At 41.7% G+C, this 144,179-nt stretch overlaps 3 protein-coding genes, 1 long non-coding RNA gene and 1 pseudogene across 6 annotated transcripts in view; 3 read left to right on the forward strand and 2 right to left on the reverse strand.

Annotated features, from left to right (window-relative positions):
• ECI2 (enoyl-CoA delta isomerase 2) overlaps positions 1 to 6,696 on the forward strand; it is a 20,961-nt gene extending 14,265 nt beyond the window's left edge. The window contains exons 8-10 of the mRNA XM_068557726.1: positions 3,427 to 3,516; positions 5,095 to 5,238; positions 5,888 to 6,696. Of these exons, the coding sequence (XP_068413827.1) occupies positions 3,427 to 3,516; positions 5,095 to 5,238; positions 5,888 to 6,043 (390 nt within the window). The 3' untranslated portion in view covers positions 6,044 to 6,696. The remainder of the gene's footprint in view (positions 1 to 3,426; positions 3,517 to 5,094; positions 5,239 to 5,887) is intronic.
• A 2,161-nt stretch (positions 6,697 to 8,857) lies between these two features.
• LOC137773521 (low molecular weight phosphotyrosine protein phosphatase pseudogene) lies at positions 8,858 to 9,446 on the forward strand (annotated as a pseudogene).
• Positions 9,447 to 28,613: 19,167 nt separating this feature from the next.
• Positions 28,614 to 32,890, forward strand: FAM217A (family with sequence similarity 217 member A). The gene is made up of 3 exons (XM_068558257.1): positions 28,614 to 28,883; positions 28,981 to 29,048; positions 31,422 to 32,890. Exons 1-3 carry the CDS (start codon positions 28,839 to 28,841, stop codon positions 32,584 to 32,586), a joined length of 1,278 nt encoding a protein of 425 aa, XP_068414358.1. The 5' UTR covers positions 28,614 to 28,838; the 3' UTR covers positions 32,587 to 32,890.
• A 4,079-nt stretch (positions 32,891 to 36,969) lies between these two features.
• On the reverse strand, positions 36,970 to 40,247 carry LOC137772950 (uncharacterized). The gene is made up of 2 exons (XR_011075609.1): positions 39,653 to 40,247; positions 36,970 to 39,395 (listed from the first exon to the last, which is right to left on the reverse strand). It is a non-coding gene; the product is annotated as an uncharacterized lncRNA (long non-coding RNA).
• Positions 40,248 to 40,255: 8 nt separating this feature from the next.
• PRP4K (pre-mRNA processing factor kinase PRP4K) lies at positions 40,256 to 79,745 on the reverse strand. Of its 3 annotated transcripts, XR_011075608.1 has the most exons (17): positions 79,564 to 79,745; positions 69,800 to 70,999; positions 66,914 to 67,090; positions 58,579 to 58,734; positions 57,164 to 57,245; positions 55,638 to 55,848; positions 51,882 to 51,955; positions 50,565 to 50,655; positions 49,706 to 49,853; positions 47,870 to 48,007; positions 47,068 to 47,221; positions 44,382 to 44,496; positions 43,672 to 43,823; positions 42,280 to 42,366; positions 41,279 to 41,556; positions 40,815 to 40,949; positions 40,256 to 40,301 (listed from the first exon to the last, which is right to left on the reverse strand). XR_011075608.1 is itself a non-coding variant. In XM_068557136.1 (15 exons), the coding sequence occupies exons 1-15, from the start codon at positions 79,698 to 79,700 to the stop codon at positions 41,353 to 41,355; spliced, it is 3,126 nt and encodes a 1,041-aa protein (XP_068413237.1). In that variant the 5' UTR covers positions 79,701 to 79,745; the 3' UTR covers positions 40,256 to 41,352. The 3 variants fall into 3 exon arrangements, 1 of the variants encoding a protein (XP_068413237.1); XR_011075607.1 differs by having other exon boundaries at positions 40,815 to 41,556; XM_068557136.1 differs by having other exon boundaries at positions 40,256 to 41,556.
• Between the last annotated feature and the right edge of the window lie 64,434 nt (positions 79,746 to 144,179).

Below are 144,179 nucleotides of genomic sequence, written 5' to 3' on the forward strand. Positions count from 1 at the left end.
ACGGAATTGTTGATTATCAGTTAATTTCCTTTCATAAGAGCTTTTCATTCATCAAGAAACACACAAAACTATTTCTGACATCTAGAAAAAGACTACAAATGACTCTGTAGTCTAAATAACCAATATTAAAGTAGTTTCTGATGTTTAAAACCAATCAAAAAGCCTCTGGGGCAAAATCAAGACAAATGGCAGATTGAGGAAATAATTTTTCAACTCACACAATAGAGGCTAACCTTTCTAATATATTTTTTAAAATGTGTCTATAAAGTGATGGATCAAATGCTGGAGAGGGTGTGGAGAAAAGGGAACCCTCTTGCACTGTTGGTGGGAATGTAAATTGACACAGCCACTATGGAGAACAGTATGGAGGTTCCTTAAAAAACTAAAAATAGAATTACCATATGACCCAGCAATCCCACTACTGGGCATATACCCAGAGAAAACCGTAATTCAAAAAGACACATGCACCCGAATGTTCATTGCAGCACTATTTACAATAGCCAGGTCATGGAAGCAACCTAAATGCCCATCAACAGACGAATGGATAAAGAAGTTGTGGTACATATATACAATGGAATATTACTCAGCCATAAAAAGGAACGAAATTGAGTCATTTGTTGAGACGTGGATGGATCTAGAGACTGTCATACAGAGTGAAGTAAGTCAGAAAGAGAAAAACAAATATCGTATATTAATGCATGTATGTGGAACCTAGAAAAATGGTACAGATGAGCTGGTTTGCACGGCAGAAGTTGAGGCATAGATGTAGAGAACAGACATATGGACACCAAGGGGGGAAAACTGCGGTGGGGTGGGGATGGTGGTGTGCTGAATTGGGCGATTGGGATTGACATGTATACACTGATGTGTATAAAATTGATGACTAATAAGAACCTGCAGTATAAACAAACAAATAAACAAAACAACTAATACTAAACTTTCATTGGGTTATTTGTATGGAAATATGGTAATATAAATGTTTCAGACATTACATGAAATTTCTAAAAACCTTATATGTTCTGGTATAATGTTATAAGTCATAATCCTAGTTATTACTTTAAAATGTATATCTCAGAAATAACTAATTTTCTTGTCAACTGCATTATTATGAACTTTCATCAAATCTTTAACCGTGGTCATTTTTAAGTCTTTTGTCATTTACAGACAGTTCTGGGTGTACTCTGATGCTTTTGTAAATATGTTCCTATAAAAGGGCTTCATCTTCAGGAAATTCATGGAAAAGACTCTGACAAGTACAGGTTTCTGGTAACTGACTGTACTGCTGAACTGAATGAATAAGCATTTTCAGAACTCTGATGAAAAACTGATGAGCTCATAAAAGTGCTAACAAAAGATCAAGATGATCAAAAGATCAAGATGATCAGATGTGACTTTCTGTTTGAATTTAAAAAAAGAAAAAATCCCACAAGGACTCAGAGGCAAAAAATATACAAATTAATTTTCACTGCAAAGTAAAGGAGCTGTTACAGTGGAGGATTACTGGACTGAATGTCAATATTATGACATAGTATGAGTGTGTTTCATGTTTGGTAATTGCAATCATTGTTGCTTTTGTTGTGGTCATCCATGTACAATGCTTGGTGTCAGTCTATTTATCTCTTGTAAAATAAAATACAGTGTGTGTGTGAAAAAAAATATTTACACACACACAAAAAAATTTAAATTAAAAAAAAAAAGTGATGGATCAACAAATTAATATAAAAATACACGACAGAGAGGAATAAATAGCCCACAGAAAAGAAAGTATAAATGGCTCTTAAAAACACATGAGAAAGACACCATTAAGAAAAGGACTTGTAGGGACTTCCCTGGTGGTGCAGTGGTTAAGAATCTGCCTGCCAATGCAGGGGACACGGGTTCGAGCCCTGGTCCGGGAAGATCCCACATGCCGAGGAGCAACTAAGCCCGTGCACCACGACTACTGAGCCTGTGCTCTAGAGCCCGCGAGCCACAACTACTGAGCCCTCATGCCACAACTACTGAAGCCCGCGTGCCTAGAGCCCATGCTCCACAACAAGAGAAACCACCACAATGAGCCTGCGCACCACAACGAAGAGTAGCCCCCGCTCACCACAACTAGAGAAAGCCCGCGCGCAGCAACGAAGACCCAACGCAGCCATAAATTAATTAATTAATTTAAAAAAAACCAATCCAACTTAAAAATAGTGGGCAAAGTATTGCAAGCTACTTCACCAAAGAAGGTATGCAAATGGCTGATAAACACAGGAAAAGATGCTCAACATCATTAGTCATTAGGGAACAGCAAATTGAAACCACACCGAGACACCACGACACACCTACTAGAGTGGGTAAAATTGAAAAGACTAAGGATAATCACAGGTTTAGGGAGAATGCAGAGTGGTTGGAACTCCCTGCTGCACCTCGGAAAACAGTCTGGCAACGTCTCAGAAAGATGAACCACACAGCCCAGCAATTGCATGCCTGGGCATTTACCCAAGAGAGTTGAAAATATACCTTCATCATAACCTTATTCATAATATCCAGAATACTGGAAATACCACAATGGCTCCAACTGGTGAATGGATAAACGAATTATGACACACCCCTACAATGGAATACTACTCAGAAATAAGAAGGAACAAACCCTAATATGTGCAGTAACAACGTGGTGACTCACGAGCCTTCTGCTAAGGACAGCAGCCCACAAAAGGAGAGAAGGCTACAGAATGTGTGATTCCATTTATATACATTCTAGAAAAGGTGAAACTGTAGGAACAAAACAGATCAGTGGTTGCTTAAGGGTGAGAGACAGACTGACTGCAGAAGGGGCGTGAGGAAACTTTGGGGGGCGGTGATAGAAATATTCTATATCTTGATCATGGTAGTGGCTACATAACTGTATACATTTGTTTAAAACTCATCAAACCGCGTACGTTGAGAGTGGATTTTGTGTACACAGGCAGACCTCGGAGATACTGTGGGTTTGGTTCCAGACCACCACAATAAAGCAAATATCGCAATAAAGTGAGTCACGGGACTTTTTTGGTTTCCCAGTACATATAAATGTTATGTTTACATTACACTGTAGTCTGTTAAACATGCAATAGCAACATGCAATGTCTAAGAAAACAATCAGACATTTTAAAACAGCTTTAATTAAAAAATAACGCTGTTGGGAAAATGGCGCCGGCAGACTTGCTCGACTTAGGGTTGCCCCAAACCTTCCATTTGTGTAAAAAAAAAAAAAATGCAGTATCTGCGTAGCACAGTAAAGCAAAGCACAATAAAAGGAGGGCTGCCTGTATAATAATACAATAACCATAATTTTTTTTAAAGTTCTTCAATTAAATATTGTAAGGAGGATAGAAACAAATAGTGATTTTTTTGAAATCACACGTGAAAAGATGATTTTCTTTTCTCTCTTTTTTTTCTCTCTTCAAAAAGGCAACATTTCATACTCCATTCAGTCACCTAGGCCAGAGTCCGGAAGGGTGCTCCTCTTACACTTTTCCGAAGATGATGGGCCCAAGCAAGGTAATTTTTGGAAACCCTAAAACGAAATGTCATCTCCATTCCAAAAGTAACCCCACACTCTCTGTTCTTTCCCTCGATAATAGAGACAACAGACGGAAGCGAATTATGTGCTCCCCAACTCCAAGAGTTTTAACCGTAGAGGAACCAGGCTGTGGGAAGCATCTGGTCTGCAGAGAAGTTTAGACGCTCTGTCCCCAAACTGGGGGTGACTCCCAGCTGGGTGCCTGGCGCTCCCAGCGCCGCTCCCGGCCTCCACAGCCTTTTCTCCAGACTGTCCCACAGGGCAGCAAGGCTCCAAGGGGCCCAGTGGCCGCTCGGGTCTGTCCCTGCAGTTATGGAAACGTAGGTGCCCACCCTCGGTGGGCAGGACCCCAAGGGGATCATGACAAGACCGAGAGCCAGGGGAAGGGAGAGGCTTAGCAAACATCCTTCGGGATCTGGAAGGGGGGGAGTGGGAACTGAGCCTCTGTTCGTTGCTATTAGGTTTTCATTGAAAAAAATGTATATTTTTAAAATCTCTCTCTTTTCTTTTGTTTCTGGACATGCCATGTGGCTTGCGGGATCTCAGTTCCCCGACCTGAGATTGAACCCCGGCCACGGCAGTGTGAGAGCCTGAAATCCTAACCATGAGGCCACCAAGGAATTCCCTTTTTAAATCTCTTTCTTCAGTCACGTGCCCTGAATTCTTATACAGATTTGAACTTTGAAAATTTGGGCAGGCCCAACCCTAAGGCTTAGAACATTTGACTCTGAAACCGTCTTTGCTTTTCTGGAAGAGAAATTGCAGACATAGGGAAGGATATCCATTTGGTGCCCTCAGTATTGTTAGAAACTGAACATCCGTCTCCCTCACTTTCCTTCAGTTAAGTGGAGCTCATTGGAGTATCTGGGCAGGTAAAGAAAACTGTCAGAGGCAGACCACTGTGTGAATTTCCAGGGAAGGGAATTTTTTTAAAATATATATATATTTATTTATTTATTTTATTTATTTATTTTGGCTGCGCCGCATCTCAGTTGCAGCACGTGGGATCTTTAGTTGCAGCATGCAGACTTTTAGTTGAGGCATGCGGGATCTAGTTCCCCAACCAGGGATCGAACCCAGGCCCCCTGCATTGGGAGCGTGGAGTCTTACCCACTGGACCACCAGGGAAGTCCCCAGGGAAGGGAATTTTGACAGTTGGTGTTCCTGAATGTTGGTTGGCATTTCCTATGACCGTGATTTTTCTTTTTGTTTTATAATTGTTTATAGTGTGTAAAGCAGGAACTCATTGCTGCCATGTGTCGTAGAATCAACATCTGCCTCACAGCCTTGCTGCCCCAGGCTCCCAGCTCTTGCTCCCCATCACAGACACACACAGAAGCGGCAACCTCTACAAACTGTCTAGAAAGCCTAATGGTCTCAGCACACAGTTGGCAAACCATTGCCTGTGGCACCATCAGTTTCTCCCTTAATGAGAAATACTGGCGACCTCAAAGACCAGAAGGAGATGTCCCCATGTCTACTGAAAGCAGTTCATTCTGAAGTTACCTGAGCCTTGTTTCACTGAGTTAACGTCTCAATCCTGCTTTTCATTTCAGGCAACAGAGATGCTTGTTTTTGGGAAGAAGTTAACAGCCCGGGAAGCATGTACCCAAGGACTTGTTACTGAAGTTTTTCCTGACAGCACTTTTCAGAAAGAAGTTTGGGTCAGGCTGAAAGCATATTCAAAGCTCCCCCCAAATGTTAGTATTCGTTTTTTTGTTTGTTTTGTTTTGCTTGTAAGAACCATGGAAATCATCTGTTTGCCTTAAGAGAATAAGCAATTAAAAAAACAAGACATCTTAGCTGACTCTTAGCACATCTAAATCTGAGATTTAAAGTAAGCATAATAATGTTAGAAATACTGATTTTTACAGAACTTATCAAATAGGCATTCCATTTCTGTGCTGTGGAGACGGGGGCAGCTCTTTCTGGGCACCACTTTGAGGAGGTTGATAGGCAGCCTTTGCCAGCACTTTCATCCTTGAATCCAGGTGAGCAGCCAGACAGGTTAACTTTGAGGAGATTCTGACCACGCAGCACTTTCGTTTTTATATGTGATAGCTGGCGACTGATTTTCTCATGTTCTCACTGCTCAAAATGTGATCCTGGAACCAGAAGCTTTGGTTTCTATCTACAGCTTCTTAGAAATGTGTGATTACAAGCCCTGCCCCACACCTGCTGGGAGGATGTGTGCACACACAAACGTTTGAGAAGCAGTGTCTTATCTACACATATTTCTTAGGTGTCACAGGATCAAATGAACAACAGAGAAACAAGCATCAGAATTCTAGAATAATCCCACTCCTCTTAGAATACCTCTTAACCTTACTGTTGGTTTTGTTTTTTCAGGCCATGAGAATTTCAAAACAGGTCATCAGAAATAGGGAGAAAGAAAAGTTACACACGATTAATGCTGAAGAAAGCAGTATCCTGCAGGAGAGGTGGCTGTCAGATGAGTGCATGAATGCCATCGTGAACTTCCTGTCCAAAAAAGCAAAGCTGTGATGACCATCACATCAAAGCTAAACGTTTCCAAGGAAGGGATGTGCTACTATTTCTGCTTTCCAGTTCCTGAACTAAGTAAACCTCGCTGTGCCTTTTCTCAGTGCTAAAATATCAGTTATGATAATTATACTTCACTAGAGCCCTGATGAAAAACAAATGATGTGAAACCAGCTTTGAGAATTTACGTAGGTTTTTGGCAGTGGGGAAGTCTTACATCTTTCGCTGTGAATCGCTGTTGCCAGGCACACTGAAACATTGTGCCCGGCGTCCTGCTCGGAAAGGCATTCACAGCGTTGCAGGCTGAGACCATGTGTTCGAAAACCACTACTGCACTTTGCCGTCCACACAGGCTCACTGACTTGATCGGCCCAAACACCGACAGTCTCTGGATGACCGAGTCAAGATCTTCAGTGGGTCGCATGTTCTTTTTCAGCCATCTGGCAGGGGGAGCAAACAGAAGGAGCAATATTACTAGAGGATAAATTAGAATCTTAGTTTCATCCCCCCCCCCATAATTTGATAAAAAGGGATGAAGGGATTGGATTGTTTCATTGGAAAGTGATGTTCTGTATCAGTGATTATTTCCTCATTTATCGTATAGTCTTCATTCTCATTTAATGTGATACTTTATAAAAAGCACACCTGAAAGCTGCCTTAACTGTCCTTGTGACTTTCTGTTTCGATGGCTGCCATGTGTATCACTTGACAAGAGTTTAATTCCAATGGCTATAGGATTGGCATGGAATATTTTGCTCTTCTAAATGTCCTCCTTCCTTTTTAACCTCCTTCAAGCATCAGCATCCAGATAGCCAACCCACCGAACCTCTAACTTCTTAGTTCTTAATTTTTTTATTCCAGTAATCCTAATCCAAAGTGTTCAGTCTTATAGGAAATGTATTCATAGTAATAACCCATTCATGTTTCCTGAGCACTTACTATTTGTTTCTAGTGCTTAATGCCCGTAAGCACATTTTGTCCTCAAAAAACAATGCCAAAAATTAAAAATGAGGTAAACTGTTGCTGCTACCCATTTACAAGTAAGGAGTCCAAGGCATGGAGATGTAAGTAGCTTTTCCAGAGTCAGAGTCCCACTAAGGGTCAGAAAGTCCCAGCCCCACTGTGTCCCCAAGAGCCAACTGCCGCCCATCCCTCCCACTGACTTCAACTAACATCTCTGGACAAAAGGTGAAAAACAACGGTTTCAGGCTGCTGAAATTAAACAAAAGCAGATGGATTGTGGTAAGGCATCAAAATGGAGAAGCATCTGCCCATGAGTTTCTGAGATTGTGGGATACTAGGAAACAATTGCTGGGATCTCTGTCCTGAGCACAGGACATATGCCCCAAAGGCAGGCCCGACTGTGCAGCAGTGCAGTGGATGCCATGGTGTGATGGGCAAAACAAAATTTGAGGCCAAGAAGAACATCTAACCAGGAAAAGGATAGCCTGGGGCTGGAGAGGAGAATCCCAGAGCAGAGAAGGAGTGAGATGCTCCCCTAATTCTAGGTATGAACCTACACAGCCTAGGTTCACAAGCGGGACAGGCTCAAACCAACGTGGTAAAGGTTTTGGGAAGTAAACTGGGATTTTAAGCGCCACAAACACAAGATGAAGACAGCTTGTAGTCTCAACCTAAGCAGGTTGATTACTTGCTAAAACAAAACCATCAACATTCTCCAGATAATTCAACAAAACCCAGGCAGGGTCCATGCAACATAATATTCACAGTGTCCATGATACAATCCAAAATTATTGACATACAAAAGACCATGGAAGTGTCAACACTCAGGTGAAAAAAGACAACACATGTTAATCCCAAGATGACCTAGATGTTGGAATTGTCCCACAAAGACTTTAAAGCAGTTCTCATAACTGTGCACCACAAGGTAAAGAAAAACACACTTGAAATGATTAAAACTATGTGAATTCTCATCAGAGAAACAAACTACAAAAAAAAAGAACCAAATAAGATATTTAGAACTGAAAATCTGAAATTTAAAAATAATTCTCTAGGGAATTCCATAGTGTTCCAGTGGTTAGGACTCAGCACTTTCACTGCGGTGGTCCGGGTTCAATCCCTGGTTGGGGAACTAAGATCCCACAAGCTGCATGATGTGGCAAAAAAAAAAAAAAAAAAAAAAATTGAGGGACTCTCTAGCAGAATGTAGATGACAAAGGAGTCAAAGAACCTAGAAGATAAATCAATAGAAACTAAGCAATGTGAAGTACAGAGAGAAAAAAATACTAGGAAAAATAAGCAGAGTGACATCAGCAAGATGTTGGAAGTTTCAGGTCCTCATTGCCCAACAGAAACATCAAATAAATACAGATACCAGTCAGACATCTACAGCAAACAAGTGAATGTCCAGTCAAGAAAAAAATTACATTAAAAATGATAGGAGGGCTTCCCTGGTGGCGCAGTGGTTGGGAGTCTACCTGCTAATGCGGGGGACACGGGTTCAAGCCCTGGTCTGGGAAGATCCCACATGCCGCGGAGCAACTGGGCCCGTGAGCCACAACTGCTGAGCCTGCGCGTCTGGAGCCTGTGCTCCGCAGCAGGAGAGGCCGCGATGGTGAGAGGCCCGCGCACCGCGATGAAGAGTGGCCGCTTGCCGCAGCTGGAGGAAGCCCTCGCACAGAAACGAAGACCCAACACAGCCAAATAAATAAATAAGTAATAATTAAAGGTGCTAATACTTTAAAAAAAAAAGAAGAAGAAGAAGAAGAACACCCCCACACTTTACTTAGATTCATTTATTAAAAAAAAAAAAAAATGATAGGAGATATTAGTGGGCGCCTCTATGAGCGCGGGAAGATGGCCGAACAGGTGACCAAGTCAGTGCTGTTCGTGTGTCTGGGTAACATCTGTTGATCACCCATCGCAGAAGCAGTTTTCAGGAAACTTGTAACTGATCAAAACATTTCAGATACTTGGGTCATTGACAGTGGCGCTGTTTCTAACTGGAACGTGGGTCGGTCACCAGATCCAAGAGCTGTGAGCTGCCTAAGAGATCATGGCATTAACACAGCCCATAAAGCAAGACAGGTTACCAAAGAAGACTTTGCCACTTTTGATTATATACTATGTATGGATGAAAGCAACCTGAGAGATTTGAATAGGAAAAGTAATCAAGTTAGAAACTGAAGAGTGAAAATTGAACTGCTTGGGAGCTACGACCCACAGAAACAGTTCATCATTGAAGACCCTTGTTATGGTAATGACGCTGACTTTGAGACCGTCTACCAGCAGTGTGTGCGGTGCTGCAGAGCCTTCCTGGAGAAGGTTCGCTGACCCGGGTCCAGTCCTGCTGCAGCCCAGGCTCGTTCCCACAGGCCCGCATTCTCAGGTGTCACAGTGTCACCATTCCCTAGCCAAGGCCGCAGCCCTTTCTTCAGTTGACTCACTGTTTCTTACCTTAAAAAATAATTGTAGGTGGAAATCAGTTGTTGCATTTGGTGGAAGAAAAAATAAAAATTTTTGATTCAGACAAAAAAAAAAAATGATTGGAGATTTTGTGACATTTTTACTCACTCTTGCCCCACCTACTCCACTGCGTGATGTGGTTGGAAGGAATTAGCCTAATTCCCACCTCCTTCTCTTGGGATGTAAGGAACAGACTGGAACTTGTTTGCAACGTTCTGGCCTGTCTGGGCTGCCTGAGGGATTGGTTGCTATCTTGCCTGACTCAGAGTTCAGATGGAAACACTGGCATAGTTTGGGTCCTGGGCTAGAAGCCACAGAAGGCGGTGAAACACATGAAAAGTACAAGCTGATTGCACACCCATGGATGCAGAGAAAGAGATTACAAGCAGAGGAAGACAATAGAGCATTTAAGACCCTGAGAAGAAGCTGGAATGAGACTCTTTGGGAAACTAAGACATTTAAAAGCAGCGGGGGTGGGGAACGGGATTAAAAAAAACAAAAACAAAAATTAAACCTACACACAGGCCCAGACAGGAATCGTGCCCAGTTAAACCTGAAAAGGCCTGGGCTGACCTCAGGACTCATGGGCCCACCATATCAAGGTCTCGCACAGCAGTGTGCAAGCACTGGGAGAGGTGGCTGCTCTTTCAAATGCACAGTTTTCAAGAAAAGGTCATAAGGCATGCAGAGAAACAGGGAAATGTGACCCATTCAAAGGAACAAAATCTCCACAAATAGTCCATGAAGAAGCACAGGCATGAGACTTACTAGACAAAGACTTTAAAACAACTGTCAAATATGTTCAAAAGAGCTAAAGGAAAACATGGGCAAAGAACTAAAGGAAATCAGGAAAACACTGTATGAACAAAATAATATTAACAGAGATGGAAATTATTTTTTTAAAAAATTAATTCTGAAGATAAAAATTACAATAACTGAATTGAAAAATTCACTAGAGGGGTTCACCAGCAGACTCAAACTGGAAGAAGAAAGAATCAGCAAACTTAAAGACATTTGAAATTACTGAGTTTGAGAAGCAAAAAGAAGAAAGAACAAAAGTGAGCAGAGACTAAGGGACTTACAGGACACCATCAAGCGACCAATATGCACACAATGGGAATTCCAGGAGGAGGAGGAGGAGAGACAGTGGGACAGAGCAATATATTTGAAGAAATAATGGCTAAAAACTTAACACAATTTGAGGAAAGACATGATATACAATGCAAAAAGCTCAATGAACTATAAGTAGGATAAACACAAAGAGACCTACACTGAGACACATTATAATCAAACCTGTCAAAGACAAAGACAGCATGAATCTTGAAAGCAGAAAGAGAAAAGCAACTCGTCATATACAAGGGACCCCCAATAAGATTATGAGCAGATTTCTCAGCAGCCAGAATGCAATGGAATGATATATTGAAAGTGCTGAAAGAACAAAAAAAATTGTCAACTGCTAACTCTACATCTGGCAAATAGTGTTCTTCAAAAATGAGGGAGAAATGTAAGACATTCCTATACAAAATCTGGGGGAGTTCATTACCACTAGATGTGCCCTCCAAGAAATGCTAAAGGGAGTCCAAGTTGAAATGAAAGGATGCTAGATAGTAAGTCAAAGCCCCATGAAAATATAAAAGTTCTCCAGCAAAGGTAAATACATGCACACGAATATAAAACTATTACTGTAATTTTGCTTTGTAACCTCACTTTTTATTTTCTACAGGATTTAAAAGACAAATGCTTAAGATATAATTATAAATCTATGTTAATGGGTATATAATATATAAAGATGTAATCTGTGACATCAATAACAAATGGAGAGGCAGAGTTGTAAATCAGTAGTTTTTCTTTGCAGTTAAGTTGGTGAAAATTTAAGACAGATCATCATGATTTTAGGATGTTATCTGTAACCCCCATGGTAACCACAAAGAAAATATCCATAGAAAATATCCAAAAAGAAATGAGGAGGGGGGCTTCCCTGGTGGCGCAGTGGTTGAGAGTCTGCCTGCCAATGCAGGGGACACGGGTTCGAGCCCTGGTCTGGGAAGATCCCACATGCCGCAGAGCAGCTGGGCCCGTAAGCCACAGTTACTGAGCCTGCGCGTCTGGAGCCTGTGCTCCGCAACAAGTGAGGCTGCGGTGGTGAGAGGCCCGCGCACCGCGATGAAGAGTGGCCTCCACTTGCCACAACTAGAGAAAGCCCTCACACAGAAACGAGGACCCAACACAGCCATAAATAAATAAATAAAATTAAAAAAAAAAAAAAAAAGAAATGAGGAGGGAATCAAAATGTGTCAACACAAAAATATCAACTCAACTCAAAGGAAAGTAGTAATGGAGGAAATGAGGGACAAAAAAATGTTATAAGACATACGGGAAACAAGATGGCAAAAGTAAGTGCTTCCTTATTGATAATTACTTGAAATGTATTAAACTCTCCAATCAAAAAACACAGATTGACAGAAAGTATTAAAAAAAATCAAGGTTCAACTATATGCTGCCTATAAGAGTCTCACTTTAGATCTAGCGACATGCATAAGTTAAAAGTGAAAGGATGAAAAAAAGATATTCCATACAAATAGTAACCAAAAGAGAGGAGGATGGCTCTTATTTTAGACAAAATAGACTCAAAAGCTGTTACAAGATACGGACAAAATATCATGATAAAAGGGTCAAAACAGCAAGAAGATATAACAATTATAAACATTTACACACTAAATATTAGAACTCCAATATATATAAGGAAACACTGGCAGAATTGAAGGGAGAAACAGCCTACAATAACAGTAGGAGACTTCAATACCCCACTTTCAATAGTGGATAGAAAACCAGACAGAAGATCAATAAGGAATAGAGAACTTGGACAACACCATAGATCCTTTGGACCTAACTGATGTGTACAGAACACTCCACCCAACTACAACAGAATACACATTTTTCTCAAGTGCACATGGAACATTAACCAGGAAAGATCATATGTTTGGCCAGAGAAAAAGTGTTAATAAATTTAAAAAGAGTAAAATCATATAAAATATCTTTTTCTAATTACAATGGAATTAAACTAGAAATCAACAGCAGAAGGAAAACTGGAAAATCCACAAACATATGGCAATTAAACAACACACATTTAAACAACCAATGAGTCAAAGGGGAAATTAGAATATATCGTGCAACAAATGAAATAAAAACACAACATACCAAAACTTGTGGGATAAAGGAAAATCAGTGCTAAGCGGAAAATTTATAGCTGTACGTGCTTACGTTAAAAAGAAGAAATCTTGTAGACTAGGTGTAAAGCCAAAGTTCTACCACTCATATGATATTCTCCTAGGTCCCTGGTCACGCTTGGGGTGGGCTGGTGCTTCCCAACTCATGCAGCATAAAAGCCCTACAGCTCGGTGGTTGGGTCCCTAAGAATCCCTCTCCAGCCCTGCTAGGTCTCTGCTCACTGACCTGGAATGCGATGGCCCATGGGGAACCTACGCACCTGCTCCAGTCTCCATGAGTTTTCTCCCAATGAGGGCTCCTGCAGACACTGGGAGGTGTGAAAACGGGACTCATGTGCTTTTATACAGAGCAATGCTTGTTTTCACACTCACCATATATGCCAAAGACAACATTAAGTCATTTTTTAGCTTTTTAAGGCATAAAGAGAGTTTGTGGTCATCCTATACATCTCTAAATATGCCTGCATAGGACAAAAATTAGACACCTACCTGACAACTATGGTTGACATTGGAGGCTCCTTTGTGTTTTTATTCCACAAATGGCATTTCTTCCACCCCTGATTTGCGTTGTTGTTGACTTTTCTTCTCCACAGGGGCATACTGCTTGGTTTGGGGGTCAGATTAATCTCTTTGGGAAATTGATGTCTTTCTAAGATCCTTTCTAAGCCAGAGAATTCAGAATTCTCACCTGGTAATAGAACAATCGTTAATACAATTCAATGTTCCTTTCCATCTTTGCATAGCAAGAGTAAGATGTCTTTAATTTGAGAAAGACTATTTGTGCCACTTAATCGCTGTTTAGGTCTCTGCCATTTCTTCATTCCAAAAATAGCAGTGAGCAACATTTAGACCATAGACGGGTTCTGGACATCTAATAGATGCACAGCAAGAAATGAGTGAGTGAATGAACAAAGCGGGTGCGCTCGTACTACCACAGGTACTGACGGTCATTGGTGTAATCTCTGCACGATTCTCAAACGAACGGTAAGTAACTGGACTACTATTTTTATCTTCAGCGATATTAACCACACTCTGCATTACATCACATCCACTGCTTCACACTGACCTCAGTTGGCCCCTAACCAAATCGCCCATCCGTAGTGAGACAAAGAGCTTGTGCCAGAATGTAATCCAGTACACTGCTTCCTTCCTTCATTAAAACCATCTTCTCCAAGAAGAAGGAAGGAAGGGAGGGAAGGAGAAAGAGGGAGAGAGAGAGAAGGAGAGAGGGAGGGAGGGAGGGAGGGAAAGAGAAGGGGAGTCAGTTGAACCACGCAGCGTGTTTAGTGACATAGCTGAGTTGTCTTGTAGTGTAAGCTTCTTATCTCTTTGCCAACTGGTAACAATTTGAGAAGCAAAAGCCAGTTTGCAGGCTGTACTATGAGCATCTCTGCAATCCATTTGGGTGCGTAGAAAATAAGCTGTTACACACCTACCGTAGGAAGAGAAGCTAAGCCTCAGAGAGACTCAGGGTGACCCTGCACTGGATTAGGAATTACATCAGTGCTCGCCCAGCCCCCATTATTTCTCAGGCTGAATCCCTGAAGGTCCCTCCCAGGCAGGGTAATTGACAGAGACCTAAGGAACAAAGAATTGGCTCAAGGGACCATAGGTTGGCATTCAGACTAAATGGCTTAATGACTTGCTGAATAGATTGATCCATAGAGGCCAGAAAAACCACTCCAAGTGAGGCAAGAGCAGGCCTGGAATATGGAGCTCCTGCCCAGCGGGCGAAGGCCAGGGCTCTTAGCAGCAGTTTATTAGCTCAGTGACCGCACAGCTGGGCCGCCCGGAAGCTCCCACGGGCTTGCCCCAACAGTAGGAAGGGCATAGGGTTTGCTTTGGTTGTCAGAATTTCAAATCTAATGAAATGGACAGCAGTCTACATGGCAGGAACACTACCAGTTGCTAAAGATGTATCAATATCTATTCATGTCTACACTGGGAGGCTAAGAGAACAAACTCTAAATCAACATATAACTGGAATATCACTGGGAAATCAAAACCCACTTCTCCAACCTCACATAAATGCTCACTGTATTTTCGATTTTAAAATTGCATTTTAGTTACAAAAATTAAAGACACATGAAAAGATTTCCACTGTAATAAATAAAATCAAACAACTTAAAGAAGTATACATAGTGTAAAAAATTAATGAACAGAAACCTCAGTTAAATAGAGCCGGGAGACCAGCAGGGGGAGCTCTCACCCCTGCATCCAGAGCTGAGCCCAACCAGAAAGAAGAAAGATTCCCTTCTTTCCTGCTAGGACTCAGCCACAGACTCTTTGTTTACTATTTTTGTTGCCCCCCTAACTTCCTTTCCCCTCTATAAAACGGTCTCCTTCCCATGCCATGGGGAGACTTGCCGGTGGTTCACCAAGGTTGCAGACCCCGAATTGCGGTTCTCTTCTGATCCTGAATAAACCCGTCTTTGCTGGAGAAATACCAGGTGGTCCTCTTGGTTCAAGTCAACAGCAAAGGGAACATCTTCCTCCCTCCTATCTCTATCCTTCCTCAGAGGTAGGCACCACCCTGAATTTGCTGTGTCTCCTTCTGGAACTCTTTTCTATGCATTTATATACATATTTGCATTTACAAATACATAGTCTTCTTTTGGCAAAAATGGAATCATTGCTCCTTATTTTGCAGCTTGTTTATTAAAACTCTGCAGTGTGTTTTACAGATATTTTAATGTCAACTTTCTTTTTAACAGTATTCCACGGTACCGATGTATCCGTTTATTTAACCATTCGGCTGTTGAATGGCATTCGGCTGTTTACAGTTTTTCACCATTATAAACAATGCTTCAGCACACACCCTTGTTCCTGCATCTGTGTGCACGGGTGCCAGTATTTCTCTAGGACACTAACTAGAAGTGCAATTGCTAAGTTGAAGGGCACGCATATATAGCAGGATGTTAAAATGTGAATTTTTCTGTTGTCTCAGTTTTGTCCCAAGGCCACACAGTCTGAAAAAATCCAGTGGCGCCAGATACCCAGCTATGAGCAACAAACTTACCTGTCTAAGAAAAAGCTAAACATTCTTTGGCACATGAAGACTTCTTTAGGCAAAGCTGTTGTAGTGCTGGGTACTGTAGCATCTCCCCCTCCCCCTGGCAAATGAAGGTACTTTAAGAGAACTACGTGAGCCGGGCTGCGTCCCCTGACACCTGGTGTATTAGTGTCCTGGGGCTACCATAAAGCAGTATGACAAACTGGGGGCTTAAGCAACAAATGTATCGTCTAACAGCCTGGAGGCTGGAGATCCAGAGCCAAGGAAGGTGTCATCAGGGCTGTGTTCCCTCTGAAGCCTCCAGGAGAGAATTCTTCCTCACCTCTCCCCAGTTTCTCAGGTTTGTGGGGGATCCTCGGTGTTCCTCGACTTACAGATGCATCACTCTAATCTCTGCCTCTGTCGTCACGTGGCCATCTTCTCCCTGTGTGTCTCTGTCTTCTTATAAGGACCAGTATATTGGATTAAGAACCCACCCCGCTCCAGTATGACTTCATCTTAACTTAATCACATCTGTACCTCTGTAAAGACCCTATTTCCAAATGAGGTCACATCCCGGGATACTGAGGGTTAGGACTTAGACATATCTTTGGGGGCACACAGTTCAACCCGTAACACCCAGAAAGGTCTAATGGTAAAGGGCTGGGACTGCAGCTGCCTGTGCCCACAGAGAAAAGAGGTCAGTGCAGGAAACTAGCTATACTTTCACCAATCGGGTGAAGGTCAGAGGACAGGGGTCAAATTTCCTCCGAGCTCCCAGAAAGGAGTCAGCTTTGAGTTATCTTGCATAGGATTTCAAGAGGACTCTGTTAAAGGCTGAGGCAATCTGGGATGAAGTAGGATGGAAGTGTACCGTGCCAATGCTGGGGTGGCGGCGGGGGGGTGGGGGTTGGAGGATAGGTCAGCAGGAGGCTGTGCAGGTGAGACCCCCAGCAGTGGAAGCCCCCAAAGAACCCACACAAATGCCACGGAGAGAAAAGTTCAGCTATTGAAGGCAGCCACCCTCCAGAGACCACAAATGACAGATGACAATGTGATGTTTCTCCAATCGAGGAAAAGTTTTCCCATTCCTCCCACCCTCACCCTTGTCAACCTAAAAGTAGCCACCAAGGGAGGGGGCAGAGCAAGAAGAAGAAATCCTGCACATGGCCCGACCTGCTGCCAGTTTCTGAGTCTAAATCAGGCCGGTGAAGTGGAGAGCAGAGAGCCTTCAAACTGGACGAGGGTTTAGAGTTTGGATATGACAGAGGACTTTTTATTACCTGAGCATGACCAGGAAAGCTATGAGATCTGCTTGTAATTTCACCCAAAGGTGATGAGCGAAGATCAACAGAATGGGTACAAAGCGGCAGTTGTGAGAAGAAGAAAATTACGTTCTGCTTAATCTTTACCAAATTCAACTCATTCAATAAGCCAGCAACATACATTTAAAATTTTGACAGTTTCTTTGAAAGAGCCTGAATCAAGGAACATGCCATCAATTGTGAGGATACTAATTTCCCCACATGTTTATTATTAAATTTTACCACGATGATAGCCTAAAAGGATCTCCTTGGTTTATCTTTTACTTCCTTGATTACCAGAGTGCTTGAACATCTTTCATGCCTATTGATGGCTTGTGTTTCATCTTGTGAACTGTCTGTCTATAACACTTATCTATTCTATTAGGTTGCTTACATTTCTCTTGATGATTTTTAGGTAATCTTTAGTGTAATCTGGATCTTGCAATTGATTCACAATACCGTGGACTCAGGGATTAGGGATTAATTAGAATACAAATTGCCAAATTAGCCATAATGTTTTAAAATCATTACCCCAATACCCACCTTCCTACCCAGGACTTGTGTATTAATCACTGTGGCAGCTGCTACTTTGCTCCCTAAGTTCTTGGGGCACAAGTGGCTGCCATCTCCCTCTGCCCTTCACTTGGCCTTGAACCCCCCAGGAGGCAGGCTCCACCCAGCTCTGTGAGTCAGCCGTTATCACCCTCTGGGTCAGAATCCGGAGGGGGCAGCCCACTCCATACTGTGAAAGGCAAAGTTTGCCTAGAATGCCCCGGGGAAATGGCCAGCATTTCCCTAGGGGTGGTACAATCCTGGTGACAGAAAGGAGGAGTAGGAAATAGAGCCAGGGAATAAACTTCAAAGCCTGACCTTCAACTGGGAAGTTCTCTCACTAATCTTAAAATCAGATCTAAAGCTGAAATTGTACATTTACTGGTATCTGCCATTCAGTCCCCTTTCCATCTTTCCACAGGTATGCTCTGCCTGAAGCAGAGTGACAGAACTATCTTGGTTCATAAAAGACCAACTTAAACAGAAGGAACCTGAGGAGGCGATGGGAAAGTCAAGTCAGTGTATGGGTAAACTGCACATGAGCCCTGAGCAGGGGGTCCCACAGTACGATCAAGATGGGCCATGGGTCTCAAGGATGGACCACACCTGCTCTCTAAGACTGAATTCTCACTCGTGGCTAAAGGAGGGGCCGTGGGTACCACGACAAAGTGTACGCTTTCTAAAAAGAGTTGGCACCTACCCTCTGCCCACATACATTTTGTCTTGTCTTCTGCACTCTTGTAGGAAAAGAGCAGCTCCATCATACGATTTGGAAGCAGCTTGTGAAGGTTAGACAGAGTCTCAAAGGTGTGACGGAGAACCTCAGGATGGTTATAGTTTTTTGGGGTCTTAGGTTTTTCAAGGAGTGGGCGTTTCAGTTCAACTTGATTGTCCCTGGCTGTTCCCATGCTGACCCGTTAAGTTACGGAGAAGAATGCATGGAGAACTTGAAGGCTGGAGTCCTTCGCAAGTGCTCTCTCTCCGAGCTTTCCTTCATCTCCAGGAAGGTACCATGGAAACTGTCTTCTGGTCTCTGACTCCTGAGTGTTCCGATGGTCACAATGGCCCAGAGCTTAGCCTGGAACCGGCAGCTCACCCTGCATCTTCCCACCAGAGGAAATCAGCCTTTCACAAATATCCCAAGTCTGACAGGGGTTGTAGGCAGAAACCCCAGTTTCCTGTCTGGACATGGACAGTATCTGAGGAAGACAGGGTGCTTTCCTAAAGGAAAGGGGGACCCGGTGGGCACACATCAGTGTTATTTTCCTATTGGGCCCCTGTGGAGGCCGTGCACCCTGTGTGAACATAATTAAGGCTCCACAGACCGACCAGGCCCTGAGGGAGTGTGGTTACATCAGCGCAGTTCTCAAGCGGAACTGGGGAAAGAGCTTCCTCGTCCACAAACGGGGAAATGTCCAGATTAACACAGGTAAGAAGCTCACCTGCTTCTTATTCTCATGTCCAAACTAACACCAAGGAAACAAAAGTAAACAAACAAAAATTCTCAGCTCTGGCTTTACTGTAGAAGCCATCCTTCATTGCGGACCAAAAGCAGAGGAAAGATAAAACAGGGAAACAACAAGGACCTACTGTATAGCACAGGGAACTATACTCAGTATCTTGTAATAACCTAAATGGAAAAGAATATGAAAAAGAATAGATATGTGTATATATATATGTCTAACGGAATCACTTTGATGTACACTTGAAACTAACACAACACTGTAAATCAACGATACTTCAATTTTTAAAAATAAGATATAAATTTTAAAATTTATAAAAAATTAAGAAATCAAAAAACAAAAAGAAACAAAGAAAAGCAGAGGACAGTAGACGTACTAAATAATCTTAAACCACCACACCTGATAGCACAGCCCCCAAAAAAGACAGAAGTTGCCAAGGACTACTCCCAGATTTGGGGCAAAAATGTAAACAATGAGGTCTGTTAGAGCTGCTCCTTCGTTTCAGCGTGTTCCAAGCGAGGCTCACCGTAATTGCTCTGTTCTATGAACTGGCTAGACAATCACACTCCACAGTGGTCAGAAATGGGGAAAGCCACGTGAGCCAAGGGTGCCGCGGCAAAGGCCGGGAGTGCTTGCCAGCTTTTTACCAAACTTAAAAACCCTCGGCCAGGATTGTAAAAAAATCATGATGGTATCATGGTGCCCAGCACAGGAGATACAAAATTCCACTTCTTAATTGAATGGATAAAGAAGATGTGGCACATATATACAATGGAATATTACTCAGCCATAAAAAGAAATGATATTGAGTTATTTGTAGTGAGGTGAATGGACCTAGAGTCTGTCATACAGAGTGAAGTAAGTCAGAAAAAAGAAAAACAAATACCGTATGCTAACACATATATATGGAATCTAAAAAAAAAAAAAAAAAAGGTTCTGAAGAACCTAGGGGCAGGACAGGAATAAAGACGCAGACATGGACTTGAGGACACAGGGAGGGGGAAGGGTAAGCGGGGACGAAGTGAGAGAGTGGCATGGACATATATACACTACCAAATGTAAAATAGATAGCTAGTGGGAAGCAGCCGCATAGCACAGGGAGATCAGCGATGGGATAGGGAGGGTGGGAGGGAGACGCAAGAGGGAAGAGATATGGGGATATATGTATGCATATAGCTGAGTCACTTTGTTATACAGCAGAAACTAACACAACAATGTAAAGCAATTATACTCCAATAAATAAGTTTAAACAAAAGTAAAACTTTAAAAAGTAAACACAAAGGCATACTTTAAATAGAACTATATTTAAAATATGGTATAGAACTAACGAGAACTACTGGAATAGAATGTGATTCTCATCATTTCATAGGTGTTTTTGGAGCGAGAAGGGAATTGGTGGAGGTGAGGTGGGTAGAATATTCTGGTAGCCAGAAGTTTCTCTCTTCCAAGCAGATTTGGGTGGATTACTCTAAATCCTCATTTACATAAATAGGAAGGAACAAACCATGTCTTAAGACATTCAACAGGCCAAGGAAGTGATCTATTAAAATCGATTTTTTCAATCCACATAAGTTGACCCATATGTTTCTTTTAATTCATTTTATTGAAGTATAGTTGATTTACAATGTGTTAATTTCTGCTGTACAGCAAAGTGATTCAGTTATACATATATATACATTCTTTTCCATATTCTTTTCCATTATGGTTTATTATAGGATATTGACTATAGTTCCCTGTGCTATACAGTAGGACCTTGTTCTTTATCGATCCAATATATAATAGTTTGCATCTGCTAATCCCAAACTCCCACTCCATCCCTCCCCTCCCCTCCTCCCCCTTGGCAGCCACAAGTCTGTTCTCTATTTGATCCATATGTTCTTAACCATTGATCTAAATAACAACTGTTGGACTCTTTCTAGCGATCTGAAGTTTATTGACCTTGGCTGAAATCAGGAGGCCACAATGATCACGTTTATTTTTAAATAAACTGTCCAAGGGAGAAATGTTTCCTGCCATGGGTACGTCTTCTTCAAGGAGTCAAATCTCATTCATTTTCTCTGATTACGGTGCAATGGCAAGAACACTGTCGGGGATGGGAGTTAACAGTCTTACCTGAGAGTAGAGGCTGCTGAGCCCAGCTGCTAACTAGCTGTGTGATCTTCACAGCAGCCAAACAGGTCTCAGCCTGCGGTGCTGCTGCTGAGACAAAACCTTCCATTGTGTATCTTGCTTCGAACTCCTCTTATTTACAGTTCTACTCTTCAATGACCGGTAGGTATATTGACCTTTCAAAACTGAATTTGTGATCAAGTGTTATTTTCTCCCAAGAAAAGATCAAAAAGACTCCTCCTCAGCCCGTGCTCCTTTTCTTACTGTGATGATGCTGAACTGCTCTGAAGGCCAGCAGCCCCGTGCAGGTGCCGTGTGTTATTAACTAAACTGATCCCACAGCAGAGCAGCTGCAGGACTCTGGGTTGTTTTTCTAGGTAGGCTGATCTCTTACTCACAACTTTTAGGTAAACGGCAATTCCTTATTTTATTCCAAAGAGGGCTGTCGTGTCTCCCGAACTCCTTCCCTTCCCGCTCTGCCACAGTGGATGTGACAAGATCAGCTGGCTTCCAGAAGGCAGGGTATTCAGTAACATCCAAAGAGAAAAGATCATCTCCAAGTTTCTGAAAGAGAGCGTCCTAAAGAGAGCATTCTATTCCAAGCAGATGAGATGGGAAGGTCCCAGCTACCAGAAAGAGGATCCAAGCTACAGCTTTCCTGGCACCAGAAAGTTCTGATCCTGAAACCCAAACCAAAATTCAAAGTGAATTCGTGATATAAGGCTAAGAAAACACAGCTAGAGAGAATAGGCATCTGAAGGACAGGAAGAGGTATAAAGCAACTTGGACTGCAGAAATCAGATCTTGCAGAAAAATCTAAATAAACGTGGAAATATATGATTGAGAATTGATTCAAAAGCACGAGCTGCAACAGATGCAGATGTCGAATTTACTGATGTTTGTGTTCTTCTTACATCTGGAAATATATTGATATACGTCACTATCACATGCCTTCTGGGAATAAATAGATTTTAATCAAGATTTCTTATATTTTTGCGACAAAATGGAGGCCTCCCAAATAAGGGAGAAAAGTGTTAAAGGTTAATTTTTAAAACAAAAACACAACTTCTAACTAAAAACATTTCCATGTATATTTCTCAGAGTGGAATTATACACAGACAAGAAAGTTAGGCTATTTAAGGTAAATGCTCACAGAAATGGAGTCCGAAATTGGGGATAAATATGATTGGCCATGGGAAAGACTAGTTATCTAAATACACCGAATACAAATTGCCCATAATTAAATTGGAATGTTTCCCACTGACTTAGCATCTTATTCGAGAACAAAAATGCATATTGTTAATTAGAAAAGATTGTCCTGACTTTCTGAAAACATGTACCTAATTACGCTGCACAAGATTCTACTGTAGAACACGAGCAGCCATGAGCTTGGCAATACTGGAGGGAAAATCAAGGGAGGTGGAGACAAATGCATGGAAATGTAAACCATGAAAGGGATTGACAGAGGGAGGCTGAAATAGAGAGCTTTTCCCTCCAGAATAACTACTGATCGAAAGCAAGCACTGTTCTTCCTGACGTTTTGCATAAGCCTGGACAATGAAAAGGAATGTACATCAAAGTGCTTTCGAAAAGAGTTATTGGTGGTCAATGCTGTCACCTTTGTCACAGCAGGAAAAACCGAGGTGGGCAGCAAGGTATCTTACCCACTAGGTGATTGGATTTCCTAGGATTTCCTTCTCTTCCACCCATTCAGACCACCTCCGGTGTAACTGACAGAAGAGTTTGTTAAACGCCATGAGACAGGGTCGACCTGGCCCTGCTTCATTGGGTTAATAAAGAGATACAGGATGAAAGTAAGACAGGCTAAAGCTACCACTCAAAACTGAATCCCCACGGGGGGCTTGGGATGGTCAAGAAGGACAGTGCGTTCTCTTGGGCCGAAGACTTGAGCTGCTATGGCAAACAGCCTACGTCCAACTCATGCCTTGGCTCTCAAGGCTGGTCTAGAGGCAACCCAGACTGGAACCAGCCTCAACCCAAGCTCTCTGGTTGTTTCCCTGCATTCCTCCATATCCACGACATTTCACATCTGGCCCTTGTCCCCTGGCTCCCCGTGAATACCGCGCAGGGTCTGTGCTGTCACCATAGTGTTAAACGTGCGACGCTAAAAACTTTATCAGTTCAACAAGTGATGGGGGGGAAGGAAGCAGGATTTTGATGCTGATGCAAAGCGTTCAGAAAGTTTCCAGAGGAAGGAAGAAGTGTCAAGCGGGGACGATAATAGGAAAGGAGGCTTTTTAAGAGTATGTTCTGTGAAGGAAGAAAAAGAGCATCTTGGAGGATGTATTCCTGGATGACACGTCTCAGAGGGACTTAAAGGGCTCAGGAAGCATCTCAAGTTCTGAAACAAAAGGTAAAAGCAGAAACAGAGAGCAAGGAATATGGGAGATGTGTAAGCTACACATGTGAAATGCACACACACATGTACACATACACACATCATTTCTGTCTCCCAGCCAGGGAACAGAAAAAATCTTTCCCATCTAGATATATTTATAGGAAGTGTTAGCTGGGGATACGTGGACCCCACATTTACCCAACTCACTATTTTTCAAGTAATTGTAAGTTGGGAAAACTTACTTAATATATTTAAGGCCCAGGTTACTCATTAATAAAATAGGCATAACCAGTACTACCAGTCTCACTGGGGTGTTACACGCACAGAATGCATTAGTACCACCCCCATTTCTGGCTCAAATGTCAGTGCTTTGTCATATAATCGAATCTGGACTCATGAGGACCCGCCCAGAGGCGGGCTTGCGCTCAGCGGGGACACCTTCCTGCTCTCACGTCAGTTATGGGGACGCTGCATGTTGGCAGCGTGGACAGCACTAGACACACAGCCCGGCCTGGTGGCGCGGGGGCGGGGCGGGGGGAGGGGGCCGGGTTGGGGCCGGGGCGGGGCCCGGGTCCGAGGAGAGGTCCGGGGCGGGGGCGGGGCCGGGTTGGGGGCGGGTTGGGGGCCGGGCCGGGCCGGGGCGGGGCGGGGCGGGGCGGGGCCCGGGTCCGAGGAGAGGTCCGGGGCGGGGGCGGAATCGGGATCAGGGTCGTGGCCCGGCGTAGTCTGGGCCGGGGTCGGGGGCGAGGTTGTGCTCAACGTCGGGGACAGGGCCGGAGTCTGGGGTCCGGGTCCGGAGAGGGGGAGGGGGCGGGGCCAGGGGCGGGGGTCAGGGGTCGGGCGAGGGGCTAGGGGAGGGGCCGCGGGGGGGGTCGAGGTCGGGGGTCAGGGGTCGGGGTGGCGGCCCCGCCGGCCGTATCCCGGCTGCGCGCTGCCCTGTGTCCTCCCTGCAGGCGGGCCGAGTCGGAGGCTGTGCGCGCGGAGTGGCCGGGGCCTCGGGGCGGCAGCGCCCGCGGAGACGCAGCCGGGAACGAGCAGGGGGCCAGCGGCGCCGAGCGGTAAGAGGCGGCCGGGCCCTGCCGGACGCCCACCCCCACGGCCCCGCCCCGGGTCCCCGTCACAGAGGCCGGGCCGGGCGCTCACCTCGCACACCCCGCGGCGCCGCATCCCCCGCGCGCGCCTCCCTCCCGCTCCTTCCGCCCGGGCGCGGCGCAGGTGGGTCGGTTCTTACTGATGCAGAGCATCCCTGAGCTGCGTTCTCCGCGTCCTCAGGACCCACCCTTCCTCTAGGGGACAAACAGTTGTGAACGACTAGCAAAGACACTGAGTACTGCGGTGGCTTCAGTTTGTGGTTTTTTGCGGATACCCATGCCCTAAGCAATGCCTTAATCCGTTTAAGCAACGCCTTAAAGATTGCTTCACTTGTTTTATTACGCAGTAGTTCTCGGAGACTTCTGCCTTAAACAGGAGTGGGCGCCATAGCAGGATAGTTTGGGTGGAAAACAGTGGGCCTTTTGGTACCTCTGCGGCATGTGGGAGTGTCGGCTGTGCCCGTGCGTAAGGTTCATCCTGCTTTCAAACGGAGCACCTGGCTTGAATCAGTAAGAGTTTTGACCCTGAGTTTTAATTCCAGATAATTCACCATACTTTTTCTAATTTGTGTTTTATCGTCCTGTCTGAAAATATCTCCTGTCTCACTTCAGACCTAAACTTCCTACTCTTCTGTCACTTAGACCTTCCATCTGGCTTTTTCTGTGCCCCCCGTTTTTGTCTGATCGCCTCTGGCTTCCAGTTAATTTCCTGTTGCTACCCCGCCTCACCCCACAGGCCCCCTCTCCCGCGTCCTACGCTTTCTCCTGACCCCCTTTGGATGCGGAGCCGAAGTTCACTTGCTCTTTGAGATCAGCCTCGTGTCGTACCCTCAGCGGGCCTGGCCCACACCTGTGCAGGATTGTGCGGAAACAGAGAAGCGGGACGGGGGGAGAAATGGTGAGGACAGCGGCCCCAGGCTGCGCGCGTCCGTCTCCCGAGAGGTGCGGCAGCTGCCGGGGACGCAGCGTCGTCGGGGAGCAGCCCCGGCGGTCAAGGCCTCACTCCGCGGAAGCTTCCTGCCACGTCCCCCGCTGCTTTCTCTCTGGGAGCAGCTTGTACTTTTACCTCTTGGTGCATTTGGGATACCGAATGGAAAATTTTCTTTTTTTTCTTTTTTTTTAAAATTTTTATCCTATATTGGAGTATAGTTGGTTAACAATGTTGTGTTAGTTTCAGGTGTACAGCAAAGTGATTCAGTTATACACAAACATCTATTCTTTTTCAAATTCTTTTCCCATTTAGGTTATTACTGAGTACTGAGTAGAGTTCCCTGAAAATTTTTGTCTTTTAACAAAGGAAAAGCTAACCAGCTTCTTTGTAAATCTCCAAACATTTCTTTTTTTTAAAAAAATTAATTAATTAATTTATTTTTGGTTGTGTTGGGTCTTCGTTGCTGCGCGCGGGCTTTCTCTAGTTGCGGCGAGCGGGGGCTGCTATTCGTTGCAGTGCACGGGCTTCTCATTGCGGTGGCTTCTCTTGTTGCGGAGCACGGGCTCTAGGCGCATGGGCTTCAGTAGTTGTGGCACGTGGGCTCAGTAGTTGTGGCTCACAGGCTCTAGAGCACGGGTTCAGTAGTTGTGGCACACGGGCTTCGTTGCTCCGCTGCATGTGGGATCTTCCCGGCCCAGGGCTCGAACCCGTGTCCCCTGCATTGGCAGGCGGATTCTTAACCACTGCGCCACCAGGGAAGTCCTCCAAGCATTTCTAATTGCAGTTGGATTTGGTGAAACATGCCACCTTGAACCGTCGGACAGTGCTCACCTTTTAAATTTTCTCACACGTGTTTTGCGAAAAATATTGATAAGGCAGGTGGATATCAAATAGTAGAACCAATGCCCACCCTGTAGGCAGTTTGCAGGCTGACTGACTTCACGGGCTACTGACAGCCTTCCTTACTGACTGACGAATTTGGTTACTTTATCCTTTATCCTGTTAAGGTAAGGCTATTTCTCTCACAGGTTATTTTGTACCTTAGGGAACCAGGATTACAGAGCTGAGAGAAGCTTGAGAATCTGTCAGGAGGCTTTAAAAATACAAATATCTGGCTCATCCTACTGAATCAGAATCTGTGCCATTTTTTTCAACTATTATTTTTAAAGAGTTCCCCTGGTGACTGGACAATGCATGTTATCTCAGAGAGCAGAGAATTTTATTAATTTTATTTTTCATGAGAACCTCCGGAGAAAGATAATCTGCAGCCCACGTGCCAATGTTCAACTCTCCTTCCCTATCGAGAGATAACTTCCTTGTGGCTCAATTAAATCCTCATCCTGTACTTAATCTTATTTGTCCCTGTTTCTCCTTAGTGCAGAGATAATACCTAGTACTACCTAACGTTTCATTTGTATATTGCTTGGAGTTTAGTTTGCAAAGGATTTTCTCATTTGAGATTAAAAAAAAAAACAAACTGAGTTCATCCCTCACTTTCCCTTTCCAGGATAAATGATCACATCCCTCTCCTGCACACACCCCACGCTTTTCCTGCATACCACTCAACCCAGTGTCTGGAACATAAATCCTCAATAGATATTGTACCTATCCCTATTCATTTTTTGCCTTAAAAAATATTTCCTAAGTGTTTCTCAGCGTCTGGAGTCTAGAATGAGAGGTGGGCTGGTCAGTGTGGAGTATGTGAGAATTTTGTTCGGTTAATGGAAAGATTCTTATACTCTTTCAGATCTGGTACTCAGATATATAAAATCTGGTGACTGTGCCATTGTGAACTGGACATTTTATCATATCTTTTAAATCACAAGTTTTGAAAACTTGTGTGCCATTATTTTTAACAAACTGTGAATGAAATCATAAATTCTTATAAAAGCCTTTCATTTCCTAAGAGGTGTTAGTTATCCAGCTGATAGTAGTTTGATGAGAGCATTGCCCCCTCCTCACAAATGCTGAGTGTCCTTTATAGGAGGGAGGGGGCCGGTCATGGACCTTTGTGCCTTTTGTCATGTTTTAACCAAGGGACTTGTAAAATTATGTATTTGAGCTTTTAAAATTTTCTTTTCTTTCTTTTTTTTTAAACATCTTTATTGGAATATAATTGCTTTACAATGGTGTGTTAGTTTCTGCTTTATAACGAAGTGAATCAGTTATACATATACATATGTTCCCATATCTCTTCCCTCTTGCGTCTCCCTCCCTCCCACCCTCCCTATCCCACCCCTCTAGGTGGTCACAAAGCACCGAGCTGATCTCCCTGTGCTATGCGGCTGCTTCCCACTAGCTATCTATTTTACATTTGGTAGTGTATATATGTCCATGCCACTCTCTCACCCTGTCACATCTTACTAAAATTTTCTTACGTTAAGTTTATCCTAAAACAAATAGTGTTTTAGAACTTATCTCACTGGAATTTGGATACAGAAGTACCCGTTCCTGAAAATAAAAACCTCCCACCTGGAAGGGATGGTGCCACAGGTGGTAAGAAATCCTCGATGTGTCTATTTATACTTATATTTATAAATATATGAAAATTTATATTCTAATTTATAATATGAACAACCACTCATATTAAAGGGGGCTTGTTTTGAATATCACCAGTTTTATGTACCTATTAATTGTCTTTTTCTTTCATACACATTCTTTCAGGCAAAATTAACAAGGTAAGGATAAATATTTGGTTTTAAGTAATTCACAAAACATTATTTTAACATTACCATGTATGCTCCTTAAAGAAAATTTCTTTCCTCAAAGTTAAACTTTTAAATTTTATTTCTGTAGAGTTCTTCAAACAAGTCAAAGCCTTTATTTACTATTTTACAAGGCTGCAAATTGGTCATTAAATATCTTACTATATTACTTTGTTTCAACATAACAGTGTTATAAATGGAAATTAACATTGTAGCGAAGATAATGTTTTCCAGTCACTGCCAAAAGGGAAGTGGTCTCAGCCCTTAAGATATCTTGAAGCAGGTGAAATGGTTATATTTTGTTTTGAAGTAGTGAAAAAAATCAGTCTTTCATTTACTTTTTTTGATCAAAAATAAAACAGTTAACTTAATAAAATAAAGACAATCTTAATGATAGTCAAGGCTTATTAGTTAACACTGTTTAGTTGATGTTTATAAACAGATTATACTAATTCCTACTGAGGTCAGTAAAAACCATTTATATGGATATGAGGGAGTATTATAGGACTTTACTATATATTGCTTGGTTAGAACAAGAACTATACATTCTTAGAACAAGAGTCGGGAACAGAGATGTCGTGTGTTTAAAAGTCTTCTGCTGCTTTATAGAACCATTTGGAAATTCCAGTAGAGCAACTCATGCTGGAACTTACTTTGTCAGAGCATGCTCCCAAAAGAACACAGGTAGGGTTTTATTCATCACACTCTGAAAGTATTATTTTTTTTTAAAAAGGCATGCAGTTACTGACTAAAATGTTGTCCATGGTTCTCCTGTTCTTAGAATAGTAAACAAGGGATATTCCAGTTATGGAGCTATCCTCTCAGCAAAGGAAATGCCACGGAGAACAGGTGAGAGAATATTTATGTTTGTAAACCCCTAAATTACTGAAATAAATCTAAATACAGATGAGTTAACTGCTCAGCTGAAGTACGAGGCCAAAAACACAACCAGAAGAAAAAAGTATTGTGCGCAAGTACTGGGAAATTATAGAGACGCGCCCTAAAATAGGACGTGGCTGGCAGACAGCACAGTGTGTGGTGAAGAGGTGACTGGGCCTTTACAAGGAGGGTCTAGATGGAGAGTTCGGACTTCCTGTTCGAGTGAAAAGGAGCTGTAATAGGAAAGTAATAATTCACGTGCCAGGAATGATTTTCGTTCCTTCGCGTATTAACTCATTTAACCCTCAGGACAGTCCTGTAAGGGAGGTGCTGTTGCCATTGTCCCTATTTTATGGATAAGGACATGGAAGCAGGTGACAAGTGACAGACGGTTGAACCAGGATGTGAAAGCTTGGTTCACGCTCTCAGACCCCCTTCCTTGCTTCAGTCCCTTCCTGGGATTTGAATTCTTACTTTTTGGTTCTTAAACTCTGGTGTGCGTGAGAACCAGCTAGAAGCCTTCTTCAAAACGCAGGTTACTGATATTGGGAAATTAACGTGTATCGAGCACCGCTGAAATTAACATGTATCGAGCACCGCGGGGTGTTGCTTTTACATAGTGTATTATTTAACGGGGATGCTGAGTTGCGTTCCTCTCTTTTCTCCCCATTTTTAACAACTGTGTGGTTCCCTTGACAGCCGCTGTCTCTTCGGCTGAGGATTCTCCCCTGTGCGCCTCGGGACACAGCTCACCTAGCGCTAACACTGAGGGGAGAACCAAGAGGCAGGAAGGGGATCGTAGTGACTCATGTCCTGGGGATGCGGGTGGTGATGGGGGGAGGAAGCCTGCTTTTATGAGAAGGAACTCAAAGGAAGAGGTCAAGTGAAGTGAGAGGACGTAAATGAGTCGGCAGAGCGCAGTGGTTGGAGACGTGAACGTGGGACCCAGTGCCGGGGTTTAATCCCAGCTCCACCACTTACGAGATGTGCGACCTCAGCCAGTCTGGGCCTCAGTTCCCTCGTCTGTCAAAGGTAGAGAATGGAACTGCCGACCTCATGGGGCTGTTGTGAGGACTAAACAGAATCACGCGTTTGGTGGGTGTTCGTGATTGATACTGGGGAGGCCTGGTGATGGTGCAGAGTTGGAAGCTTGGGGTCAGGGAGACATTTTACTACTGAGATGTTTCTCCTCAATATGCTGTCAACAAGGAAAGAGAATAAAAGTCACGATAGCTTTCATTTAGTGTTTAACAATTTGCAAAGTACATTCATATAATTGTCTGCTTCTTAGACCACCTCCAGGGTGGGTATTATAATTTCCATTTTGCTCGTTGGTGGCAAAGGGGTTCAAGCTTAGGTCTTCCACATCCAGATTCCGTGCTTTTTTTTTTTTTTAACCGTACCACATGGATTGTGTCTGTTATCAATTATAGGTTTAAGGTGATTTTCCTGTGGTTTTTCAGAGGCAAGTCAGTAAACCTGTAGTACTTATTAGCTAAATAAATAAATTTTTATTATTTTCTGTACTTTTTAAAATCCTTCAAGACTGCTTTGTTGTCTTTAGTGTAAATTGGCTTTAAAAGCAGCATGAAGATAATGGGGCTATAAATATGTCAATTAACGCATCAGATCTTTCCATGGCAGTATTTCTAGTAAGCTTTAAAAAAATACTAACTGTAAACTCAGTATTCTGTGGCCTGGCTTTTTTGTAGTTTTCATTTGAATATAATACCTAGAAGTATTAGTCCTAAAATAAAAGAGCACAATCCGATGAAAATTACAATAGACTATATCTGGGATAATTTTTGTTTGACAGACATTGTTCTGCTTCCTTTTTTGTTAGAATAATTTTAAAAAAACCACAGTGGCTAAAGTAGAAGCCCTTCTTAAGTAACCTAACTACATTCTTTGAGAGTTTCCTTTTATCTAATTCTGGGTCAATAACATTTCACTATAATTTCAATTTGAGTTGGATAGCCTCCTTTTCAGACATCATAGTTGAACGTACAATATATTCATAGGCAAATAGCTATAATTAGACACTTTCAGCCTAGTGGCCATTCATAGCCAGTTAGCCATTTGTAGGTATAATGATCTAGTCACCTGTGCATGTACAAAGGGATGCCCAGTTACTGTTTTAATCTGTACTTTAAAAAATGTATATAGCTGTATATAATTAGAGCGTATTTGAAAATTAACATGTTTCTGTTACAGATAGATACACGTATGCCATTGGGAACCAAACATTAGCTAGTCTTTGATAAAGGTTTCTTATTCATTATCATTTTAATAGCATTTTAATTCTAGGCAACCAACCATTTATTAAATAAATCATTTTTTAAGGGATTTCAAAAACTCTTCAATGGAAACTGGCTGTAATGTGACCAGTAATCGCATAAGGCTCTTCGCTGTGAACCACTCACTGACAAGTGCTTCAGTGGACAAGCCAGTTGGCTCCTACCCTGCCCTGCAGACGCCATTAAGTCACTGCTGGCCTTATGCTGATGGAGACTTTTTTAAGGACAGAAATGAGCCTCATATTAATTTATGCTCAACTCTAGGAAACAACAGTGGCGAACTTTTAACTGCGCCAAATTGGAATCTGAAGTATGGAAACAGCAGTGTGGAAGAAAATTTAACAGATGAAAGTGATTTATCAGAAAATGAAAAAGCAAACGATACTTTACTCAGCTATTTTAAAAAGATGGACCTGAACTTAAAGCCAGAAACAATAGAAAATGTTGAAGACTCTTTCACAGAAGAACCAAGTGAAGTATTTCCATATCCTGATTTTCTTCCCCCTCCTTTCAATACCCTGGACTTGCACAAATTAGCCATCTCAAAATCTGAAAATTGGAAAATGACAATGGAGTCCCTAGACAGCTCTCTGGAACATTTGGTAGCTCGTTTACTGGACATGGAGAGATTGCAGCGCGTGACTATTCAGAGAGAACGGCCGAGACTGCAGACGTCCTTCTGTGCTCCTTTAGCCGCCGAACGACCCGCTTCCTCCAAAGCTGCACCCAAAATGAGACAGCCCAAACCTTCCGACTCTGTGGGTCTTCAGCCAACTTGTGTAGAGAAAAGTCATGAGGAAAGGAAAACCAATTCTGGTTCTTGCAAGCTTGAATACAATGCTCCCAAGTGGAATTGCAGCCGTGCTGGGAAATACAGGTGGAATTCTAGACCGGCTCTGAAAACCTCACCCACCACAAAACAGGTGATTGCAGCTTACGACGACTTTAAGAACCCCAAGGTCTCCATTTTAAACCCATGCCAAGAACTCTCAGCCAAGCCTGCTCCTGCGCAGACAACTCAGTTGCTGGTTAAAATGGTCTCAACCAGATGTCTGCCACCAAAGTCTCCTACACCAGTTTCACCTATACCTCTGTCTTTTCCTGAAAATCAGAGGGAAGAAATTAAGGCACCACCAAGGACCAGAAAGAAACTTTACCGAAAAGACATGGTACTGAACAGACCATTCTGTATTCAGAAGCTAAACTGTTAATCACCTTCGTTGATAGCTAAGGATAAGTGCTCACCCATTGACCGAAAATAACTCTTTTCTTTCCTGCATCTCAACGTGAGCAAGTCTATTGCAAGAAGCCTGGCTAAAATATGGTTCCTTATTCCGAGATACAGGTATTACACACACACACACACACACACACACACACACACACACACACACACACACACACACACGATATTCCTGAATGTGCTGTGGAGTGGAACTTGTGACAGTCGCGGCTGAGACGTCTACATATAAACCAAGGGCTTCCCTGATGACATATTTGAGTCTCTTACATGTTATGTTTCAAAGGAATGTTTCACTTAGAAAACCATTCTATTCAAGATGGTTCTTTTGTTGTGATTGTTTCCCAGTATAATTCCATCATCAATAAATGGCATAATACACTTATCGCTGGTACAATTATTCTTTTATTCTGTTCTATTAAACAATCATAAGAGCCAGTGATTTTTTTTCTGTTTTTAATTGAAGTATAGTTGATTTACAATGTTGTGTTAGTCTCAAGTGCACAGGAAAGTGATTCAGTTATACATATATATGTATATACTTTTTCAGATTCTTTTCCATTATTACAAGATATTGAATATAGTTCCCTGTGCTATACATTAGGTCCTTGTTGTGTATCTATTTTATATATAGTAGCGTGTATCTGTTAATCCCAAACTCCTAACTTATCCCTTCCCCTTTGGTAACCATAAATTTGTTTTCTGTGTCTGTGAGTCTGTTTATGTTTTGCAAGTAAGTTCATTTGCATCATTTTTTTAGATTCTACATGTAAGTAACATCATGTGGTGTTTGTCTCTCTCAGAGATTTTTTTTCCTCCACTGGTACCCTTTCTTCTTTCCCTTACCATCTCGACAAATCTCCTTTGTCTGTCATTTTGACCTAAACTTTGGGTATTTGCTCGGCCATTAAAAGCTAAAGAAGTTGCCAGTTTGTTAAATTAACATACAAGATCCTCTAGGTCCTCCCATGAATCCTTAGAAACTTTCCCTTCCCCAGGCCCTTTGTCATATACATGAAAGCAAGATCGTTTCTCTTTGGGGCCTAGCTACAGGTTTAGGCTTGAAACAACCCACTTCCCTCAGATTCCGTAGTTTTAGGATATTGAAGGAAAACGGGAAGAGGTCACTGTCCACAGAGCAGCCCAAATCTCTTGTTCATGGAATTTTTCCCCATGGCTCTTTGTTGCTGGAAGTGTTAACCTTGGTTAGATGAAGCTCAAACAGCTAAAGCTTAAGTCATTAACTGGTGAAAAAGGGAAACTATGTAATTGACGCACTTTACTGTACTTAAGAATCAAGGAAACAAAAAAGTAGAGTCCTGGTTTCTCTTGGAGGCCTACGGAAACAGAATCTTTGGGAGTCGGGCCCAGGGATCCACTTTGCAGAAAAAGGCATCCCAGGTGATTTTATTGCAGGTGGTTCTTGGAACATACTTGAAAAACACTGTAAAGGGGAAAACCTGATGTAACATGCATGGATCAGAGTTTGGATATTTTGGGGGGTAGTGGGCTTTGGTTTTAGTGGATGGTTAGTGAGTTCAAATTAGTTTTTATTAAATGTTAAAAAAAACACACACTTGATAAAAACTTCAAACATTACCAAAAGGGAAAGGCTTCTTCCCACCCCCAAACTCCTCCCCCCAACTAAGGCAGTCAGTATTAAGCTTTTGTATATCATCCCCCTAAATAAGATGGAATATTTGAGTTAGGGATGGGTGAGATGAATTGAAGTACAATTGAAATAAATGTTGAAGAGGCAACTTGTTTGAAACAAGAGGTAGCTTGTTTCCTCTATTCTATCGTTAGGAAAAGAACAAGGCTCAAGTAGTATTTAGAGGCAGGGGTCAGAGTATGCTTAGCTTTTAGGTTAATTTCAAAGAACGTTCTGGAACCTCATCAACAGCAATAACAAATAAACTTAGTTGTTCAGGATCCCTTATTATAATAGACTTTTACCTAAATCCCTTATAATTAGTGTCGTTAGCCAAATGGTATAACATCCCGTTCACAGATTGTAATACAGACGTGGACTTGTACTTTCACTCAGTTCCAACCTGCAGTGACCTTCCTCGTTTCCTCCACCAGCTAGCTCTCTTTACTCTTGCCTACAATTCTGAGTCCTGAACCTTACGTACCAGCCCTTTGTATCCATTCTCATTTCTTCCCTCTTTACGTGTTTCGATTTTTAGCCCCTCACCTTTAGAGCTGGAATGATCTAATCTTTACTTGTAAACCCTTCAGGAAGGGACATGCGTTTGTCCACTGCTGCAGCCCGGTCACTGCCTGGCAGGTGGTAGACACCCTTTAAGGCGTTTGACTGGAGTGGACTTCACCCATCACAGAGGCTTGTGACGTTCGCAAAGCAGCTGCGAGCACTCGCTCCCAGGCTCCGCCACTAACAGCCCCAACTCCTTAGGCAGGTTCCCTAACCTCTCTGTTCTTCACTTACCCAATTTGTAAAGCGAGTAGGATACCTTTTATCTCATATAATCACGTGAGATCAACTGAAGTGCCTGGCAAATTCAGGCACGTTATCAGGGAGAGTAGGAAGGGCACAGGAGGGCAGAGTGGCTGGAGTGGGCTGCCCCGGCACTGGACTGTCACCGGATGTGACAGCTCACGATAGACCGTCCGCGTCCCACCTCTCGGGAGGCACGTGCCGGGCACCGGGGACGCGGTGTGGAGTAAGGCACGTACACCCTGGCTTCCGGAGCGGGCGCGGGGGACGGGGCGCAGGAGGCGTGGAGGAGCGTCTGCCGGGGGCTCCGTGAGAATCCTGCACTGAAGGATTTCATCTCTTGGAGTGAGGGGTGCGGGAACACTGATTCTGGGCTTTAATGTCTTAGAGGTGGGTAACGGCAAATTTCTTACTGGGAACGTAACCAGACTGTTTTATTTAGGATGCCATTGGACCTAAAAAAAAAAAAAAAAATTGAAAAGAACTGAAACACCTACTGGATAGTTTTCAGTTAACAGTCCCAAATTGCTCTAAATGTAGTTATGTAAAAACTGTGAGCAGCATTGCTGACTTCAGTTATGAGGCAAAGGGACTAGTAATTATGTAACATGTCATGAGCACGTGGTTAAAGCAGAGTCGCTGGGATTCTTTCCGGTGCTTAAACCGAGTCCCTAGAACGAGGCACCGCGTAGAACGATGGGAGAAAACAGGCCAACACATACAAACGGGTGAGGAGAAAAACTCACCACGGAGGGGTGTTGACGTGTAGTTATCAACAAATTCAAGACATTTTGCTATTTCCCAGACCTGTTGGAAGTCAACTTCTACCACTGTTTTTGAAGAAACATTTGGCAAAGTCTGTAACAGACACGTACAAAGTAATCCTGCTCAGGAAATTCTAGTTAAATCTGGCTTTTCGGCTTGCTCGCGGAGTCCGACATTTAGCCCTCCAGCACTGACACTTTTTCTTGGCTCCTTTTCGGGTCTTAACTGAGGTAGAGTCTGAGTTTCTCATCCGTAAAAGACAGCCCATGATGAAAGTTGTCATCAACCTAAATCCACCCTACATACTCCTTCCCCTAATAAAAACAGGATCTCATGACCCCTGCCCATCACTTTGGATAGATGACTACGAAGCCCTTAGTCTTGTACCAGGCCGAACAGGAAACACAACCGGGGCTTTTACAAGGCTCTCCAGAGCCACTGCCACTCAGCCCATCGCTCCAACCACCACGACCTGACCGGACGGCCTGGCCGACCACCCAGTGGCAGGGGCTCCAGCTGGGCCGGACGTGCTCTACAAAGCCAGCCTGGGCCTCTGCCCTCCGCCCTCCGGTCCTGTTTTGCGTGTGCTAAAGGTTCACACGACCTCCCTGTTCCTCTTAAGTATTTCATCACTGTTCTGTTTAAAGCTGAAGACAGTTCCTTAGGAGAAAATAAAAAACGGGAAGAAGCGGACAGGGGTCCAATACTCGTCAGGCTTCCCTGCCTGCAATGAACTGACTGATTTAGGTCATTACAGGAAGGGGTTATCCCGTTACGCATCGTTTCTATCCCTAGGAAAACGAAATCAAGTATGTGTAACGGGAACGAGAACACAACACCCTCTGGCGTGTGTTCTGCGCTTAGCTGCTTGCAGGCTGTTTCCAGGCTGCAGGTTCCGAGGGGCAGATCCGGCTCGCTCGGCGGGACCTCCTCCCCACCCTCCCCTTCGTGAGCCTCGCAAAGCCTGTTGGATGTCTTCCGAGAACTTCCCCTATCCTGGCGGTTCCCAGTCATATCTGAGCACAAAACACTTTGCAAAGCACATCTATGAAGATCAGGTAAGAAACAGTGTTTCTGACTTAAAGCTACATGTAAGATACCAAACTCAAGCAATGAAAACTTAGGAGGCAGTATGGTAACAAGAGGCACATTTTATTACATTTTCCTAATAAGTCAACTGGGAACATTGCTGCTGAAATGCAAGTTACAATTCAAATGACACTGGGAATAATTAGGATACATGTCAAGTATTTTCAGAGATGAGCTTCCGTATCTTGATCACTAAATGGAAAGATTCTTCAGAAGAACAGTCCCTTACCCTACACATCGGAGAAGAAAAATTAAAGATACCATGATGATATCTATCAAAATAACTGGAAAGCATTTTAAAAGTCAATTTAGTGTACATTAATTGACATGTAAAACACATGAATTTGTAGCGAGCATTTCTATACAGACGTTTCGTCTCAGAAAAGAATGATAAAACTCACGTTAAATATACGCCTGAACTAGGATTCTATGAAAAAGAAAACACTTTATGAAGCCCAACTTCTGACAGTGTCATGATAACTAACATAAAGTAACTGTGCATTTGACATCTGGCTTCTTTCCTATCTCGACATTTCAAAGGGCATTCCCTCAACTGCTCAGCCTGAATCTAAAGACATGTGATTCCCGGTTCAGAGATTCTCCCTCTCCCCGGCCAGCTGGAGTCGCCCAGGTGAGGGGAGGGGGAAGAATGCAGAAAGGGGCGAACCTGGGAACTGTGCGCCTCACTGCCTCCACCACGTACCCACAACACTATGACTGTAAAAATGTCCTGAGTATTTGTTTTAGTCAGGAAAAGAAAGGGGTAATTATAATGGCAAAAAAATATATTTTTTTTAAACACAACATTATTTTGAGAAAAAGTAGAGTGGAATGAAGCAGGCACCGGGGAACGAAGACAGAAACAGGACGCTGTTAGTAAGGACTGGAAAGTGAGGGTGAACGCAGATGCTGGGAGGGTCTTGAAGTTTATGACAAGACACTCCCTTCAAAACCCTGACGTTCCAGCCTGATTTCTGATAACCTTCGAGAACAGCTCTACCCAGAGAACGGCGTCTAAAATGCGTAAGCTCAACTACTCCCCCAAACTACAGAGAGAACTATGCCATCTTTGTGGGTTACGTCCTAGGACTTACGGAGCCTGAAGTCTCACAATCACTTGGCACCATTTTTGCCATAAAGTGAAATACAGCAAAAGCTTCGTGAGAGAAACTACACAGCAACTGCGCGTCTGCGGAGGACTGACTGTTCGTGCCCTGGGCCCACCTAGCAGAGGGCTTGCAGAGCTCCACGTCTCTCTGCCTTAGAACATTACAGACTCCAATACAATTACGTGTGTGTGGATAAACACTGCTTACAGGGTTCCTTTCAAGTAGATAAATCAAGGAATGCTGAGGTCGGGAATTTCAAAGATCGACAGAACGTGCCCTCGCATTTCCCTTAAGAAGGAACGCTGGCAGTGCTCTGGATATCTGGTCTATTTCAAGCCCGTGACCGGGGCACTGGCTGAACACAGACACTGAGGGTGAGCTGGAGAAGAGGGCGTCCCAGGAGCTGAGGAGTGCTCGTAGGGTTCCTTTCTACCCCTGTGCATCAGCCAAGGAGACGTGACACCTAATGTGGAAGACTACACCGTCAGATGGATGCTCTTTTGGTGGCTACTGTTTTTCTAATAATCCTTGGGGACCAATTTTGACAACCACGTGTCATGCGGAATCTCACCATCCACGTGGCCAACATCACTAGATCTGACCACTATTCTCATCCTAGGGGCGGGAAGTGGGGGAGAGGCAGGAAGCATGATAAAGCGAAAACTTTACAATGAACACAGGAGCACCACAGTAACGCACCCCAAATCATAATGCTGAAAACTAAAAAACCAGACAAAAATTAAATGGAGGATTCTTTTTTTTTTTAATCTTTTATAGGACAGAAACCTTAGCTCATGTCTTCCGCTGTCATCATCTTCCACTGAGCTGCACCTAAAACACAAAGAACAAGTAACAAGCAACTTTGTTTTTTAAGGAACACGTAACAGTTTTGAAGGCATAAGATGAACTGTCTCTAGTGGAAGTTAACTTACTTAAATAAGTATATAAAATGAAGCCATGAAAGTCACCAGAAACATACAAACGTTAACTATCAATATTTTGAGTGAAAAAAACTAGGAAAGACTTGACTATGCAGCATATTATCACCAAAGTAAACAGTGGTGGGAAAATCACTACCCGTTTCATTCAGGTAGGAAGGCTGCACCTGTGACGCCTTGTTTACAGGGCGTCACCACCTGAGGATGAGCACCACCTGGTCAAATTTACGTCAGTTTACGTCTAAACCACGAGGAGACGGGGGTACAGAGTCAAAGCTGACCTATCGTATCATCTATCACCTTCCTGGCTGTAGTTCATTTCATGCCTTTAAATGGAGCAAAACCCACCAGAAGAATGCTGCTACTCTGATTTTCCATTCTTGAATGCACCAAAATGTGCATGCTTGTTGTAATTAGGTGCCTGGGTGAATAAAAAAATCCCATTTACAATTTTAAAATATTATTTAAACCCCTAAAATCTGATTATTTTCCACATTCCTCAGGGAGACAAGCATTAATTTTACCACCCAAACAGAAAAGATTACATACATTTCTGAAAATTCTCTGCTATCATGTTAAAAAATACTGATTTCTTCATGTTGCAAAACCAAACCGATTTACATGATTTTGTTTTAAATTGTTGCTAAATGTTTATCTACACATGCTGTCAGAAATAACCTTGTTAAGAAGGTGAAGCTGGTGTCTCAGCAAATCAGACCCCTTGGAGAAGGCGGTGAGTGGCCTGTGCCCCGTTTTCCTTTTTCTCTTTCCGCACCATCAGAAGGAAAAGTGAGAAAATAGCAGAAACATTAGTTAAATCCTGAATTATACCCCATAACCTACAGGAATTACCTCACTACACTGAAAGCTGACAATACTGGTAGAATTTTTTGATGAAATAATTAGGATCCTAATTATTAATAAAATGATAAACTTCTGGGTAGGTTTACATCTTTAACAAATAATTCTTTCAGTTAAAGACTTAAAGGAAGAAACGCAAGGTTGCTTTTAACTCTACATCGTTTATCTGACTTACCAGCACTGAAGACAAAAACTTTTAAAAATGGCTACAAATGCCTTGTTCACAAAAGACTTTATTACCTAGTGATGCATACTGAGAACATACAGAAATCTGCATGGTCCACGTCACATGCAGTAGAACAATCTTCACTTTACAATAAGTGAGTGTCAACTGTTTTATGCAATAGACAACACTTTAAAGTCACATTCTTAAAGAAAAGCTTCATTTACAAAAGAAATAAAAGGTAAAGAAGCAATTACCGCTTTTAAAAAGCAGCTGCTTTGTTCAAGAGTGGAAGGTTTATGCCTGTATTGAAAGACAACATGATCACAAATAATGAAAACAATGAACAAATGAAAAACACTTTTACCATAAAGCAGTACACTTTCAAAATGACATACAAATAGTTAAAAATTTCATTATGTTGTCTATCTAACTTTTAAATATGAGGACTTCCAGAATTAGGCCTCAACATTTGTTATTAGTAAATGAAAACTACGCATTGTTTCTATGTCACTAGGAACTGTATTTAACAAAATGTATATAAAGTCTATAGCAAGTTGATTTAAAAAAAATTAAAGTTAATAAGAAACAGTACACTGAAGGCGCTCTATCCATCAAGCGCATACTCTTCAAATTTTAAATGTGATGAACAGAACAGAAATTGTAACTATGCCACAGTTGCAATGCCAAAAAATAAAACAAGATCAGTTATCACACATGCAGGGAATTCTGCCACAACGCTAATATCCCTCATTTGTCAATTGTTCCAATAAAATAACATCTTAAAACACCAGTGATGTTGATGGTTTAGCTTACCTTCAGTGTACTGAATGTTGTACACAACCTGCTTTAAAAGAGGAGACCATCCCTGCAGGCAGGCTCAAGAAGGAACAGACCCCTTTCGGCACTGACTACACCCAGGGCATGCTGCTGTGGCCTGCACACACACACCTAGGAAAACGTGAATATAAACAGCATTTATGCTGGCCATTTTATCTGAAGACCAAAATGAAGCCAAGTTTGCTAAAAATAAATCAACCACCCAGTATTACTACTCATTTGATAACAGGTGCTTCTGTCTTTTCTGAGAACTGCAACCGTTTACATTAGCACTGTAATGCTGTGCAGTCTTGGCAACTGAAACATTTCTACAGTGAAATTCCACAAAAGACACAAAACAGATGAACTAGCATTTCTAAAAGAAATATCACCCTTGGTGTTAATTCAAATATACCATGCTTCCTCAAATTTGCTGGAGAAATATTTATAAGTTTATATACATTAATAAACTGCTGTGACATTTCTTCAGTCTTTGTATTTAATTACTCAAACCCTTGGAGCCGCTTCATCTCGTTTAAATCTTCTCCTGGATGAAGGCGTGCTGCAGGGCCTGGTTGATGCTAATCCGTTTAGCTGGGTCCAACATTAGGATCTGGTCCAACAAGTCCTTCAGCTGGTGCACTTTTTTACGCTGGTCTTCAGGAAGTCGCTGGCACCCAATCAGGTCAGCCAACAGGTCCTTAGTTGGATTAATGGTGCTCATGACAGTAACTTTCTCCTACAAATAAGTTTTTAAATGTGTATCTCTAAATAAATTACTAAACACATATAACCTAAAAAACTTGAATGAACAAGGTCAACCCCAAGTTAGCCACGATAGTTCAAACATCATTCTGTAATTTAATTTTGTAAACAGATCAGAATGACAACAGAAAGGAATTCTATGAGAATTCAAAACCACAGTTAAGTAATGAAGGTCGGGATGGTGTGTGAACAAAGGCATGGAGGTCTGGAACACGCAGCATGCCCGCTGGCCCACCGCCAGGTGTGGAATGGTGGGGTCCACGCAGTCGCGAGGACGGGGAACCGCTGAGGACGGGGAACCGCTGAGGACGGCAGTCTTTCTGAGGAGTTAAATACATTATCTTATAGGTAAGAGGGCGCCAAGGAAGAATTTTTAAGCAGGGAGAGTAACACGATCAGATTTGTTTTTAAAAAGATCACTCTGGCAGCAGTACGGAAGCTGGATGGGAAGCCAGACCAAGAAAGTGACCCAAGGAGAGAGAAAAGGGCCTAAATATGATAAAAAATAAACTCATTATACTAGGCAAACATTTTAAAATCTTTTCCATAACCTGACGTGTCTTATTCAGGAATTGGCCAACAGCAACAGGAATTATTTTTAGTGTTTTAAAATACTCGCATCTCCTAGAACCACCCAGCACGCAATCCGTTAACAATAAGATAATCATCTAATGTAGCACACCTAAAGGACACTTACCCTCTCTGTTACTTTATCGACTTCTATGTACATGAAGTTGAGGTTTTGATCAAAATGTTGGTCTTTAAATACGCCTTTCCGAATCATCTGGCAATAAAACAGAACAGTTGGATTTTGAGCTCTTAGACAACATCGGTAGCCTGGTCTACCGATGACCCGATACACAAGTCACACACAAGTGTTCCTGTTTAGTCTCTCTGGGTTTGCTTCCTTATTTGAGAGTGAGCTCCGATTCCTTGTTCTCGAGAGAATAACACCTTCGGAAAAGCTCATACAAATGCTGTACCTAAGACTACTTAACAACATGAAATTATATTTTCCCAGGCAGTGACTTAGACCAATTACAATAAATATCATGTCGTGCTTTCACTATTCAAAACTGAAGACTAATAAGCAAAGACTTACACCAGTGGTTCCTGGGAAAAATATTACACAATTGGGGCCTTCTCTCTTGGCAGTTAAGAAACCTAATGGCATTGAAAAAATTATGTTCTAACAGCCCTAAAGTGATAGCAGGTCAGGCCTCGTTAAAACAAGTACCGACATAGCTAATTTCTGTGCATCTCAGTCTAAACGAGTCCAACATAACAGAATTTGGACAGAACTTAAAATACATAATGGCTTCTGACCTATAGGGAGAAAAATCTGTAAATCTCTCAGAAAGTCAGCACATAAGCTGAAATCATAAAAGCCTAAGATACGGTCTTTAGACATTTTTATAAATGCCTATAAAATTCTTGATCTGTGTTAATCAAACAAATATTACAGCTCAAGCATTAAGAGTGAGTTTCAGGTTAAAAAGATGTCATTTTCCGTGAGTTTTCTCGGTACCTTCTTCCTCTCCCAAGCACCTTCCAACCTCTATAAACGGACTGCCGTCAAGTCCCCCACTCATTCTCTGATGACTGAGTCCTTCCTCCACCATCTGCCTACCTGGACCTGCATCTTTTCTCACTGCAGCTGTTACCAATAAAGGTGTGCTCCCAGGAGCCCTGCTGCTGCTCTGCCCATCACTGAATGACAACCAGTGGAACAAGGGAAGGACAGAGATGTGAAAACAGTCGCATGTATCCTCTCTCCCTCAATTCCAATTCTACCTTAAACTACAGGCCCTACACTTCTGCTTAATTCAGGAGAGTGAAGAAAAGCACAAAGACAGACTTCAGGCAAGAAAAGGAAAATGGGATCCTCTTATTCTCTCTTGATAGCTCTTGGCTGATTAGAACCACTAATTTAAACACCAGAAGTGAGAAAGAGCTAAGGAATCAGAGTAGCCATGTACCTGCCTCTCAGAAACTGTTTCATAACCACTAGAGATGAGTGTCAGCAACCCACGAATCTATCGGAAGGTACCACTAAGACCTTGGAAACAAGCTCACACTAACATCCTACCTTATTTGGCATCTTTCCTTTGAGATCCATGGCGAGCTTCAACATATGGTTATTGGTTTTGCCAGGAAATAAAATCTTTCCAGTATAGAGTTCATACAAGGTGCAGCCTACGGACCACATATCTATACCATAGTCATAGCTTTTACCTATAACTGAAAACATAATACAAGTTTTAACACATGATGATAAAAACAATCAACTACTGTTTACTTCCATTAACAGGGGCATCAATTTAGCTCGGACTATGTAACCACAATCTGAGTACCTCACTTCCACGTTAGTTACAGATTTTTTCCCACTAATTCTTAATCGGGACTCTTAAAAACCTTAAAAAAATGAGGGCGTGGGGAAGGAACTGAAGGGGCAGAAGAAGGTGTGTATCTCTTCTATCTTTTCATTTCGCCTTTGGTGGAGGGGCTAACCAGGCTCAGCCAAGGCAAAAGAAGGGGAAAAACACTGGTCCCAGACAATGCACAAATGTGACAGTCAGACCCTGCGGAAGTAAGAGCAGTCTCCCGAAGCCGAGGGCTTTCCACACCTGCCGCAACTACGGTCATCCCACCTGAGGAGGATGAACTGGCTAGGGTTCCCTTCCTCGTGAGTGACTCAAGCAGCTGCTGCAGTGCGACGGAGAACAGAGCTTAGACAGTCAACATGCTGCTCCCACTGCACACGGCGGCCCAGGTCCAAGAGCGTCGGAAGAAACTTACTGATTTCAGGAGCGCGATAAAATCTACTGACAAGGTAAGGCGTTATGTCATTATCCGCAACATGTGAAGCCGACCCGAAGTCGCAGAGCTTTAAAATAGTTTTTGATTCATTAACCTGCAAAACATTTTATAATTGAAGTTTAACTCACGCCGGGAGAAATTAAGACACATGATCAGATAAAAAAAAACTGGCTCTGAGAAGTTATTCCCAATACTGAGAACAAAGTCACTCACTTGAAAATTCCTCTTCTAATTATTTTATAATTCAATTTCCTAATTATGAAGAATTAAGAGCTCTCAAATATTTGATCGTAAATTAGTAAAAGAACTTTCTTCAGCGAGGAAATAAGAGATAATACCAAGTCAATTGAACCAAAGCTATTTAGAAAAGGGTGGAATAGTAACAGAAAGCATTGAAGCAAAGCATCTTCTAAAAACCCCCAGGAAACCCGAACCAATCAAGTTACTGCCTAAAGGAACACGAAGACTGTCACTGAGAAGAAATCAGACTTAGATTAACTTACAACTGACTTAAGTTAACTTTCGTTTGCCAGAAAATTACGATGGCAATGAAAGCAGAATGATTCAGATTAAATTTGGACAAAAAGAGAATAAAAACATTCTTGATCCGAAGCTGCTAGACCATCCCAAATTTAGCACTCACTTCGAGTCTAAAAAATATTAAATCCCTTAAATGTAAAGAAAGTATTAGTCAGGAAAATGTTAAATATATTTGGCAAGACGGATAAACACGAACACTGTATTAGTCATTTGTCTCTTTTCTCCTTTGTAAATACTTCCACATACACAGTGACAGTGACATCTGCTGAGAGGCTGGAGGTGCTGCCACTCATGAGTCAGAAGCATGTTCGGGATTAACAAGTGAAGATAATTCACATTCCAGAGTCCCTTCCCCCCTTCAAAAGAGACACACACAAATTCCGAGTTGGGACTTGAACTTGGCCTACTGTTCCCACCCCAAAGAAACATTAACACTTTAAACAGGCAGCCCCGGGCAGTCTCTCCTGGGATATCACAAAGCCCGGTCAGCGCTACAGACTGGTCCACTACAGACCACATCCACGGAATTAAGATAATACAGGAAAAGCACTTTTAAAGTTTTTAAATATAAACTGCCTTCAGCCACTTAAGGGTGCGGCTGCAGTAACCAGAGAAAAGCCCGGGGCCACTGTAAAATCCGAGTCTGCCGGGGGAGCACTCGGGCCGGGTGAAATGCCCTCAGCAGCAGCGACCCACACTCGGACACTTCCCGCCACTCGCCCGCGGGGCACGCGCACTTCTGCCGAAATCCTGGGCTAAAAGCTTTGGATTTTCATTGACAAACAGCACCACGTGGCTGCAGGTGTCTGTCTGTTCCGCTCTCAGGAAGAAGGGCAAACTACCTGAAGTCCACGTGAAAACCTGTACTAGTTTAGCACTACCTCAAAGGAAAATGAAGCTCTAAAAACAAGAGCTTCTAAGATGCTAACAGATGTCTTATTACTTAACCTCCACGGTGGTTACACAGATGTTCAGTGCGTAATCACCTTTACCTTATACATAGCTTATACGTTCTTTGATGTGGATGGTGTATTTCACAATTCAAAAAAGAGAAAGAAAAATTGAGGTAAAAATCAACGATGCAGTGGACTCCGCAAGCCTACAACCCGTACTGTATCTACCGGTTCACTGAGATTACTCAGCCACTCTAACCTCAGGTGACATTAGAGATGCAGTACCTTCCTTTTACTCAGACCAAACGTACAAAATGGAACGCCTCATTAATGTGGTGGTCTGGAAGGAGATATTTTAAGATATTAAAAAAGAAGAGAAAGGGAAATCTGAACTAAGAGCTAAGTTACTGACAAGGAGTCCAAAACAAACTTTAACGGGATCGTATCTTTCTTAAAACACGTGGAACATGTTATGGGCAGACGAGCTAGAATCCCCCAGCTGTGAACACGCCCCCGACTCTGACAGCATGACAGAGAAAGGGCTGGGGAGGGAAGGGGCACGCACACGCCAATCACTCCACTGTGATGAGATGTGTTTCTAAGTTTCAAAAACATAAACACCGGGAAACCTGCATCTACCACACCAGAAGGCACGAGGTAGGAGAGGTCAAGACTGGGAAAGGCTCCTTTCCATACAAGGCCCAAGAACAACCGAGCTTTCCTGGGTGTGGCCGCCAGAAGCCACAGCTTCTAAAGCATAAAGAATAAATGAAAAAGAATTATTCCTGGACACCCTAAACTCAACCCCATGCATCTACTTCAGAGAGGGTAACTCCCTTAAATGTCCCTCGCTCTGCTCTGTCAGTCTATAAAACTAGAGAACAAAGGACTGTGAACACTCCTTATTTCAAAACAGCAACACTGCAGCATTTTTCTAGGTACCCGAGGAAGCCCATCGTTACTACATCAAAGCATTCTTGGGGTCTGTGTGCACTCATCAAATCCATCAGTCAACAGGAAAAGACTGGGACAGCAGCCTACCTCCTCTCTCTTCATACTTTACTATAAAATTTCATGGCCCAATTTCTAGAAGAGTAAAAACTGGTAAAGTCATTTGTAATGGGTAATACACTGAAATTATTCTTCAAAGACGTCACTTCTAGAACACAGTGGTAATCACATTATAGTAGAAGTTACATGGATGTACAAGGCAGTCTGATCGTTTGACTTACCAAGATATTGTCTGGCTTGATATCTGCATGGAGGATATTGCATCTTTTAAGGAGTTTTAGTGCCAAGAACAACTGCTGACTATAGGATCGTACAGCCTTAATATGAAGGCCAACATCCTTACCATATTTTTTTAACACCTCTCGTAAATTCATACTTTTAGGAAAGAAAAAAACAAATAAAATTAGGGGTTAAAATGCAAAATGGAAATTAAGAAAGGCAAAACCATTTTCAAGCATAAAGTAAAATCAAGTTCAAAGCATGAATTACAATGAAAACACTCTGTTCAAGAACCCCCTCCCACAGCCCAAACGTTTGATAAATTATCCTACACTGAAATGAGAGCGCATGAAACTGTGTGTACACAACACAATTTTCAAAATGAAGAGAAGGGAAGGTATGCAGTGCTAAAATTCCTACTGATTTGGAATGGGCTTCCGCTCGAAAGCATAAACATGAAGCCAGTTTTGAAGATGGACGTCATATTCCTACTCCACTATTCCCATTTCTTTTCACTATGGCTTAATCCTTTCTTGAAGTATTTAATTTTCAGAGAACTCTCTGCTGAGCTGAAGGCCACACGAGGTGAGTGTGTGACACACAGTACACAGCCAATCACTGTTTACACATTAACAACTGTCAAGAAGCTAGCTCTTCACCAATAATTAAAAAACAAAACCCAGAGCCAACTGGAAAAAACACATCGAATACCCAGAAAATTTATCACGGCACTTATCTGAACTGAGGTTGGCAAAGGTAAAGAAGCTGAGTTTTCAGGGTAATGTGCAAGTTTTGACACTGTACCTCAGAGGCTCAAACACGAGGCAGAGATGCTGTTTGTGATAAAAGTGTCTGAAGAGTCGCAAACAATGAAATTTGTCATCAGGATCAGCATCGTTCAGTTTTTTCAAGAATTCTAATTCTTTTAAACCAGTTTTTTGCCTGAAATGAAGAAGAAAATTAGGTCAAAATTGGATACACCAAGAATTTAGGAAAACTATACAAACAATAAATGCTGGAGAGGGTGTGGAGAAAAGGGAACGCTCTTGCACTGTTGGTGGGAATGTAAATTGATACAGCCACTATGGAGAAGAGTATGGAGGTTCCTTAAAAAACTAAAAATGGAACTACCATACAACCCAGCAATCCCACTACTGGGCATGTACCCTGAGAAAAGCATAATTCAAAAGGACACATGCACTCCAATGTTCAATGCAGCACTATTTACAACAGCCAGGTCATGGAAGCAACCTAAATGTCCAGTGACAGATGAATGGATACAGAAGATGTGGCACATATATACAATAGAGCATTACTCAGCCATAAAAAGAAACGAAATTGAGTTATTTGTAGAGACGTGGATGGACCCAGAGACTGTCAATACAGAGTGAAGCAAGTCAGAAAGAGAAAAACAAATATCATATGTTAACGCATATATGTGGAATCTAGAAAAATGGTACAGATGAACTGGTTTGCAAGGCAGAAATAGAGACACAGATATAGAAAACAAACGTATGGACGCCGGGGGGGTGGGGGGGTTGGATGAACTGGGAGATTGGTATTGACATATATGCCCTACTATGTATAAAACAGGTAACTAATAAGAACCTGCTGTATAGCACAGGGAACTCCACTTCGCTGTACAGTAGAAACTAACACAGCATTGTAAAACAACTATACCCCAATTAAAAAAAAAAAGAATTTAGGAAAACTAAATAATATGTATTTATTTAGTGATGTGTTTAGTCTGTTTTTTTTTTTTTTTAAGTACTAATAATAGAACTGTTGAGGAACACAAGTCTCTATATCATTCACACAATACTTTACTCTTAGCCAAATACTGTTTTCATGGAGTTAATTTCCAAAATAATCAATGAACAAAACAGAAACATCGAGGAATAAACCCACCTTGCTTGAACGGAAATCAATCTTGCACATTTTATCTCAAGATGTCTTGATGCAAATATTATCCTCTGAAATTCTAGTTATAATCTGTCAATAGGCTACATTTTAAAATTAGTGTCTATAATACAGAAGTTGGGGACTTCCATCAAACAAACTTTCTAAGCCTAGGCAACCTAAGACTTCAGTATAAACCTAAACACTTCTTTCTTGTGTTTCCAAACCAGTACCAAGTTGACTTTAATGCCAGCTCAGTGTGTGGCACACATTATGCGTTAAAGCACATGGGTATGGCAGTTACCTCCTTGCTCATAAAGAGAGGAGGCAACAAAGATACAAATAATTCCCAGAACTATCTGATTTCACACCTTTTGCAGGCCACCATATGCTCAGTGACAGCTAATCAATCTGACCTTTTGATTTCTCACCTTTCGTCTTGAGTTTAAGCTATTCACAGCAAAGGATGGTCGTAAGACAAGCGGTAGATGGAAGGAGTCTGAGCTGACATCAGTGCACAAAGCAAGTGCTGAAATGCACTGAAATGAATTAAATACAATCAGCCGACGGTTCTAGTGCCTCACACAGAACAACATGTGACTATCAACTAAATACCCAGAGCTGCTCTGTCATTTTATAAGCCCAATACCTGTCCTACACAGATTGTGGTCACTATTTAAAAACAGGCTTATTTGTGAACACCCGTGTTGGTGAAGGTTTTGTTCTGTCTCCTGAACTTACATGAGCTCGTTGTTCCTAATGATCTTCACGGCCACCTCCTGGTTGGCCCTTGCATTATCCCTGGCTCGGACCACGTTACTGAACACGCCTTGACCCGTGTAGCCATACACGTTATAACGCTTATCCAGGACTTCACCTATGTTCACACCTAAAAAGGTAAGCTAAAAGATTAGAATTCTGACCATAATAGATTACTGAACAAAACTGTGAGATACATCATAAAAGTCGAAAAGTAGGATACACAGTGCAGTCACTTAAAAACTGTGTCAAATCTCTGCTGTATACTTGGCTTCCTGGACACCATGGAGACTCAAGGCCTCGCCCCCATCGTGACCCTCCTGCGTAATGTGGTTCAAGTTGCCGGCTGCCAACCACTGCAGGAAGACTTTCTGCTCTCCTAGCAACCGCTGACGACCCTAACACTGAGGGGGGAAGAGCTGTGCTCCCTGCAGGGTTTCTGTCTGTGGTCTGCGTGACTGGCGCCCCTTCCCTCTGGAGGAGGATCTCATGGCCGAAAATAACTTTGAATAGATTTAAGCTGCACATCAAGTCTTCACCTCACTTCAATTTGTGATGCTTCTGGGCTGTAACACGGGTTCATGAAGCTGCTAGATGTGCCACACTTTCGAAGTGACGGCACTGTGACGTGACTTTCAGAGTCCTCCCAAGTGTGAAGGCATTAGACCACATACTTTTACAAGATGTTACAATGAACTCTAAAATTAATAAGAACTGTATTGAAAAAGAGTAGATACATGTATAACTGAGTCACTCCGCCATACACCTGAAACTATCACATTGTTAACAACTATACTCCAACAGAAAATAAAAAGTTAAAAAAAAAGAACTGTGAACTTACGATAATAGCCTTCTGCATCAGTCCAGTTATCCCTGAGGTTGGGATTCTCTTTGAAATCTTTCCCAATGCCAGCAGCCCGCAGACGCGCACTCTGAAATTAAGGCAGCAACATGAGCTATTTAGCCACCAAACAGGCAGACATTTAAAGCACTTCCTTTAAAAGAAAAACAGGCAGAACCAGCTAAAATTTGATAACATTTTATGCCAACTTAAATAAACTCTTACTATGACTTATGTAAATGCAACATAGCAGAAACATGATTATCTAAGTCTCTTGTATCACAATAATGCTCAAGAAAAAAAGTAACAAGTTATCTTCACATTTCTTTTCCTGCCCTAGTCACGTAACACCCCCTCCCTGTCTCCTCCCATCTATGGATGGAATGTCACTGGCTGTGCTAGAGGATGAGGTTAAGAACATCTGGTCCTTCTGAAGAGTCTTCACTGCACATCACTCACATCACTCTCCATGATACCCAGAAAGCCCTTCAACATCACCCAGGTGGATGATGGGTGCCAATACTTTAACTGGCTCAAAATCATTTCACCCTTTCTTAACCCATCTTTTTTGCGTGTTCTGTGGCAGCACACCACACACGGGACACGTTACTTAAGCCAATCACCGGTGTCTTCAGGGTCCTGGACATTATTGCTTATCCTAGTCTATTTTTAATCTCCCTGTTATATGTTTATCTCCCCCACCTCCCTTCATCAAAGCCTCTGTATTTCTCATGTTCTTTTAAATTTATGATGGAAATGGTCTGCTACTTTTGAGACCATTTTTCAAGAAAATCTTTTCAAGAAAAACCACTGATAAAATGGCTAAAGGTACAAAATTTCTTATTCCACTCCTTATAACATTTCCAACTCTTCCATGACTGCTATTAGGCTCCAAATCCTTAAGTTCCCAATCGCCTACAATGTAGAGGCCCAAAGTGGACTCTAGGCCTGAAAATTACTGACATCACCTCGTCTCCCCTAACTACAGCACACATACACAGAGGCTTGTAAATCCAAGAAGCAAGTTGTTTAAAAAGAAAATAACTACACATTTAAGTCATTTGGTATTTAACTTTTATGAAGCCCTCAGATTGTTCTGCTGTACTTGTTTTAAAATTTGATTTAATTTCAGACAGAGAAAAGTTGCCAACTAGTATAAAGAGATTCTAGATACACTTCACCCAGACTGTCCAAATGTTAGCATTAATTTGCTTTATCCTTCTTTCTCTCTCTATATGTATATACCACTGAAATACATATTTGTTATATACCATTTTTTGATTAACAGTTGTGTTTTTATGACTTAAAATTACTCACATCAAAATACGCAGCAAACATATCATCAGATTCTGTAAACATATCGGGTGCCAAAAGCTTCTTCTGAGATGAACCTTAATGGAAATTAGCATTAATATTTGAAAAATGAAGAGATACAAATTGAAACACAAATAATAAATCAATGGAAAATCACTAACAGCAATTCAAACTTTTTTTTCCTCTTGCACATCCGTTTTTCACCAATACCCAACTTAAAATCACTTTGTAACACTAAGACATATAAAGCTATCCACTTTTTACTGAGAATGCACTTCAGAAAGTTGAAAGACTTAATATCGATACTTCCACTAACGTTGAATTAATATGCTAATAACTAAGCAACGATTAGGTATTACAAGGGAAGCTCCTCTCTAAACTGCAATTTCTCTCAGAAGGTTAGCACCCCGCACTATGAATACAGATCTACGTATTTCTCTCCTAAAACGCCTAATAACCCCATTAAAACACTGGGCAAAAGAATAAATGTAAGGAGCTCCTAGAAAAAAAGAATGCAAGGGCTTTAATCATATGAACACATGCTTGATCTCATACGCCCACCTCAAACGCAAATTAAAATCACAATGAAATACCATCCTATGAGACTGGCTAAAAATCTAAAAGTATGACAACATTCTGTTAACAAGGCCCTGGATAAAAAGCCCTCAGACATTGCTTGTGGGATGGCAAAACTGTACAACCTTTACAGAGGGGAATTTGGAAGTATACAGCAAAATGACATATTCATTCAGACCCAGCAATCCCACTTCTAAGAAACCATTCCAAAGACACAGTAACAAGCAGAAAAAAACGACTTAATGCACAACGCTATTATCATTAATGCTCCAATCAACAGCCAAACATCTACCATTAGAAGACTAACTGAATAAACTGGCGCACTCATCACACTGGAGTAATATGCAGCTGTGAAAAGGAATGAAGGTCACTTCATACAGATGAGTATAATTTTTTGTGTGCATGTGTAGATAGAATATAAACACATGCACATATGAAAGATGTTTTAATTTTTTAAAAACCCCAACTATTCCTAAAAATCAAAAGCAAATGAAAATAAGCCTAAACCAAATCAAACTGGTGATATAACCGTAGAGAGGAGAACTACTTCAAAAAACTTTAAAACAAACACAGGTTTGTATACATCTTGAAATATAACCTAAGGACAAAACCATTACATTTTCAAACTGCATTCAGTACATTTAATACTGACAATCGCAGTGATAACTCTGCGTATGAAAGTTTCAAAATAACCTAAGTAACTGTGTTTATTAGGAACCAAGTTTTTCTACTGTAAAAGAGAGAAATACAAAGTCAAGAAAGTTAATAAAAACCCTGTAATCTCGAATTTGAATTGGCAAATCAGTATGAACTCCTCCTTTCCAAAAATGTATGCATTTCCTAGTTTGGTCCACTGAAAAGGCCCATCAGTAATGGGCATCCCTAAGTGCCCTGTAGTCTCCAAGCGGCATTTCCTACTAAGTGGAACCAAGGATCCCTGCAACAATAACTGATTCTGCTCTGGGGCAAGATGCACACAAGGTGAGCCTATGATGTCTTACTGCCTTGAACAGGAGTCAGCAAACTACAGACTGGGCCGAATTTGCCCCTTGCTTGTTCCTGTATGGCCCTGACACGTGAACACCACGTGAACTTCAGCCCATCCAGTGTTTTGGGAACGTGGTCATGCTCATCCAGCTGTGCTGGCCCAGCCGCTCTGCACCACGAGAGCAGAGCTCAGCAGTTGGACCAGAGAAAAAAGTCTAAAATAATTACAAAAGCCTAAAATATTGGATATTTTACAGAAAGCCCCTGTCCTAGAAAGTAAAACAGCCATGCTAAATAAATACTGCAGGGTTTGCCTCAAAAAGACACCAGAAACCCATTTAAAAGGGGCTCCCTGGGGCTTCCCTGGTGGCGCAGTGGTTGAGAATCTGCCTGCCAATGCAGGGGACACGGGTTCGAGCCCTGGTCTGGGAAGATCCCACATGCCGTGGAGCGACTAGGCCCGTGAGCCACAACTACTGAGCCTGCGCGTCTGGAGTCTGTGCTCCGCAACGGGAGAGGCCACGATAGTGAGAGGCCCGCGCACCATGATGAAGAGTGGCCCCCACTTGCCACAACTAGAGAAAGCCCTCGCACAGAATCGAAGACCCAACACAGCCATAAATAAATAAATAATTAATTAAAAAAAAAAAAAGGGGGGGGGGGCTCCCTGGGCTTCCCTGGTGGCACAGTGGTTGAGAATCCGCCTGCCAATGCAGAGGACACGGGTTCGAGCCCTGGTCTGGGAAGATCCCACATGCCACGGAGCAACTGGGCCCGTGAGCCACAATTACTGAGCCTGCGCATCTGGAGCCTGTGCTCCGCAACAAGAGAGGCCGCGATAATGAGAGGCCCGCGCATCGCGATGAAGAGTGGCCCCCGCTTGCCGCAACTAGAGAAAGCCCTCGCACAGAAACGAAGACCCAACACAGCCAAAAATAAATATGAAAATAAGTTAAAAAAAAAAAAAGACCTAAAGAAGAAATACATGGCGAATATCTTTCTTCTCTTTAGTTCCTAAATTCATTTATTTAAAAAAAAAAAAAAGGGGGGGCTCCCTCCTCGGATGAAGAGAGAACAATCTAAGCTTCAAAAAGAAAAATGGCAGCAGTGGATCCAAACACAAGAGCATAATGACACCAAATAATAAAAACCCAACAAAAAAACCAAAATTTCACTGGTCACCTCTGGAGGTTGCTCAGGCACCAACTCTATGCTATGCTAAAAACTGGTCAATAAGCGAAAATAATCAAGTATTTAACCTGCCTTTCCTATACGAACTATATTGTGGGGTAACCAAAGAATGGAAACCTCCTCTTTTACAAAATTAGAGCTAATAATTCAAAAGTAATGATAGAGATTTTAAAAATCACCACTTTGGAAACCCTGTTGCCCCCAATGAAATAACGGATCTAAGCAGGGACCATCAACGGCCGCTAAAAGCGTGAGGCGGACAGCTGAACAGAAACTTCAGTTGAGTATCTTACCTAACACACCACCTCAGTGCCAGTAAAAACAGGACAGCCACACCACACCGCACGTGCCGCCAGATGTGATGTAAGAGTACATACCGCCAGTTAATGAAGCATTCTTGCCAAAAAAATTAAACCGATACCTATTCAAGTCTCTAACACTAACTACTAGTTTTCAAGAAATACGGAGGAGAGAGGAAATAAATAATACAAGAATGTGGCCAGACAAAATCAGAGTAGAAACGTTCACAGGACACAGGCCCTAGCACCTTCACAAGTAAAGGGGGCGTCGGGGGGCGGGGGACAGACCACAGCACAGTGAGAAAACTATTAAAAAAGAGACTTCAGAGATGTATACCCCAAACATAACGTGTATCTTATTTGGATTCTGACTCAAACCAACCAACTTTAGACATCAGATATCTAAAAATTATCAATTTTATCAAGTGTAAGTAATGTTTTTTAAAAGGTCCTTATCTAGCAGATACAAACTGAAGTATTCCCAGATGAAATCAAATCACGGCTGGGATTTGCCTGAAAATAGCCTAGCAAGCCAAACCAAAGGCGGTGAACACGCATGTGGGGCTCAGGGCGACACATAGGTCATGCTTACAGCTTTCCTAGTCCCCCTCCCGTCCCCATCCCCAAATAACCTCTCTCCTTATGAAGTAACAGGGGTGCAAATTCAGAGAAAAGCATGGTCGAAACAAAACTGTAACTGACTCACCATTATTCTGTTCGACTGTCATGAGATTATGCTTGGCTTTGACTGAGGCCTCAAACGTATCAACATTCTCCCGTTCATACTCCTTGACGTCGGCAGCTACCCTTTCCAGAATGTCCTCAGGAGAGGGAGAGCGGGTGCGAGTGCTGCTCTGGGGGCTGCTGGGCTCAGACGGCACGGACAGGTTGCTGTCCTCAGCAAGGTATTTGTATTTCTGCGGTAACGACACAGAGTATTACTGTCACAACATCTGGTGCTAAGAGGGCCTGAACTGAAAAGTTAAGTGTCAAGGAATGCTAAAAAAGTTTTAAAGGTATTGAAGTCTTAACTGAATTAGATCCACAATCCCTTATATGTAATTCCAAATCCACAAAACTCTGAACGCTTTCCTATGTCTGGTGCACATTCATGAGGCGGCAAGATCTGCGCTGCAGAGACGTGGAGCTCTGAGCGGTCTGAGCTTCCCCAGCGTGAACGTGATGCGCCTCGCTCACTGCAAAACTCTCCTAGGGGCTGATAATGGGGTGCTGTGCTAGACCCCACTGTTGGGGCAAAGGAACATACATATATGCACCACATTACCTTTCTAAAATTCACATATTTCTGAGTTCTGAAGCACATCTGGCCCCAAAGGTTGGAGATAAGGGATTGTGGACCTGGGTAAGAACAAAAAAAGATTCAACCAAGTCTTTAGGGATATCAGTTTAATACCAGTTTCATCAGTGCCCCACAAAGGTTAAGTTTCCTATGGAATTCTAGTTATGCCCTACATACTCAGGTGATTCAAATTCCTTCCCTCACTCTGAAATGCTGTGGTTGCCCTCTCTGTTTACCCAAGCTGCTACGACTGTCCTTTCCTTGTCTGCTGTCCTCCTAACAGCACCCAAGCATGTTTCATATCTTCCAGAATTCTTCCTCTCAGCTCCATCACTCAACCCCCATCACATGATGGTGACAGAAGGCGCTTTACAGGGACCACCATCCTCCAAGGTTGGAGTGGCCAGGCCTCATCTCAGGATGGCAGGGAGAACCGGCAGCCTTCCCAGGCAGCTCACCTTACCATTTAGGCCTGAGTCTGACACCCTTTCCCACCCAATCCCTGCATCGCTCGGCTCTCAAGGAGTCTTACAATTATTGAGATGTTCCATTTAAACATTCACATCTGCATTAGAAAATGTGCCATTTTATAAGGCATTAAAAAATCTTTTCCACATATTAACAGGTTATTTATAAATTTGTGCTAAAGGAAATTCCTCCTATTTATACTCACTTATGAGGGTTTTCTTGTTCATCAACTTAAAAAAAAAAAAAGAAAGCAAACTCCAAATTTTGTCTTATAAAAGAGGTTTATATCAGAATCCCATGTATAACAAAAAAGATTAACTATTTCAATATTATTAAGGAACCACCTTCCTTTCAAGACCTATTCAATTGCTACTACTGTCACTGCATTGTCAAGGTAAAAATCCTTAATTTTGTTAAAATAGTGGTGAAGGAGTGTTGATCAAAATGTTACTGAAACCATGTACCTGAACAATGGCCTGCCTTTGTATTCTTCTCTGTTCTATCAAGGCTTCTTCATCTTCCTCCTCAACATCAAAGTCTTCAAGGCTTAGAAAAAATTATACACACATCCGTGTAATTAACTTCAAACATAGAGACTCCAAAAGCATTACGTTTATACATTTAAAGAAATAAAAGCTGGAAAATGTAGGTCATCAGTACATTTGAGCAAAAATCTTAAGCCACCCCACTCTATCCTTGCTTTTAAACTATCCTGGTTTGGAATCCTGGCAAGTAATTTAACCTTCTATGTCTCATTTTTCTCCTCACCTGTTTCACAGCACAGAGACTGGGAACAAAAGAAAGATGCCTAAGTTTAAAAGTCATCACTAGCTGTGCCCTGTAGTAAAGTCATTTCACCTCTGCAGCCCTTGTTCTCACACCTATACAACAAGAGGGGGGCTGGGACACACTAGTAAACTGCTACCTTTTCTGGGTCACAGAAGCCTTTGAAAGCTATAGATCCTTTCCCCACCAAAAATGCACAGGTAGACATTTGCATACAATCTGAAGGGAAAGTGGCTCTGCCTCCCAACACTGCCCCTGACCGGTTCAGATGGTACCCCCAGAGAACCCCGCCCTCTTCATGATCCCTCCCAGCGCAGCCTTTTCTACGACCTGCTGGACGTTCACTGCAGAGGTGTAAGCGACCTGCACTCTGAAGGTACCAGGTCTACGCAGGACACTTTCCCTCCACTCAACTTTCTTATCTCCCAGCTCCAACCAGGGCTCCTCAGCGCAAGCGTTGCTAACGTTACGACAGCTCTGTGTGCTGGGGCGTATCCTATGCACTGCAGGGTGCAGAACAGTGTCCCTGGCCTCCCGCTACTAGGTGACAATAAACAGGTCTTCAGACATCGCCAAAACGTCCCTGGGAGGCAAATCTCCCCCCGCTGAGAACCACTGCTCTAAATTCGTCTCATTTATTTTTGAGATGTGCCATTTAGACAACGAAGTTTGCATTAAAAAAAATTTCCCCACTATTTTATTAGGCACTGAATATTTCTGCATTTTTCACACTGTAACAGGCATAGCAAGTGTGTATCGTTTACACAAAATGGAAAGTCTAAACTTAGTATAAAAATCCCCCCACCAAAACTGGTAACTGAGATTGGCAGGCTACCTCTATGGTTCCTAATGAAAATATAGAAGGAAAGGCTCGTGATAAAGTGACGGCCCATATTCACTCCAGCCAAACCAAAATTCAGACAACCATGACCTCTGTCACATAACCTATAAAACCTGCACAGAAGATGAACTTAAATTCAGGGTCAAATTAATGGATTTGCTTAAAATATTCAGATGGAAATTAAAGATTTCCAAGTCAAACAGTGTTTCTCTGATTTGGAAAAAGGAAATTATAGGAAAGTTCCGTTCTTACTTATCATCAGATGAAGATTCCTGCTCAACTTTCATTCCTTCAGAAAGACTTCCTTTAAATTTATCTTCCTTTACTTTGCTTCTGCTCCTACGTCTACGACCACCCCGTGACCGAGACCGCCTTCTCAGGCGTGATCTGCTCCTTCGACCTCTGTCCCTGTTTGAGGAGAAGACAAATTTTAAAGGTCAATTAAAGTTGAGGAGGCTGTGAGTTTGCTGGGCGTAGGGGTAGTACAGGGACTCTCTGTACCTTTCAAAAGCTCAGCTCTGTTGTGAATCCAAAAGCGTTCTAAAAGTCAAATCTTTAAAAACAGTTAGTTAAAATTTTAAAACAAAATTAACATACCATCAATAAGATTCAGATACCCAGCCTAACTGATGACAACTAAACCATAGCTACTCTTCTTACCAACTACAAAGGGATGCGAGGGAACTGTCGGGGCAATGGGAACGCTCTGTACCTCGATGATGGCAGCTGAGCGACCACACACCTGTCGAAACTCACAACTTTACAACAAAAAGGGTGAATTTTACTTTATGTAAATAATATGTCTCAATAAACTTGATTTTTTAGAAGATCACTGCTGAATAAAGTACGGGAAAGACAAAGGTGACAGAAATTCTAAGTCTAATTGATATGGCCCTCAGACATTGTTATAAATACCCTGTTAACCAAACAGAAAGTGACATCAGAGTTCAAGTATGAAGGTGGAAGTTTGTGTCAGAAAGTGCTGTGGGACTCCCAAAAGAAAAGGCTGTGAGTCTACAAAGGGCTGGTAAACTCTGTTCATGTCACATCTGACCATGTTTATCTCAGATTTCTTCGGAAACCTTACTAAAACAACATTAAAGGGAACAATGACAAAATAAAACCTTCAGTCAAAGACAATGTGAAGAGATGTGACAACAGATACCAATAAAAGCTTGAAACATGCAAACTGGACAGAAAAGTAGTAGCAGATCAAATCTACATCTTAGTCCAACAGGGACATACAAGGTAAATAAGAAACAAGTCAGTGCCTGCCACAAAGCCCCAGAAAGCCTCAAGATCTGGAGATACCGTATCCTCTGAAGGATGGAGTACGAGGGAAAAGCTAAAGAGAATTGGTTGAAATCCTTTAGGAACAGCTTGACTTGGTATATTCTCCTTTCTGACTCAGTGGAGAATGCCACCAGCCGCCCCTCCCCACACTACCGCAGGAAACCTAATATTCACTTTACAGAGAGGTAGTGGTGGTTGTGAAAACTGGCCCACGGTACCGGAGGGCACTGCACTGGGAAGAGAAGGGTTAAGGGGGGACCCACACTATTTAGGACCGGAACTCTACTGGCAGCCATGTCTTACTCCCCAGCAGATGAGAAGATTCTGGAAAACTCTCAAGACCAAAAGGAAAGATCTACAGTCACTGATACGCTAATCCGCCACCAATCCACAAGTTCCAGGTTGTCAGAATGGAAGAAAGCTTCCATTTAGCATTCTAAACCAGAATAAAAAAATAAATAAATAAGTACGTAAATAGTCATTTGCGACTTTCCTGGCGGTCCAGTGGTTACGATTCTGTACTTCCACGGCAGGGGGCCCAGGTTCCATCCCTGGTCGGGGACCTAAGATCCTGCTCTCATGGAGAGGATAGGCAGATGAATCAGAACAGGCAGCAAGGAAGGATCCACCTGATCTAGGAAAGTCCTCAAATGAAAAGGCAAACAAGCAGCAAAAGAAACCTGGGTAGAAACAATATATTGGTAAGAGAAGAAAACTATAAAGAACAAAAGCTCCACAAAATAAACTCATTATCATCTTTGACATAAAGATGCTACTTCCATAAAATGAGAGTAAAATGTTATTAAAAAATAAACAGCCAACAAGGTCTTGGAAATTTAAAAAATTATGAGTGTGCAGAAGGGAGAAAAAAAAAATCAACAGAAAGGTAAGAAGGTAGATTGAGAAAGCTTCTCAAGACCGAACGTAGAACAAAAGGACAAACATAAAAGATGAGAGAGGACACATTCATGGAAAGACACAAAATGAGAAGGCAGAGGGCTATGTACCAGATGAAGGAGCAAGATAAAACCCCCAAAAAACAACTAAATGAAGTGGAGATAGGCAACCCTCCAGAGAAAGAATTCAGGATAATGATAGTGAAGATGATCCAGGACCTCGGAATAAGAATGGAGGCAAAGATTGAGAAGATGCAAGAAATGATTAACAAAGACCTAGAAGAATTAAAGAACAAACAAACAGAGATGACCAATACAATAACTGAAATGAAAACTACACTAGAAGGAATCAATAGCAGAATAACTGAGGCAGAAGAATGGATAAGTGACCTGGAAGACAGAATGGTGGAATTCACTGCTGCGGAACAGACTAAAGAAAAAAGAATGAAAAGAAATGAAGACAGCCTAAGAGACCTCTGGGACAACATTAAACACAACAACATTCGCATTATAGGGGTCCCAGAAGGAGAAGAGAGAGAGAAAGGACCAGAGAAAATATTTGAAGAGATTATAGTCAAAAACTTCCCTAACATGGGAAAGGAAATAGCCACCCAAGTCCAGGAAGCGCAGAGAGTCCCATACAGGATAAACCCAAGGAGAAACACGCCGAGACACATAGTAATCAAAGTGGCAAAAATTAAAGACAAAGAAAAATTATTGAAAGCAGCAAGGGAAAAACGACAAATAACATACAAGGGAACTCCCATAAGGTTAACAGCTGATTTCTCAGCAGAAACTCTGCAAGCCAGAAGGGAGTGGCATGATATACTTAAAGTGATGAAAGGGAAGAACCTACAACCAAGATTACTCTACCCGGCAAGGATCTCATTTAGATTTGATGGAGAAATCAAAAGCTTTACAGACAAGCAAAAGCTAAGAGAATTCAGCACCACCAAACCAGCCCTACAACAAATGCTAAAGGAACTTCTCTAAGTGGGAAACACAAGAGAAGAAAAGGACCTACAAAAACAAACCCAAAACAATTAAGAAAATGGTCATAGGAACATACATATCGATAATTACCTTAAACGTGAATGGATTAAATGCCCCAACCAAAAGACACAGACTAGCTGAATGGATACAAAAACAAGACCCATATATATGCTGTCTACAAGAGACCCACTTTAGACCTAGGGACACATACAGACTGAAAGTGAGGGGATGGAAAAAGATATTCCATGCAAATGGAAATCAAAAGAGAGCTGGAGTAGCTATACTCATATCAGATAAAATAGACTTTAAAATAAAGAATGTTACAAGAGACAAGGAAGGGCACTACATAATGATCAAGGGATCAATCCAAGAAGAAGATATAACAATTATAAATATATATGCACCCAACATAGGAGCACCTCAATACATAAGGCAACTGCTAACAGCTATAAAAGAGGAAATCGACAGTAACACAATCATAGTGGGGGACTTTAACACCTCACTTACACCAATGGACAGATCATCCAAAATGAAAATAAATAAGGAAACAGAAGCTTTAAATGACACAATAGACCAGATAGATTTAATTGATATATATAGGACATTCCATCCAAAAACAGCAGATTACACGTTCTTCTCAAGTGCGCACGGAACATTCTCCAGGATAGATCACATCTTGGGTCACAAATCAAGCCTCAGTAAATTTAAGAAAATTGAAATCATATCAAGCATCTTTTCTGACCACAACGCTATGAGATTAGAAATGAATTACAGGGAAAAAAACGTAAAAAAGACAAACACATGGAGGCTAAACAATACGTTACTAAAGAACCAAGAGATCACTGAAGAAATCAAAGAGGAAATAAAAAAATACCTAGAGACAAATGACAAGGAAAACACGACGACCCAAAGCCTATGGGATGCAGCGAAAACAGTTCTAAGAGGGAAGTTTATAGCTACACAAGCCTACCTCAAGAAACAAGAAAAATCTCAACTAAACAATCTAACCTTACACCTAAAGAAACTAGAGAAAGAAGAACAAACAAAACCCAAAGTTAGCAGAAGGAAAGAAATCATAAAGATCAGAGCAGAAATAAATGAAATAGAAACAAAGAAAACAATAGCAAAGATCAATAAAACTAAAAGTTGGTTCTTTGAGAAGATAAACAAAATTGATAAGCCATTAGCCAGACTCATCAAGAAAAAGAGGGAGAGGACTCAAATCAATAAAATCAGAAATGAAAAAGGAGAAGTTACAACAGACACCGCAGAAATACAAAGCAGCCTAAGAGACTACTACAAGCAACTCTATGCCAATAAAATGGACAACCTGGAAGAAATGGACAAATTCTTCAAAAGGTATAACCTTCTAAGACTGAACTAGGAAGAAATGGAAAATATGAACAGACCAATCACAAGTAATGAAATTGAAACTGTGATTAAAAATCTTCCAACAAACAAAAGTCCAGGACCAGATGGCTTCACAGGTGAATTCTATCAAACATTTAGAGAAGAGCTAACACCCATCCTTCTCAAACTCTTCCAAAAAATTGCAGAGGGAGGAACACTCCCAAACTCATTCTATGAGGCCACCATCACCCTGATACCAAAACCAGACAAAGACACTACAAAAAAAGAAAATTACAGACCAATATCACTGATGAATATAGATGCAAAAATCCTCAACAAAATACTAGCAAACAGAATCCAACAACACATTAAAAGGATCATACACCACGATCAAGTGGGATTTATCCCAGGGATGCAAGGATTCTTCAATATACGCAAATCAATCAATGTGATACACCATATTAACAAACTGAAGGAGTAAAACCATATGATCATCTCAATAGATGCAGAAAAAGCTTTTGACAAAATTCAACACCCATTTATGATAAAAACTCTCCAGAAAGTGGGCAATGAGGGAACCAACCTCAACATAATAAAGACCATATACAACAAACCCACAGCAAACATCATTCTCAATGGTGAAAAACTGAAAGCATTTCCTCTAAGACCAGGAACAAGACAAGGATGTCCACTCTCGCCACTCAACATAATAGTTTTGGAAGTCCTAGCCACGGCAATCAGAGAACAACAAGAAATAAAAGGAATACAAATTGGAAAAGAAGAAGTAAAATTGTCACTGTCTGCAGATGACGTGATACTATACATAGATAATCCTAAAGATGCCACCAGAAAACTACTAGAGCTAATCAATGAATTTGGTAAAGTTGCAGGATACAAAATTAATGCACAGAAATCTCCTGCATTCCTATATACTAACAACGAAATATCAGAAAGAGAAATAAAGGAAACAATTCCATTCACCATTGCAACAAAAAGAATAAAATACCTAGGAATAAACCTACCTAAGGAGATAAAAGACCTGTACTCAGAAAACTATAAGACACTGATGAAAGAAATCAAAGATGACACAAACAGATGCAGAGATATACCATGTTCTTGGACTGGAAGAATCAATATTGTGAAAGTGACTACACTACCCAAAGCAATCTACAGATTCAATGCAATCCCTATCAAATTACCAGTGGCACTTTTTACAGAACTAGAACAAAAAATCTTAAAATTTGTATGGAGACACAAAAGACCCCAAATAGCCAAAGCAGTCTTGAGGGAAAAAAACGGAGCTGGAGGAATCAGACTATACTACAAAGCTACAGTAATCAAGACAATATGGTACTGGCACCAAAACAGAAATATAGATCAATGGAACAGGATAGAAAGCCCAGAGATAAACCGAAATACCTATGGTGAACTAATCAATGGCAAAGGAGGCAAGGATATACAATGGAGAAAAGACAGTCTCTTCAATAAGTGGTGCTGGGAAAACTGGACAGCTACATGTAAAAGAATGAAAGCAGAACACTCCCTAACACCATACACAAAAATAAACTCAAAATGGATTAGAGACCTAAATGTAGGACCAGACACTATAAAACTCTTAGAGGAAAACATAGGAATAACACTCTCTGACATAAATCACAGCAAGATCTTTTTTGATCCACCTCCTAGAGTAATGGGAATAAAAACAAAAATAAACAAATGGGACCTAATGAAACTTAAAAGCTTTTGCACAGCAAAGGAAACCACAAGCAAAACGAAAATACAACCCTCAGAATGGGAGAAAATATTTGCAAACTAATCAACAAAGGATTAATCTCCAAAATATATAAAAAGCTCATGCAGCTCAATATTAAGAAAACAAACAACCCAATCCAAAAATGGGCAGAAGACCTAAATAGACATTTCTCCAAAGAAGACATACAGATGGCCAAGAAGCACATGAAAAGCTGCTCAGCATCACTAATTATTAGAGAAATGCAAATCAAAACTACAATAAGGTATCACCTCACACCAGTTAGAATGGGCATCATCAGAAAATCTACAAACAACAAATGCTGGAGAGGGTGTGGAGAAAAGAGAACCCTCTTGCACTGTTGGTGGGAATGTAAATTGATACAGTCACTATGGAGAACAGTATGGAGGTTCCTTAAAAAACTAAAAATAGAATTACCATATGACCCAGCAATCCCACTACTGGGCATATACCCAAGACAACCATAATTCAAAAAGACACATGAACCCCAATGTTCACTGCAGCAGTACTTACAATAGCCAGGTCATGGAAGCAACCTAAATGTCCAATCGACAGACAAATGGATAAAGAAGATGTGGTACATATATACAACGGAATATTACTCAGCCATAAAAAAGAACTAAATTGGGTCATTTGTAGAGACGTGGATGGATCTAGAGACTGTCATACAGAGTGAAGTAAGTCAGAAAGAGAAAAACAAATATCGTATATTAACATATATTATGTGGAACCTAGAAAAACGATACAGATGAACTGGTTTGCAGGGCAGAAACAGAGACACAGATGTAGAGAACAAACGTATGGACATCAAGGGGGGAAAGCGACGGGGGGCGGTGGTGGTGGAGTTTGGGAATAACATAAGAACCTGCTGTATAAAAATAAAATAAAATTCAAAAAAAAAAAAAAAAAAAGATGAGAGGGGGAAGTCAGTGTAACAGTTTATAAGGTCTAATTGGAAAAAACCCAGAAAATAATGGGGGAGAAAGCAAACAAAAACATGAGAAAATTTCCCGGCACAGGCAGCCATAATCTTCCTGCTTTAAAGGGCCTATCTAGTGCCCAGCAAAATAAATGGAAAGAAGGAGCTGCTCATCAAGGCATTATTACAGTGAAATTTTGGAACACAGGACATTTCTTATAAAAAGAGAGAGAAAAAAGCAAGTCCTATAAAGAAACGCCCACTTATCAGAGGAGGACTTCTGAATAGCAATAAGGGAAGCTAGAAATCAGTGGAATAACAATTTAAAAATTCTTAAGAAAATGATCTCAAACTAGAATTCTATTCCTTGATAAATCAGCAATGAGAATAACAGGCATTTTTTAGAGACACAGGTCCCCAAGATTGTCCTTTCTGTTCACTTTCCTCAAAAAGCTATTGGAGATGCATTAGCAAACAAGGAGGTAAAGCACGAAACTGGATACAGGAAACGGAATCACAACGTAAGAGAAGAACAAGGGACTCTGGAAAAGGGAAGCAAATCCTATGCAAACTACCGTCAGCTTGGAGCCAGAAGGCTGGGAGCATGAGAGTCCTCTCTTCCCCTCTCCCACCGACTGCTCGCTCTGGAATGAACGGTATGTATACGATCACAATGATTACATTAACCTGGACCATGTCCATCTGCAAGAAATGTGATGAAACTGGGCAGAACAGAAACGTGTGAGGAACAGTATTAAAAAAACTAATGAAACCAATACATATGGCAGTAACTTAAAAAAATTTAGACAAACACACTGTCAAGGCATTTCCACTTCTGAGAATCTAGTATACAAAAACATTCAAAGATACATACATAAAGACTGGTTTCTACTGCTGTGAGTTAAAAGAGATCTTCACCCAAACAGTCTTTCACGTCTACTGAGGACATCATCTCCAAGTTGTGTTCTTAAGAGGACCAAATACAAGTTCACAGAAAAATCAATACAGAGCTGCAACTATGAAATGACAGGACACTTATTTACTACTCTGTGATCTAGCCTGCTAATTAAAAGAAAAATCATAAGCCTAGCTCATTTAGTATTTATCTCTCTTTAAAACAGAGGGAAAAAAATGTCCTACTTAAAAAAAAAAAAGATTTGTGTTTTTAATGAACACGGATTTATATAAATTTGAAGGAAAACTCTATTAAAGAAAAATCAGTGTGTGTGAAATATCACATGTTGGTAACAGGAAACTATATGGCGTCACAGCTACAATTTTTCAGAGAAAACTGTTCGTTAAGAAAACCTACCAACTGAGCTTCAAAAACAGTCAGAGTTTGATGGATCAAACGGGTATCTTTACCTTCTCCGAGGAGACCGGCTTCTTCTTCTGGGAGATCGGCTCCGTCTGAGGGCGGAGCGGGACCTCCTCCTAACAGGAGATCTACTGGCTCTTCTTCGGGCTGGAGACCACCTACTGATTGGGCTGGCATCTTTTGACCTTTCCCGCCTACTGAGGATGTCATCTCGAGGTCGTGTTCTTAAGGGGACCAAATACAAGTTCAAAGAAGAATAAATCAAATTAGAATAAATGAATTTCTTCTACATGTAAAGAACACTTTAAGAAAGGGCACATTAACCTAAAGTTAGTAAACACAGATTAATATGTTTTTTAACAAAAATTCAGATGATCACAGTGACATCTGACGTTATAGTAGACACACAATAGAAGGTCTATTTCCTCTGGTCTCACAATTTGAAGAATTATTAAAGATTATTCATATTGTTAAAGCTACTGATTTTAATTTCAGATAAACAAATAAAACTTGCCCAAGTAAGTAATAATATTCCATTCCCTTGGTTTGAAGACTGTTTTCTTTCTAAATTTTTGACATCTTTGCAATTAAGAGCCTTATTTTTAATGTATCAATTAAGAATAAAACCCCCTTACAATCAACATTAACCTCAGAAGAGGAAATACAGATAAGAGTTTACGGAAAAGGACAGTCCACCTAGTCATGGAAGTAAATATTGGTATAACTTATCTGGAAGGAAATGTGGCAGTTAACTTTCTAAAATGTAAATGTACATGATCTCAGACTGCAATTCCACTTCCATGAATCTATTCTAAAAGAAACTTTACACAGAACCAATGGATGTCTTTGCAAACAATCATGAAAAACTGGAACCAACCTCAACTTTCATCAGTTTCAACAAGGGAATGGTTAAATATATTATGGTACATCTACACTGTGAAATACCATGTTGCTATTATTGATATATGAAGAATTAAAAATGATCCTTATGTATTGTCACAGAAGTGTTTCATGAAAAAAGAAAATCACTGTTAACATAAATAGTATGAATCCTATTCTTAAGAAAAACCGCATACATACAATCGTATGTGCATAGTCAAGGGGCTAGAAAGAGACAGTTTTCTTTGGAGTGGCAGCAGAGGAGGGATGGAAAAAGTGAATTGACAGGCTTCCAGCATGATTTAAATTTCTCTTTAATTAGCATGTATCTCTTCTGCAACTAAAAATAAAAATTTGTTTCAAATATTCAACTCTAGTCCTTGATAAACTCCTCAGAATTTCCTTTTCAAACTGAAAGCAACTGAAAGAGAACAGGACCTTAAGAACGACGTCAGATAACACCAGCAACACTGTCTCCACAGAGCTGCAGGCAGAGCCGTTTCATTACACTGCTTAGAAGTAAAGAGTCAACAGGATCTCTTAAGATACAGCACTTTGAAAATAGCATTCTTGAAGCTTCTCAAAACACAGGATGATTTATTTAAACTTCAAGGCCAGTTCAGATTTATACCCATACACAGAAAACATTAACATGCAACAGTAGATGGCTAGGAATTCAGAATATCTTTGCATGGTATAAGCCGACATTCTTTTAAGGGAAACTTGGTAATTTCACACGTCTAATTACTGAATATAAAGACATTAAAAAATCAGTTTCTAAAGTAGCTTTTGGACTAATCTAAACAACACCCTCCTCTCCCCGCCAAAATCCCTTCTGTGCCTTTACTCATCAGTTCTATGACCCTAGGTAAGTTAGATAACCTCTCAATCTACTTTCTCATTTATAAATTAAGTATGACTTACTTCACTCTGTATTAAGTCAAAAAAAGAAAAACAAATACCGTATGCTAACAAATATATATGGAAACTAAAAGAGCGGTACTGATGAACCTAGTGGCAGGGCAGGAATAAAGACGCAGATGTGGAGAACAGACTTGAGGACACAGGGAGGGGGAAGGGTAAGCTGGGACAAAGTGAGAGAGTGGCATGGACATATATACGCTACCAAAGTAAAATAGCTAGCTAGTGGGAAGCAGCCGCATAGCACAGGGAGATCAGCTCGGTGCTTTGTGACCACCTAGAGTGGTGGGATAGGGAAGATGGGAGGGAGACGCAAGAGGGAGGGCATTATGGGGATATATGTATACATATAATTGATTCAATTTGTTGTACAGCAGAAGCTAACACAACATTGTAAAGCAGCTATACTCCAATAAAGATGTGAAAAAAAATGATGACAAAAAAAAATTTAAGTATGAGGATCACTCCACTTCATGAGAGACAATCATGAGAACTTAAGAGAAAAAATTGATGGACCAAATGTGTATGAAATATTTTCATTATTATTGATAAAAAATAAAATCACTTCTTACACTATTCTTCCTAAACTTAAGAGGTATTTTTTTTTTCAATGAGATTACAAGTATATGAATTAGTAACAGAAAAAAACTTCCACTTTTAATTTAATTATATTTTGGGGACCAAAAAAGACAACTGTAGTTCCAATCATATTGTCAGAATTCAAAATCATGCCAATTCAAAAGAATGGACAGATCACAATCCTTAAACTGATACCTCCATTTTTAAAAATTTCAGCCCATACTGTTCAAAGAACAATCCCTACTCTGGAAACTATACAATCTCCTTTCCCGTAAAATGGGCATACGGAGACTTATCAGCCAAATTACTTGGATTTAAAGGAGTGATTCTGCACATTAGATACTAAATTAAGAGCTTTAAAAATGTCAATAAGTTCAATATTTAAAAATCACCTAGAATCAAGAGACTCACTGACAAAAGTGCAAACATTAATATAGTTAGTGGACAGGATTATAAGTAACACTATAAAACTCATTACCATCTCATTTTTATTGTCCACAAGTTCTAGTTTCTCCTCTGAAATCTGCAGCACTACAGCTTTGCAGTCAAGTTACCTTGGCGAAGAAAGGCGTCTCCGTTCAGGCTCCCTGCGTTTTCTTTCCAAGGATCGGCTCTTGGCTCTCCTACCAGGAGACAGAGTTCGAGAAGGTGACTTGCTTTGCTTAGACCTTCTATCATTTAAGAGTGGAGATCGACTTCTTCTTGACTTATCACGTTGTTTCGGAGACAAACTTCTTCTTTTGGGACTACGACCAGGTCTTCTACTGGGTGACCTATTTTCTTTCCCAGAGGAAGCATCTTTAGAGGGAGATTTAATTGGCTTCTTCTCTTTATCAGTTTCAGACCGTTTCGATTTCCTCTCTTTGGACCGTGACCTTCTGTCTTTGGATTTACCTCTCAAGTCAATTGGGGATCTAGATTTTTTGCCTCGATCGCGACTTCTACTTTCATTTATGATTGGGGATTTTTTCCTGTCTTTTGACTTACTTTTATCTTCAATTTTAACCTTGTCATCAGCAGGAGATCTGGCCTTCCCAATTTTCTCTTGAGACCGCCTTCTAAGGGTAGGAGACTTTGACTTTCTTGCTTGATCTTGAGACTTACTTCTTTTGGAGGGACTTTTGGACTTTTTCCTCTCCTTTGACTTGCTCCTCGTTGCCTTCTCTTTAACTATTTCAACACCTCCCTTACTTTTCTTTTTATCAGACCTATGTCTAGTCCGTTCTTTGGATCTGCTTTTACTTCGTTTTTTTGTACTATTTTTATTGTCCATAAGTTCAAGTTTCCCCTTCGTACTTGAAGATCTAGTACTAGACCTATTTCCATTTCGTGCCTTTTCATGAATCTCCCCCTCTTCTTCAGAGCCAGACTCATAACCTTGTAATATGAGCCCCATCCCAGACTGGACCTTTCCTTCCATTAACTCATTATCAAGTTCAGCTTTAATCAAGGCCCTCTGTTTCTCCAAGTCTTCCAGCAAAGCTAAATCATCAAGTTTAGTTCTTTTTGCTGGAGACATACCTTCTTTGTCAGAAGCATCAATAACCTCTTTTCTTTTGTGTTTCTTATGTTTATGCTTATGTTTATGTTTTTTATCCTTGTCTTCTTCTGAAGAATGTTTATGTTTCTTATGTTTACTTCTGTGTTTATGCTTCTTTTTTTTGTGACGACTGTGCTTATTTTGAGATTGGTCTTCTGATACCTCTCCATTTTCTTCATTTACACTCTTTTCAGAATTATCAGCATCTTCCATCCTATAAATGTATCAAACACATTTAAAAGTCACATCATTTATCAAGCATTCAGAATCAGAACAAAATAATAGCAATGATAAAATACATCTCAATAAGATACATGAAATTAGTCACTGAAATATTTTATTTCAAAGGTATACGGCAAGAACTGAGTTGAACAGTGATTTAACTTTAATTTGTTTCTAACGGTTGAACTCAAATACCAAAAGTATTACAGGAAATACATAATGCGGGAGGTTAACATAATTATACTTAATAGAATAAGGGAATCCAAACCAGGTGCAACAAATTGTTAATGCTGACTTTCTTAAAGTCACTCAAGTAATTTGGTTTTTAAACCAGCATTTCCCACACAACTCAACACCAAAGGACCCCCCCCCCATTTTCTTCCTCCGTAAAACATTAATAACGACATATATTGGGACACTCATCTCCTTCTCCACTTGGATTCAGAAATATATATATATTTAAATCTCTAGAGCCAATACAGAGCTACACCCAAAAGCAGCAGTCCCTTCAATGTGCACAGGCGGCTGATGGCTGATGTTGATATTGTCAACACATCCCGAGGGTTAAAAACTTCAAAGTGAACTGACAGGAGTAAGGACTCTAGGCTCTAGGCCTATAAGTGGCCACTTCGCAACCATGTGGTACAGCAGTACCCCTGCTCTGTTCTGAGTAGCACGATGAAATCTTTGCGCCATCCTGCCTGGGTTCCCCCACCATGGACATCGTCTGCTCCTGACATCCAACCATCCACATCATCACGGCTGAGAATCCAGGATGACAGGAAGCAGACGATCTTCCTTCTGACATATGGTCAGAAGGTCAGTAGTAGCCTAACGCTATGTCACAATGCCTAGGTCATTCACCTCACTTCATCTCATCACACAGACATTTTATCATCTCACATCATCAAAAGAAGGGAGAGTACAGCATGATATACTGAGAGAGAAAAACCACATAAATGTAACTTTTATGACAGTACATTGTTACAATTATTCTATTTATTATCGGTTACTGTTGTTACTCGCTTACTGTGCCTAATTTATTTTTGAATTAAACTTTATCATAAGTATGTACACACAGGAAAAACCAGTACGTTCAGGCCGGGTACCATCCCTGGTTTTAGGCCTCCACTGGGGGTGCTGAGACGTGCCCTCCTCGCACAAGGGGGATTCTGCTGCATTAGTCTGAGACACGGCAGAGTCTTCAACACGCCAGCAACAGCCTATCTCAGCAATTTCATATGGTTCAGCCAAGCATTTGCTCAGCAGGCTATTTAGTCTAAGGTGGGTGGCTTCTGTGCTTAAATGTTTGGACTGAGTTAGAGTTTACGATTCCAAATTATTTTGCTAAATCCTTGCTCTTCAGTAATCCTAGGTTAAACACAGGCTGCACCAGTATTACTTAACTTTCCCCATTAAAATCACCTCATACTAAACCATCATGTCCTAGAGTTTGAGACCAAAGCCAGACTTTAAATTATCTAGATTCAGGTCATCACACTATTTTTGGAAGAAGACATGGATTATTTTGTTCAAGTCCTCCGAATTACATACTCCCGTACTTTTAGTAAGCTTAGTATTTGTGCCATATACTACAAATAGCTCCTTGCAAGTTAAAAATTAATGAGTCTATTCAATCTCAACATTTAAAAGAAAATCACCTACACGTAATGTAGGCATTGTCAGATAACAGGAAAATAAAAATGTACAAGACCAATATTTGCCTCTCTCAAGGAAATTTCTGGTGGAAAAGAAAGTCACATGAAACACTGGAGAACTGCAATGATAAAGACCCGAGTAAGGGCATTATGGGAACACTGAAGGATCACTTTAAATCAATTTGAAACAGTCAAGGAAGGTATCTTGCAGATCACAGAAAAACCCAAGCTTCTGTTCAGCAGGGACTTTGGGGGGAGAGAAATTTAGCGACAAGGTACTTGGATTAAAAAATAGGATGAGTAACACTGTGCTAAAGAATGAGTAAGAAATTAACCAGAAGGGTTAAGGGGTACTTTAGACATAGGAAAAAAGATCAATGTTACCAGGGCGTCAAACTTGTGGAAGAGACTGCTCTAACGGAGGTTAAGATCTCAAGCGGACCAATTCCAGGAGATGAAAAGATATAGCATGGGATTCTGGGAGCACACGGTTGAGACAGTCAGAGGCTCAGGAACTACAAGATTAAGCTACTGGACGGATGGTCTGCAGTGATGCTGCTGTTATGGTCCTCCAGCAGGTCTCCGTCTTCAGTACACTTGGGGGATGCGGGGAGGGGAGGGGAGGGGAGGGGAGGGGAGGGGAGGGGCAAGCAGCACAACACAGCGGAGTGTGCTTGTGAAGTTACCAGCTCACAACAATGAGCGGGTGTGGAGAACATGGAGAACACACAACTACCACATGGCAAGAACTTTGAATTTGGGGCGCCAGACTGCCAATGTCCATTTCTGGCACTATGCACTGTGAGAAAGGAGAAAGTATTAAACAGTGCTGCAGAGGAAGCCGAGTCTTCAGCTGAGTCAGGTTTTAGTTTGGCCTCACTTCTCTCAAACAGGGTATAAGAAGACGCAGGATAGATGAAACAGTGTTCTAGGATCATCAAATTTTCTCAGAGACTTGGAAAAGGAAAGTGTAATTTTTGTGTTTAAAAAAGAAAAAACCAACATGGCTTTATCAAGGAGGGGGGAAAATCACAGATTTAGGGTGAAGATACAAAGACATTTCAACTTTGATCCTTGTATAGGCTACAATCTCATACAGGTAACCACCTCCCTTCCCTACAGTCTCCCAGCCCACAGTCCAGAAGGTGAGCTACGTGTCGATTTTTCTGAACCTTGAGTTACAGGGAGAAAAGCTTGAGAAAAAGAGAACTAGGCTAATTCAAGATACAGAAGTAGGTACGGAGAACCTTTTTAAGGTCGGGAAGGGTTTTCAGGTATATAAAACCTAAGTGTCCAAAGTACAAAATTCTAGTCAATAAGCTAAAACTCAAATAACGTAGGGCAGCGATCCCCAACCTTCTTTGGCACCAGCGACCGGTTTCACGGAAGAGTTTTTCCACGGACGGGGCAGCGGGGGAGATGGTCCAGGTGGTAACGCGAGCGATGGGGAGCTGCAGGTGAAGCTTCGCTCGCTCGCCCGCCGCTCGCCTCCTGCCGTGCGGCCCGGTTCCTACCAGGCCACGCACCGGCGCACCAGTAACGGTCCGCGGCCGGGAAGTTGGGGACCCCTGATCTAGGGAATTCCCTGGTGGTCCAGTGGTTAGGACTCCACGCTCTCACTGCCAAGGGCCTGGGTTCAATCCCTGGTTGGGGACCTAAAATCCCACAAGCTGCACAGTGTGGCAAAAAAACAAACAGACCATCTGAAGATCCTCTAAGTATCCTCAAGAAAAAGGATAGTTGGGCGGTAAAGTCTCCAGAGCCAGACTACCTGGGCTCAGTTCCTGGTCTCACTACTTACCAGTTGTGTGGCCTTAGGTGAGTTTAAGCTTGATGGAGAAAAGAGCCGTACCCACCTCAAGGCACGCGGTAAGGACGGCACAGTGCTGGTTAACAGACATCAAGGGTAGCGAGGCCTAGCACAACCCTAGGGCCCCAAAAAGTAAGTTGTTCTTATTGTTCAGACACTGGATAAATTTGCTCCCCACTGTGGGCACTGTGGAGCTGCAGACGGACACTAAGAATGTTATTTTAAGGAATCCTGGCGGGAGCAAGGATCCTCCAGTCAAATGGCCTCGTTCCAATGCTGCCTGCAATGGGACACCTCTAGTGTGACCTTAGACAAGCTACTCCCCTGTGCCTCAGTTTCCTCCACTGTAAAAACGGGGGACATAACAGTACTGGCAAATCACAGGTTTGTCGCAGCAATGAGTTCATACATATAAAACTGTCACACAAAGTGCTCAAGAAGTACTGCCTCTGCCTATGTCCCCAGGACAGATGAGACTTCACATTCAAGGAGGTGGACGGGACTCGCCTAAGGGCATGTGTATCTCAAGCTGGTGAGAAGGCTGGTATTACATTCAAAGTCAGAGCTCTTGCAGTTGCTCGAAGATGCTTTTAAAATGTCAGGTCATGTCGCCACTCTGAGTGAAAACTGACTACTGTTTCCTACCTTATTCAGAGCAAAAACTTAAACTCTGTATGAGTCCTATACTATCAGCCCAACCCGTCCACCACCCTGAACCCCTCGTTCCCTCCCACCCTCACTGCTCTCTTCCTACAGCAGGTGCTCTCCCACCAAAGGCCCTGGCACGCCTCCCCCAGACACAGTGCTGCTGCCCCCTCGCCCACCTCAGGCCTTTGCTCAAATCACATTTCCTCAGCCAGGTCTCCGGGCCAGTTCCTTTTAACTGCTACCCCACCCTAGCGCGCACAGATTCGCTTTCTCTGCTTAACTGCCCTCCACTTCATAGAATTCTTATTCGTCTCTCCCTGTTGTAACACAAGCCCTATGAGAGCAGGATCTGAATCTGTCTAGCTGGTTGCTCTATCCCTGAGGCCCATAAGATGATCTAAGCTAGAGCAGGTACTCAATAAGTATTTGCCGTGTCAAAGAAACGATCTACATAGAGTAACACACAGAAAGAGTGTCACGGACTACAGCTGGTTTACACTGTCTGCACGCGCGCTCGCAGCTCTGGACGGTGAACGCTGTTTTCGCTCACTAACACCCCCAGTGCCCCATACGGCGCACACGCCTATTTCTTGACGGCAATACCCTCAAACGATTTAAATTTAATCACCTCCCGCAGAAAAATCTGCTCTTTTAACCCTTTTCCAATGCTTCCTATAATTTACAAGTCTTCCAAGGAGTTTCAAATCAAAATTCTTAAGAGTTTACCCACACAGGAAGTAATTTCCTTCAAAAGAAAATCTAGCTCCTAAAGCTTCTGAGAACCAGGACTGACCTCACGGTACCCAATGTTACTAAACAGTCATTCCCATGAGTGACCCCAGTTTTCCTTGTAACTTAATGAATGTTAATTCAAGAAATAATGACTAGGCTACTAATGAAACGCTACCAGCGCCTTAGGGCCAGCCAGGTTAACCTTAATAACTAACCCCGGAGTTCTCCTACACTGGGGTTAGGCAGAGAGCAGAGCCTTCAGCCTCTTCCGTTGATCTCTCAAGGCAAATTTCAAAGAAAATAACGAGTTAAGTCTGACTAGGTAAATCAGGGAAACGTGAACTCAACGAGCAAGTGACACTCGTAACGTATCAATGCACGAGCTTGTGCTAGATCAGTTAATTTAGGTTCATTAGCAACAACTTTCCTCTAAAGCTTTAGGAAAAGGTTTCTTGTAAAGAAACCTGATCATCTTCTTGGATGGTTCATATTAACAATAAATACACGTATATAAATCCCATATACATAAATTTATACTTTAACGTTTACATTTTGCAGCCTAACACTACACAGTTAGCAGGTCTACACTAGGTCTAGTTACCTACACTAGGTCTAGTAACTAGCAGGTCTAGTTAGTGTCCACACTAAACTGGTCTACAACAGGTTTGTCATAAACCAGTACTCACTGAGAGCTGAGTTAACATCCTTCAAATCTCACTTGGAAACAAAGCTGAATTCAAAGTGCAGACAGTATGGAAGTGTTAAACAGTATTCATTCACGTGTTTGGTTAAATACATTGTACAAGTTTCACCCTTCAAACAACCCAGGGTCTTGGGGCATCTGGCACAATGAAAACAGCCATGTAACAACTTTAAAATAAAGTGACCAATTACCAACCTCTAGTGTTTTTTTTTTTTAATTTTTTTATTTTTTAAATTTTAATTTAAACTTTGGGTTTATTTATTTATTTATGGCTGTGTTGGGTCTTCGTTTCTACGCGAGGGCTTTCTCCAGTTGCGGCAAGTGGGGGCCACACCTCATCGCGGTGCGCGGGCCTCTCACTATCGCGGCCTCTCTTGTTGCGGAGCACAGACTCCAGACACGCAGGCTCAGTAATTGTGGCTCACGGGCCTAGTTGCTCCGCGGCATGTGGGATCCTCCCAGACCAGGGCTCGAACCTGTGTCCCCTGCATTGGTAGGCAGATTCTCAACCACTGCGCCACCAGGGAAGCCCTCTAGTGTTATTTTAACTTCCTCTTTCACATATATTTTACTCACAAAGAGTATTCTTAATAACATCTTATTTGGGAAGCATTCAATTCATGCTTTGCAGTTGGGGGCAAGGGGGAGCAAAATGAATGTCACTGCATTTCATAAAGAAAATAATTAAGCCTGTTTCTCTGACTATGTAGATGTAAAAATAAAAATGGATTCAAAAGACCAACTAGTCTTAAAACGAACCTTGCCCCGCCCCCCACCTTTTCCAAGTGGGATATTAAGTTTCAAAGAGTTAGAACTGTCATATCATGAAAACGGACCTTTCTAGGACACTGGAAATAAATAAAAATGATTTCAAATGCTAAAGGCTATTTTTAAAAGGAGCCACACTGTATAGCGAGGGACCAAACAGTACAAAAGTCAGGAGCAGGGCTCTAGAACTAGACTGCCTGGGTTTCAATCCTGCATCTGTCACTTAGCGTGACCTTGGGCAAGCTAACTTAATTTCTCTGTACTTCCGTCTCCTCATCTGTAAAATGTGGGAAATAACAGTATCCACCTCCGTTGGGTTGTTAGAAGGACTGAATGAGGTAATATTTGTTCAGTACCTGGTCTTGGTAAGTGCAAGTAAGTCAACGCATATAAAAATTTAAACGCTTAAAACCATCGAAAAAGGCTGAGCTAAAGAGACTGACAAATGTAAAAGCCACTAAAAAGCCTTCAGGGAGCTTAAAACTATTTTATACGTTTACCTTTTCTAAATGTTCCATTTGGAATAGACTCCATGTAACTGTGAACTCCTCAGTGTGTCCTCAAAAAAACTATTCAGACACTACATTCCAGCATTCACTGCGGGCAGCCAACATGGTACCTGCTTTCTTAGCAAACTGTCACTTTCTATGGCAAAACATTTTCAAATAAGTGAAAGTGGGACACATACAGACCACACATTCCATGCAAAACAAGTGTCAAGGAGGGGGGAGGTGGAATTAAAGACTATCTCAGGGTCATTCATACTGCAGGGGCCAAAATAAATATTATTATTAAATCTAGTGTTATTTGAATATGCAAATAAATACGGCTGAGCCACTCTTCAAAAGGAATCTGAACTGTCCCTGAAATCAAATAAATGGACATAATACTACAGAACTTTAAACAGATTACTAGAAAAATCAGCCGCGTTGCCTAAGATTTGGACCATCTTGTCATGAAGATTGGAACTGGGTCTCACTGTGAACTCGAGGAGAAACAAAAAGAGGCAAAGTCTACCCAGAACTTCGGAATCCATTTGCTCTCTTTTAAGTCAAATTGAAATGAAGATAATAAAGCAGCTTTCAGAGGTCTTTAATGAAAAACTTCATAAATATCTCTGTCTAGCTAAGTAAAGCAAATGACTGAGCAGTCCAGAACTGGACGCACAGCAATGAAGCGATGGGCCGGCTGGTGGCAAAGATTTCTCCTCTCTCTCAGTCCAAAGTTGCTGGGAGATTGTATCTACCTCTTTCCTAAGACAGCAGGAAACAAAATCAGATAATGCGGATGCAAAAAAAAGGTCGCTATAGGAATACTATTTTAAAATCCATCCTCTTCTAGGTTCTTGAGTTTTCCTAAGGAACACACGAAAAACAAGATACTGCTTTTAGTTAAGCAACGGTTACCCTTGCAGCATGTACAAGTCTGTTTTTGCTCGGCCGCATCGATCCTTATACTAGCTTAATTACAGACAAGAAGTGCTTGGGTTTGGAAGTAGCTAACAATTTCCACTTCTTCCACTCGTACTCCCAAAGAAGCACTATAAACTCAGGCCAAAAATGCTAGGCCTCAAAACCGAGGACTTGATCCTACTTTGTCTCAAGTTTGCAAGTTGGCAAATTGCTGCAATTGGCGGGGGGGGGGGGGGGGGCGACGGGGGGATGAGAGGGGGGGATATCGGGGGGATGCTAGAGTACAGAGTACAGGGTGGCAGGAGGAAGCACCCCGCCAGCCGCAAACTGCAGCTCTGGGGTGGTCAAGGAGCACGGCCCCGGCACCCCTCCTCCTCCCTGCTTTCAGGTCCTAAGGCTGACAAGGGCAGCAGAAGCACCAGGGGAACCGCCTGCGGAGGGAAGGTCTCAGGGCTCGCCCGCGCCACCCTGCTGCTCGGGGGCCCGCACCGAGGCCGCCGGGAGCCCCGCTCGTCCCCGCGGAGGGCAGGCGGGCAGGCGCGCCCCCGCTGGAGCCGCGCGCTCGGGACCTGTAGAGGCCGCTCGCGCCCACGCCTCCCGGGGCAACGACGCGGCAGGCCCGGCCGCCCTCGACCCAGCAGCCGCGGCCTCCCGGCGAGCGGAGCGCGCAGGCCGCCCGCCCGCGCTCCACGACGCCGCGCGGGAGGCAAAGTTTGGCCGCGGCCCCAGGGCCCGAACTTTCCCGCCCGCCGCCCGGGCAGCTCTCCGCCCGCTCCCCCTCGGCCAGCCCCGGGCGCCGGCCTTCCGCGCTCCTAGACTACTTACTCTGGCTGTTCCCGCAGCGACTGAGCCTCCGCGGCGGCCATCTTGAACTTCCTGACTCCTGGGCGGCGGTGGCGGTGGCCGCCCGGACGGTGGAAGCCACTGGAGGAGGAGGAAGAAGGAGCAGGGCCGTCGCGCATGTGCCGACAGCGTCGGGAACCGTGGAGCTCCGAATTGCTCGGAGAATCCGGATATAAAAGTGCATCCGGGGACAGGGCGCACGAGCGTCATGACACACTTCCGCGACGGGGCGGGGCTGCGGCAGCGAGGGCTGGGGCTTTAAGGGCGCGCGTTGATTGGGTTAGAACCGACGTTACGTTCCAGGGCCCCGGTGGGGAAAGGGGGTGTCTGCCTTGCGGGCGCGGTTCCGAGAACTGGTTTCATTGTGGGGCCCACAGTTGGGTTAAAATTCTCAAACTGGGGCAAACAAGATGACTTTGCTTTTAAATGCCTTTTTACTGTCTAGATAAGTCAATGTGAAACGGCATTAAGGGAAAGTTTGTAGAAAGGCAGGAGTACTGGAAACGTAGGGCTGTACCTAGAACATAGGGAACTATTTTTATTGATACATTTCTTTGAAACTTTTGAACTTTGTTTCAGCTGTTGCTAAGTACGGGGGTAACGATTCAGGAATCCGTTACTCCTGTTTACTCTCGCTGGTTCTGTAATTGGTCCGAATAACTTTGTGACTTTGTTTTTCTATAATAATGGAATCTACGATAACGAGATTAAATGAAACATCGTATGAGAAAACATTTACTGTCTCTTGGAGAGCTTTCAATACCATGGAGGTTTTTACGTTCTCTGTCTCTCAAAAGAGACATATCTTTCTCCATACTCTGGAACCGGAAAGCAGGGTGATGATCACTTTTATTCTTATAACCCACTGAGTTTGGGTTTGACCTAGAAATTAGAGTTCGGAATATCTGAGCTTCTTATATATCTCTTGATTTTCAGAGAGGAAGAGTTACAAATATTCTTACAAAATAAGTCCCTGGGTGGCTGGAATCCCAAACGTGTTAAAATGTTAAGCGTTTTCCCCTCATGGACTTTATTAACATGGAACACTAAATCAATCCCTGGATATTTATTGATTTTTTGTGGGTTCCCCCCCCCCCATTGTTGCATTTCTTTATATGGTCCTTAATTATATTGTTTTCCTTATGAAGGATTTCTCTCTCCTTAATAATCAAATCCAGGTATAATAACTTAGAAGGCTTCTTTCAAAGGAAATAGTTTTCAGAAATATGTTAAGAATGGTTTATATTTTCAACCATATATTTATCTATGTACGAATAGTGTGTAGGTTGGGATTTCAGAGTTCCACTAATCGTTCCTACCTCTAGATTCTCATCCCTATATATCTTTTCAAAGGTATTTTGTATATGGCAGCCTTGTATTTACAGTTTATTATATTCTCTGTCCCACGAAGGCAAGGCCATGTGTCATTGTGTTAAGAATAGCTCAAATATGTTATTAAAATGACAGAAAATTAGTACATTATTTTTAAATAAATAATTTTAAAATGAAAATAAACAGTGTAACAGACTTATTACAGATCTCTTCTCAGAATTGAGGGCAAGCCTGTAAGAGATCTCACCTTGGATATAAAGTAGAATGATATACTTTAAGGCAAAGAAGCGTAGCAAACTGGCACTCAGAGGTAAGGTGACTTGCTTGTGATGACTCAGTTCCTAGGTGCCAAGCCACGGTTTGAACTGAAATTTCTCAAGTCTGTGCTCTTCCTTACTGTGCTGCTTCCCACAGAAATGTCATTGGTTTAACATCCCCTTATTGAGCACCCACCCACACAGCTCTTTGGTTTTCAAACTCCTTTCGAATAAAGGTAACGGAAAGAGCACTGGATTGGCACCCAGAAATTCCTTATTTTTTCTGTGTCCGTAAGCTATAGTCTCTTCCTTGTTGCTGATTCGTGGAACACTCATAAACCAATCTGTTTCCTCAGTCTTAACGTGATCTCCCTGCCCTCCCTCGCCCCGCCCCCCCCCCCCCCCCCGCGTTTCTTTGCAGCAGCTTTCATGTAGACATTAAACTAAGCATACCGAGTGTGGCGAAGGATAGGTGGGGAACACAGGAACTAAGGTTCAGGCTTGGAGCCTGATTATGACTGGCTCAAGTTTAGACTTGGACAAACCAAGTTTTTCAACAAGAACATAGTAAAAATCAAGTTTCAGAAAATGATGCTGGCAAACACATTTCGCTCGCTCGGTACTACTCTCGGAGGGTGCACTAGGACAGGATTTGTCAAGGACTCAGCCCGAACTATATACTGCCGTTGAAGTTTTGGGAAAAACGGGGTTCTTTGAAGGCGGAGTTAAAGCAAACATCCACTTATTACTTTAATCATTCAGCAAACGTTTACTAAGCGACAAACTTAAGCCCAACTTTTCATTTTCAAACTTGAAGCCCATCCTCTCAGCCTCGCTACTTTTTCCTGTCCTAGTTCGGGAACCTTTGCACCGGAAAGCAGCCGCGGTAGTGGCCGCCGGGTCGGACCCGCGCCGCGGGAGAGTTTAGGGGTGACCCCGCCCACCGGAAGTCGCTGGAGGGGCGGGGCCTCGGCGAGCGCGCGTTTCTCGGCCCAGTGAGGCGCGTGCGTGCGTGCGTGCGTCCGTGCGTGCGTGCGCCTGGGAAGGGGTGGGCGGGGCTGAGGAGAGCGGCAGCCCCGCCCCTCCCCGCCCTTCGGAGCCCAGCCAGCCTAGCGCCTGAGAGCGAACCAGTGAGGGCTGCTCGGTGCTGCTGACGGATCTTCGGGACCGCAGCGCCCGGACGCCGGACACAGTCTCTGGCCCGAGGACAAGGTTTTGGGGACAAGCATGCATTTTTGCACACTGGACTTTTTCTTACCGTCTTCCAAGTATTAGTGGTTTCCTGCAAGACGCACCTTCCCGAAATAGTGCGGTGCTTTAGAGTGACGTTCCTCCCGTGCCGAGCGATGTATTAAACTTGGACCTTCTAAGCTACCCCGTCCTTCGATCGCTCCAAGCTCTTCATAGGCTCGTTATAGCGTGGGCTGCAGACAAACAGCTTCCTAAGTCCTTTGAGGAAAACTGGCCCGCGCAGACTCCCCAGATGTCAATTCAAAGAATGTCGACGACCTTTTAGGTAACACGTAAGGTTTGACTCAGTTAAGATCTAGACTTGGGATTTGTAGATGCTTGGGAAGACGCTGGATTGAGTTTCTCCTTTATTACAAAACAAAAACATGAAAATAGTTTCTTGTTCTTTGTTTTAAAGCAGCTCCAATGCATTCACGAATATCTGGAAAATACAAGAGAGCAAAAGAAAACAAAACGAAAACCACCCAGAGTTCCATTACCCAAACGGAACCGAAATTAATGTATGGGTCTATTGGGGCCTATTTCCACGTGAAATACTAAAATTTCTTGTACTCCTGTATGGAATGTGATAGTTTGCTTTTCCACGTAACATGCCTATCAATTTTTACATAATTCTAGCTTTAGTAAATGTCTTCCTAACTACACGATGGCCCTTTCCTTTGTTACTGGGTGTCCAGTAGGGTCAGTGTTGCTCTGTTGTGTGTGACTCTGATGAGGCAGTGTCTCCAGTGGTGTTCAGAACGTGACTGTTCAGGTCAGGAAGACCTGGGCTTCACCACGTGTTTAACCTTTGGAGCCTCACTCTACACCTCAGTAACGAGAGGGTAGTAGTTCCCATCATGTAGGATTATTACAAGAATTAAATGAAATAATGAATGAAAGGCCCTGGAGCATGTATTGATAAATACTGGCTATTTCGATAGGCAAGGTTTTTGGTTTTTTTTTTTTAGTTTGTTTCTTTTGTTCTGATTTTTTTGTTTAGTTCCAGATTTTCTATGTAGTTACATACTATTGCTACATTGGGTATAAGGGGTTTTATACACAGCTTTTCATGGTTTTATTACATAAGTAACACATAAATAATACATAAATTAGAAGCACTTTTTGCAGTAAGAAAAAATGAAAATTGTCATCCTACTCCCTGTAGATAATTATTATTCACATTTTATAATAGGGCTAGCTAGCCTTTCTCCCTTTTTTATACTTGCATTCATATATTAATGACATTTTGAAAACTGCAATTGCATTATGAACTCAGTCTCATAACGGGCCAAGGATAGCGAAGAGGTCAGTGTGGAGAGAGTGCCGTGATTACAGGAGTAGGAAATAAAGCTGGAAAGGGAGTTTGTGGGATTTGGATTTCACTTAAGATTTATTGGACAGAGTAAGTGCAGGGTTGCAGAATGGCATAATTTATTTTAGAGTGTTTTCTTGGCTGCTCTGAGGAGCTAGACAGCCAGGGACCAGGGGAGGAAAGGTGGAATCCAGTTAGGAGTGTAACTCAGTAATCCTGGTGAGTGAAGGTGGTGGATTAGAACAGGGTGAAAGTGGGGAAAAGTGGTTGGATTCTGGATATATTTTGAAAGGACAAGCTGTAGAATTCACTGATCAGTTGGATGTGGGGTGTGAGAGACGGTGACTTAAAGGTATTTTGGCTTGAGCAGATATAATGCAATTGCCACTTACAGAGCAGATTTAACTGGTGGGGATTGGGGGCGAATGAAGAGTTCTGTTTCAGTCATATTATGATTTCAGAGTCTATTAGATGTCTAATTATAAGTGGGGTCTTAAAGACTTCAATTATTGTTGTCCATTTTCCCCTTCATTTCTGTCAGTTTTTGCTACATGTATTTTGGTTCTTTGTTATTAGGTTCACGCATGTTCATAAACATTATATCCTATTGGATTGACACTTTTAGCATTACAAAGTGTCCCTCTTTTTCTGTAGTAACTTTTTAAAAATTTAAAAGTTTGTTTTGTCTGACATTAGCGCAGTCATTCCCACTTTCTGTGGTTGCTGCTTGCATGATTTTTACTATGAAATCTGAAGTATATCTCCTGTAGACAGCATGTAGTTGGGTCTTGTTTTTTTAAATCTGTTCTGATCCCTGCCTTTTGATTAGATTGTTTAATCCACTCACATTCAATGTTATTGACATAGTTGGATTTATGTCTATGATTTTATTTTTCTGTATATCTCATGTCTTTTTGTTCCTTTGTCCCTCCTTTACTGTTTTCTTTTGAATCAAGTGAATATTTTCTAATGTAGCGGTTTAATCTCTAAGTGATTTTTCCCCCCCCCCACTATTTTAGTTGTTTCCTTTGTGGTTGGTCTAGAGCTTACCACATACATCTTAACTTACCAGAATTAGCTCCAAATTTGTACTAACATAATTCCAATGAGATTAAAAACCTTACTCCAATATAGTTTTGTTCTATTTGCCTATTTTTTGTGGTATAATTGTTATATATATATTGTATCTATAAATGTTACAAACCCAACAGTACATTGTTATGATGATTACTTTGTATCTTTTAAGGAAACTGAAAGAAGAAAGGAAAGCAAATACATATTTACAGTTGACCCTTGAACAACACCGTGGATCCACTTATACGTGGATTTTTTTCAATAAATACTACAGTACTACATGATCCGTGCTTGGCTGAATTCATGGATGCAGAACCTTGGATATGGAGGGCCATCTGTAAAGTTATAACACGTTTTCAACTGCGAGGGGGGTCAGTGCCCTTAACCCCACATTGCTCAAGGGTCGACTGTATAGCTTTTATTATGTATGACCTTCTTATTTATCATTTCCGCTTCTCTTTATTTCTTGTTTTTGTGCTCAAGGGTCGACTGTATAGCTTTTATTATGTATGACCTTCTTATTTATCATTTCCGCTTCTCTTTACTTCTTGTTTTTGTGGATCCAAGTTACCATCTGGAGTAATTTCTTTAGCTCAGTACAGCCTTGCTACTACCCACCTCCTTTGTACCGCTATTAGCAAATATGTTACATTTCTATTCTATATGTTATAGACCCAACAATACATTTTATTATTTATATACATAAAATGTATTGTTTTATACAATTGCTTTTTTTCATGTGTGCGTCTTAAAAACAACTTTATTGAGGCATAATTCGCATATCATCAAATCACCCATTTTAAGTGCGCACTTCAGTCATTCTCAGCAAATTTACATAATTGTGAACCATCACCATAATCCAGTGTCAGAACATTTTCATCACCCCTGTAATATTTCCTCATACCCACTTGCCGTCACTCGCCATTCTCACCCCTGCTCCCAAGCAACCATTAATATACTTTCTTTCTCTATGGATTTGTCTTTTCTAGGCAATCATTGTATTTTTCTTTTTCAATTTTATAGTACATTCTCAGTTTTGTACAACTACTACGTCTATCTAGTCCCACATATTTTCATCACTCCAGAATAAAACCTGTACCCAGTAAGCTGTTTGTCCCCATTCCCCTATCCACACAGCCCCTGGCAACCACCAGTCGGTATCCTGTTTCTATGGATTCATCTATTTTGGATGTTTTATCTAAAAGGAATAATATATTATGTGACCAGTTGTATCTCTGCTTTTACTTGTTTTAGAGGTTGATTCACATTGTAGTATGTATCAGTACTTCATTTCTTTCTATGGAGGAATTATATTCCATTGTATGAATACATACAGTTGTTTTTTAAATCTCTCAAGAGAAGAAACAAAAATGCATTTATGCTGTCTTTTGTAATTACCTAATTACCAGTGCTGTTTGTTTTTATGTGTTGATTCAGATTACTGTCTGTGGTCACTTTCTTTTAGCCTAAAGAACTTCCTTTAGTATTTCTTGTAGGGTGGGACTGCCAGCAGCAAATTCTCAGTTCTTGTTTATCTGGAAGTTTCTTTATCTCATCTTCATTTTTGAAAGATAACTTTTTGGATATACTATTATTGGTTGACAGGTTTTTGTTTGACCCTTTTGAACATGTTATTACACTGCCTTCTGCCTTCCATTGTTTCTGCTGAGAAATCTGCTGTTAATCTCATTGAGGTTAACATTTTTGGGGCCACACCGCATCTTAGTTCCCCAACCAGGGATCAAACCCGTGCCCCCTGCAATGGAAGCTCGGAGTCCTAACCACTGAACCACCAGGGAAGTCCCAGTGTCCCCTTTAAATGATGAATTGTTTTTCTCTTGCTGCTTTCAAGATTTTCTCCTTGTGTTTGGCTTTCAGCAGTTTTACTGTGATGTGTTTATATGTGGATCTCTTTTACATTTATTCTACTTGGAGTTCTTTGTTCTATGGCTTTTCAGTAAATTTGGGAAGCTTTCAGCCATTATTTCTTCAAATATTTTTCTGCTCCTTTTTCTTCTCTCTCTTTCTAGCAATCTCATTACATGTATGTTGGTGTGCTTTACGGTGTCCCACAATCCTAAGGCTCTGTTCATTTTTTCAGAAATTCTTTTTTCTCTCTTTTTTCTGATTGCATAATTTCTATTGATCTATTGTCAAGTTTACTAATTTTTTTTTCTGCCAGTTCAAATCTACTGTTGAGCCCCTCTAGTGAAGTTTTCATTTCATTTATTGTATTTTTCAACTCCAGAATTCCCACTTGTTTTTTGTTTGTTTGTTTGTTTTAATTTATTTATTTTTGGCTATGTTGGGTCTTCGTTTCTGTGCGAGGGCTTTCTCTAGTTGTGGCAAGCGGGGGCCACTCTTCATCGCGGTGCGCGGGCCTCTCACTGTTGCAGCCTCTCTTGTTGCGGAGCACAGGCTCCAGACGCGCAGGCTCAGTAGTTGTGGCTCACGGGCCTAGTTGCTCCGCGGCATGTGGGATCTTCCCAGACCAGGGCTCAAACCCTTGTCCCCTGCATTGGCAGGCAGATTCTCAACCACTGCGCCACCAGGGAAGCCCCCCACTTGTTTTTTAAAAATAATTTCTCTTTATTGATATTCTGTATTCGATGTGACATTGTCATCATACGTTACTTCTTTAACCATGTTTCCTTTAGTTCTTTGAACACGTTTACAGTGGCTACTTTGAAAGCCGTTGTTAAATCCAACATCTGGTTACTCTCACAGGCGGTTTCTATTGCCTGCTTTTTTTCCATGGTATGGGGTCATACTTTCCTGTTTCTTTGCATGCCTTGTAATGTTTTGTTGGAAGTTGGCATGTTTTAGCAACTCTGGTTACTGGTTTCCACCCTTCTCCAGTCTTGTTATTATTATGCTTGTCTATTTGTTTAGTGACCCAGTTATTCTAGTGAAGTCTATTCCTTCCTCACCCCATGCTGTGTGAAGTCTCTGATGTTGTTCCTGAGGGAGTGCAGCCTTGGGGATTCCTACAGTCACTCTGGGATGACAGTGGTTTTGTAAAGGTTCTCTTTGCCCCTTTCTTGTCCTGGCCATACCCAGGTGTTAAGGTCCACTAGGTGCTGGCTGATTGCTGTATTGTTTTAAACATTACCCTAGGGCATAAATTGGTCCACAGACTAAACCAATCAAATTCAGGGACATTTAAAAGGATAGTTTCTAAGGTCACTGTCTGAGATTTGGTCTGACTCAAGGTGGGTTCCTACCAGCAGTCTCTCTATGCCTGGTTCTCTGTTAGAAACGGCTGGCCTACAGTTTAACCTCCATGTGCAATGATTCTACCTGTCTCCTCCGGGTTGTCTTTCCCCACATCCTCCACTGTTTTTGAGAGCATCTGGAAGCTCGAACTTCCTCTCCTCTGTTGCAAATGAAGCCATTTCTTTTGGGAAGAGACGAGGAGCTATCTGTTTTACAGCCTCCTGTACCCTCCTGGCAGAATCTCTGATCCAGGACTCTGGAGCTGGGAGGGGAGCAATGACATGCCTCTCTCAGAGTGACACTTGTGTTAGGAGCTGGGCGCTCGGTGGAAGGGGACAACAGTAGCCACAGGTCCTCTCCTTCTCCCAGTGCCTCTGCCTTGGGACCATGGCAAAGGCAGTCAGGGCCCCAGTATTCCCAGTGGTGCCACACTTGAGGTGTAAAGCCTTCAGTTCACAAACGGGAGCTGGGCAGAAGAAAGTCCTCTCCTCTTGGCTGCATCCTCCTGGAACTTAGCCTGAGGAACAGGGAGCTGGGGGCAGAACGAGAAAGGCTGACAGCCCCAGAAGATGGCCCTCTGCCTGGGAGCTGGGGGACAGGGAGCCCCGTGTTTTGGGTGACACCAGGCTGGGGTGGAGTTTTTTTTTTTTTTTTATATTAATCAGTCATCAATTTTATACACATCACTGTATACATGTCATTCCCAATCGCCCAATTCAGCATACCACCATCCCCACCCCACTGCAGTTTTCCCCCCTTGGTGTCCATACGTTTGTTGTCTACATCTGTGTCTCAACTTCTGCCCTGCGACCCGGTTCATCTGTACCATTTTTCTAGGTCCCACATACGTGCGTTAATATACGATATTTGTTTTTCTCTTTCTGACTTACTTCACTCTGTATGACAGTCTCTAGATCCATCCACGTCTCAACAAATGACTCAATTTCATTCCTTTTTATGGCTGAGTAATATTCCATTGTATATATGCACCACAACTTCTTTATCCATTCGTCTGTCAATGGGCATTTAGGTTGCTTCCATGACCTGGCTATTGTAAATAGTGCTCCAATGAACATTGGGGTGCATGTGTCTTTTTGAATTACGGTTTTCTTGGGTATATGCCCAGTAGTGGGATTGCTGGGTCATATGGTAATTCTATTTTTAGTTTTTTAAGGAACCTCCATATTGTTCTCCATAGTGGCTGTATCAATTTACATTCCCACCAACAGTGCAAGAGGGTTCCCTTTTCTCCACACCCTCTCCGGCATTTGTTGTTTGTAGATTTTCTGCTGATGCTCATTCTAACTGGTGTGAGGTGATACCTCATTGTAGTTTTGATTTGCATTTCTCTATAATTAGTGATGTTCAGCATCTTTTCATGTGCTTCATGGCTGTCTGTATGTCTTCTTTGGAGAAATGTCTATTTAGGTCTTCTGCCCATTTTTGGATTGGGTTGTTTGTTTCTTTAATATTGAGCTGAATGAGCTGTTTATATATTTTGGAGACTAATCCTTTGTCCGTTGATTCGTTTGCAAATATTTTCTCCCATTCTGAGGGTTGTCTTTTCGTCTTGTTTATGGTTTCCTTTGCTGTGCAAAAGCTTTTAAGTTTCATTAGGTCCCAGTTGTTTATTTTTTTTTTTTCCATTGCTCTAGGAGGTGGATGAAAAAAGATCTTGCTGTGATTTATGTCAAAGAGTGTTCTTCCTATGTTTTCCTCTAAGAGTTTTATAGTGTCCAGTCTTACATTTAGGTCTCGAATCCATTTTGAGTTTATTTTTGTGTATGGTGTTAGGGAGTATTCTAATTTCATTCTTTTACATGTAGCTGTCTAGTTTTCCCAGCACCACTTATTGAAGAGACTGTGTTTTCTCCATTCTATATCTTTGCCTCCTTTGTCATAGATTAGTTGACCATAGGTGCGTGGGTTTATCTCTGGGCTTTCTATCTTGTTCCATTGATCTATGTTTCTGTTTTTGTGCCAGTACCATATTGTCTTGATTACTGTAGCTTTGTAGTATAGTCTGAAGTCAGGGAGTCTGATTCCTCCAGCTCCGTTTTTTTCCCTCAAGACTGCTTTGGCTATTCGGGGTCTTTTGTGTCTCCATACAAATTTTAAGATGATTTGTTCTAGCTCCGTAAAAAATGCCATTGGTAATTTGATAGGGATTGCATTGAATCTGTAGATTGCTTTGGGTAGTATACTCATTTTCACAATGTTGATTCTTCCAATCCAAGAACATGGTATATCTCTCCATCTGTTGGTATCATCTTTAATTTCTTTCATCAGTGTCTTACAGTTTTCTGCATACAGGTCTTTTGTCTCCCTAGGTAGGTTTATTCCTAGGTATTTTATTCTTTTTGTTGCAATGGTAAATGGGAGTGTTTCCATAATTTCTCTTTCAGATTTTTCATCATTAGTGTATAGGAATGCAAGAGATTTCTGTGCATTAATTTTGTATCCTGCAACTTTACCATATTCATTAATTAGCTCTAGCAGTTTTCTGCTGGCAGTTTTAGGATTCTCTATGTATAGTATCATGTCATCCGCAAACAGTAACAGTTTTACTTCTTCTTTTCCAATTTGTATTCCTTTTATTTCTTTTTCTTCTCTGATTGCCGTGGCTAGGACTTCCAGAACTATGTTGAATAATAGTGGTGAGAGTGGACATCCTTGTCTCGTTCCTGATCTTAGAGGAAATGCTTTCAGTTTTTCACCATTGAGAATGATGTTTGCTGTGGGTTTGTCATATATGGCCTTTATTATGTTGAGGTAGGTTCCCTCTATGCCCACTTTCTGGAGAGTTTTTATCAGAAATGGGTGTTGAATTTTGTCAAAAGCTTTTTCTGCATCTATTGAGATGATCATATGGTTTTTATTCTTCAATTTGTTAATATGGTGTATCACATTGATTGATTTGCGTATATTGAAGAATCCTTGCATCCCTGGGATAAATCCCACTTGATCGTGGTGTATGATCCTTTTAATGTGTTGTTGGATTCTGTTTGCTAGTATTTTGTTGAGGATTTTTGCATCTATATTCATCAGTGATATTGGTCTGTAATTTTCTTTTTTTATAGTGTCTTTGTCTGGTTTTGGTATCAGGGTGATGGTGGCCTCATAGAATGAGTTTGGGAGTGTTCCTTCCTCTGCAATTTTTTGGAAGAGTTTGAGAAGGATGGGTGTTAGCTCGTCTCTAAATGTTTGATAGAATTCACCTGTGAAGCCATCTGGTCCTGGACTTTTGTTTGTTGGAAGATTTTTAATCACAGTTTCAATTTCATTACTTGTGATTGGTCTGTTCATATTTTCTGTTTCTTCCTGGTTCAGTCTTGGAAGGTTATACCTTTCAAAGAATTTGTCCATTTCTTCCAGGTTGTCCATTTTATTGGCATAGAGTTGCTTGTAGTAGTCTCTTAGGATGCTTTGTATTTCTGCAGTGTCTGTTGTAACTTCTTTTTCATTTCTGATTTTATTGATTTGAGTCCTCTCCCTCTTTTTCGTGATGAGTCTGGCTAATGGCTTATCAATTTTGTTTATCTTTTCAAAGAACCAGCTTTTAGTTTTATTGATCTTTGCTATTGTTTTCTTTGTTTCTATTTCATTTATTTCTGCTCTGATCTTTATGATTTCTTTCCTTCCGCTAACTTTGGGTTTTGTTTGTTCTTCTTTCTCTAGTTTCTTTAGGTGTAAGGTTAGATTGTTTACTTGAGATTTTTCTTGTTTCTTTAGGTAGGCTTGTGTAGCTATAAACTTCCCTCTTAGAACTGCTTTTGCTGCATCCCATAGGTTTTTGGGTCGTCGTGTTTTCCTTGTCATTTGTCTCTAGGTATTTTTTTATTTCCTCTTTGATTTCTTCAGTGATCTCTTGGTTATTTAGTAACGTATTGTTTAGCCTCCATGTGTTTGCGTTTTTTACGTTTTTTTCCCTGTAATTCATTTCTAATCTCATAGCGTTGTGGTCAGAAAAGATGCTTGATATGATTTCAATTTTCTTAAATTTACTGAGGCTTGATTTGTGACCCAAGATGTGATCTATCCTGGAGAATGTTCCGTGCGCACTTGAGAAGAAAGTGTAATCTGCTGTTTTTGGATGGAATGTCCTATAAATATCAATTAAATCTATCTGGTCTATTGTGTCATTTAAAGCTTCTGTTTCCTTCTTTATTTTCATTTTGGATGATCTGTCCATTGGTGTACGTGAGGTGTTAAAGTCCCCCACTATTATTGTGTTACTGTCGATTTCCTCTTTTATAGCTGTTAGCAGTTGCCTTATGTATTGAGGTGCTCCTATGTTGGGTGCATATATATTTATAATTGTTAAATCTTCTTCTTGGATTGATCCCTTGATCATTATGTAGTGTCCTTCCTTGTCTCTTGTAACATTCTTTATTTTAAACTTTATTTTATCTGATATGAGTATAGCTACTCCAGCTCTCTTTTGATTTCCATTTGCATGGAATATCTTTTTCCATCCCCTCACTTTCAGTCTGTATGTGTCCCTAGGTCTAAAGTGGGTCTCTTGTAGACAGCATATATATGGGTCTTGTTTTTGTATCCATTCAGCAAGCCTGTGTCTTTTGGTTGGAGCATTTAATCCATTCACGTTTAAGGTAATTATCGATATGTATGTTCCTATGACCATTTTCTTAATTGTTTTGGGTTTGTTTTTGTAGGTCCTTTTCTTCTCTTGTGCTTCCCACTTAGAGAAGTTCCTTTAGCATTTGTTGTAGGGCTGGTTTGGTGGTGCTGAATTCTCTTAGCTTTTGCTTGTCTGTAAAGCTTTTGATTTCTCCATCAAATCTAAATGAGATCCTTGCCGGGTAGAGTAATCTTGGTTGTAGGTTCTTCCCTTTCATCACTTTAAGTATATCATGCTACTCCCTTCTGGCTTGCAGAGTTTCTGCTGAGAAATCAGCTGTTAACCTTATGGGAGTTCCCTTGTATGTTATTTGTCGTTTTTCCCTTGCTGCTTTCAATAATTTTTCTTTGTCTTTAATTTTTGCCAATTTGATTACTATGTGTCTCGGCATGTTTCTCCTTGGGTTTATCCTGCCTGGGACTCTCTGTACTTCCTGGACTTGGGTGGCTATTTCCTTTCCCATGTTAGGGAAGTTTTTGACTATAATCTCTTCAAATATTTTCTCTGGTCCTTTCTCTCTCTCTTCTCCTTCTGGGACCCCTATAACGTGAATGTTGTTGCGTTTAATGTTGTCCCAGCGGTCTCTTAGGCTGTCTTCATTTCTTTTCATTCTTTTTTCTTTAGTCTGTTCCGCAGCAGTGAATTCCACCATTCTGTCTTCCAGGTCACTTATCCGTTGTTCTGCCTCAGTTATTCTGCTATTGATTCCTTCTAGTGTAGTTTTCACTTCAGTTATTGTATTGGTCATCTCTGTTTGTTTGTTCTTTAATTCTTCTAGGTCTTTGTTAATCATTTCTTGCATCTTCTCAATCTTTGCCTCCTTTCTTATTCCGAGGTCCTGGATCATCTTCACTATCAGTATTCTGAATTCTTTTTCTGGAAGGTTGCCTATCTCCACTTCATTTAGTTGTTTTTCTGGGGTTTTATCTTGTTCTTTCATCTGGTATATAGCCCTCTGCCTTTTCATCTTGCCTATCTTTCTGTGAATGTGGTTTTTGTTCCACAGGCTGCAGTATTGTAGTTTTTCTTGCTTCTGCTGTGTGCCCTCTGGTGGTTGAGGCTATCTGAGAGGCTTGATGGGAGACTCTGGTGGTGGGTAGAGCTGACTGTTGCTGTGGCGGTCAGAGCTCAGTAAAACTTTAATCCACTTGACTGTTGATGGGTGGGGCTGGGTTCCCTCCCTGTTGGTTGTTTTGCCTGAGGCAACCCAACACTGGAGCCTGCCTGGGCTCTTTGGTGGGGCTAATGACAGACTCTGGGAGGGCTCACGCCAAGAAATACTTCCCAGAACTTCTGCTGCCAGTGTCCTTGTCCCTACGGTGAAACAGAGCCACCCCCCGCCTCTGCAGGAGACCTTCCAACACTAGCATGTAGGTCTGGTTCAGTCTCCCCCAGGGTCACTGCTCCTTCCCCTGGGTCCCGATGCGTGCACTATTTTGTGTGTGCCCTCCAAGAGTGGGGTCTCTGTTTCCCCCAGTCCTGTCAAAGTCCTGCAATCGATTCCCACTAGGCTTCAAAGTCTGATTCTCTAGGAATTCCTCCTCCCGTTGCCGGACCCCCAGGTTGGGAAGCCTGACGGGCTCAGAACCTTCACTCCAGTGGGTGGACTTCTGTGGTATAAGTGTTCGCCAGTCTGTGAGTCACCCACCCAGCAGTTATGGGATTTGATTTTACTCTGATTGCACCCCTCCTACCATCTCATTGTGGCTTCTCCTTTGTCTTTGGATGTGGGGTATCTTTTTTGGTGAGTTCCAGTGTCCTCCTGTCGATGATTGTCCAGCAACTAGTTGTGATTCTGGTGTTCTCACAAGAGGGAGTGAGAGCACGTCCTTCTACGTGGGGTGGAGTTTCTGTCTCTCTGATTTGGGAGGGTGAGAAGGAGGGAGCAGGTGTTGGTTCAAATACCACAAACTCTCACTGATTTTACCAAATTATAGTAGATTTTCTTGAATGAGTGTTTCTTCATTTGCTGCATGCCCTTAGGATAATTTCCAGAGACTATAAGTGATTGTTTTAAATACGTTTTATCAGGTTTGCTGGGGAGCAGGTTCATGGAACTCCTCACACTGCAATGCCAGTTAAATGTCTAATTGTAGATGTGAAGTAGGCAGTGGATAGACAAGTCTGGGTTCAAGGGTGAAAGTAGAGCCGGAGACAGACGTTCTGGAGACATGGCGTGTGCATGCATTTTAAGAATGAGATTGACCAAACTCACTTAGGTTCTGGGCAAGAGGGTAGATGGAGAAGAGTGTAGGCAAGGTTTTAAAGGCCATGCTTATTTTAGGGTGATTGGCAGTAAGCATTACCACTTAGGTGCCATTAGAGAAAAACCGTTAAATTCACATAAAGAGTTAGGAGGCACTTAACAATTTCCTTAACTGCTCTGCATCTAAGTAATAGCGTGTGGCTTTGAGTGAGTTGTATAATCTCAGTTTCCTCAACTAAAATGAAGGAGTGGAGCTAGGTGATGACGAGAGCCTCATTGTACCTTCCAACCGCAACCTATTATTCTTTAAAATTGGATAACTACACATTCTTGCTTTCTCAAATTCCAGGTACTTATATAAATTCCTGTACTCAGTGCTGGCAAGAGTTTGGTGAAATGGGCTTGCTTATACACTGCTGGTAGGAATGAATTTAGTAATGTGCTTCAAGATCCTTACAAATGTCAATGCCATTTGCCCCAGTAATTCCTCTTTCAGGACTTCCCTGGTGGTCCAGTGGCTAAGACTCTGTGCTCCCAAGGCAGGGGGCACAGGTTCGATCCCTGGTCAGAGAACTAAATCCCACATGCCACAACTAAGAGTTCACATGCCGCAACTAAAAAAAGAAAAACATCCCGCATGCTGCAATTAAGACCCGGCGTAGCCAAATAAATAAATAAATAAATAAATACCAGGCAAAAAAATCTCCTTCAACTTTACATTTTGTTACAAAGTACTCTACCAGATGTACTCCAGAGTTTGTAATTTTCACTATAGGTCTTTACGTGACTGATCAAACTAGAATTTTGGTGCATGTGTCATTTCTCAGTAACTTTAGAACGTTTTTGAAGTTTAGGGAAAGATGATTTAATTTTTCAGATAAAATTACCTTCTAGGTAAGATCTGCCTAGAAGTCAGAGAATTTTGTATTAAAAATTTTTTTTATAATTACTATTTTTTTTTCTGCTTTATTTTTAAACATCACTTATAAATTTATTTATTTATTTATGGCTGTGTTGGGTCTTCGTTTCTGTGCGAGGGCTTTCTCCAGTTGCAGCGAGCGGGGGCCACTCTTCATCGCAGTGCGCGGGCCTCTCACTGTCGCGGCCTCTGTTGTTGCGGAGCACAGGCTCCAGACGCGCAGGCTCAGTAGTTGTGGCTCACGGGCCCAGTTGCTCCACGGCATGTGGGATCTTCCCAGACCAGGGCTCGAACCCGTGTCCCTTGCATTAGCAGGCAGATTCTCAACCACTGCGCCACCAGGGAAGCCCCTAAAAATTTTTTTTATGTTGCAGTTGCAAACACAGCAATTTGTGCAGTAGATCTCTGTATGCTATGTTCTTCAGTAAGTGAATGGATAAACAAACTGTTGTACATCAATACAATGGAATACTATTCCAAGATAGTGAGAAATGAACTATCGTGCCACAAAAAGACATGGAGGGATCTTAAATGCACGTAGCTAAGTAAAAGAAGTCTGAAAAGGCTGACTACTGTATGATTCCAACTATATGACGTTCTATAAAAGGCAAAACTATGGAGACAGTTGTTGCCAGGGGCCCAAGGGGAGGGAGAAATGAATAGGCTGAACACAGAGGATTTTTACGAGAGTGATACTATAATGGTGGATACATGTCATTGTACGTTTGTCCAAATCCATAGAACACACAACACCAAAAGTGAGCCCTAAAGTAAACTATGGACTTTAGTTAATAATGTATCAACATTGGTCCATTAATTGTAATGAATGTAGCACACCTATTTAGGACGTTAATAGTAGGGGAAACTGAGGATGGGGAGAGAGGGAGTATACGATAACATTCTGTACTTTCTGCTCCGTTGTATGTAAACCTAAAACTCTAATAAATAAAGTCTATTTTTTAAAAAGCTCAGCTATCAAATTTGTGAGGTAGACCTCTGTATGTTGTGAGTGTATGGGGGAGGGTGTCTTTGTATATGGGGTGGAGTCACAGATAACTAGATGTCATTTCAGCAACATTTTCCCCTCCACATTTACAATAGATTGTTTTTAAAATTGTGTGCCTTGTAGTGAAAATTCAACACCCAACTGTATGTCGATCGTATCTCAATAAAACTGGGAAAAAAAGGATTTAACACCAGCCTTTTAAAATACCTTTTTATACATTCTTTTCTCTTTTTTTTTTTCTATTCATAGGTAGGTCTGTGTTGTTAAATTAATGAATTTGAATTTAAATTCCAGTACATTTCCTGTGATCCTGACATTTATCATAGGAAAGCATAATGTCTAAATCCTTTTTCCTAGGGTTCCTAGGGGAAGACTTTGAAGCTCAAGTTGCAAGCTTGGGAGAAATACTTTCCTTAGAAACGTGTGGGTTCAAGCTTTTTTTTTTTTTTTTTTAATAAATTTATTTATTTTATTTATTTTTGGCCGTGTTGGGTCTTCGTTGCTGCGCGCGGGCTTTCTCTAGTTGTGGCGAGCAGGGGCTACTCTTCGTTGCGGTGCACGGGCTTCTCATTGCTGTGGCTTTTTGTTGCAGAGCACAGGATCTAGGCGCGCGGGCTTCAGTAGTTGCAGCACGCAGGCTCAGTAGTTGTGGCTCACGGGCTCTAGAGCTCAGGCTCAGTAGTTGTGGTGCACAGGCTTAGTTGCTCCATGGCATGTGGGATCTTCCCGGACCAGGGCTCGAACCCGTGTCCCCTGCATTGGCAGGGGGATTCTCAACCACTGTGCCACCAGGGAAGCCCTGGGTGCAAGCTTTGCTAGGTCACCAGCAACACAAAGAACACCTCAGGAACCACATCTTAATTTCCTGTTGAATGATAGGTGCCATTACAGTTTTGAACCAGAAATGAAAACCGACTCAGACGAAAACTTCAAGTTTTAGAATGCAGATTAGTCAGAAAACAAACAAAATCTGGAAACGATGCCTTTTCTGTTACCAACGTACTGAGTGCTCCCAGACCTAAATTCTGTGTCAGATCCTAACCCCGGGTGGTCACAGCGACAGTCTTCGTGGGCCCGTGAATCAAGCACACTGAAGAAGCTGGACAGTTCCTGCTAACGGGCCTTTCTCTCCTGTGGCTAATGTCCTCTGAGCTAAAATCAGGTAGGAAAGATAGAAAGACCCAGCCTGAGTGCTTTATAGCTGTTGGCTTATGCTGAATTTCTACTATACAATCTCAGAACCTTGGGAGAATTCAGTGTCCAAAGTAGCTTCAAAATGAGAACTGATAAAAGTCGGAAAAGAAGGAAGAAATGACAATCGAGTTTACCTCTAAAAATGTTGTGATGAAAGAAGCCTTCTATGTAGCCTATTTTAGACCACAGTTGTACTAAATTTTGTTGTAAATGTCAAAAGAGACCTTTTGGATTTACACGTTTCTATTGTAACAGATCTAAGTAGAGCTTAATGGGAAGACAATTTTCACAATTTTTCACATGCTAGGAAAAGTAATCAGCGCTTGATAGGGAAAAAGTTTTCTTGACACAAAATGATTGGGGGAAACATAGGAATCAGTCATCAAAGAAAGGAGTCAGTCGTCAGTGTTTTTTTAAATTGTCCAGAGTGTTTGGCTTTCTGTGAAGCTGAACATGTTAGAAATCTCAGGAGACTTCTCATTATGATAACTTAAGTCTCTGAACAGTCATTTTCCTGGAAAGTTTAGAGCATTTCTTTTTGGTTGTTGCTGTTCTTATTCACTCATCTTAAATGAAATTCAGAAACTTGTATTTTGGATGTGAACAGTCACGGCACCTGTGTTTCCTAGTGCAGCTGGTTACTATTAGCCTTTTGCAACTTGCGTAATTCCAGGCAGTTTCATATAATTCAGTATAATCAAAGAGTGTTGGAATAGAAAATGATTTTCTAGTATATGCATTATATTGTCTCCTCTTAATGTTTGTTTGAATATATGTCCATAATTTTGAAGAGTTAAAAACTTTTCTACGTATCTTGACAAGCCTGCAGTCTATGTGCCATGGGGGCACAGTGGTGAAGAATACTGTTTGGTGCCACTGCCTTGATGGGTACTAAGGTGCCAGCAGTTTTACCACCTTTGATTTTGTACCATCAGTACAGCATCGACACAGCCAGAAACGCAGACAGCATCTCGGTGTTGTTATGAAAGTAGTTTTGACATTGTAGACCCCATGAAAGGCTTCTGGAAACCCCTAATGATTTGTGGACCACACTTGGAGAACTGCAACGGTAATTAGAAAAGTTAGTGAGACAGAATAGAATAGGGAGGGATTACACCGTGCATGGGCTGACACTGCCAGGGGAGGGTTCCAGCCCCTGGAGGGCAGCAAAACTCATCACTGGTATCAGAGTCGCCAAGGAAAGCACAGCGTGGTCTAGCGCGGGATGGACCAACATTTCTACTCGTGTAGAGAAGAGACAGAGCAAGATTAGCTCCAATAAATAGTGTGTGTTGCTCTCCCACGGCCAGCAGTTCCCCACCGCAGCCAAGGCAGGACAGACGGCCTGCACGCATCTCTCTTGTGCTGCAGCAGAAGGACCCGGTCCCTCCCCGAGGAGTCTGAAATACTGCAAGTCTGCGGGTTATCCAGACACCCACCGGAGCAGAGCAAAGGAGCCCACGGTGAGCCTGAAACAGGGAAATACATCCCACACAAAGCCATAAAGGACCAGGCTGTGTGGGCTCTTTCGCTCGGTGAGGAAGTATCCAGGGGGCGAGCGAGGTCGAAGGGCCGTGGGCAGGCGATTGCCTTTCCCGGCAATTACGTGTGATCTGCTCCCACTAGTCTTACCTACTGCTTCTCTTTATCTAACCTCATCCAGTTGCTTTCCTTCCTTTTTTTGGTCAAATTATTTTGCCTTGATGTGTTCTGTAATGTTTTCTCGTTGAAAATTATTATAAAATTTAATCGTATAGATGTTTGCTTTTAAAAATTAATAGTGGAGGAAATGAGGCATCATTTAAAAATTATAACCAACTAGCAGTCAATCCAAAGTAGTAAGTAAGTGCTGGATAGCTACCTATTACAAGTGTCCTCAAGACTGAAGAAAGGATAAAATCAAAACTTCCGGGACTCATGCCATTTTCATACCTGGGGGGCATGTTGTAGGTTCCGGTCATTGCCCCCTCCTCTTATTTTCTGCCTACTTAGAACCTTTCGCCACTTTCACAAACTATTTGGAATAAATAATGCTGAATCCTGCCTACTTTGGGTGCTTGTTAAACTGATGACCGACTTCCTGTTGTCGATAGGATTATCAATAGAGAATGTAAAAGGCAGAGAGATCCGCTACAGAATTGGATTATTTCTCCACTATTTCTACATGGGGAGTATTCCTGTGTTCTTCTCATTCTTGAAAGAGATAATGGCTACTAGACTCGCCCTTTTCACTTCACTGGAGGGACGTTCTCACCTCTCTTGAGGGCACCTCTGGTGTACCCTGCTAGAAGGAAGTCACCTGTTTCCTCTGGTCAGTGGGCACTGCCTCAAGTTATAAGTCCTAGGTAGTATTCTGGGGAGAATTTGAATTGCTTTGGATTAACTGTCCTAATGTATAAGAATGGCTTGTAAACTCTGAAATGGTATACACTGGAGAGGTGTCAGTGAGATGATTTCTAATTTTTAACTACACGTAAGTTCATTCATCTTGCCAGGGACAAAACTTACAGATGTCAGATGATAAATATTGCCGCGACAAGGAACCATCTATAGACTCTCTGAAACATTCTGCTGCCTTACTCATCTTATTTGGATAACATGAGTGGTTTCCCTAAATACACAATTCATGTGAAAAGTACTTTGCAATCTGTAAGTGTATGTACAAATATTAGTTACTGGAAGGTAATGAAGTAAAAGAGAACATGAGAACAAGGGTAGAGCACTTGAAAGAAAGGGGAGGCTGCCTAACACAGACATGAGGGTGATGTGACTATGCAAGGGGCCTTTGATCTTCAAGACAGGATTTCCATCTTTCAGTGCCGCTCCCTTTTATAAACTGTAACTTGGTTCTTGTGCTTTTTTCATCCATACAGGACTTAGTTTTGATAGGATATATATTAATCTGTAAATATATAGGTACAGATTTATATTGTATCTGTACTAACTACAATTCATAGAGTTAAAATGAGTATTTCTGATTGGTCTTCATTATCATTTTGAAGATTACAGATCATCTAAATATACTATGTATATTCCTGAGCTTTTTTTTTTTTTTGACAGATAAAAATTTGCCTGAGATTCCCAAGCATCTCAATGCCCATACCCACAATTCCTACTCACATTTGTCCAATGAATGTGAAGAAAACAAAACAAAATAACGACAGCAACAAAATTGCATCAATATGCAAGTGACTTGATGTTAATAGGTAAACTAGAAACCATGGAAAACTATAAAGTGAAAAATAAGTTATCTATGATCCTACCACCAAGAAATAGTCCCTATATTAACATTTTGATATTTCCTTCCAGTCCCTCTTTTTCTGGCTTTTTCCTTAAAAACAGTTTTTTGGGTTTTTTTAGATGTAATGTGACACTTACGTAGGTTATTTTTAGTCAGTTAAGATTTAGGTAGAACCAGTGAAGGAGGGCAAAACTTAATGGATGAAATAAAAAAGCTTTAAAACTTTTTAATTAAAATATTCTGTATTACTATTTAAAAAACAGACCTTGAATTTAGACATAGAAGTAAAGAACCACGGTCCCCCCAACCGTATACTTTCTTGCCTTTCAATCAGTATATTTTATGAATATACTGACAACATCCTGAGGTATATGAAAATACAGAAACTCAGACCCTGCTACAGTTGATCCTCTGTGTCTACAGGTTCTGCATCCATGAAGATTCAACAATATTTGGGGGGAAAATTCCAGAATGTTCCAAAAAGCCATACTCGAATTTGCTGCACATTGGCAACTATTTACAAAGCCTTTACATTGTATTAGGTATTATAAGTAATTTAGAGACGATTTAAAGTATACTGGAGGATGTGCATAGGTTATATGCAAATATCATGCCATTTTATATAAGTGACTTGAGCTTCCATGGATTTTGGTATCTGAGGGGGCCCTGGAACCAATCCCCTGCAGATACCAAGGGACGGCTATAATTATTTTTCACTTTATTGCTACTAACATATTTTAGAAGGTTTTGAAATACTATAATAGTTGTTTTTCAGGTATTCATAAACATATTTTACACCATAATATGTGTCTTTCACACCATAATATGTGTCTTTCACAGAATCTTTCAGTTTACTTCTTGGTGTTCTCATAACATTCTTCAACCCTTTCTGTATAATTTTTTGTTTGGATTAGCTCCTCTCTTTGGAAAACCTTGCAATAGAAGGAGGATGGACCCCACCCAGAAACTGGTTCTGATGTTGAGACGGATGACACCACCATCACACCAAGTGGGTATGGAAAAGCTTATTTACTGAAACTGTCTATAAAACAGAAAGAAAATCAGGGACATAGAAAATAGACTGGTGGTTGCCAAGGGAGAGGGGGGTGGGGGAAGGGAGGAGTGGGAGTTTGGGATTAGCAGATGCAAACTGGTATATATAGAATGGATAAACAAGGTCCTACTGTATAACACTAGCAACTATATTCAATATCCTGTGATAAACCATAATGGAAAAGACTATGAGAAAGAATGTATATATATATATATATATGTATAACTGAGTCACTTTGCTATACAGCAGTAATTAACACAACATTGTAACTATACTTCAGTAAAAAATAAATTAAAAAAAAAGTTTATTTACATAGTCAGGTTTTCTGGGGCGAGCAGCCGCTGGCTCCCAGCCTGGTTTGAAAGTGGCTCAAGAGAGCAGGGGAGGGCAACTGACTTGGTTTGGGGTGCCGTTCCCACAACCCAGCCTGGGCTTGTGTGGTTTGAACTTGCACCAAAGTAGGAGCATTCGATGCTCTCATCAGCTTGCTCAGATGTGGGGCACAGGGGAGGGATATGGGAGGGGGGCTTGGACACTGTCTGTAGTCAAACATGGAAATTGGAATCAGACTGTGTATGCCAAATCTACCTTCCTAACCATTTGTGTAAATAGTTTTGAGAAATCTATTTTCTGTAGCATAGTTTAGGAGAATGATAACAATGTAATAGTGATGATAGCTGACATGTATACTTAACTGTGTGCCAGACACTGTAATGACTGCTTTACACATATTAGTTCACTTAATCTTATAATCAGTCTATGCAGTAGGCAATAGTATCTTCATTCTACAGATGAAAAATCTGCAAACAGAGAGGTTAGGTAATTTTCCTAAGTTCACATAGCTAGTGAGTGGCAGAGACAGGATTTGAAAACAAGTAAAGACAAATTACCTTTAATTCTTTTTGCTTTCTGAGTGTTTGCACTGGCCTCCAATATTGCATGTTAATTAAAAAGATTTTAAGAATAATGAGCTTTGAATCACTTCCAATTTGTCTGTGTGAATTAGAGCAAATTTTGGGTCCCAGGAAATGCTCTTCCAAGGGAACATGTATTTCTACTTCTTTAATTACAAAACTTAGCAGCATACTATTCCTACTGAATGATCCAGCACAGTTATAATTTTGTCCCTTTTTCACTGTGTTAGGATATTATACACATCTCTCTATTTTTTTAATAGAATTAGATTTCAGAAAACTGCCCACATCTTTAATTAATTTGTACTGTCCTTGAGTTGGTAATTTATGGAGGAAGAAACTGGTACAGACTTTTATCTTCTTAGTGATGTGATTTTTTTCTCACTAATCCCCTTAACAATCTTTTTTCTGCTCTTTTAAATGTTTAGCTAATTGCTATCTAAATATCACTGGTGGGAAGTTTGTTACTTTTAGCTCTGTGACTTAAGATATAATATTTGGTTAGAAAGGTGGTTGATAATAGTTTTCAGGTAAATACATATCTAGTAGAGACTTTTTTTTTTAAAGAAATTCACATTCTTATTGATTGATTGATTGATTGATTGATTGCTGTGTTGGGTCTTCGTTTCTGTGCGAGGGCTTTCTCTAGTTGTGGCAAGCGGGGACCACTCTTCATCGCGTTGCGCGGGCCTCTCGCTATCGCGGCCTCTCCTGTTGCGGAGCACAGGCTCCAGACGCGCAGGCTCAGTAGTTGTGGCTCACGGGCCCAGTTGCTCCGCGGCATGTGGGATCTTCCCAGACCAGGGCTCGAACCCGTGTCCCCTGCATTGGCAGGCAGATTCTCAACCACTGTGCCACCAGGGAAGCCCCAAATAGAGACTTTTAAAATAATAATTTAACTTTTCTAAACTTTGTATAAAAATAAATCTAATCATGAAGTGCTTTGAGAACTTAAAAAGCATTACTGAATACAGCTGACTGCTTTTAGGAGAGCATCTTATTTTAACTGTTCAGGCTGCTTTGAAACATTTTTTATTTCAATGCCCTTCTAAAGTCAATATTAACTATATGCGACTAATTGCATTTTTTCTTGAAATCTGTTATAAAACAATTTCTTGTATAAGAAATGTACTTTCAGTAAAGGGAACAGTTTTTTTCTTTGATGTTTTGTTTTAGACATTGTGTGGTTTTAGCTTGTCCTGGTGATTTTTTTCATTATGGTGTGAGATAAGAGTCAAGATTCCTTTTTTTTTTTTTTTTTTTAAACCTATCACATGGATTTCCAGTTGTTCCAACACCATTAGGTTACCTTTGTCTTTGTGCTGAGAAATCAAATGGCCATATATGCATGGGTATATTTTTGAACTGCCTGTTCTTTTCCATCAGTCAACATTTCTATTCCTACACCAATTCTGCACTGCCTTAATTACTGTATCTTTGCAGCAAGTGGTATAAGATGTCCAACTTTGTTATTTTTCAAAATTGCTTGGCTATTCTAGGTCCTTCCCATTTCCACTCCCACATAAATTTTAGAATCTGTCAATTTTTACTTGTCTGAGAAACTGTTTATTTTTCCTTCCCTTTTTTAAAATAGTTTTTAATAATTGTGGTACAAGGACTCAGAGGCAAAGAATATACAAATCAATTTTCACTGCAAAGTAAAGGAGCTGTTACAGTGGAGGATTACTGGACTGAATGTCAATATTATGACATAGTATGAGTATGTTTCGTGTTTGGTAATTGCAATCATTGTTGCTTTTGTTGTGGTCATCCATTTACAATGCTTGGTGTCAGTCTATTTATCTCTTGTAAAAATAAAATACAGTGTGTGTGTGTGTGTGAAAAAAAAATTGTGGTAAAATATACATAATTTTTATCATCTTAACTCTTCATAAGTGTAAATTCAGTGGCATCAGTTACATCCACAATGCTGTGTGCTCATCACCATTATCTGCACCCAACATAGACTCTATCATCATCCCCAACATAGACTCTATTCCCAGGAAATACCAACTCCTCCTTTTCTCCTCCCCACCCCCCGGCAACCTCTATTCTGATCTGTGTCTGTGAATTGCCAGTTCTAGCTGCCTCGTCTCAGTGGAATCATACAATGTTTGTCCTTCTGCGTCTGGCTTATATCACTTAGGGAGACCTCACGGATATCTTCAAGGTCCATCCATGTTGTAGCATATATAAGCATTTAATTCCTTTTTATGGCTGAATAGTATCCCTTTGTGTAATATATACACCACGCTTTGTTTATCCATTCATTTATTGATGGACACGGTTGTTTACACCGTTGAGAATAGTGCTGCTGTGAACATGGGTGTGGAGATACCTGTTTGAATCCCTGCTTTCAATCGTTTTGGATATACAGTTGACCCTTGAATGCAGGAGTTAGGAGCGCTGGCCCTCCTACAGTTGAAAATCAGCATCTAACTTTATTTTATTTTTTTTAAATAGGTGCAAAGTTTATTTTATTTTTTTCATCATATTATTTTTTTTTAACTTTTTATTTTGTATTGGAGTATAAACGATCAGCAATGTTGTGATAGTTTCAGGTGCACAGCAAAGGGACTCAGCCATAAATATACATCTATCCATTCTCTCCCAAACTCCCCTCCCATCTATTTTTTAAAAAATATTTATTTATTTATTTGGCTGCATTGGGTCTTAGTTGTGACACGTGGGCTCTTCGTTGGGGCGTGCGGGCTTCTCTCTAGTTGTGGCTCGCGGGCTCTAGAGCGCACGGGCTTACTTGCCCAGCGGCATGTGGGATCTTAGTTCCCCAACCAGGGATCAAACCTGCGTCCCCTGCATTGGAAGGTGGATTCTTAACCACTGGACCACCAGGGAAGTCCCAGCATCTAACTTTGTAGTCAGCTCTCCATATCAGTGATTCTATATCCTTGAATTCGACCAACGATGGATCGTGTAGTACTGTAGTATGTATTTATCGAAAAAAATAAATTTCAATTTATTATACTCCACAAGTGAGTGGACCCTTGCAGTTCAAACCTGTGTTGTTCAAGGGTCAACTGTATACCTAGGAGCAGAATTCCTGGGTCATGTGGTAATTCTATATTTAATTTTTTGTGGAACTGCCAAGCAATTTTCCACAGTGACTGCACCTTTTTCCTTCTTTTTTTTTCTTTTTTTTTTTTTTGGTAGCACCGGGTCTTAGTTGCAACAGGCAGACTCCTTAGTTGCAGCACGTCCTTCACTTTTTAAAAAATACATTCAATTTTCACTAAAAGTCTTGCATGTCTTTCTTTCTTTCTCTCTCCCGCCCTCCCTCCCTCCCTTCCTTTCTCTCTCTGAGGCTTGCGGGATATTAGTTCCCCGACTATCTGGGATCGAACCCGTGACACCTGCAGTGGAAGCTCAGAGTCCTAACCACTGGACCGCCAGGGAATTCCCTTGCATGTCTTTCTTGTTTAAACCTAGCAAACTCCACTTAGTTGTAGGATAACTTGTCATATTAAGCAAAATTAAATTCTAACATAAAAGTAAATATAACGGAGAAAAGTCAGACTATTTTCGGTTTGAAAGGGTGGGTAATTACAGTGGACATAAGAAGCTAATTTAATTTTTCTAACTATTCCTTTAAAGAAATTTGGAAAAAAGAAGAAAGGGAAAATAAAACAAAACAAGGTCTTGTCACCCCAAATTCTAACCTTAATGCTCTGTCTTCTCCAGTGTCTTTTTATTTACTTAGCTTGGCAACCACACCCAAGGGCACACACTGGACCTGCCTCTCTCCCAAACTCAGTAATTCAAACACCCTCTCCCAACCACAACCACTATGAGCATTTTCAGTCTCCATGTGATCAGTGGGAGAAACCACTGATTTCTCCGTTTCCTCTTTTCTTTTTGCTCCTCTCCTGCCTGGTGTAGATTCCAAGTTACATTATTTCATTTGCTCTTTCTTGATTATGTGGGCCACTCCCTTTTCTCTCTGCCTTTCCCAGCTCCTGTCTCCTAAAATCCTCGCCCAGAATAAACTTTGTAATTACCATCCCTGGTAGTTACATTCTGGGTTGGTGCTTTTTTTCCTGCAACATTTAAAATATTTCATTTCCACTGTCTTCATGCTTGCACGGTTTCTGGTGAGAAATCTGATATAATTCATATCCTTATTTTGCTATGGGTAAAGTGTTCTTTTTCTCTGGCTTCTTTCAAGATATTTTCTTTGTCTTTGATCTTCTGCAGTTTGAATATGATATGCCGAGGTGTTTGGGTATTTATCCTGCCTCTTGTTGTCTGCGATTCCTGGATCTGTGGTTTGGTGTATGTCATTGATTTTGGAAAATTGTCAGCTGTTATTACTTAGAATATTTCTTCTGTTCCTTTTCCTCTTTCTTTGCTTCCTGGCAGTTCCATTACACTATGTTATACCTTTTGTAGTGGTCTCATATTTTGTGGATATTCTATTTCATTTTTTTCCATTCTTTTTTCTCCTTGCATTTTAGTTTTTTTAAGTTTCTATTGATTGGCCTTCAACCTCTGATTCTTTCCTTGTCCATTCTGTCTACAGGCCCATCCATTCTTCATTTCTGTTACAGTGTTTTTGATTTCTAGACTTTCTTTTTGATTCTTTCTTAGTGTTTCCGTCTACCTACATACACTACCTATCCTTACATGTTGTCTACTTTTCTCATTATTAGCGTATTAATCATAGTTATTTAGAATTCTTGATCTAATAATTCCAAATTTCCTGCCATATCTGAGTTGGGTTCTGATGCTTGCTTTACCTCCTCAGACTGCATTTTTTCCTTTTAGCATGCCTTAAAATTTTTTGTTGAAAGCTATATATGATAAAATGAGATAGATATGCCTTTAATGAGATTTTATGTTTATCTGGCTTAGAGATGGCTGTGTTTACTGTTGGCTGTAGCTGTGGTGTCAGAGGTTAAAAATCTCCTCTAGTGCCCTTGTTTTTGTGTCCCCTATTGTCTCCGGGTATTCCTAGAGACTCCTTAAATAAGTTCTGACACTTGCTGTTAATTTAGCTGTAATCCCCTGTGATTATAGAGGAGCTGTATTGATTTTGTGGTAAGGTATGTGGGAGGAGAAGCAATCTATTGCCCTATGATTAGGTCTCAGTCTTTTCAGGGATCCTGATTTGTGTATTTGCCTTTGCCCACTTTGAAGGCTACAGGAGGATGGAGTTGTTTCCCTGCCCTTTGGCCAGTTAGGCGAAGGTAAAAACCCAGGCTCTGGTAAAATAGTTTCCCTTGTTAACAAGAACAAAACACTCTGGGTGCACTTTTATGTGGTTCATTTCCCAATCCCCTCCTGGAAGCACAAAAGGATTTTTGTCTGACCTTTACAGTAGTAGGATTCCAGGAGGTAAAACTCATGTAAGTATGGGATGCCCCCCCCCAAGAATGGGCTCTCTTAGGGTATTTTAACTCTCAAGCTTCTCCACACTAAGCCTCCAGCAATTCATCAATTACAGTTTAAAGTGTTCTTTCCAATACTGGCACCAGCTGCCAGCTTCTGCTCCTAGGTATTTGTTCCCAGTAAGCTGTAATTCTTCATATCTCAGATTCTTTGTATCCTGTCTGTTTCCCCAGCTTTGGGGGCAGCAGTTTGCCCTGTGACCTCAATCCTCTGATGTATCAAAGAAGAATTAGTGATTTTCAGTTTGTTTAGATTTTTTCTTGTAAGGATGGAAGTGACAACGTAAAACCATTTTACATGTCTGCCCAGAAACCACAGAAGTGTGCTTGTTGATTTTTCAAAAGATCCTGCTATGATACTGATTGGAACTTGTGCTGAACCTGTAGTTCAGTTTAGAAAGAATTGACATGTTAACAATATTGAGTCTTTTGATCCATGAACATTGTATACATATCCATTTATTTATATATTTAAAAATTTCTCTGAGCAGTATTTTCTAGTTTTCAGTATATAAGTCTTAACACATATTTTGTTAAATTTATCCTTACGTGTTTCACATTTCTTGGTGCCATGGTATCTGTTCAATGTCAATTGTCATTTGTTTACTGCTATATATAGAATATAAATAATTTTTGTATATTGACTGTGTATCTCACAACTTTGTTAAACTCATTATTTCTAGTGGTTTTTGTGCAGATCTGTTAGGATTTCTTATATATTAATCACTTGTTTGCAAATAAAGACACTTTTACTTCTTCCTTTCCAAGTCATATGATTTCTTAAAATTAATAGATGTTATTTTTCCTTAGCTTTTTTTTTTCTTTTTCTTTTGGCTGCATGGCATGCATGGTCTTAGTTCACTGACAGGGATCAAACCCATGCCCCTGCAGTGGAAGCATGGCGTCTTAACCATTGGACCACCAGGGAAGTCCAATAGATGTTAATTTTTAGAACAGTTTTAAATTTATAGAAAAATTGAATAGGCAGTACAAAGGGTTTCTATATTCTTCTCCTACCTCCACCCCTGCAATTTCTGCTATTAACATCTTGCATTAGTGTGGTACATTTGTTATAATTAATAAGTCAATATTGATACATTATTATTAACTGAGGTCCATAGTTCAATTAAGGTTCACTCTTTAAAATACACTTTTTTTTTTTTTTTTGGCTGCACCACAAGTCATGTGGGATCTTAGCTCCCCAACCAGGGATTGAACCCGTGCCCCCTGCAGTGGAAGTCTTAACCACTGGACCACCAGGGAAGTCCCAAGATTCACTATGTGCATCTTACAGTTCTATGGGTTTTGACAAATGTGTAATATAATGTCATGTATCCACTATTACAGTATCACACAGAATAGCTTCATTGCCCTAAAAATCTCCCGTGCTCCACCCATTCATCCCTCCTTTCCTCCCCCTGAATCCCTGACAACCACTGATCTTTTTACTGTCTCCATAGTTTTGTCTTTTCTGAATATCATATACCTGGAATCATACAGTATGTAGTCTTTTCAGATTTGCTTCTTTTGTTTAGCAATATGTATTTACATTTCCTATGTGTCTTTTTAGGGGAGGGGGTGCTTGATAATTCATTTATTTTTGTTGCTGAATAAAATTACTTTGTCTGAATGTACCACAGTTTATTCATTCACTTATTGAGCTAGGCTTCCTCATTAGGAGAAGAGTGATATTGCCAAGTGTGACCTAAGGGAAGCAAGTAGCAGTGCAGCATGAAAGCTCAGTGTGTCCTCAGGACTAGAAGAAAGATAAGACGCCAACAACAGATTCAGAATTCTAGAATACATATTGCTTTTATCTGATGCAGGTCTATCTTTAATATTATATTTTCCAAGCCATGAATAGCAGTGATTCCCTAGGCTTACTGGAAAATTATTATATATTTCTTTTCTTTATTCCCCACATCTGCGGAGTCCCTACTGTGTTTTAAGCACTATTCTAGGCGTTGGGGAAATGATGGTGAACTCAGGATGTATAAGGCCCTCGCTCTTACATTCTTGTAGGTAGGAAACATAGTAAGTGCAGTGAAAAAATAAAGCAGAATGACAGGGTAAAGGAAAGCTACTTAGAGGATGGTCATCAAAGCTTCTCTGAGGAAGTGACATTTGAACTGAGACTTGAATAATATGAAAGGGGAGCCATTGGGGGAAGAGTGTTCCAAACACCAGCAAGTGTGAAAACCCTGAGATAGGAATACATTTGATGTGTTCAAAATACAGGAAGGAGGCCCACGTTCCCACTGAAAACCATTTACCCCATTTTATGATGCGATCACAATGCTAGGGGGTGAACTTCTACAATATGCTGGTTTTGAGCATTTAATTCTTCTATAAGATCTTCGTAAGCAATTGGTCAAATTGGACTTCCCTCGTGGTGCAGTGGTTAAGAATCTGATTGCCAATGCAGGGGACACTGGTTTGAGCCCTGGTCCTGGAAAATCCCACATGCCGCAGAGCAACTAAGCCCGTGCGCCACAACTACTGAGCCTGCGCTTTAGAGCCCGCAAACCACAGCTACTGAGCCCATGTGCCACAACTACTGAAGCCCACAGGCCTAGAGCCTGTGTTCCACAACAAGAAAAGCCACTGCAATGAGAAGTCTGCGCACCGTGACAAAGAGCAGCCCCCGCTTGCCGCAACTAGAGAAAGCCCGTGCACAGCAATGAAGACCCAATACAGCCAAAAATAAATAAATTAAATAAATAAATAAATTTATTTTAAAAAAAAATTGGTCAAATGGGCTAACCTGCTATTCATATGTTCTTTTAACAGCTCCAATTACTAAACTTAAAGTTAGGTGGCATAGCAGTCTCCAGACTTTCCTCCTCTCTGGGTCTTTGGGGCTCTTCCTCTTTATCCTCCCCTATGGCTTAGTCTTGAGTCTCTTTTCTTCTCACCCTACTATCTCTTTAAGTGAACTCATCCATTTCCATTATTTGTCATTTATGGACTGGCTACTTGACAGATTTACTTGGATATCTCTCAGAAATCTCCCCCCACCCCCCTAAACTGGCTCCTTGGTCTTCCTTACCTCAGTATGTGAGATACCTCCATTCAAACCAGTCTACATCTAGTCCATCATCAAGTTCTATTAATTTTACCTTTAAAACATCTATTAAATTCTCTGTGTTCTTTCTAATTCCGTTGTCACCACCTTAGTCCAAGCTTCCATCTTGTTGGAACTCCTGCAGTTGCCTTCTTTATTTCTCTATGATTTCTCCACTCTTGCCTTTGCTATGCTCCAAACCATCCTCTATCCAGAAACTGGAGTAAGCTTTTAAAGGCGTGAATTAGGTCTCGTTGCTTTCCTGCTCCAAACCATTCAATGGTACTGTGGTTCTTTGAATGAAATTAAACTCCTTCACATGGCCTGTAAAGCCTTGACAATTTATGCTCTATTTTCCAGTCTCATCTCTCAGCCTCACTGGCCTCATGTTAATCCTAAAGCATGCCATGCTCTTTCTTATCTTAAGGCTTAGGGTTGTTGCTATTTCTTCTGCCTGGATTTCTCTTTTCTCACTCTTCACCTAGACTACTACAACTTATCCTTCAGGTGTTGGCTTAAATGTCAATTCCATAGAGGGCTCTTCTCCAAACGACATTAAAGTGGTGCAGCCACTCTGGAAAACAGTATGGAGTTTCCTCAAAAAGCTAAAAATAGAACTACCATGATTCAGCAATTTCACTCCGGGTTATTTATCTGAAGAAAGCAAAAACACTAATTCAAAAAGATACATGCACCCCAATGCTCATAGCAGCATTATTTACAATTGCAGAGATATGGAAGCAACCTAAGTGTCCATCAACAGACAAATGGATAAAGGAGATGTGGTACATATATACAATGGAATATTACTCAGCCATAAAAAATGAAATTCTGTCATTTGCAAAAACATGGATGGACCTAGAGAGTGTTACGCTTAGTGAAATAAGTCAGACAAAGACAAATACTCTATATCATCACTTATATGTGGAATCTAAAAAATAAAACAAACAAATGTATGTAACAAAAACAGAAACAGACTCACAGATATAAGAACAAACTAATGGTTACCAGCGGGAAGAGGAAAGGGAGGAGGGGCAAGTTAGGAGCAGGGGATTAAGAGAAAAAATACTACATATAAAATAGACAAGCAACAAGGATGTACTATACAGAACAGGGAATGTAGCCATTGTTTTATAATAACTTTAAATGGGGTATGATCTATAAAAATGCTGAATCACTGTGTTTTACAACTGAAACTAAAATTAATAATGTAAATCAAATATACTTCAATTTTAAGAAAGGAAGCAAAGGTGCTTGAAACAAATATTTTTAGATTATGATTTTTATTTATTTTGTAAATTTTATTTTATTTATTTATTGTGAATAAATCGGCTACGTGATGCAATTTTATAATTTTAAATAAACATAATATATGCCAGTCTGTAAACCATAAAGATTATATTGGAAGGTGTTTAGTGTTTAGTTCTTTAACTAAATAAATAATTTATCATAGGATTCTTATAAAATCAAACTCCTAGTACATATCAGAGATTCAGTGGATAAAACTTTCAGTTCAATTCCACAAATATTTATCGGGTACCTCTTATGTACTAGTTGCATCGTACTAGAAACTCATCTATCATTTAAAGCTGGGTACACCTGAAATAATTTAGTTATGACAAAGTGACACTGCAGTTACTGGCTGGGGATTTTTGTGTGTCTGTGGACATCCTCCATAAGAGGGCAGCAAAGGACCATTCTGATTTTGTTCTTATGTACGTAGTCTTATACCTTACACATTGCAAACTTATATATCAGGAATCTTCCAAGAGTAAGGGAAGACAGAGGGCATGATTATAGCTTCACTTTGTTTCTAGGTTATCTTCTGTATGGTCTCATGTGGTTTTTATACTGCAGAGTGGATTATCACACGCGGCCTGTGGTTTCAGTGACAGCTTTGTAATTGAATGCTGGCCGTGGGGTCAGCCACTGGGGTTTGAATGCTGGAAGCATGGCTTACCAGCTGTGTGGCCTGGAAATACTACTTAACCTTTCTGAGGCTGTTTCCCCATCTAATAAAAAAAGGGGGTGGGTAGAATAGCAATGCCTCCTTCGCATGGTTTTAATAAACACAAGAGAATTTCTATATCCTGGAGAGGCTGAGAACAATTAAAAGAGCTAGGGCTTCCCTGGTGGCACAGTGGTTGAGAGTCTGCCTGCCAATGCAGGGGACACGGGTTCGAGCACTGGTCTGGGAGGATCCCACATGCCACGGAGCAACTAGGCCCATGAGCCACAACTACTGAGCCTGCGCGTCTGGAGCCTGTGCTCCGCAACAAGGGAGGCCACGATAATGAGAGGCCCGCACACCGCGATGAAGAGTGGCCCCCGCTTGCCGCAACTAGAGAAAGCCCTTGCACAGAAACGAAGACCCACAGCTATAAATAAATAAATAAAAATTAAAAAAAAAAAAAAAGATAGAGCTAGAAAAGACTAACCCAATAGCCTACAGTCTTGGGACTACTTACCTAAAGAAAATCCTGTTAAGGGTCTAAAAGAGGAAAGTATAGGCCATTACAGAGGTAGCTACTTTTATATTTTTAAATTAATGAACATAATATTTATGTAACTTGTAAAGCCAGTTAAATGCATGTGAATATTATGTTAAAATCTTTCAGTGTCTCAAATGGCCTTTTTTTTTCTTGGCCGCTCCATGCAGCTTGCAGGGATCTTAGTTCCCTGACCAGGGATCGAACCTGGGCCCCAGCAGTGAAATTCCTCAAATGGCCTATCTTAATTTGGTCACTCCAGTTTTTTATCTTCTAAGTAAGTAAATAAAATAAGATTTGAGGCCCTGAGCTTGTTTCATCCTCAATTCTCACAAATTTATTGTAATAATTATGCTTCTTCTTATTTCTGACATTTTTAATGGCTTTCATTTGTTAAGCTTTCCTGATTATTTCTTTTTTCTCCTTTGCCTGTAAAACTTCATTGATTATGGTTTTGTTGTTTTATCTCTTGTGTTTAAATTTTTACTAGCTGTATTTGAAATATCTATCAATGTTGAGAATTAATCAGTATCTAACCTCCAACTTTCAAATAAACGACATTTAGCCTGATTTCTTTTTCCATTTCTCCCTTGTGACATGCCTATATTTTGAGAAATAATCTAAAATTTTAATCTGAGAATATTATTATTTTGTTTGTTTCATTTTGTGTCTTTTAAAATGGACCTCAAGTGGTGCACAGAAATAGATTAATAATAATTTCTGGTTCATGACATGTTCTCACTACTGATCCTTGCAAGGTCCTCATTTATTTTTTACTTATTTTTAATATTGATTAGGCATCCATGAAGCTGCCATCCAATTCAACAGCCAGAATCTTGATATTAACCTACAACTAGCTCTGTAGTACACTCCCCTCTTGTTCCGGGCCTCCCTGCGTTTGGGGTATTCATCATTCCCTTGTCTTTTTGCCTGTTAGTCCTTTGCTTTACATGGTTTTATCTATATATTTCCTTAAAATATTATCTAATACACTTGTTTTTAACTAAAAAAAGAATTATATCAATACTATATGGAATCTTTCAAAAGTATATGGAATCTTCTGACACCATCCCACTGTATGTATATACCAGAGTTTGTTTTCCATTCTTCTATTGATAGACAATTAGGTTGTTTCAAGGTTTTTCCTACTTTGTATTGTACTTAAGCAATAACTTCTTTGGGGCTTAAACCAAAGGGTAGAATTTCTGTTAATGTTTGACTCAACAAATAGCACCAAGTACTTTCCAAAGTGGTTGTATGCAATAGACCGAATGTTTGTGTCCCCCTGAAGTTCATATATTGAGATCCTAACCTCCAGTGTGACGGTCTTAGGAGGTGGGGCCATTAAGAGGTGATTAGGTCGTGAAGGTGGAGCCCCCATGAATGGAATTTGTGTCCTTGTCAAAGGGACTCCAGAGCACTCTCTCCTCTCTCTGCCTTGTGAGGATACACTCGCCTTCTGCAACCTGGAAGAGGGTTCTCGCCAGAAGTCGAGCGAGCTGGCACCCTGACCTTGGGGTCCCCAGCCTCCAGAACTAGAAGAAATAAATTTCCATTGTTGATAAGCCACCCAGTCTATGGTATTCTGCTACAGCAGCCTGAACAGACTAAGATGTACCAATTTAGAGTCCCATGGAATGGATATGAGCCTAAACAGCCTCTTCTCTAACACTCCTCTATTTCTTCCTTTTTTTTTTTTTAAGATTTTTTTGATGTGGACCGTTTTTAAAGTCTTTATTGCATTTGTTACAATATTGCTTCTGTTTTATGTTTTTTGGCCCCCAAGGCATGTGGGATCTTAGCTCCCCGATGAGGGATCAAACCCGCACCCTCTGCCCTGGAAGGTGAAGTCTTAACCCCTGGACCGCCAGGGAAGTCCCAGGACTTCTCAGTTCAAAGGAAGATGGGAGACTCGGTGCCCTGTGTTGCCCAGCAGCACCTCTGCTTCCAGTGTTTCAGCGTCCTGGAAGCCAATTGTTTTCAGCTTGTCTGCCTGCCTTTATCCTGCTCCTCAGGGATGGCAGGGAGTTCATCTCTTTTGTTTATTTGCATACTTTCAGGGCCTCGAAGAGTACATAATAATGGTTAGTTCTTTAAACCATCATAACCATAAAAAGGTCATAACTATAAAACAAGTTACAGTCTATAACTAAGAAAACTAACCCCCCAAATTATAGTCTATTTTAATTTTATAGTAATATTAAGAATACATTACAATTGCTAATTTTAAAGAGGTTTGCCGATTAAGAACTCTTTTGTTGTGACTTTTGTTCCATAATGTTTGACAAATGAGGTTTTTAAAATAGCCAGCGGTTTCTGGATTTTGATTACTTGTATAAAAATGATTACCATCCTTATGCAAACTGGTGGTCACAGAGTTTCTCCCCAGGGATCTCCACTCGTGTGTTTACCAGCACATTGAACATACCAGAAGTTGTCAAGCTCTGTTGTCTCAAACTCAGTTTAAATTTGGCTGTCGATTTGAAATTTAGAGACAGAACTTTTCATTAGATTACTCTCAGTGCTGTAATCCATACTTTAAACAAACTGGATCTAGTATATCTTTCTTTGCCTTCAAGCTTTCCAAAGGGGAAAAGTACACGGAAAAGCCATTAACTGTTACAGATGGCCACTTCAGTTATGATGGTTATTTCTTTGTATTCTAAAACATCTGTTTATTTTATATTTGTAAGGTGGTAAAATCAGTTGATTCAACCAGCTCTCTCAAGAACAGGAAGTAATAAAATAAGAAGAAAAGATTATTTTCCTCTGATTATTTTTGTGTTCTTTGTGGCTCATGGAATAGATCTGTTGCCTTCCTTTGTATCTGCCACGTATGCTGGGCAGGAAAGAAAAAGTAGGGGGGGGGGAAGGGAGAGAGAGGGAGGGAGAAATGAACTCTCCATTTTCTGCACTTTTCTGAGCAACTTCTTTGTTTTTATTTGTGTAATTGAGTCTCAGCGCTGCCACCAGCCCCATCCCATTACAAGGAAGTCCTGAAACAGATTTGAAGCTCATCTCCAAAGGCATTGACTATAAGTAGTTACTTATTTCCTTTTGCTTTTCAAAAATATGAGTCAGCATTGGATAAGTAGGAAAGCTACCTTCTTTTCATTGGAAAGAGAAGATCTGTGTGGTCAGGATCAATTTCTTCACAGGGGAAAAGGTCTGAATTAATAATAGTGGTTACTGTGTCCTAGGCACTGTTCAAAGTGATTTATGTACATTTAGTCCTCAAAACAGTCTATGAAGTGAGCATTATTATTGCCCTCATTTTATAGTTGAGAGCCGACTGCCCATGGCCACATGGTTGGTGAATAGCAGGGCTGCAGGTTTCATGCTCTGATCCAATGTGCTCTTATCAAAGGCACCAACTAACGTTAGTACACAAAATATAGATCATGAGGTAGCCTCAGAGCTTCCCAGATGTCAAAGAAAAAAGGAAGCCAGGTTATTTGCAAGACTTCCGGATATGATAAAAGCAAAGCAATTGCTCAGAGGAAGTGCAACTTTCCCAGGCAGTGGGACCTGGGAAAGATTTCTTCTTTGGATATTTATGAAATTGATGCCATAGGATGTTGTGAACAAGATTTTTTATAACACTCCTACAGTAATAGTGTGAGGCTTTTTTTTTAACATGATAAATCAAGGAGGAACCACTATCTTATGATTCTGATGTGTGACTCTTCAGTAGTGTGGCATGATCCGAGGATGTATTACACACTGATTAGGTGAACAGGTGGATCCCATGTCTTCTGAGCAACCCTCCAGAAATGTGTGTTTCGAGGCTAAACTTTTGATAAACATAGAATAGCAAAGAATTTGATTTTATCCTTTCCTTCAGGAACCTAGAGTGGATATATTATGTTGTCAAGGTACATCCTCGGATTTTAACCAACGCAGCAGAGAGTAGGATTAATATGTTTCCAAGTCTGCCCGACCTCAACACAGAGGATGTGATCTTCTAAGGATCCTTTTTGCTATAAAATCCCATGATTCTATGGAAGTGAAATAAAGCTTCAGGTAAATAGAATTCCAGTTTTCAGATCCTAGAGTCTTAATCAATTGATTTAAGAGTACAGCACTGTATTTCTAATACAGTGTTATGTTTCTAATACCGTGTTATTCTTTTTTTTTAATTGAAGTATAGTTGATTTACAATGTTGTGTTATTTCAGGTGTACAGCAAAGTGATTCAGCTATATATATATATATTCTTTTTCAGATTCTTTTCCATTATAGGTTATCACAAGATATTTTTTAAAATTTATTTATTTATTTATTTATGGCTGCGTTGGGTCTTCATTGCTGCGCGCGGGCTTTCTCTAGTTGCGGCAAGAGGGGGCTACTCTTGGTTGCGGTGCGCGGGCTTCTCACTGCAGGGGCTTCTCTCCTTGTGGAGCACAGGCTCCAGGCGCGTGGGCTTCAGTAGTTGTGGCTCGCGGGCTCTAGAGTGCAGGCTCAGTAGTTGTGGTGCTCGGGCTTAGTTGCTCCGTGGCACGTGGGATCTTCCCGGACCAGGGCTAGAACCCATGTCCCCTGCGTTGGCAGGCGGATTCTTAACCACTGCGCCACCAGGGAAGCCCTATCACAAGATATTGACTATAGTTTCCTGTGCTATACAGTTGGTCCTTGTTTATTTTATATATAAGATGGTGTCATTCTTGGTAATGGAAAAAGGAAGAAATAGGGAGAACAATTGTGGATTGCAGCCTTCTTTGATCGGATCAGAGCTTCTTCACTCATACATACTCTGCCTTTCCATTTTTCTTTACCAATCATTATAACTTTCAAAATAGTGTAATTCTATATTCTAAGCATACTATTTTAACTTGTATTTATTTTTATCATAGAACATTTACAAAATAAGAGTAAGCATGAAGAAAAAAATCACCCACAGTCCTGCTTGAGTCTATAAATCTTTTTGTTCCTGTCTGTCCATCCCCACACACACGTGCCCACTTACATGAAGGGTCAGAACACGTTCACTGTGTGTAACCTACCTTATTCATGTAGTAAGGTGTCATGGCATGGCTCTCGACGTCATGAAATATCGATATGTGTAGTGGCTGCAGAGGGCAGTGTTACGTAGACTGCTCAGGAATGATGCTCTACTGGTACTTTCCTCACTGCAGGGACAGCCATACTGGTTGTTAAAATATGAAAAGCCCTCCTTACTGGTGGGTAAGGGGTGCTGCCCTGAGTCCTCAGTGTGCCTTCCCACTGAACCTCTCCAGCAACGAGAGGGCAAATGGCTGGCCCATCAGGGGCCTCCTGGGTCCTGCTCTGGTGCTTGGCCAGCCCGATTTCGGAATAGTCAGTGCCCACACCAGTGGTTTTGGGTATTATCCTTGAATGTATCATGATGTACCCTATTGTTGGTAATATTTAATCTGTTTTTAGGAAAGTATTTTTCCCTTAAATATATATTTTTAAAGTCTTCTGACAGATTTCATTGAAATGTTATGATATCTTGAGGAATCCATGGGTTTTCATGGGAAATTGGTCTCCAAAGTTATCACAATTATTATTATTACAATTAATGTAATAATATATAACTGATTGGAACAGTGGTTTGGGCATATAAAAATCCAATTTACACACAGAGTATACCTGAGCCTAGACTCTATTTCCTTCTCTATAGAGCAGAAACCATGACATTTGAGTGGAATTCATTGTTTTTATGTTGCTTCAAATTCACACATTCAAAGCATTTCTCTTTCGAGTATGATTTTTTTTACTGTGATAATATGTTACACTTCAGCGTCCTCCAATACTGTTCTAGCTTATTCTTCTTTATTTTCTTTCCTCACTTATCCATTCTTAACACACTCATACATATTTTTTTCAGGTATCTTTTATATTTTCCCAGTCTTGATTAGAATTTCACATTTCATATTATTTGGTTAATTTTTTATAATCTGACCTCTGCATTTGTCCTCATACTGATAACAGTAAGTTACCAGCTTTTATCTGTTTTAAATAAGCAACTTTGTTATCAGGCTTATTTGAAAAAAGAAAGAAACTTGCAAATTTTTATTTACCCAAATCTTCAGAATGTGTTTTTGATTTTTTTGTTTGTTTTTTAAGCCATTTATGAAATGGCTATAACTTTTTATGGCAAATTTCCAAGCTGTCTCTTTTTTGGCCCTAGGAGGAGAATTTTTCTTTAATTCTCACATGATGAGATCTGTTTGAGGTCAGCCCACACCTGCTCCTGCAGTGACATTCTTTTCCTTGATTAATTAATTTAGGTAAGGGGAAGGCAAGTGCCTGCCCATTGGCCTTACCGTGAAAGATGTTGCAAGATTTTGTCTTGTCTTCATCTCCATTTCTGTCACCCTCATCTAAGCCACTGAAGTGTCTCACCTGGTCTCTCTGCTTCTATTCCTTCTTCCCTGAAGCAGCAGAGTGATGTTTCAGAACATTAATCAGAGCAAAAATCCATCAGTGTTTTCTCCTTGTGCATCAAATAAAATTCATACTACTCGCTATGGTCTGTAAGCCCCTGTGTGTTTGGCCCTCCCGAAAGTTCCTCTTGAGCTCTTAAGCTCCAGGCACACCTTCTTTTCCTCTATTTTAACTCTCTGAGCTTTTTCCGGGTGTCGTTCCTCTGCTGAGACCTCTTTTCCTCTTCGTCTGGACGCGTTCACTCTTCCTGGCTTCTCAGTCTTGGCCGAAAGGTCATGTTTTCAATATTTCTCAGTCTCAAGTAGCCTCTCACCCTAACTCACCACTTTTATTTCCTTCTCACGACTTAAGACTATATGCAGTTGTCCCTTCTACTTGATTCAATAATTGTTCACTAAGTGAGATGTAAGTTCTATAAGGTTCGGGACCCTGTCTGTTTTGTTGGCAGTTGTTTGCCTAGCACGGACAGTGTTTACCGTTTGATATACATACGACAAATATGTGTTGATATTCCATACTCTAGCCTCTTTGGCAAAAGAGGGTTTATTATCTTTATATGAATTTGTCCAAGGTTTAGTTGTTTCCAGTTAAGTTTATACCAAGAGGGATCCATGTGCCCTCAAGTACTACCTCATTTCAACCAGTACATGAGGAATATCCAGGCTTACTTTAGGATTTAAATGCCACACCACAATTATCTATAGAAAGTGGCTGAATCTAGCTACTGAATAATAGTCCTTCTTAGGAAAAAATTTTAGACACGTACCTTATTTCTGTAGTTGCTGACAAGTGTTTTATTTTACAGAATAAAAGGCATCTTGCCTGGGGTAAAAGCAAAGGGCCCCGTCTTTGTAGGACTTTCCTTTCTGTTGTGGAAAGGATTGTTTTAGTTTTTCTGTGTCATGGTAATGTTGAATTCTCTGTGGGAAGGCTAGGGCTTTTGGTTTCCTTGATGTTCCTAGGCTTTGGGCTTTTGTTTAAGATTTGTGTTTTAGGATGGAACATTTCCATGGTTACACCGGTTCCTTTACCATCCTTGAAAAAAAACGATGACAAGTAGAGTGATCTGATTCCTGGATTACTACACAGATGTCTTTTGTATCTGCCTACATATGAAGCTCTTGGGCAACTTCCACTTCCGTGCATTCATTTCCTTGAATGCATTTTTTAAATGAAGCGTGTTTTAAGATTAGGAATAAATGGCTTGGATTGGCAAATTAAACAAGGATGGCCTATGTTATGTTAATGGTCTAAACTCAATGTAAAATGAATTGAAAGGTAAGTATATGAAGGGAGAGGTTGTTTCAGAGGCAAAACTGAAGATCAGTGCCAGGCAGTATGACACACGTGTGAAGAATCAATACTGCATTCAGAAAGACTTTGTGTTCAGAAATAGTGTTCAGTTTTTTAAATGTAATGTTTCATGTCAAAATACTATAATAAACCTATGCACTTTCACTGACATGGAGCAGTAAATCTCACTTTTCCTCAGAACAATCTGTATGCTTGTTGTTATTCCGCTCAAGCCTCGTCCAGATGCACACAGTCCAGCACTTTTCCGAGCATTGAAAGCGTTTGTTTGCACAGATGCGTTTGAATCTACACTCATGAGATAATTTCAAGTGAGATGAGGGAGCAAGAGAAAGACCTTCTCAGAATTAATGCAGAATCTAAACTGTGGAAAAGTAGTGCAGCTTTTTTTAATGTTAACGCAGTGGTTAACTTATACTGTATTTCTCAATGAACAGATGAGAAATTTAATTTGAATATTAACTGTTGTGTGCAGACAGCTTGGCTGGTGGTTCATTATGAAGCATTGAGTGACTTTTACCATCTGGTGTCGCCCCCATTTTGCCTGAGCCTTGGAGCCTATCTTTCCCTCCTGAGAGACTTCCTCTTGTACTTTGGTGTCTACTCTCCTCCCGTGACCTCTTTCAATTATAAATTATTACTACTATATAATTATTATTAATTTATAAATGCTTGTGGTTTAAACATAAACATAACACTAAAAGGGAAAACTCTATAGTCTTAACCTCTGGAGATATTTTATGAGTATATTAACATATGTTATAATTCCTTTTTTTCTTACTAAATGGGGATCATGCTATATAAATTATTGTATAATTTTTTCTATCCATCTTGAATTTACAGTGCTAGTATTTATAGATATTCTTCATTATTTGTAGTTTTGGTTTTATTTGTAGTTGTTTTTGTAGATAACGTATGTTTTGCTTCCTTGAATAAGTGTTTCAGTAGCTAAATTCCTGGAAGTGGGACTGTGGGGGCAAACAGGTGTGAATATGTAAATTCAATAAACGCCAACAAATTACCTTAAAAAGTACACCAATTTACACTCCCCATAAAATGTAAGAGAGTGATTTTTTTTTTTTTTACTACATTCTTACTAGCTCAGGACATTATCTTTTTTTAAAAAAAAAAATCTTTGCTAGTCTGATACGTACTGATGGGGTTCAGGACATACTACCCCATGGTATGACATCTTGGCATATTGAATATTTTAAGCTGAAGGAGTTTGAGAAAATGACAGACCTTTTGTCCCAACACCTTTATTTTTTTTTTTAAAGGTAATTCAGGTTTGTTTGTTTTTTTTAATACATGTATCCACTTATTTATTTATTTATTTTTGGCTGTGTTGGGTCTTCGTTTCTGTGCGAGGGCTTTCTCTAGTTGCGGCAAGCGGGGGCCACTCTTCATCGCGGTGCGCGGGCCTCTCACTATCGCGGCCTCTCTTGTTGTGGAGCACAGGCTCCAGACGCGCAGGCTCAGTAGTTGTGGCTCACGGGCCTAGTTGCTCCGCGGCATGTGGGATCCTCCCAGACCAGGGCTCGAACCCGTGTCCCCTGCACTGGCAGGCAGATTCTCAACCACTGCGCCACCAGGGAAGCCCACCAAATTACCTTTTTAATAAACTTTATTTTTTAAAAATCTGTTCAATGCTTTTATGGTATATGGTATTTGTCATATCTTTTTTTATAACAATAAAATAGATATCATTAAACCCATTTAAAGAGGAGAGTTTCATAGAGGTAAATCATCTTGCTCAAGATCATACAGCAATAAGTGTTAAAATTGGGGTAAGAACGTAGGTTCTCTGACTCGAAATCCTATGTTTCAAAGGATAGTTTACATGGGAACACCTTGCAGGGGGAAAATGGAGTGTAAGTGAAGGGCATTAGATAGGCCTGCCTGTGTCCCTAACTAGCTGTGTGATTTAAGGTCAGTTTATTTCACCTCTTTGGGACTTAGTGTAGTCATTTGTCAAATGAGGGTGTTTCTTTTCCCCCCTGAATTATCGGCTAACTTCAGAAACTCTGTAAGGAAATACCGTCAATGTTATTTAAAAGGGCAGAGTGGGGAGAGGGTTACAAATATTACAAAGTCAGTCAGCCTTACGAAGCCAACTTCATATAATAACCACTAAGGATTAACACAAGTTCTATTGAATAGCAATGAATGTTTAAAAACACATGAACCACTATGGAATCACAAAAACTAATAAAAAATTTTGTGATTGTTTTGTTAACTTAGTCAAATTCAACAAACTCCCTGTGGTGTTTGCTTATCACGAGACTAGCTCAGAGAATATACAGAGGTGACAGTATCTGTAATTTAAGGGGAGAATACAGATGCACCTGAGGAGGGAAACAGAGTTGCTGTAACTGTACCCCAACCCCCATTTCTAGGATTCACATCTGTATAGTTTGAGGCCTCAGTTTACCTTTTAACACCCTCATTGCTCTAGCTGCAAATATAACATGATTATGCTGAGCTTACAGTTTCCTGGGGCCACCATAACAGAGTGCCACAACTGGGTGACTTAGAACAACAGGAACTTATTGTCTCACAGTTCTGGAGGCTGGAAGTCCAAAACCAAGGTGTCAGCAGGGCCATGTTTCCTCTGAAAGCTGTAGGAGAAGAGTACTTTCTTGACTCTTCCAGCTTCCTGTAGTCCTACGTGTTCTTTGACTTGTGGTAGTTTATCTCCAATCTTCACATGGAGTTCTCCTTGAGTCTCTTAACATAGTCTTCCTTCTGTGCATGTCTATCTCTGTTTCCAAATTTCCCCTTTTCCTAAGGACACACGTCCTTTTGGATTAGGGCCCACCCAAATCCTCATTTTAACTTGACTACCTCTGTAAATACCCTATTTTCAAATAAAGTCACATCCTGAGCTACTAAGAGTTTGGACTTCAGCATATCTTTTTTGGAGGACATGAGGCAACCCATAACACTAAGAATACTCTGAGAATAGTGTTCTACTGGACGAATATTTCAATTTTAAAACTTGGAGTTGTTTAATTTGTTTTTTGTTGTTTTCAATATCCTTAGAACTGATGGGCGGTTCTTTATTATTATTCCCCTGATACAGACCTGTTCTTAAAAGTGACTATAGCTACTTGGGGGCACGTACAGCCCCCATTACTGTGTGGATCATTCATCTCTCTTCCTTTTTGTATTTTATCTCGTATTCATTTGTTTGTTTATTTATTTAAAAATAGTTATTAGCTACCTATTATGTGCCAGACTGGGCATTGGATTCTATTAGCTTTATTTCCATCTGACTTTAGGGAAAATTTCTGGTAGAAGGTGTACTAACCCTGGAACATTAGAACACTATTCAATAATTTTTGTTACTCAGCTTGCTAAATTCTATTCTTAATATAATGAAACATTTTTATTATGGCTTTCTGAGCTTTCTGACCTACAAGTATGGAGGGATGCCTTTAGATGTGTCCCTTCCAATGCAGAGACCATATTTTTCACCCATGATTTTTGTTCAACATTTATCATTTGGGCACTTTCTTCAACTCCTCAAAAAGTCAAAGAAAGAAAATTTACAGAACAACTATGCAGAAGATGATCTGTGAGTCCATATGTAAAACTCATACAGGAACGTGAAATATTTTATAGTTTATATTCGACACTGAGATTGAGAGACAAACAAACAAAATGAATCTAATAACAATTCTTAGCCCTTAAGGAATGGAGTAGGCATTCCAGAACTTCTGCTCAAAAAGATTTCAAACAGTGTTTCAGCTCCCAGACCACAGCCTGTTGCTCAAGCTCCAGCTTAGTTTTCTTTCTGCAAGTGACCAAGGGGCCTTTAGTTTTCAGGGGTAGCAAGGAATTGCAACACCAGGAAATGAAATAAAGCGAGTCAATAGGAAGCTGCGACGTGTGGGAACGCCTTCCTTGTTCTTCAGTTAACCTTGATTTCTATTTATAAAATCCAGGGGAAGAGTTTCAAATGTGGAATTTCTTTTGAAAAGTTGGGAATATATTTGTTAGGGATGTGAGCGATGATTTGCAATGTAGGACACTTGGGGGTGGCCTCTGATGCCCGCACGCACGTGCAATCCCTCTGGTCATGCTGGCAGCACCTCCCCTACTCCCATCCATCTGCCTCTCTCCCTCTACTGCCCAGGAAAGGACAGGACTTCATGGCTGTCACAGCCAAGTCAGCTGTGACAGCAAGCCACTTGCTTGCCCCCCCATCTTTCCCTCCTTGTTTTTTCTTTTTTTAATTAATTAATTAATTTTTTTGGCTGTGTTGTGTCTTTCTTGCTGCACGTGTGCTTTCTCTAGTTGTGGCGAGCGGGGGCTACTCTTCGTTGCAGTGCGCGGGCTTCTCATTGTGGTGGCTTCTCTTGTTGAGGAGCACAGGCTCTAGGCGTGCAGGCTTCAGTAGTTGTGGCACGCGGGCTCAGTAGTTGTGGCGTGCAGGCTTAGTTGCTCCGTGGCATGTGAGATCTTCCCGGACCAGAGATCGAACCTGCGTCCTCTGCATTGGCAGGCAGCTTCTTAACCACTGCGCCACCAGGGAAATCCCCCTCCCTGTTCTTATGAAATAATATTTTGGAGAAATTGAAAGAGTACAGAAAAGTAAGGGATTAATTTGATAAATTTGCCCCCCTCTGCCTCCTTACAGGCCGGTGTGCTACAGGAGGGGGGTGATTCAGGCCACAGGGAGAACAGGGCTGACTGTTCTAGTTTATGGAACTGTGCCGTGTTCAGTCTGACTAGCCTTATCCGTTTTCTACTACTTCAGGATGACCTTGCACTTTCTTGGAACAGCTGCCACGATTCCAGTGGACAACTAACCCTGCCTGTTTTTTAGTATCCAATTACATCAGTAGACGCACTGCTCACTTCTGCTGTAGTTCCTGGGAAAGATCTCAGTTGCCCGCACTTGGGTATGCTTTCCTGTGTTTGGGTTTATTAGTTTTGTGATTTTTTTTTTTAATATTTATTTTATTATTTATTTATTTATTTTTGGCTGCGTCGGGTCTTAGTTGCTGCACTCGGGATCTTTCGTTGCGGTGCGCAGGCTTCTCTCTAGTTGTGGCGTGCGGGTTTTCTCTCTCTAGTGGTGCACAGGTTCCAGAGCGCATGGGCTCTGTAGTTTGCCGCACGCAGGCTCTCTAGTTGAGGCGCGATAGCTCAGTAGTTGTGGAGCGTGGGCTTAGTTGCCCCGTGGCATGTGGGATCTTAGTTCCCTGACCAGGGATCGAACCTGCATCCCCTGCATTGTAAGGCGGATTCTTTACCACTGGCCCACCAAGGAAGTCCCTGTGATCTTTTTTTTAAGGAGAAGTTGTGAAGTAAACTATTTAGATACCCAAAGACGGTACAAGTCATGCTTAGCCAAGAGTTCCTTGGAATTAACATATGTATTACTAATAATGTGTCACACAGATGACCTCAGCTCTTCCCTTCTCTTCTTGTGGAAGCTTAACACTGAAACCCTGTGGGAATATTACACCTGTCAGGGCTTGACATTTGTATTGAAATAGTTTCCAACAGTGTTCTCCCAGTCTGTTCTTATAAAGTTATGGGACCAAAAGAAAATAGAATTAACGCAAAACATCAACAACTAGGCAAAGGGAACAGTCCTCCACTGACATGTAGAAGCCCAGTGCCACCTTTGGAACTGAACCCCTCTACCCAAGGGGTGGGGAGTCGCCTGAATGACCCAGAGAAATGGGTCTCACTTTCTTGGTTCATTTACAGCCCCGCCACCAACTCCCTTCCCTCCTGGCCACACCCCAACCTGAAGGGTATCTCAAAATGGCTAGAGGCTCTGCTGTCCACGAACTAAGATGCCTAAACCTCCCCACCTGCAGCCAGCTGACGCTGAAGCCATCGGCAGTCTGAGCTCAGGACAAATTTGCAGTTTAACTTTTCCCACCTGAGCTTTCAAATGCCAAGTCTGTGTCACTTTTATGTTAATGGTCTTTCTTTCATCCGTCTGATGTGGCCTGATCGGTATTAATAGGTTACATTTGCTCAGAGGTAAGTTTTATCCGTTAAAAAACAACTAGAGAATGTTCTTTTGTTTGAGATAATGAGAGCTCCTTGGAGACTACTTTACTAGTCAATTGTACATGAATGTTCTTTGAAGAGAGCCTCATTCTCTGCCAGAGCTTTTCCCCTCGATTAACTCAAAAATGTCCCAAACTGAACTCATCATCTTTGCTTCCTGAAGGCAGACTCCCCTTGACCCCCATTTCCAGGAGTGCCTCACTCTGTTGGGTGACAGGCTCAAAGAGCCTTGACTCTTGTAACGTTCTGCGTTCACCAAGAAGTATCCGTTGTTTTTGTTTTTCAAACTTCCTCTTGGACTTTTCCAATCCTGTCCATTTTTATGGCTACCACCCTGTTCAGATCTTCATCCTTTCATACCTGTATTTATTCTTATTTAACCTCCTAAGTATGTCTACGGACTTAACAGTCGGCAAACACGAATTGTCCACAGTGTGCTAAGACTTCCTCCTCCAAATCCATCCTGTGGACCTTCCACACCACCTTTCCTCCAGTGACCTTTTATTATTCTGCCAGAGACTGTCATTGTCCCCAGCGTTCACACTTCCCTTCACACCTAGAAACACAACGTTTAGTTGGGCACCTGGTCACCCAGGTAAAGGTGATTTTACCTTTCTTTCTGCATTTTCTCACTTCTCTGTTTATTCTTTTTTTTTTTTTTTTAAGGGAGTGCTATTTATTTATTTATTTATTTTATTATCTATGGCTCTGTTGGGTCTTCGTTTCTGTGCGAGGGCTTTCTCTAGTTGCGGCAAGTGGGGGCCACTCTTCATTGCGGTGCGCGGGCCTCTCACTATCGTGGCCTCTCTTGTTGCGGGGCACAGGCTCCAGACGCGCAGGCTCAGTAGTTGTAGCACACGGGCCTAGTTGCTCCGCGGCATGTGGGATCTTCCCAGACCAGGGCTCGAACCCGTGTCCCCTGCATTGGCAGGCAGATTCTCAACCACTGCGCCACCAGGGAAGCCCTGATTGCTTATTCTTTGACTAAAGATTTTGTACAGACAAAAGGCAGGCAGTGGACATGGGTGGGGTTCTATTCTGGGGAGGTCTCATAGGGTGTTGCTCGGTCATGATGCAAAAGCTGTGTATTTTGGGGTGGCACACTCTGATCCCCTTCATCTCACATTCAGGTCCCCACAGAGAAAGGATACGATTGCTTCAGATAGTTACTCTCCTTCCTGCCAGGCAGAGACCTCGCCCCAGTCCACCTCTTAAGACGGAGGTCATCCTATAAGTTAGCTGCCCTTGGGCCCAGCACCTGCCCCGTGAGCCAGAGTGGTGGGAAGGCACGGCTGCTTCCTCAGAAGGCCTGTGGGCATGTGATGCTCCTCTCTGAGTCCACAGAGGCAGCGCTGACACCTGGAAGGTTAGGTGGATCATTCCAAGGAGGGTCCTTTCAAAGCCCTCTGCGATCCACGTCTCTGGAGCACATCACCTCCCCAGTTTTGAGAAGACTTGCCTACTTGGCTACCAAATGACCTAGCACCATTAATTTTTCACAAACCTACAGTACTTCCTTTGTCATAGAGCACATGCCCGCCTATGTGTGGGTCAGTTTGGGGGCTCTGCTCTTTTCAGTTGGTTTGGTTCTATTCTTGTTTCAGTATTAGTCTTAATTCCTGTAGATTTATATTGTCTTTGTGTCTATAGAGTAGTTTCTTTTATCTTGTTGTTCTACTTAAAGGATGTCTTGGATTTTCTTGGCCTTTTGCATCTCATACAAATTTTAGAATCAGATTGTCAGTTTGCGTTTTTAAGAACCTGCTGGGATTTTGATTTATTTAGTGTTAATTTTTAACTAGATTTTATTTATTTTCAGAATGGTCTTTTTCTCTGTTTCTGATTTTTTAAATTATAATTATATTATTATGATGTTTTACAGTGATGACATGGGATTGGTAACTATCAGAAAACAGGGACAGTATTTTATATAATTTTTTAAGTGTTAAACATGTCCTACAAGAAGAAAGTCGTTTCAGATAACATTTATAACTGGTCATTACAATAGACTTGTTAGGATAACCATCCAATCAAGATTGGTGGGTCAATATGGCACTTTATGGGAATCTCCAAATCCTGGGAGGGAGAGATGGAGCTCTTGATTTTTTCCACTGAAACAATGATAGCAGGGTTCTCAAACTCCCAGAAGCCTATGGACATGTTCTCAATGGGCCCAGGTTCCTCAAAAATATTTTTAAATGTCTTATTTTAGATGATAATCTAAGAAAATTGAGATATGTATATTCTGGATCTTTTAGGTGACCTTTATTTTTATAACCAAGTCGTGTAATTTCTATGCCCAAAATTATAACAAGGAAATCCAGAAATCCATATGTAAAGGTTTTGATGTTTCCTTATCAAGAGCCACAGATTCAGCAAAATCCTGCAAACCTCACTTCACCTGGCTGACCTGAGATAACTACTGGATGGGGGCTTCAAGTCTCGCAGTGTTTTCTGTATCAGTGAGCTGCCGAATCACCTACCAGACTTTAATAGTGATTGACATTATCATTATTCTAAATACGAGGATAGATTACTGCAATATAAGAGTAAAATATGGCTTCCGGTCTCACAAATGTACAAATATGACAAATATTTTAGTTTCTTCATAATAAATGTGTTTCCTGAGACCACCACAACCGTTCTACCAGAGCAGGCGTGAAGCAGCCCACACACTGCACTCGGCCTGTGAGCCCATCAGGGTCCAAGGTTGAGCTGGACATAGGAGTGGCCTCCAGGAGACTCTGCCTGCTGGTTCACTTCCGGGGGAACAGGGAGTGAGACGCCTCTTCTCCCCGTGAAGCTGCCCTGTGGCCCAATAGCCCGGGTGCCCACCCTCACTGTGGGGATCACGACCCGTCTACACTGGGAGCAGTTGGGGTGGGAGTGGGGAGGGGCTGTATCTACTCATTACACGGAGAAGCGTCAGGGGCCAAGGATGGGGGAGACTGGATGAGGAAGCAGAGCAAGCAAACTGGGTCACATACAGAAGCAGAGTCGGCGACAGCTCAGAGGTGTGACTCTGCCCACTTTAAACGAAGCGATGCCGGTGAGTGCAATGTCCGGGCACAGCCCGAGGTTTGACTTTGGGCTCAGAACCCTTTGGTTTGGGGAGTGACCAGGCTGTCACCTGATGGCCCCAGTCCAGGGTCGATGCTCCGGGTAACAGGGTCTCCCCAGGAATCTAGGCCTTTCCCGGTTCTAGGGGATGAGCGGGCTGAGAGCAAGAGCAGGAAAGAGCCCCATTCACGGGCTGTGCTTTGGGGGTTTTCATGGAGCTGTTTTAAAGGAGCTGTTTTAAAGGAACTGCTTTGTAAGCAGTGATGCAGCTGGGGCAGAAGTACTGATAAATCAGAGCTGGAAATAGGGCAGGGCCTTCCATGCTGGCCTGGGGCTGAGTAACTCCGGGGATGTTGGCTGAGGCAACGAGTCTTTTGTGATGGAAACCGGTGGCTGTAGGGCCTGAAGTCTCATAATCACTGGGTTTATGAAAGCTCAGTATCAATCCAATAGTTAAAATACCTACAGCTAATTATTTGTTGAGGTTTTTTTTCCTCCTCCTTATTCCTAATTATTTTATTGTTTTTGATGCTATCGTGAATGGGATAGTTTTCTTTATTTCTTTTTCAGCTATTTCATTGTTAATGCTTAGAAAAGCTTGTGATTTTATATCCTGCAACTTTACTGAATTCATTGATTAGTTTCAATAGAGTCTTTAGATTTTCTGTATATAAGATCATACCCTCTGCGAAAAAATGATAATTTTACTTCTTTCTAATTTGGATGGCTTTTATTTCTTTATCTTGCCTGATTGCTCTGGCTAGGACTTCCAGTACTATGTCAAATAGGAGTGTTGAGAGTGGGCACCCTTGACTTGTTCCTGGTCTTGGAGGAAAAGCTTTCAAACTTTCACTGTTGAATTTCATGTTAGTTGTGGGTTTGTTGTATATGACCTTTATTAGGTTGAGGTATATTCCTTCTCAAACCAATTTGTTGAGGGTTTTTATCATGAAGGGATGTTGCGTTTTGTCAAATGCTTTTTCTGTATCTATTGAGATGACCTAATGATTTTTACCTTTCAATCTATTAATGCTGTGTATCACATTTATTGATTTTTGTATGTTGAACCATCCTTGTGTCCCAGGGATAAATCCCACTTGATCATAGTGTATCCAGAGGAAATGTTACTCTAAGTCAGGATTCCTCAATCTCAGCACTACTGAGCACTACTGGGGTGGCTGGGGACACAGGGCCATAGACGGTGAGGCCAGCAGATCAGGAGATGACTGCCATTTAAAAGGAAGCTTATTACACTCACAGATCCCAAGAGAAGGGGGCATGCCTCATCCTGAGGGGCCACACAGGAATGCACAGGGGCTGGTCATGGGGCAGAGGGAGAAGAGGAAACTGGTAAGAGCCTTTATTGTGGTTTCTGCTAGAAGGAATGGGTAAGCGGGCTTAGGATTGGGTAGACTGAATAATTTCAACAGGTTCTGGGGCATAGGGGCTGTCTGGTTGTCCGGTACCTGGCTCTGGGGTGATTAGGGCAGGTTGACAGTGGTCCAGAGTATGAGAGCTGATAAAGGAGGTGGTTGGGGTGTGGGCTCTGGATTGGTTGGTTTGCATCTAAAAGGTGTGCTCTTGGGGGTGAGCTGTGTACTATCTCTAGGACCTTGGGAAGTACAGTCCCTTCAGGGTCAGCAAACCTCCAGATGCCAAAGAATCAGAATACAGAAAATAAGAGACATAGTTAATACAATTGGCCTCATGATACTTGGACATCATATGGAGGTTTTGGTGGAAAGCTGGAGAAGGGAGTGGGGGAAGGCTCTGGGGAATGGGTAGTCCTCTCTTCAAGGGGTCAAGGAGTTGCGTGGTATGAGGTAGGTGCCTACTGGGGAAAGCAGTAATCTCCATTAATTTTAAAACGACAGGGATAGCAGTAACCTCTCCCACATTCCCTCTGGGCACGGAAGCCTGTGCTGTACCTTTGGCAGAGAGCAAGGAATATACCAGGATCACGGGCTAAGCAGAAAGTAGAAAGCTCAAGAAACATAATTAAGTTCCTAATATCAAAGGAACAAAAAAGCAGTAATGTCCTGTGTCCAAGTTGTCAGCACCTTAGGAGAGGCAGTCTGCAGGCATTGCTTAGGAGAGGCAGTCTGCAGGCATTGCTGGGTGGAGGTTTTAGAGTCTGGGGTAAAGTCACCTCTGGTGCAGAGGGCGAAGTCATCTCCAGAGCAAGCTCCTGGGCCACAGTGATATCAACTGGGACATGGGACTGGGGCGTCCTTTCCAATTGCATACGCCCTCAAGTTGGTGAGGATCTTGTTTTTGTGGCTCTTTGTGTTATTGTAATGAGGCTAAGCCACTTGTGTAATCTGAAGGCAACTTTGGGCCTTGGAGCTTAACTTGTAAAGAACTTTTCTGTCAAGGTGCTCATGGGTGCACAGCCAGTACAGGTGATATTGGCATCCATTCCAGAGCCCAACTGTCCATTAAATCCCCAGTTAGGCGTGGCTGAATCTAAAAGTTTCCAGCGATCCAAGGTTTTGCCCAGATGGGTGATAAGAAGGGTTCTATTGCAACAGGTTTTAAATCATAGGGCCTGATCAGGGTCTATGATGTTAATAGGGTGTAAGGTGATTTGCCAATTAAAATATCTGTGGCTAAGGTTGCAGCTCCAGCGTGAGCCTGCAGGCAGGCCCTCTGAGTCGGCCGATTACCATGGGCCCTTCCCCTCAGTTGTAGGTTTAGGTGGTGATGGGCAAGCCATTGAGGTCTTTGGGTTGTGGGGCTTCTGTTACTCAAACATGGTGGTGTGTGGACCTCAGCACGTGTCATGTCTGGTTGAAACCAATAAAAGCACCCAGACCAATAGTCATAAGACCAACAGCAGCAGAATGGTGTGCAGCTGCACTAAATAGATTTTTTTGTTTCTGTGCTGGGGGTGGTGGAAGTTTGGCGCTCCAATGAACCATATCAGACGAGAAGCTGCCTGGTCCATGGAACACTCTATGGTTAATAGATCCCAGGAGTGTATGTGCCCTCCAACTGGCCTCCAGCCCTTATGGGATGAGGGCAAGATTGAAAATTTATAAAGATGGGAGACATAATTAAAGGGCCTCAAATGCGAGTCCTTATATACATGGAGGGGAGAAATATCCCTCTTTAATTATAAGAAGGGGTGATGGGAAAGACTTTTAAAAGTTGGTGTGAGGTGTGAGTCTGCCAAGGGCCTTGAATTAAGAGAAATTAAGGCCTGGAGCAAGACAGAGACCTATTTGCCAGACTGGAATTTAGAAGGGAGTTGACTGAGTGACGGAAAGCAGATCGGTGATTGGCTGAAGAGAGGGCAGTGGGAAGGATTACAAAGGGGTGTGAGGAAACCTTCGGAGGCGATGGCTGTGTTCACTGTCTTGATTGTCATGATGAGGTCACAGTTCCATGATGACTTCACATGTCAAAACACCTTTTTATATGATTTACATATGTTCCATGTATTGTGTGTCCATTAAACCTCAATGCGTAAAACTGTCTAACGAAGACGAGGAGGAGATCGAGGGGGAGGAGGAGGAAGCAGGGAAAGGAGATGTACTAATCGTCAACTTAAAAAAATGCACAACCTAAAAATAAATAAATAAACAAACAAATAAATAAATAAGGGACTTCCCTGGCTTTGCAGTGGTTAGGACTCCCGTGCTTCCACTGCGAGGGGCCTGGATTCAATCCCTGGTCGGGGAACTAAGATCCTGCAAGCTGGGCAGTGTGGCAAAAATTAAAAAAAATTAAAAATAAATAACTAAATAAATAAATAGAAAGGAGTACTTCAAGGAGACCATTATGTCTCTCAGAGTGGCTATCTGGAGTTTATCAGGGACATGAAACTTCTACTGAATGCTTTTTTCAAGAGCCACATTTATTTAACCATTCACCTACTGAAGACATATCTTGGTTGTTTCTAAGTTTGGGCAATTATGAATAAAGCTGTTATAAATGTTCACGCATAGGTTTTTGTGTGCACATAAGTTTTCAACTCCTTTGGATAAATCCGAGGCACATAATTAGTGTATTGTATGGTAAGAAGTATGTTTAGTTTTGTAAGAAACCACCAAACTGTCTTCCAAAGTGGCTGTACACTTTCGCATTCTCACCTGCAATAAATGAGAATTCCTGTTGTTCCACACGCTTGCTAGCATTTGGTGTTTGGGATTTTGGCCATTCTAATAGAAGTGTACCTGTATCTCATTGTTATTTTGATTTGCATTTCCCTGAAGGCATATGATATGGTGCATCTTTTCATGTGCTTATTTGCCATCTGTATGTCTTCTTTGGTGAGGTGTCAAGATCTTTGACCCATTTTTTAATCAGGTTTTTGTTTCCTTGTTGTTGAATTTTAAGAGCTCTTTGTATATTTTGGATAACGGTCTTTTATTAGATATGTGTTTGGCAAATATTTCCTCCCAGTCTGTGGTTTTGTCTTCTCATCCTCTTGACAGTGTCTCTTGCAGAGCAGAAGTTTTTAATTTTAATGAAGTCCAACTTATCAATTTTTTCTTTCATGGATCATGCCTTTGGTGTTGAATGTAAAAAGTCATCACCATACCAAAGGTCACCTAGATTTTCTCCTATATTATCTTTTAGGAGTTTTATTATTTTGTGTTTTACATGTTGGTCCATGATCTGTTTTGAATTAATTTTTGTGAAGAGAGTGTGGTCTGTCTAGATTCATTTCTTTGCATGTGGGTGTTCAGTTGTTCCAGCACCATTTGTTAAAAAAGCTATTTTTGTTCCATTGTATTACCTTTGGTCCTTTGTCAAAGATCAGTTGACTATATTTATGTGGTGTATTTCTGGGTTCTCTGTTCTGTTCCATTGATCTATTTGTCTAGTCTTTAACCAATATCACACTACCTTGGTTACTGTAGCTTTATAGTAAGTCTTGAAGTCAGGTAATATCAGGCCTCTGACTTTGTTCTTCTTCAATATTGTGTTGGCTAGTCTAGGTCTTTTGCCTGTCACATAAACTTTAGAATCAGTTTTCTAGGATTTTGACTGGGATTGTATTGAATTTGTAGATTATATTGGGAAGAACTGACATCTTGACAGTATTGAATCTTGCTGTTCATGAACATGGAATACCTCTCCATTTATTTTGTTCTTTGATTTCATTCATCAGAGTTTGGTAGTTTTCTTCATGTAGATCTTGTATGTATTTTTTTTTTTTTTTTTTTGGCTGCATTGGGTCTTCATTGCTGCACGTGGGCTTTCTCTAGTTGCATCGAACAGGGGCTACTCTTTGTTGCGGTGTGTGGGCTTCTCATTGCGGTGGCTTCTCTTGTTGCGGAGCACGGACTCTAGGCACATGGGCTTCAGTAGTTGTGGCACACGGGCTCAGCAGTTGTGGCTTGCGGGCTCTAGAGTGCAGGCTCAGTAGTTGTGGTGCATGGGCTTAGTTGCTCTGTAGCATATGGGATCTTCCCGGACCAGGGCTTGAACCCATGTCCCCTGCATTGGCAGGTGGATTCTTAACCACTGTGCCACCATGGAAGTCCCACGTATTTTGTTAAATTTATACCTAAGTATTTCATTTTGGGGGTGCTAATGTAAATGGTATTGTGCTTTTAATTTCAGACTCCACTTGTTCATTGCTAATATAAAGGAAAGCAATTGACTTTTGTATATTAACACAATATATCCTGCAGCCTTACTATAATCAATTAGCTCCAGGAGGTTTTTTTGTCAATTCTTTTAGATTTTCTACATAGTCATCATATCACCTGTCAACAAAGACAGGCTTATGTCTTCCTTCCCAGTCTGTAAACTTTTTATTTCCTTTTCTTGCCTTATTGCATTAGGAAAGACTTCCACTCTTTGGAAAGGAGTGGTGAGAGGGGACATCCTTGCTTTGTAACTTATGTAAGTGGGAAAGCTTCATGTTTAACATTAAGTATGTCAGTTTTTTGGTAATCTTTATCAAGTTGACAAAGCTTCTCTCTATTCCTAGTTTACTGAGAATTTCTATCATGGGTGGATGTTGGATTTTATCAAATGTTTTTTGTGCATCTGTTGACATAATCATGTAACTTATTTTTTAGTTAGTTGATGTGATTGATTATATTTATTGATTTTCTAATGTTGAACTAGCCTTGCATACCTGGAACAAATCCCACTTGGTCATGGTGTATAATTCTTTTTATACATTGCGAATATTTTGTTGAGAATTTTTTGTATCTATGTTCATGAGAGATATTGGTCTGTAGATTTCCCTACTTCCCATGTCTTTGTCTGATTTTGGTATAATACTTGCTTCATAGAATGAGTTAGGAAGTATTCTCTCCACTTCTGTCTTCTGAAAGAGGCTGTAGAGAATTGATATCATTTCTTCTTTCAATGTTTGGTAGAATTCACAAGTGAACCCATCTGGGTCTGGTGCTTTCTGTTTTGGAAGGTTATTAATTATTGACTCAAGATGTTTAATAGATACAGGCCTGTTTAGATAGTCTATTTCTTCTTGTGTGAGTTTTGGCAGATTGTATCTTTTAAGGAATTGGTCCATTTCACCTAGGTTTATGAAATTTGTGGGCACAGAGTTTTTCATACTGGAATATGCAAATGATATCCCTCTTTCATTTCTGATATCAGTAATTTGTATTCTCTCTCTTTTTTCTTAGTTAGCCTGGCTAGAGGTTTGTCAATTTTATTGATCTTTTTAAAGAACCACCTTTTGGTTTCATTGATTTCCTGTATTGATTTCCTATTTTAAATTTCATTGATTTCTGCTCTAATTCATATTCTATTCTTCTGCTTACTGTGGATTTTATTTGCTCTTCTTTTTCTAGTTTCCTAAGGTGAAAGTTATATTGCTGATTTTAGACCTTTCTTCTTTTTTTAATTTAATTTTTTTTTTTTTTTGGCTGCATTGGGTCTTAGTTGCGGCATGCAGGATCTTTCGTTGCAGCACGCGGGCTTCTCTCTAGTTGTGGTGTGCAGATTTTTTTTTTCTCTTTCTAGTTGTGGCCCTCAGGGTCCAGGGCATGTGGGCTCTCTCAATGAGGTGCGCGGGCGTCTCATTGCGGTGGCCTCTCTTGTTGCAGAGCACGGGCTCTAGGCACGCAGGCTTCAGTAGTTGTGGCACGCAGGCTTAGTAGTTGTGGCACACAGGCTTAGTTGCTCATGGCATGTGGGATCTTCCCGGACCAGGGCTCAAACCCATGTCCCCTGCATTGGCAGGTGGATCCTTAACCACTGCACCACCATGGAAGTCCCGGCACATACTCTTTAAGAACTGTTATGTCTTCCTGGAGAATCAGCCCCTTTATCCAAATGTAATGCCCTTCGTTATCCCTGAAACTTTTCTTACTTTGAAGTCTGTTCTGCCTGAAATTGATGTAGCTACTCCTGCTTTCTTTTGATTAGGTTAGCATGGTGTACGTTTCTCCATCCATTTACTTTTAATCTGTATGTGACTTTATATTTAAAGTGGGTTTCTTGTAGACAACATACAGTTTGATCCACCTTGATAATCTCTGTCTGTTAATTGGTACATTTAGACCATTGACATGGGCCTGTGATTTTGATGAAGGCCTGGCTGGTCTCAATAGCAAACAGACCTGCTTGGATATATTTTAATGGTAGTTGAGATAAGGCAAATAATGTACTTAGTACAGTGCCGAGGACATAACGAGTGTTCAATAAACCTTAGTCATCATAGTTAGGATCATGACTTTTACCCGTCAACTTTAAAATTCACCCCTTGTATCTCTTCGTGGTGCCTTAGTGTGACTGAGACACTGCTGCTTATTACCCCGTCTTGTTCATTCACAGCTTGTCACTTCCAACATTCTGTTTCAAGTCACATCGAAGTAAGAATTCATTGAGCTGACAACCTATCACAGGGCATCTTTGCACATAAAATGAACCAATTTATAGTCATTGCTGACAGCTGTTTTTTGAAGGAACGGCCATTTTCCTTAGTTGATTGCAAAGAACAGTGATTAATTCAGCTCATCAGCCTGCAGCAGCAAATGCTAAAAAGGGTCTCATTGTGTGAAGGCTGCTGGTATCTTAAACCTACATTTCTGAGTTTGTCAGAATTTCCTGAGCCTAGCCTGGAGTTCCGGAGGTCACTTCATCCGCCCTCCTGTCTCCAAAGACCTCTAAATGAAAATAGAGCCTGTTTTTCCTTGGCAATGGGCCATGAGGAGAGGTGAATTTAGCAGCATCTATGTTTCAGGATTCTGTGGACATTAGAAAGGCTGCCCTCCTAGCCAGGTGACTTGCCAGGACCCGAAAGGGGCAGAGTCTGATGCTACAATTACCGGAAATATTTAAGGAGCAAAGGCAGGACTGGCTCCCCTTCCCCCTCCCTGTGTCTAGAGCGAGAGGAGGTGTGTGGTGAGAGGAAGTGGAGTTTTGTTTGTATGAAACCCAAAGGAGGCATCAGTGCAGCTTGCAAACATACCGTGCTCCTCCTCCCAACGTCTTTCTGCGATGGAAGAACTTGAGCGCCATGTTCAACATGACCTCCAGGACCTTGCTGTGGACCCCCTGGTGGAGCCAGGACCCTCCAGGAGAGCTGAGGGGTAGAAGAGACCCAGGACAGTATAGAGTAAGGAGGGGGAGAGAGTGACAGCAGAGGGGGAGAGAGTGACAGCAGAGGGGGAGGGATCTCCAAACAGCAGTCCCGTGAAGTGGGCTTCAGCTAGACGGGCCAGGACTCCGTGGTCAGCCGACCCTGAGTCATTTTCTTTCTAGTGACAGCAGCCCAGCTCGGTGGACCAGACATAGTGGACCTTGACCAGCGGCTACCAGGACCTTCCTCTTCCCTCTACAGGGTGAACTTGGACTGAAGCATCTGCACCAGTCCACAGAGCGGGGACCACCCTGCCAGCCGTGGTCTCAGGCACCAGGCCCCAGCCATGAAAGTTCTTGCCTTCAGGCACCCGTCATCCAGCTGGGGAGGGAAAGTGGACACAGATGACCGACCCTCTCCACTGGGCCCGACGGGAATTCAGGAAGCGACCTCCTTCCTGTCCTCCACTGCCCGGCTTCTTCTTCTAGCCTGAGCTGTGCTTATTCTTTTTGTCACCCTCTTATGTGTGTCTTAAGCACATATATCTCCATTTATTCCTTTTTAAATTTTTTATAAGTTAACAAAAATTTTGCCACCTCCTTCCCCCAGTTCTCTGCCCAGCCAATCAATAGTTTTGAATCCCTGATGCGTCCATTTCTGCTAGCTAGTTATTATTCATGGAAACGGTATGAACAGATCAGTAAAAATCACAGCAGTCGTTTTGTTCAATTCATCATCACAAGTTACATGGGCCATGTTTCATAGCTTAGTAATATAACATTTTGGTTGTGGAGTTTCTCCGGACCTCTCCCATACCTTTTTTCATATATTTAAGATTCCTACTCAACTATACTTCAATAAAATTAAAGAAAAATAAAAAATGTAAAATTCCTTGACTTCTTTGAAGGAGGCGTATTTTGGACCCCCGTTTTGCAGACATGGAAGCGACGGCTCAGGGGATCTCCAGCATGGTGGTCGCCAGGCTGGGCTGGGAGCTGGGGCTTCGGACGCTTCGTCTCCTGCTCACGCGTATTCAGCACGCTCGGAAGGAGGGACGAGTCTGCTGCCTTGGGGAGACGTGTTAAACTCGTGTGCGCTAAACATGCGTATTCCAGACAGCTGTCTCTTCTGCAAAAATGGTCGAGATGTTGACTTTTAAGCTGCCGGCCACCCACCGTGGTGGGAGGATGCGATTTGAGCCGGGCTGCTCGCCTTCGCCTTCGGGAAGCCGCGTCTACATCCGCATAACCGCGGGGCGAGGCAGGAGGTAGGGTTTCCAGGACGGTTGGCAAGAATCGTGCCTCGTATTTCCCAGAGAACACATACTGCTGTAAAGGAAGAAATAGTTGGGTTTTCTCCAGCTGCTGCGCTGTTAAGAAGCAAGCAGCTCTGTCTCCGGGGCAGGACGGTCCTCGGAGAAAACAGTGGGACCCTGCCTCAGCACAGATGAGGAAACTGGGCAAGTGCACCTGCCCTGCGGCACGGGCTGCTCTTCTGCTGGTCCTTCCGGGGCGTCGCTGCCTAGAGAGGCCACAGGCTCCAAGCCAGAGATGGCATCTCACCACATTCTGCCATACACAGAGCAAAGGGTCATCTTCCTGCGGCCGTTCCTTGTAACGTGTGCTGGGAATCAGCAGTCTCACAACTTCCCCTTGGTTCCTAACAACATTAAAAAGAAAAACGCTTGCGTGGTGAAAAAAAAAAAAGAAAAACGCTGGTGTGTCTGGAAGCAATTTTGGAGGCTTCTGGATGTGGCAGGTGTCAGTGACTGGCTGTCAGGTTGTCATTTACAAGACAGTTCATGAGTAAGTGATTCCAAGGGGCTCAGGAACAAGACCCAGGACTGCACATAAAGCCCCATCCTGCGGTTGGAGCTGAACCTTGAGTCATTTGCTTGATGGATTTTTTTCTTTCCCTGGAAACAGGAAATAGAGTCTCAGCTTTCTCCCTAAGCCTCAGGCAACAGGGCTTGTGCAGGAAGTCCCCTTCTCTCCCCGGCAAACAAAGATGCACACACGTCCCCGAGCACTGCAGACACAGCTCTGCTTTCCGCCACGCCGGGTCCCTGGATCCCTGTCCCCTCCCCTGGGCTGGTCCCAGCATAAATCTCCACATCTCGGGGTCACTCCCCCTCTGCACACAGGCTGCTTTGTAAGTGGGAGAAAGAGTCCACAGAACTGGATATAAATTTCCGTGGGAACAGATGGGTGGTGTGTTTGCACACAAACCTGTACGTATCACAAACCAACCCAGAGAGACAGGGACCTAGGCGATGCATAAAAATTCTTGCCATCAATGCTGTCAGCTTCATAAAGCTTCAGTTCACTACCCTGACAGCCTGAAATGTCTCCCTTATGCCTGGAGGGAGCACAGGGTCCCAGGTGAGGTCACAGCGCAGCTGCAGCACCCCCTTCCATAGGGTGGACGGATGGCACCCTGAAATGCTTTCCTGAGCCACCTGTCCTGCCCAGGACCCCTCTGAGCACTGAACCCGTCAACCAGTAAGAGATTCACAGCGCAGGGCAGGGTAGACACCTCCAGCGCCCACGGCAGCCGCTGCGCCTACATCAGCCCTTGCACCTGGGGAGAGGCCCGAGGCCGGGGAAAAGCCACCGGTGTCTCTGGAAATGGCCAGGCTTGTTTTCAGTTTTCCCTTTGAATGCTTGCTAAAACACCATCTTAGAAGTGTGTTAAGGGGCTTCCCTGGTGGCGCAGTCGTTGAGAATCTGCCTGCCAATGCAGGGGACGCGGGTTCGAGCCCTGGTCTGGGAAGATCCCACGTGCCGCGGAGCAACTGGGCCCGTGAGACACAATCGCTGAGCCTGCGCGTCTGGAGCCTGTGCTCCGCAACAAGAGAGGCCACGATAGTGAGAGGCCCGCACACCGCGATGAAGAGTGGCCCCCGCTCGCCGCAACTGGAGAAAGCCCTCGCATAGAAACGAAGACCCAACACAGCCATAAATAAATAAAAATAAAATGACTAATACTCTTAAAAAAAAGAAGTGTGTTAAGGCGGCTGCCATCCTAGCAGCGTTGACGGGGCCATGAACCCTGCTTTAAAATGAAGCCCAGCTGGGAATCCGTATTGTCGTTCTCCCTGGAGATCTGATTCCCAGCAGCTCCAACTGGTCCCATTATTCCAATCACCTCATCTCCTTTCTCTTTTCCTCACTGCCTTCCTCCCTTTATGAGTTTGTTCCCCTTTGGGAGTAATCTCCAAAAACCTCAGTTGTTTTCAGAATACTTTAAAAAAAGTTTTATTTTATATTGGGGCATGGTTGATCGTAACAATGTTGTTAGTTTCAGGTGTACAGCAAAGTGATTCAGGTATACAGTTATATATACAGAATACTTTTGATTTACCTTTTTAAAGTAAACCTTTTAGTTGAGCATAATTCATACAGAGAAGTGCACAATGTCTGAGGATTGAGCTCCAAGAATGTCCACGAAATGAACACACTAATGTAGCAAAGCAAACGGATATGGAAATAGAATCAGCAGCGTCCCAGGAGCCCCCTATGACCCCCTTCCATCCCTGTCCGCCCACAGGGGAACGCTCTGCTGACCTTCGTCACTGGGAGTTGACTTTGCTTATTTTGAACTTTACTTAAATGGACTCGTGCGACAGTATGTCTCTGAGATTCACCTGTGTTGTCGAGTGTGGAATTGCTGAAGAGTCCTCGAACTTGTTGTTTGCTCTGAAAGAACGCTTAACCAATAACAAGTGGAAGAAAATGACTTCGGACAGGAATTTTAAAGCCAGCTTGAGTGTGGATGGGAGATATCAGAGAACTTGGCCTTCAGAGTGTCTGAGCTGGAGGTGGAAGGTGAGCTAAGATCCCGCACCCCCCCCCCCCAGCCCCCTGCTCTGCTCTGAGATGTGCTCCAGCTTCCTCTCTCTTCATCCCTGATTGATGATCAAAATGAGGACAAATTGAATGTCGCTTGTTGGCCTAAGTGAGTTTGTATACGAAGCTGTGTGTTCCTCCTGGAGAGACTGCTCACCTGAGCTTGGGATTCAGAGTGAAGTGGATCAACTGAGAATCTAGACTAATTTCCAGGAATGTGGAGTCAGACCCAGCCACCGATGAATAAATCAACAAGCGTCTGTGAGTGCCGCTGTGCTTTTCCTTCACTCACCTACATCCACAGGCTCTGAACTAAGTCCTTCATTTTTTTTCTCATTTGTGAATGAGATTCCTATATCACAGAGCTGAAGATGCAAGCCATGATTTCATAGAGCATCGTATTCTACACCACTAAGAAATAAAAAACGCCTGAGATGGAGAGTCTAGTGGAGACCCGTGTGCAGAGCTGAGACACTAAAATCATTCACTGTGCGGGGTCAAGAGAAATGACTCAGCCATGCAGACACGTGAGTGAGGAAGCACACCTGCCTCCACCTGGGCACGTGGGGAAGCAAGGAAATAAAACTCGCGTGAAGATTTGAAGCCAAAGCCTACTGTGATCTGTCAGTGGACCGAATTCGCACCGGCGAGCATAGCATCCATTTTAAAGTGGCCTCTGTGGTGCTCCCTGGTGCTGGCAGAAGCAAATGCGGATCTTCCCTGGAGAAGTCAGCCTTCATCCAGAGAACTGCAGTTGTGACATGCCATCAATCTCAAATTTCAGGATCTTAGAATGTGAATACATGACATTTGCTAGTAATACCTACCTCTCCGACTTGTGGCACACTGCCTAGTATATA

Source organism: Eschrichtius robustus, chromosome 12 (assembly GCF_028021215.1).
Source record: "Eschrichtius robustus isolate mEscRob2 chromosome 12, mEscRob2.pri, whole genome shotgun sequence".
NCBI lineage: Eukaryota > Metazoa > Chordata > Mammalia > Artiodactyla > Eschrichtiidae > Eschrichtius > Eschrichtius robustus.

Excerpts from the sequence above, each read along its gene's own strand:
- FAM217A (XM_068558257.1), top strand. The coding sequence starts at position 28,839 with ATGCTGGAACTTACTTTGTCAGAGCATGCTCCCAAAAGAACACAG. Across the intron at positions 28,884-28,980 it reads ATGCTCCCAAAAGAACACAG|AATAGTAAACAAGGGATATT; the intron begins GTAGGGTTTTAT and ends TCCTGTTCTTAG. Across the intron at positions 29,049-31,421 it reads GGAAATGCCACGGAGAACAG|GGATTTCAAAAACTCTTCAA; the intron begins GTGAGAGAATAT and ends TCATTTTTTAAG.
- PRP4K (XM_068557136.1), bottom strand. The coding sequence starts at position 79,700 with ATGCGCGACGGCCCTGCTCCTTCTTCCTCCTCCTCCAGTGGCTTCCAC. Across the intron at positions 57,246-58,578 it reads GAATCTTCATCTGATGATAA|CCTTGAAGACTTTGATGTTG; the intron begins GTAAGAACGGAA and ends ATTTTTTCTAAG. Across the intron at positions 47,222-47,869 it reads CTCGTGTTTGAGCCTCTGAG|TATGAATTTACGAGAGGTGT; the intron begins GTACAGTGTCAA and ends CTTTCCTAAAAG.